The sequence below is a fragment of the Amphibalanus amphitrite genome, unplaced genomic scaffold, assembly GCF_019059575.1.
Source record: "Amphibalanus amphitrite isolate SeventyFive unplaced genomic scaffold, NRLGWU_Aamphi_draft 000507F_arrow, whole genome shotgun sequence".
In the NCBI taxonomy this organism is placed as follows: Eukaryota; Metazoa; Arthropoda; class Thecostraca; order Balanomorpha; family Balanidae; genus Amphibalanus; species Amphibalanus amphitrite.
The window spans coordinates 150,553-269,786 of NW_024882001.1; the positions used below are offsets into that span (position 1 = coordinate 150,553).

The 119,234-nt window shown below is 51.1% G+C and overlaps 3 protein-coding genes across 4 annotated transcripts; 2 read left to right on the forward strand and 1 right to left on the reverse strand.

Annotated features, from left to right (window-relative positions):
* The first annotated feature begins 3,955 nt into the window (after nt 1-3,955).
* Nucleotides 3,956-13,390, forward strand: LOC122392927 (chitin deacetylase 1-like). The gene is made up of 10 exons (XM_043388305.1): nt 3,956-4,077; nt 8,384-8,468; nt 8,937-9,058; nt 9,324-9,469; nt 9,749-9,957; nt 10,175-10,328; nt 10,573-10,711; nt 11,948-12,194; nt 12,482-12,685; nt 12,984-13,390. Exons 1-10 carry the CDS (start codon nt 4,029-4,031, stop codon nt 13,090-13,092), a joined length of 1,464 nt encoding a protein of 487 aa, XP_043244240.1. The 5' UTR covers nt 3,956-4,028; the 3' UTR covers nt 13,093-13,390.
* A 7,871-nt stretch (nt 13,391-21,261) lies between these two features.
* On the forward strand, nt 21,262-36,397 carry LOC122392921 (myosuppressin-like). Of its 2 annotated transcripts, none has more exons than XM_043388283.1 (3): nt 21,262-21,462; nt 33,481-33,686; nt 35,498-36,397. In XM_043388283.1, the coding sequence occupies exons 2-3, from the start codon at nt 33,485-33,487 to the stop codon at nt 35,584-35,586; spliced, it is 291 nt and encodes a 96-aa protein (XP_043244218.1). In that variant the 5' UTR covers nt 21,262-21,462; nt 33,481-33,484; the 3' UTR covers nt 35,587-36,397. The 2 variants fall into 2 exon arrangements, with proteins under 2 accessions (XP_043244218.1, XP_043244219.1); XM_043388284.1 differs by lacking the exon at nt 21,262-21,462 and adding an exon at nt 28,004-28,215.
* A 3,670-nt stretch (nt 36,398-40,067) lies between these two features.
* On the reverse strand, nt 40,068-112,407 carry LOC122392936 (zinc finger SWIM domain-containing protein 4-like). The gene is made up of 19 exons (XM_043388316.1): nt 112,274-112,407; nt 111,156-111,847; nt 79,940-80,048; nt 73,368-73,495; nt 67,688-67,831; nt 61,212-61,360; nt 60,380-60,530; nt 59,549-59,754; nt 58,107-58,261; nt 57,710-57,840; nt 56,669-56,778; nt 54,948-55,149; nt 54,296-54,540; nt 50,057-50,226; nt 48,925-49,070; nt 46,828-46,991; nt 45,194-45,460; nt 44,668-44,886; nt 40,068-41,906 (listed from the first exon to the last, which is right to left on the reverse strand). The coding sequence occupies exons 2-19, from the start codon at nt 111,499-111,501 to the stop codon at nt 41,448-41,450; spliced, it is 3,501 nt and encodes a 1,166-aa protein (XP_043244251.1). The 5' UTR covers nt 111,502-111,847; nt 112,274-112,407; the 3' UTR covers nt 40,068-41,447.
* Between the last annotated feature and the right edge of the window lie 6,827 nt (nt 112,408-119,234).

Here is a 119,234-nt window from a genome sequence, read left to right on the forward strand (position 1 = left end):
GCGACCGCACAGTCATGAGTGGTCGTTTGCGGGAAGGCTGCAGCGGTGGCGCAGGCTGGTCATTTTGTCCGTCGGGAATACGCAGCGAGAAGGTTCTGAGAGATACTTGGGTTTGGAGGGGTGATTGAAGGTCTTCGTCGACTCAAGTTTGTGTTCTCCGAGAAATGCCTTACGCATTTTGCAAGCATCGCCCGTTTGCAGACCATTTTCACATCAGTACCGACAATTTCACTAGGATTCTTATCCGCGACGACTGTGCGTTGACGACGTTTAACAAAGCCTTTTTGGGCAGCGAGTCGTTAGTTATGCACTTCCAAATCCTATTTGGGACCAGCTCGATGTCCCTTTCGGCGAGAGTAAAAATCTGTAGGTAAACTGTGCCGCAGTGTTTCCGTGTCGTGCGGCACAGCCTACCTTCATCAGGCATCTATCACCAGTATCGCAGTCTCCGTCATACACGAGTCGGTACGCACTACGCCTACAGTTACCTCACTCTCCTCTCATCTATAAATCAAAGACCAACTTGTTTGCTGATATATGTTTCCTCATGCCCGTAAGACATCGCGCCCATCGTCCTGGAGCTTATCGCAGAGCTTATCACAGGTGCCGAGCTGATTGATCCATCCAGTCCAATCGGCTTTGATTCAGACTCGAACCATTTTGTGTGAGCTGGCTTCCTGGATAGTATTTTATCATCTACGTTCTTAATGCGGTCAGGCCTTTAACGCAACTCGGTGCTTGTGATATTCTAAAAGCTAGTATTGCTGATAATTTGCATGCTCTTTTTTCTGCGCATTTGGTGCCCCTTAGCCTCCTTTTATCCATCACGAGGCGGAGATTGGGCGGAGACATTGGTCTGGGCAAAATGAGCGATTTATGTCCCTAATCTGAAAAGCAGCAAGAGAAACTCCCACCACCTACACATCTCTCAATTTCGTCAGTAGCTACCTATGCAGTGCTTGAGAAATGCGTAGTTTTCTGGACAGCTGGCTGCTCGCGGGGTAAGCTGGCGAGTCACGCCTACCCGACCGGATGTGTGAGCTCTGAGTTCTCTCCCCGATCGAGGCGGAACCAGACTTAAGTCAAATCTGGTCTCCTGGCGCCGACATCAAAAGGGCATCAGCTTAATGCAAATTCACCGTGAATGTGACCGTAATTAGTCCTCGAAATGAAGTAGGCACACCATCTGTTGCAATGGGTGGTCTGGATCTTACACATTTGTAGAATGTGGATATCATAGTTCCGTTTAAGGGCTGTGTTGCAGTCAATAAGCATGGATTTGATAAGCGGATTGTTTCGTGCGATATTTGAGACGATAGGTCCTCGGTCCAATTTAGGCTCATACCAAGTGACAGTCATTCCTAATAAATAGCCCCCAAGTAGGTAATTTTTTCGGGAACTTTTTGCTCTTTGCTGTTGAAGTAATAAATCGAACTACCATCTTACCAATAGCTGACAGTTTTAGAGTTGTCGAATACTTTAATAACGTTCCCAGACTTCCGCGCTCATTTTTAGAAATGTCCTCTTTGGTGTCAGCAGCACGATATTAATGATATTTTTACAATGCCTACTTCTAAGTTTAAAACGCACGACACATGATTTGCGTCATATCGACCATCAGGCTGCATTTTACGCAGGCCGCTGTCATCGGTGGACTATCGTTGGCTGTATTGTTCTACTTGCTTTCCACCTGCTTTGTTTCACCTCCATTTGCATGTGTTTACCCCAGCCATGGTCAATATATGCATTGTTAATATTGTCCTATTCTGTTGCTAAGCTATTTGTTGCAGTGTACTTAACATACTGGCAAAGAATGCATCAATCGGAATAAGTGTCACATACATAATTGTGGTAAGTAAAATTATGTCACTGTGAACACAACAAGAGGTTCTGTATGAGAGCTGCGGAGTTACGAGTATATGCTCCAGCGGCAGCTGCCTGTCAGTGGCGTCGGCTCGTGATGACCCCATTTGTGGGAGCGTGTGTTTGAGTGTGTGCTTGTGCGTGTGCCTTTACCTTTTACGTAAGTGATCATCCGATACGCTTTTTAATGTGACTCTGGACCTGGAATAGCCACACCTGTGTGGATAGGACCTTTGACGTGAAATAAATAAATAAATAAATAAATAAATAAATAAGTAAATATGATGAAGGCTAAGCAAACTATGTTTTATAAGCCAAACTATAGTTTCAAAACTCCGAGTTTGACTGAAAGAATCGCTATATCGGTAATTTAAATGAACTATGGTCCTAGAGGACATTACTGACTGCTGTTGTTCGTTTGGAAAATATTTTTATTCTGCTCATTCGTGGTATAAACAAAGGACGTGTTGTGAAGCGATATACCTATGGGCTCTGGTGTCTTTATGGGATGTAAACACGCTGTAATTGAGGAGTGCTTAGTATTCTTAGAGCGTTCTTGGTTTGTTTCAATGTTAAGGCAAACAGAAAACGTGTTGCTTTAGGGAAATATCAGTCAGCGGAACTTTCATACAGCATTGCAGAACCGACGGACAACTCTATCCAAAACGTCCAGACAAACATGACACCACTGCACCGGACAAATGGAAATTGTTCTGAAAGTGCTGTGTTAAAATAAATTTCACAAAGTTTAGAACTCGTGCCACATAAACTAGCGCCATTTAACGTACGCGGGAACTTACTTTTGCCGGAAAACAACTGTGCTGTTAATGCTGAACTGGAAGAGTCCAATGCCTATGTTCGTAATTAAGGGCATGAGGAACGTGCATCTATCTGCAATTAGTGGATAACTACTTGCACCAAATACAAGGCCGCCTCAGGTCAAACGGTAACGTTTATAAAGCTTTGGGTAAGGCTACGCTTGCACCAGCAAGAAATTGCGCTTTATAAAACTAGTAATGTAGTATGTGAAGTTATTGTGTCATGTTTATTCATCCAGGATACTGCACATTATAAAATAAGTAATAGTATGTGAAGTTATGGTGTCATTTTTATTCATCCAGAATACTGCTCAGAAGAAGTTTCGAATCCAAGTGCATATGGAGGTTACGTAATCCTACACCTGATATTTCCAGTTCAGATGTTCCATACATAACACATTGAGGTGCGCAATGTATAAGTTTCAGATACTCGAGAACTCAGTACCCTTTTAAGTTTAAAAGTTGTTTTATCTGTTTTAAAATCACAATCACCAGGCAATACGATTTGCAAAATCACGAACTTCATGAAACGTGCAGCTGTTTCCGTATGATGGTCAGCAAGCTAAGTTAACTCGACTAGTGCTAGTGAGAAACCTGACTCGAATACGGGTTAGGCGGTCTAATTGCCAACTTTATTTCTTTTTCAATATCTCGTGAATGGAGGGAATTGTATGATGCAGTGGCACCAAACATTCGCGCTCGACTGAGGAAGACTTGTGGCTGTCCGCTGGGCCAGATATAGCCACATTGTAAGTACTACATGAAATAATCGTAAAATGTAGGCATACCTAACCGACATTCCAAGGTAAGAGATCACAGTGACACTTTGTAAAACATTGGTAACGAGGATCGTGGCATCAAGCGTACCGAACTCTCAGTTGTGTATGTCCGCAGCCAGCTGCTGCACGCCGTTCTAAACGTTATGCTAAATGCTGAGGACGATGAATCGCATTCGTGTGCAGCATTGCCCCTGCGATTATTCTTTGGATCTCCTTTCCCTTTTGTTTGTCGAGAATAACTGCACCGTTTTTGCTTTCAGCGATAGCCATAACCGGTTTTCGAATTCCTCACTCGCAAATGACAGTCGAGCACAAACGCGCTGACTGCATATCAACTCACGCGTCCATCGCGGGATGCTGGGGGCATCTTCAAGCCACAGTGACTTACAGAACTAGCCGGGGACAACGACGACCACGTGACCCTCGCCAGAGACCGCCCGGTCGGGTCACGTGACCGGACGGCGACCTCGGCAGCTGGTTCTGGCCGGTCGGGAAAGTGCTGCGGCGGCGGCGGCGGCGGCGCGGACGCGGAGCGGTGTGGTCACTCCTCCTCAGCGCGGGGTCCACCATGGTGCGTGTCCACGGAGCACTGCTGGCCGCCGGCCTCCTCTGCCTCGGTGAGTAGACGATCGACGGTGTCTCTGCGTCCTCTGAGGACTGCACGTCCTCATCTGAGGACGGCGCCTCTTCCCGTGTGCACGATGCCCTTTTCTCCGAGGATGGTTCCGTTTCCCCATGAGGACGGTAACCTTCGTCCTAAAAAACGGCATCTCCTTACTTTTCTTCCTCCAAGGACGGCCTCTCCCTTCCTTCGAGGACGAGCTGACACGCCAGCCCGGAATTTGCATTCATACTGTTGGCTGTGTTTTCTTGTGTGCCATTCATCATCAGAATTCCACTGTTTTTATGTTTGATATTAAGACTTTCACAGACGGTAACGGCATCGGCGTGCAAACAGACCATGGAGCGCACTGTCTCTTGCCCAAATCAGAGTGGCCGACACAGTCAAACCAAGACATTTTTGTTCAATATACCTCCTGTCATGTAGCAAACATCACCAATACCGTCATCTCCTTCATTTTGTTTCTACAATCCTCTTCTACGTCCAGCATTACCTCCATAAGCAACAAGTACTTCCTCTTAGCACGACTCGACACGAGCCTCAATCCGCACATCTACAATCCACGGCATTTTCTCGTCTGTTCAGCTCTGCTTCGTCACCCCTGACTCCTCATTTGTCCACTGTTGTCATCCCCGTACCTTTCGCAATTCTTATCCGTGTTATGTCGAATTGTGCAGTTCCGAACAGCGATGTGTTTTTGTCATTGTCATCCTCCCTGCCTTGAGCTTTAAAAAATATTTTGCCGATAAGCATGCGATACCTGTCGTATCCGACATTTAGATCTTACGTTCCAATATATACTCTCTCGTCATGTCTTTGTCCCATCACTTATTGTCACTTGCCGTGCAGTAGATCTGGGTGGTTATAGAAAACTCCTTTCCTGTAATGTTATTGAATCGTGAATGATGACCTCACTTGCGACTATGAATCATCAAGCGTTAATAATACTAAACATGCGAAAACTTCTTTCCGATGACAAAGATAGTCCCCGAAGAGAAATTTTAAGCCATCAACCGGGATAAAAGAGCTCATTATCAATCCTATCGATGCACTCATCAGTCTGCGGTCGTCTCCGGAGCCCCTGAGCCTCCCGGTGGGGGCCAGTCGCCTCTGGTGAGGTAACCTCCGACGTCGGCGGCGGGTTTAGAAAGGCGCGCGTGCCGGCCGGCCGGCCACTGATGGAGGTCGACCGGTCACTGGTGGTGGTGGGGCAGCGGGACCGGGCCGGTCGCACGGGCACCGGTACCGATCAGCCGGCCTTGGACCGGACCAGCTGAGAGCCGCGGGGCTCAGAGATGAGGAGAGGGAAGGGAGTGGGTGGCTGTCACCGGGCGGGGTAAATACAAGAGAGGGCAGGGAAGTTTGAAGTAAGAGATGGGAAGAAGAATAATGAATGGGAGAGGAGAGAGGTGCGGCTACTGCCGGTGAAGGGGAAAGTGGGAGGAGTGACTACCAGTGATGGGACTGTGTGCTGCTGCAGGATGCATTAGGTTGTGAAACACAACAAGACGAGTGCTTTTGGCTCCACAATGTATCGTCATGTGACAGTCAGTCACCAGGACGCTGCGGTCGGACCTGTCGACTCAGAGGTGACCAGCTTAACCTTGGCGATCTCGGTACCACCCTGAGCATTTCTCCGAGATGTCGCCTGGTAAGGAAAGCCCAGTCGTTAACAATAGTCTCAGAGTGTAATCCTCAGAGCGCGCGATTCTCAGAATCGGGACGTCAGGGTGCGGCCTGGCTTCGGAACTTTTATAACGGTGCCACAGCGTTTCAAACATTAGACAAGAAAATCGCGTGATGACGGCTCGGGTTCACCACGATCAATACATTTTGTTAATTCAACCTCTAGGCGCTAAGCTCTAACTTACATTTGATCACACTTCATTGATCCCTGCTCTCCTCTCTCTCTCTCTCTCTCTCTCTCTCTCTCTCTCTCTCTCTCTCTCTCTCTCTCTCTCTCTCTCTCTCTCTCTCTCTCTCTCTCTCTCTCTCTCTCTCTCTCTCTCTCTCTCTCCAGCCATTCACCATTCTCTCACCGTCTAACAATCACGGTCCGTGTTACCATTGTTATGCACCCCCGCGAGGCACACCCATTGGCCGTCGTGTGACCATCGCACATTTGGCGGAACGAAACCCATCGACGTAAAAGCTGCTGCGACAGACATGACTGGTTCCATGCACCGGATTTAGCAATGGCACGTCAGTGTATTGCATTGCAATGGTGACAACTCGTCAAAATGTTAGGCCTAACCACGCCCAAGAGCTTTCGCCACGCAAGGTTTTGGAAAGAGTTTCTGCTCTATTCGTGCCGATATCAACTCTGTTTGGTGTCTAATACCAAAAAAGGCACATGTTCTTATTCGAGATTGGGCTGAATTTCAAATGAATTTCATTTCTTCAGGTGTAGGTATGATATAAGAATCAATTTTGTTGTTCTCGTTTTAGAACGAGCTGATTCTTTTAAGCATTTCTTCACGTTGTAACAAGTCGGCAAAATTTGCACCTCTGCATCTTTTCAAGCCGGCCAATTTTACCATCTCCGTTCTGTGAGCACCAGCCCCGGCTAGTCTGTGTCGAGCTGAGCCGGAGTTCCGGTGCCGGTCCGACGGACGGCTCAGGCCTCAGCTGAGATCAGCTCAGTAGAGGGCCAGCCTGTCTAACGGTAACCTCGGGTCCCCACCACCTTCAGAGAAAGGGAGAGGAACCGGTAGTGGAGCGCGGTGCCACGGCGGTGCCGGGGAGGAGGGAGTGCAGTCCCCGGGAGGGGAGGGAGGGGCTGGAGGGAGAGGTGTCGAACTCGGGGCTGGGATGGTGAGCACTGGATGTGAGCTGACGTCGCCCCACCTAAGGACCGGTCCTTGTAGGGGAGAGGGAGATGTCTGACGTTAACTCTCACCGACGCAGAGTGAAGGGATGAACCTAAGATAACATCGCGTGAACGTGTTTCGGTACAGTTGTACCTAAATGTACCTACAATGAGCAATTAATTGTTCAAGGCTTGTCTGCAACAGCCTGCAACAGCCCCCCCCCCTTTACATCTTCCATGTCATATTATATATCGTCGCTGTCTGTTCAACATGAAGTGTGCCACATATAGCATTCGCGACGCCCAATGAGGATCTCATTGGCCCGACTAAATCATTATTCATTTCTCTTTCCATTTTCACTTTGCGGCAAATCTTTCTGAGGCGTCTTATGTGAAAACGGCCGAAGGACAAATAAACGATGCTAGTTACATGCAAAGGTATAATGCCGCAAGTTGATTGAAATATAGATTTGAATTGGTTATGAACAATCGACTGCATAAATGCTGTATAACAAGATAATATGCATAACAGTTGCTTGTTCCCAGTTCCGGAAGCGTTTGGTTCTTGTCACCAGCCAGTCTTTTTAGTCATCTCTTAGCTGTCGGTATACAGGTACCTACCGGAGCACTCAGTATATCTGAGTTCCGACATGCCCCGATCAAGGCCGATCCCATGGTCAACCTGTTGGAAACTGACGGTTCGATGACGGCTCTTCCGTCTCCATCGTTTCCGGGCTCACACAGAGAAAATACGGGATAGGAACAGCGGTTTATTAGGCACTGGAGCATAAAAATGGAGCATGACTTTCACGTACGCCTTGAAACACGTTCGTCGAACTAATATGGAGACGGGAATAGACCGCCTATTAGGCGATAAGGAGTTATTCAGTGTTGATAGAAGACGAGCTCTTGTCATTACGCATATATTTAGAATGCGTGTAGGCCAGCTCACCTTTCTTCTGCGCATGCTTATGTAGAGAGTCGCCAGGTCCGTTAGGGTTGACCTACCTTTATTATATGAACAGGCCGGATATGGGTGACAGTCGGGCATAACGTCACAATACGCACCCACCACAACGATCGTTTGTTGTTGGTGCTCTATAATCCCGTCGTTAGGGATCCAATGGTCGGTGCAGTGCAAACCCTGCTACATTGACAAGAATGATGCATTATTTCATATTGTTTCTAACATTATAAGCCGCAAAATATCCGATTGATGGAAGGGATGAGGATGCTGGGGCTGAAGCTTAAACTATGGCAGATGTACGCAGTGTTGTGTATCAATGTTAATTGTTAATTGTCAAATGTTCAGGAACGCGGCGCACATTGCCAGTGGCGAGATCAATACGCCGCCACTGATCGATAGATATGTATGAAGCCACTGATACGTCACTCGCCATCCGGTGCACAAGCCGCCGCACCGTGATACGTCGCTCCGTGATCCACCCGTGACACCGTGACACTGACTTGACCTGTGACCTGTCTTCCACAGCCGCGGGGCAGAACCTCCCGGACAGCGGCGACTTCGAATGTCCCCAGTCAGATGGCATGTTCGCTGACCCGACCAACTGCAGAAAGTGAGTAAAGTGAGACCTCCTTGTAAATTAATGAAAATATGATCTTTAAATACATGCATGGCTTTACCTTTACAGTTTACACACAATAGGCATTTTTGCTCGGAATTGCTAGTTTCATTCCTAATTTGCTATTTTTGATCCCAGCATTTGATCCCTTACCTGAATATTTTTACGACACATAAATCAACCGGACTCTTGGCGTCAATCGCCGTCTAATCGACGAATTGTCTATGTGCATAATTTAAACTTTAACTGATTAACAATGACTAAGTACAACACATGTCGATGTGTGCATTCATATCAATCTTGAAATCGTTTGGATTTGATCCCCGATAACAAAAATGTACCATTGTCTTTTTGGTTAAATGCTGCTTTACTAGAAAGGATTGCGTGATACAACAATCTTTGTATGTTTGTTGCCGCTTGCCTCCACTGATTCCTGACACGCCGTGTCTTCTACCTCTGCAGGTTCTACTCGTGCGTCGACTCGTACCCTCACAGTTCACTCTGTCCTGCCGGCCTGCATTGGCACGCCATCGACAAACAGTGCACCTACAAAAATCTGGCCGTCTGCGGACCGCAGGAAATCGGTGAGTTCAGAGTGGACAAAATAACGGTGTACTGCTATGGAACTTTCAATAAAGTGAACGTGTTTGGCTTCCTGTGCTAAAGCGTCCAGTTTATTCAATAGCCTGTAATTTTATGCGGGCTGCGAACACGTAGACGGATAGCAAATATCACTTCGAATGTTATAGGTGCTTGATTTCACCGCTGAAAGCTTGCTTCGTGAGTTTGATATGCAACCCAACTTTTCCATTCGTGTCTGATAATTTGTCTGCCCTCTGTGTGTGCCAGAGGTGACCACCACCACGCCGGACCCGTACGCGGCCTCGGCGTGTGACCCGGCACGCTGCAGCCTGACCCCGGTCGACCCGGCCGAGCCGGGCTGCTTCTGCTCAAAGGATGGCACGCGCATCCCCGGAGACATTGACCCCAAGGAGGTGAGACACTGCTTCCCTCATCCCTCCTGTAAAAGGAAACTTAAGTATCAGTGTGCTTTCATGTTTTGGCTGTCACCTAAATGTATTAAAGCGCTCCTTATAACATTAATTATAATTTCTAGCGGTTTCGCTGTGGCCTTATCTTTTTCAATACAAGGGAAGCATGCCCGAACCATCATTCTTGATCCGTTCACATAGGCAAAAGATAGACAATGTGGCTGGTGGATCATGCCTCACTTAGCATTGCATGGCTGACCCGACCCCGTTATCGCCTTCCAGACGCCACAGATGGTCATTCTGTCCCTGGATGGAGCCGTCAACGGTCAGAACTACGAGCACTACCTGGCTCTCTTCAACGACACCGTCTACAAAAACCCCAACGAGTGTCCAATGCGCGCCACCTTCTTCGTCAGCCACGAGTACTCCAACTACCAGATGGTGCAGGATCTCTACCACAAGGGCCACGAGATTGCCGTCAACAGCATCACGTAAGGCACCGCCGGAGGGCTTTACGGGCGACGATTTATTTATAATAGGTGGAGATAACCTACAGAGACTAACGCCGAGATGAAGTTTGTGTAATCTATGGAGACTAATGTCAAAAGTAGAGATTACTGTCATGATAGAAAAAAACTTGGGATACTGATGTCATATCCTGCTCCTATATCTCGCTCGGTATTGACGCCGTTCCTCCGACCGCTACAGGTCCCGGCAGCTGCAGGGTCAGACCTACGAGGAGTGGGTGCAGGAGATGGTCGGCATGAGGTCCATGCTCGCCAAGTGGGCCAATGTGTCCGAGTTCGACATCTTCGGCATGCGCGCGCCGCGCCTGAAGCCCGGCGACAACCGACAGTTCGACGTGAGTTGGTGCTTAAGAAATGCTTAGCTTTGATAAAAACGAGAGAACAAAAACTTAAGTGTAGGTAAAACTTATATCGGTCTATTCTTATATCGATTTATTTGTCTTATTTTAAATCGATTCGTCCTAAAAAAAAAAATAACGGTGCATTGCTGAAGGTTCTCAGACCTTTACGGCAGCTTCACTGTCACTCTGATCCCATGTGTGATCGTTGTTTATGACCGTGACCTCCCGCCGCCCTCAGGTGCTGTTGGAGCACGGTTTCGCGTGGGACAGCTCCATCCCCGTGCCGCCTCTGCGGGTACCCATCTGGCCGTACACGCTCGACTACAAGATCTCGCACGAGTGTCGCTCCGGTGGCTGCCCCACCTCCCAGTACCCGGGTAGGTTGGTGCTTGTTTGACGCAGGGCTCACTGAGATCCAACTGGTGTTGGTGGGCCACTGAGGCCACGTGATGTTCGTATTCTTTTTCTTGTCATTTTTATGTCTATTTTTCAATTTTGATCGTTATGGCCGCGTTTGAATCTAATTGAGCGGGATAGTTATGCAGCATCTCTCTGATTTTATGTATTTTATGTGTGCTATTTACACTGTTGTGTCAGAAGTGGTATGATTATTGAAGTGCGTGAAATTATTCCACGCGGAAATAATTGTACGTACAAATTTGTTTGGAGAATTTTGTGGATAAAAGAGAGACTTTTGGGCGCTACTGGTGTTCGGTTGTTTAAATTCTATTACAAGCTATTTCGGCCTTATCTCGGTCTAGTATACGGTATTGTATAAATAAGGGAAAATTCGACAGGGAAGATAAAGGAAGCTAAAAATGGCGAAGAGGCGAGGCACGACAACGAACCAACGATCGATTCGATTTTGTCCAGTTTGGATACCGGTGCTGGAGTCCGGTGATGGTAACCGGCGATGGAGCCCGGTGATGGAGACCGGTGCTGGAGCACGGTGGTGGAGCCCGGTGATGGAGCCCGGTGCTGGAGACCGCGGTTATGGAGCCCGGTGATGGTGACTGGTCGTGGAGCCCGGTGATGGAGACCGGGTGGTGAGCGGCGAGTGCTCCGGTTTGGTTGGAGCCCTGGAGCCCGGTGATGGAGCCCGGTGATGGAGCCCGGTGCTGGAGACCGGTAATGAAGACCGGTGCTGGAGACCGGCGATGGTGCCCGGTGATGGTGCCCGGGAGGTGAGCGGCGAGTGCTCCGGTTTGTTGACCGATTAAGGTGCACGGTTTGGTTTTGTGACCGACGATGGTGCCTAGCTTGGCCGCGGTTTGATGACCGAAGATAAACGTTTTTGATATTTTGTTTGTGTGCGTTTTAGTGATCTTGAAGATCAGAGGGGGGTGTGTCAGAAGTGGTATGATTATTGAAGTGCGTGAAATTATTCCACGCGGAAATAATTGTACGTACAAATTTGTTTGGAGAATTTTGTGGATAAAAGAGAGACTTTTGGGCGCTACTGGTGTTCGGTTGTTTAAATTCTATTACAACTGTGCACTGTGTAAGTGCAAAAAACATGTTCCTCTTATTTGCTATATGCGCTGATGTTAGGTGTTTTTCAGTATCCATCCTTATCTACAAAGTGTGATTTAATCATCCCTCTGCTCCCCCAGGTGTGTGGGAGATCCCGCTCAACTCGCACTACGTCCAGGGCTACGACGGCGGTCACTGTCCCTACCTGGACCAGTGTGTGCTCTTCAACTACGAGCCGGCCGAAATCCTGACCTGGTTCAAGGAGGACTTCAACCGGCACTACGAGAGCAACCGGGCGCCCTACCAGCTCTCTTTCCACACCAACTGGTTTAACGAGGCCAACCTCATCGAGGGTCTCAACCTCTTCCTGCAGTGGCTCAACCAGAAGTGAGTGCCGCTCTTCGGCAGCAAAATGCAGAAATGCTGAGTTTTTCCCGTCATTAAAGAAAAAGATGGCAGATGCAATTATTTGTTGTTTATTTTGTGCAGTTCATTGCAAACTGCATTTGTAGTTCTTTGTTGGACAGAAGACACCCAGCCTAACGCTGTTCAGCTGCATAACTTGCTCTATCCCAACCCTGGAGGTTTAACTCGCTCCATGTCTTTCATCAACCTTCCCGCCAACCAGCGGCCTGTGACATGTATTGACCTCCCGCCCCCCTCGCCTTCCGCAGGGACGACGTCTGGTTCGTGACGATGACGCAGGCCCTCTACTGGATGACCGATCCGATCCCCATCAACCAGCTGGCTCAGCTCGACCAGTGGGACTGCAGGAAGCGCAAGGACATCCCGGAGCCGGCGTGCAACCTGCCCAACACCTGCCGCATCAGCTTCAAACCGCCCAAGGACGGCGACCCGGCCTGGGTGCCCGGCACCAGGTCAGTCCGCGAGCCTCTGTAGTTGCTGAATGGGGAATTGGTAGAACTAGAGACTAGGGATGGTTTTGCTAACCTCGCAATGGTTCGGCACGTAATTTACTTTCCCTGCTATGATACCAGTGGAATTGGGATAAATGTCCGAGGACGTCGCAGACTAAATGACACGATTCGGACTCGGCTCATTTTTTTCGGGCGATTCCTCTTGCTTTCATATTGCTTGTTTCATAAGCTAGTTGCCTTTATCGTCAATCTGTCTCCACAGAACGCCCGCTCACATTTCTTTTGCCCTCTTTTACAGGTACTTCACGACGTGCTTCTCGTGCCCGAAGCAGTACCCGTGGCTGTACGACAGCGACGGTGACGCCGGACAGCCCGACATTTACGAGAGCGTCCAGTTCAAGAAATAGGCGGCAACAGCGGCCGACACCACTGTGTGGTGACCATTGATGACCATTGGTGATGCTTAGGGGGCTCTGCGTGACATGTCTCCTGTTGGACTTGTGAAAGGCTCGATTTGAGGTCGTCGCGTCACGCGGGTTTGGTTGAGAAAGTGAGTGTCCCGATGTTATTCAGGAGCCCGACCAGTGACAATTTAATGCGGTTGGACAGTGTTTGTCGTTAATTGCCTGTTAGAGTTCACTCTTGTGATAATTTAGCATGACGAACGTGACGTGTTTCGAAGCTCAATAAATGAGTTTAAGATTTTGACTGCATTCTGTATGTAGATAAAAGCTTTACCACCGAAGACAAACAATATACGTAAACGTATTATATGAATATATTTTAACAAACATACCATTTGCCTTTTACAGCATAACACCTAAAAAGTGTAGCGGTTGTCACTGCAAAGTCAGTCACGCATAATTGCAGCACAGTATCCCAAGGTAATGCTTCGTTATCATGAAAGCTATCACGTTTGATATGATCATGGCCAGGGACGTATCCAAGGGGGGGGGGGACGGCCATGGCTAGGTACTTGAGGACGATTGGAATCCTCTGTTACGAACGTCAAAACTCAGAGATCGTTGATTATAAAGCCAATTTAACCCTCCCCGGCACAGGCCATTTTGCGTCCTTTGACGGCGCAAGTGTGTGTGTGTGGGGGGGGGGGGACGACCTCCCCTCTCGCGCTTGGCCCCTGATCGAGCTAGAGATTCGCGAAAAACATGAACGTGTTGCCCTGACAAAAATAAGCCGATGATACCCAATTTTAAGGTCCTAGGTCATCGGTTGACCTTCCAGGTCAGGTCAATGACCCAACCGTCGGGAAAATCGGGACCTGTTAGAACGTCGTAAAGTTTGGCTGCCATGGGGGTTCCGGGGTGCTGATCACGAACATCATGTTCGTTTTGATCACAGATGATGTCCTTATACATTTAGGCCAGGTCGGGTCAGGTCAGGTCAGGTCAACCAGTAAAGGTCCTGCCGGATAGTTGAAGTTCGTGTCAACCACCTCTGATAGCTTCGTAACATGTTACGAAGGCACCAAAACTACTTCGCAAATGTTCAGATGGTTGCTAACTTCGAAATCAGCTCCAAAAACTGGCTTAACCCTCGCCCGTAAACGGCGATCTGCCACCTTCGCCCATGCAGGGGGGGGGGGTTGGTGCGACCCCCCCCCTTGGCGTTTGAAAACGGAGCGTCGTAGAGCTTAGCGGAAAAGACCAACGGATTGCTCTCGCCGAGATCTCGCGATTGGTGGTATATTTTTTGGTCCTAGGTCAACATTTGACCTACTTTTGACCGGTCAAAGGTCAAATTTTCGGAAAAATAGACTTTTTTCAACTTTCCGCGGCGATTGCGGCAAAACGGTGGGAGATATCGACTTGAAACCTTCACTATCGTGTTCCTTGATCAATTCTCTATCGTTTGGTATGTATTTCGTTTCCCTAGCTCTAAAAATGGCGCGTTGGGAGCGCCGGAAGTCGGCAAGGTCACAGTCGGCGGCAGAAATTCGAAAAATCAAAATTTAAATTTTTGAAATCTGATTGTATTTTTGGATTTGGTAGGTCCATTTGCTCCCTATAGAAGCTAATATTGCTGCATATTCCCATTGAGGTGACAAGAATTAGCAAAATAGTGGTTCGGGCGCTTTTCAAAAATAGTACCGGACGCTGTTCCTCTTGTGACGTCATAGCTCCGTGACCTGACCTGACCCGGTCAAGTTTCTTATACCATATGATAGCCAATACTTGCCCCAACATGCATGTGAAGTTTCATCACGATCCATCAACCGATGTCCGTACCACCGGCAGGAAACCTCGGGCGTTGGCACTCAGTTTGTGAAAATCCGGCCGGAGGCTGTTCCCTTTGTGACGTCATAACTCCGTGACCTGACATGACCCGGTCAAATTTTTTTTTATCAAAAGATGCGCAAGGTTTGCCCCATCAGGTACCCAAAATTTGGCGGCGCTGCGCGCCGCCGTTTTTGCACTATTTCCGAAAAACCTCAGGGGGGGTTGCACCAACCCCCCCTACATGGGCGAGGGTTAAGTTAGAGGCATGTAAAACTCGAAAAAGTGGATCGAGGTCATCAAAGGCCAGTGACCTGACCTGGCCTTCAGATGACCTTGACATCCACCCTTATGCATAGGGGAAGCATCAACAGATGTTTGAACGCTTGAAACCACGAAAGGACTGCAAACGCGCGGCTAATGCGAACCGGCATACGCCGAACCGCGATTCCGGCCAAACTTGGTCTCGAAAAGTAGGTCACAGGTCAAAGGTCATTTGGGTCAGGGTCATGAAGTTTTCAGAATAAGTGTAAAATTGATCAGCGCGATGGTACTGAAGGTTTCGTCGCGATCGGCCGCTTCTTACGCGAGTTATTTGCGAAAAATCTTAGGGGGTTGCATCACCCTGTGTGTCGGCGAGGGTTAACCCATCCCATTAAATTTATTAGATATCTCATTAGAAATGACACAATATTGAGAAGCGTAATAATTCCTCATCTAAAACAATGGCGTTTCTAGAAGCTAATGCATGATGACGCTAAAATCCTAACCGTGCCGTAGCCCTCCAATAAACCGTGTCTTTCCAGGACAGCAAATGCTGAATGCATGCGATAAACTAATTCACAGCGAGGAAGCTCCAATGTGCATGCGGGAATACTAATTTGCTGGTCTGCACATCTGGCTAGCATTGGTCTTAGATGGATAAAGCATTCAGCACAATTTAATTTTTGAGTTTCATACCAGCAGAAGATTCCCTTATGATCTATGCACATTGCATGGGCTTCGAATGCTACTCGCTGGCCTTCTGATTTACCCATTTAACTGCACACCAGTACTTCATTCAGACCTTATTTACGTCTTCAAAGACATTTTATCACCATGAAATGGTCAAAATTTAGGCGCCGTATTTGATTATGTCTCAGTTCAGGGGCCAAGACGCCAAATGTATGATGTTTGTGGGTCTTGAAAAGAGACTGCTTAAGCAGACTTCCCCGAGTAAAGGATTCAGACCACCTGACACCGTGGTCTTTTGAAGCAGCAAAATGAATAGGTAACGCTGTCGGGTGAGACTTTTTGAGCTGGGATCGGTTGTAAAAGGCGGCCGGGCTACAGGCTGACGAAAGCAGAATAATAAGTGAGTGACCTAGTATTCCAGCGCTATATGCTTGAAGAGAGAACCAATACTCGGTGATCGATGAATATTATATGAAGGGCACGCCTATTGGTGCTCTTTACCTATTATGAACACATGTTTCGGTCAGTTTTCACAAACGACAGCGTCAGAAAAAGTGATACTGTATCAGAAACCTTCAATCATTTAACAATCCCTAATCTCCAAAACTCGGCAAGTGCTCTAAGAAATTTCCAACGACCTCTCAGCGCGCGCGACATAAAACTGCTCTTTGCAGAGCGGGTTAGTTTATGATCGGACGGCTATCCGGTAATGGTCCAGGAGGGCTCATCACCTCTAAAGCCGAGCCCAGCAATGACTTTGTTTGGGGAGTAAACAGTGAAGGAGATGTGATCGCGGCCCACCGGCTAAAGAACGTCACACTTAAGAAAGGGCAGACATGTCGGGAGCGCCGCCATAGGGGACGTTTTAAAGCGACTTGGAGGAAAGCAACGCGGCAATGGTGAGGAAAGCAGCGATCGACAAAACGTGTTAATCGAGGAAAATGAATGACGACTTCTGCACTGAAGAGATTATCTAATTTCCATTGGCAAGTAATGCATAGGGATGCAGAAATAAGCTACTTAGTATAACAAAGTCTTTGCTACGATGCAACATCATTTACCAAGTTCAGGAAAATGATGTGACATATAAGTAGAAATTAATTAGTTTCCCCTCACTAATCAGCAATTGATGCATTACATAACCTTTGCACACCTGACCTATAGCACGGCTGTAAGCTTGGAAAATATGTTGCTATTTCACTGAACATCATTCCGTAGTTCAGACATTGATCCGGAGTGGCCCAGCGTCAACATGTCCAACATATCCATCACTGAGCATTACGGACAGTATAATCCGTGCTCTAACTGCTGTATACCATGAGGCTGTGGGCTGATGACCTCGACTTGTAACGCCATATTTTTCCATGACCAATATGCGTCCACGGGAAATGAAATGCATGTCATCGTTTTATTGTCATTGGCCGGGCTGCTTTGCGGTCCCCGCTGGTGTGTTTTGAGCGATCCACTCACTATTCGTGAGGCCGCCGCCGGGCCGCGGGGCTGCGTGCTGCTGACGTGGGTCGGACGTCAGCCGAGGTTTTTATCCCGTCACCTGGCCGCCACCGTGACGGATCTGGGGGAGGGGGACGGGGGGGGGGGGTATCGCTGTGTCACCCGCCTGGTCTAGCCAGCGCTAACGAGGCAAGTTGGGCCACTCAGTAGACACAGGAGACGACTGACCTGAGACGCGCCGAGGACCGGCACAGGAGACGAACAGCTGACACCGAGATATCAGTCCCAATAAAACCAGACAGCAAATCACGTCCCACATTGTACACGCAAACATATGGAACGCGAACTATTTATTACCACGTAACGTATAAGTAACTTCAGGTACCTACCTACCCTTAGCATGTAGGTATGACACTGCTTCACACAGCTCATAGCCAATTTAATTACCTTTTCAGAAACAATAGTCATTCTAACTTAGCACTTTGGAAGTATTGGAAATTGCTAGAAACAGCAATAAGACGCAACACCTAAACCTTAAGTAAACTACCCACACTGGACACCACATATGCGTGTTTAACCGATAAGCACCTAGCCTAGCCGACTTCCATTGATTAGGACTAGGAACTTTAGCGATGCCGATTGCCAACTAAGCATACACAAAGCCTCGTCATGCGTTATAGATAATAGATCAACGATCGACCATGCATCGAATAATGAGGTTTTGAGGGGAACCCCCTTGGGATAACCCGTGCCGACCCCAGGGGCTAATGGTTCAGTGGTGGTTAATAGAACAAATATTGTTCGTTATTGACTTAAGCCAGTCCTTAGTGTTTTGCTCGAGATACACCGATAGGCAGGGGCACAATATAACCAGTTTATAAAGATGTACAGAAGCAGTTGCGTATACTTGATGCGTAGCATATAGGCCAATAAAATAATATCGTATGTCTAAACAGATCAAATAGGCTGGATAAAAAATGAAAGAACAAAGACGCAGATATTTGTATGCCAGGAGAGAAGTAATTGATTTATTTGGATTTCAAACTATGTATATCTATCAAATATAAAGTCGAGGGTGTTAACATGGAAATGTTCTGACTATGAGTTAGTCTCTACGGTGTTTTTACGGTGTTCTTATGCCACCTACCGCAGTTCTTGGGTCCCATTCTTTCACGGCAAACTGTCAAAACTGTGGCAAATGCAGAAATGGTAAACGACAGCTTTGACATTGGGTGGTTGATCAACCAAAGCACATCTGAAGTGTTTTATTGTGTGATAACTTTTAGAACAGTATACAAGAAAAAACCTTGAATTTATATGCACTTATGCCTCAACATAATACAAACTGTATGATCTATTGATTCGATTTCAGACCACTCATAGACCCTTTTAGTCGACAAGTAATGTAGGTATGTACCTAACTGAATTTTCACCCAGTACCTTTGCACAGAGCCCAAAACTCCCCAGCCACATGTAGCTGGGAAGATGCATCTCCGTAATCCTGTTCATGATTCGAACCATTGAATGCATGCCGGCTGTCATTACTCATCAGTCATTGCTGCCTAATCCCAGGGTTTATCCCAGCGACACCCCCTGGGCATCTGGTTGTCATCACCGGCGCAGTCCCCTTCAGCCGTAACCGCCGTTCGTCACGTCAGTGGACGGTTCCGCGGGGCGTTCGCAGACCTCAGGGACGGCCCGCGGCGGTCCCCCGTGACGCCACAGCTGCGTGAGGGCGCTCGTCGTCAGCTGATTGTGTCCGGCCACCTGGGGCTCTGCCGACGGGTCGCCATTTTCATCGGTGCAGGAATTAGTCACATTGTCCCACCACGAAAGAGGTAGATGATGAGTACCGCACACGAGAAGTGCGTAGGTCAGAAATTAATGACACTCAGCCAATAATCGACGGCCATTATGGATATCTTAAGTTCTGACTGCATAATTGTATGCACCTTTTTGGAATTTGCAACACAAAGATAGTAAGATGATGCATGACATCAGTATTGTTTTAATATGCAACATTAATAGTCATGCTTGAAAGTAGACTTTGCAGTCAGAGGCAGTTGTTCATAACAAAGAAACGGCAGATGCACATCTTCCTCAAAGCCTGTTTAACAGCATCTCGCCTTTAATCGATCTGTCCCTGTCCACTCTCCAGTCTCTCCACTCTCCTCTGTCTCCCCTTCTCCTTCCCTTCCCCCTCCCTCTCTCTCTCTCTCTCTCTCTCTCTCCCTCCCTCTCCCTCCCTCTCTCTCTCCCTCTCTCTCTCTCTCTCTCTCTCCCTCTCTCTCTCTCTCTCTCTCTCTGTCGATCACTGTCTTAGTTGGTCACGCTGCAATCAGCCTGCCCCGGCGATAACATCTGCGTCGGACCGAGTGTAGCGCCTCCCTCTCAGAACTTACCAGAACACAAGGACTAGCCTCACCGACAGTCTTGTGCGTGATTCTATTTATGGAGTAGTTGGGCACAAACGCAAGCCCAAAAGCTACCCGACTTCGCCACGAAATGGGTTGGAGAGACCGTGTATTAGGGTGTCAACCGTCTGCGCACTGTTTCACCAGCTGGAAGAAGGATAGTTGACGGTGACAAATATGACAATATTTCTCTTCGTAGGGTGACAGTGCTCGTATTACTTTAATAGCCAAAACACTCAATACACATATACATATATAGGTAGACGGACTATTGCGCTTTCTATCAACAGAAGGGCTTCTGCGCGATACAGGCAGGCAGTTGTGCTAAATAGGCAGGCCATTACGCATTTCTGCGTACTTTTAATCGTTATCACGTGGAACGGGCCACTCCATGTGAATAGACTCCCAATACTATGCTCAGTAATGCTAATACACGGAGGCGCACCGATTGTGAAGACACTGATAATTTACTCGCTAGATGGCAGCAGTAGTGAGCGCCTGAAGGTAGGCTGTGCCGCACTACGTCAAGCGCAGACAGCGCGCGCGCGGGCTGATGAGGGGGCGATTAAAGCGCAATGGGAAGGGAGTTGATTGGTCGAGGGAGAAAGAGAGAGGGAGAGAGAGGGGGAGAGAGAGAGAGAGAGAGAGAGAGAGAGAGAGAGAGAGAGAGAGAGAGAGAGAGAGAGAGAGAGAGAGAGAGAGAGAGAGAGAGAGAGAGAGAGAGAGAGAGAGAGAGAGAGAGAGAGAGAGAGAAACAGTAAAATTCAGCTGTCGAAAATTCAGGAGTTTAGAGATAAAGTTGCCAACAATAATCACCACCGTTGACCTGAGGTCAAATATGAAAGAATCACACAGAAAGTCCGTTAAAAGACCTATCGAATGCGCCTTTCTCCGGCACCGTAGCTCTATCCGTTCCTGAGCTATGTGCCGGTTCGTCGAAAATAGTCGAAGTTTGACCTGAAAAATGGCGAAATTTTACTTTCGATGATCTCTGATAACCTGACCTTTGACCTGACCTAAGAAGTGAAGTTTTTCATTATTTTTTACCCTCTTTCGACCACCGCCTACGGCGTGCCGCTACGTGGCCCAGGAGCTGAGTTAGAATTGGGGTACTTACCCTCCCCCCCAGCAGGGCGTGGAAATCCAGGATGCAGGACCTCCAGCGGGGTGCGGGTTAAATGATACATGTTGACATTTTAACCAGAATCCTCTGTACGCGTTGGTTTTCAGAGATGAAGAGAGGCCAGACTGTGCTCCGGCATGTCACTGTCACTCGACTAATCACTTCTAGCACATCGCTGATTTGCGTGGCGGCGGCGGAAGCTCGTGATTTCAGAGATAATCGCCCGGGATGTGACGGGCGTATGGGTACCTTTCTGAGAAGGTGTCCTGTCGGGGGTGGCTGTGTTTGGCAACGAATGTTTGTCAGACGCCTGCTATCAGCCCGCTGTGGCCGCGGTGTGTCGGTGCACCCTGAGGGCGGTGACGTCCCCGGTCGGCCGGGTGGGGGCGGCGGCTGTGCGCCGGGCGGGGGCGGCCGCTGTGCGCCGGCCGGTCGGCGCGGCCGGCGGCAAGTGACCCGGGGTCGCCGCCGGCCAGTGTAGCCAGTTCGTCCCCCGACCGGCCGCCGCTGCCACCGCCGTCCGTCCGGCCGCTGCTGCCCGTCCTCGGCGTCCTGCACCCCGCGGGCTCAGCGCTGCGTACTGCTCACACACCGTCACAGGTAACCGACCGGCCAGCCTGCTCTTCAGTTGTTACCGCCGCAGCCCAGTTGCGCCGCCGCCGACAGACAGACGGCGACTTCTCGAGGTGACCAGACAATTAACTGTTGAAAAAACTTGTCATACGAAACACTGCAATCATTGACATCCTGACATACCATCCTTCTAACATTATAAGACGCATATGACTTCGGTCATAAAAATGAAGACTGAAGACGACATATCAGCACAGACGTATGACTTCAATCATTCACTGTCATTTACTCGCCCAACCGGCTTGATCGGGTGAGTACTTAAGTTGGCATAGCCGGCAAGGTGATGGAGCCTTCTGCAAACCACTTCACCATTTTCTATTAGCTCCTGATGAACTGGTATGCGCCAGGTATGCGTGGAGTTGCGTTACAGCCCAAATGAAGTCGGTTAGTGTCACGTACCAGAGTCCGGCTATGAATATATCAATTACACTCTTGAGACTCTAACTTATGCAGTTCGCGCAACTTTTCGACAACAAGTGTACGTTACATCTTGGGTCGCAATATAGACTGCCCTTAACACCAATTCGTACCGATAAATCACTCGCCTTTGATATCAATTGTCAGGTTCAGCTTATCTTAACTGAAGCGGCAATAAGCAATTACGCGTAATTCAGCGGCAGATCAAGAATTTTGGATCAGCGCCGGTCTAAAAAAGAATCCATTATTTCGTGTATTGTCGGAATTTGATCCTTTTTCATTAACCGCGGAAGCAGGCTCCCTCTTGCGCTGCCCAATCCACTGACCGTTTGTTATTTCTGCAACGACTGGCCATAGCGAGTGAGTGAATACCTACTTCAGGGTCGCTCTCTGACGCTCATTTCCAACCTGTCACAAGTCATCATTGGCCTGACTACTAAATTCCACGACTCCCATCACCATTGACCGCTGACCGGTGGTCACAAAATTCGTCTGAACTTTCTGGTATGGTCAGTTAGCTCGTCTGTCTGTCCTGCCAACCACCCACCACCTTACCGTAGGTGTGGATCTCAACAGTCCACCCCCACGCCATTTTCAGTCTCTTCTCATCAATATGTTCAGATAGTGGGCCTCCCAGTCGTACGTTCACATTTCGGTGAAGGGCAGCGGTCGGAAACGGGGTCTTGCCCGAATACTTGCTCCTAAGTGACTGACTGAATACGAATCGGAAACGCAAAGCAGCCTTCAACAGTTGAATTAAATGTAACGGAATGACACGCATTTTGTAATGCTAATTAAAGCACATGGCCTTATTCATGAATTAGCAGTTTGCTTCTCTCCTTTTAAATGGTTTAAATGGTCAGGCTAAAACAACGTATCGAGCTAGTCTAGCCCCTTGGGACAAGATATAAGACCCGTATCAATGTCATGCCGTAGACCACAACCAGAGCTGATCACTTTGCAACAGCATTAGCAGTATAGGCATGGATGTACGAGTAATATAGGTGTAACAGTGCAACCCATTTCCCGCGCACTGTAAAGCAGAACACGTGATTAATGTAACGCGAGTTTTATTATTGAACTTTATGGTGACGATGCATGACATAAATTGCCCACATTTCATACTATATTGTCCAGCAGTATTTTCAGTTCCGTCAGATTCACATATTTGCCACATAAATCATGCAGATGACAGCATATATGAAATTTGAAGAGCAGCATAACGGTATAACCAGCGGCATTCAACAGCTCAACGTCGGAATGTCGTAAAGAACCCGCATCTGCATGCTACTAATGAAGGCATGAAGTTCACTTTTCGGCCATATCTGCTGTTACGGTTAGTTGAATACCGTCACTTACTGAGTTCCAACTTCCATGGCCATGATATCAGCGAAACTTTGGCTTAGAACGGATAAATGCGACGAGCAACAACTCACCAAGTATGTACTAAACAGACCAAAAGTGATGATACAGGGCTGTATTGACTTTGTAATGACTGAGGATACCTACACATTGAAGTATATTGAAGAAACTGTTGAGGTATTATAGAGTAGTATATTGAAGAAGAAGAAGTAGGTATATTGAAGAAACCCCACCAACTTTGGTGGTTTATAGCGTCGATAGTTTGAGCATTATTATTTATCCATGGTTTTGTTCTTTGCCTCTTGTGAAGTTTATTAAATTGTACTGCACATGTTGACAATTACAGCACCTCATTCAAATTCGGCGTGATTTGAGTTGTATATATGAATTTCCGATTCCGCCCCTGCGCAACGGCTACCTACTTTACTATTCCAATAGTCCGATACGATTCGAAGATGATATCCCCTTGCCGTCCCATATCAAACTAACTTGAACTAATGGCCATTATAAACCGTTTCCACGACGGCTATCTGGTACACATTTGGCGCACATTAGGTGCAGAGTTGGTGCAGATTTGGTCAAATTAGGTACAGGTTTGGCCAAATTAGGTTCATTGTAGCCGTGTTCACGACGGCCATCTGGTAGGTACACATTTAGTGCACATCTGGTGCAGGTTAGGTGCAGATTTGGAGTCAAATTAGGTTCAGTGTGTCTATTAGTAGCTATCAGCTAGGGCTGCACTAATTGCTTATATGCCTGCTTTGTCATATTATCAGAGACCATGATCGATCAAAACACTGAAATAAATTCATAAAATGAAGAAATTTGCTGCTAAAGAGATTAGGTGCAGACTTGGTCAAATTAGGTGCATTCGCCGGATAGCCCGTCGTGAAAACGGCTTGTGTATCTTAGAAGTTATCAGTTTGGGTTGCACACTGCATGCAGTTTCCTATATACCTACCAGATATTTCACATTATTAGACATTACCTACTTTCGATTAAAACACTGAAATAAATAAGATAATTATATGGAGATAGTTGTACAAGAGATTTGGTGCAGATTTGGTCAAGTTTGGTGCACTCGCCAGGTAATCCGTCGTGAAGACGGCTATTGTGAACGATTTCACCATTGCCCTGCATTTCTAGCTACCATAGGAGTTCACAAAGCTCCGTTACAGCTGGTCCGCATGGGAGAGGGCACAGATTCAGTGTCGAAGGGTGGCAACCATGACAAAGATAGCCGTGGTGGGAGTACGCGCAACGTCACTCTTCTGAACGCACCAGTTAACTGTGTAGGAGACCGGAGATGGATGACGTCACGCCATACCTCATACGTATTCACTCTAGGGTCAGCTCTCTTTATGCTACAGGCAGAATTATTGAACACCTGTTTAATGCATGTTTTATATTTGGCACATCTCCCGCGACATGTGGCACACAACTTCGTAAAGTAATTTCAGTGTGCGCCTGACGGGCATCTACGATCTGCCCGTTGTAACCTTCCATCCGCATGTGACCCACGTTCTTAGTCGGTACCACTCCCAGCCAAACTTGCGCTGGCTAATCATGCGAGATTCGCCGTGAAAGATTTCAGGAAATCGGCTCCTGCACCCACACTTCGTAAAATCAAAATCAACGTGAAATACGGAAGTAGACAATCGTATTATAAGTTTGAATCCGCCCGTTCTACTGAGTGCCAATATAATTTGGTTAGTTGAGTTTATGTGATGCTTTTAAACCTGGTTATAAATTGATTCTCAATTTGATACGTCTCCAATATTACTGCATGAAATGCCTAAGTTCCAAAGCAAAATTGCTTAAATTTAAGACATCTATTCTACAATCTACATAACACCTTCACCCTACCATAGTTGAAAAGGTGACGTTGCTATTATCATATATGCCTTAATAAAAAATACAAACATATTTCGGATGCTTTAGTTTCTGGTTCGTCGTTATTGATCCTAAGAGCAACAATGCATGCTTCCCAAGCATCGTTGAAATATAGCTTAAAAATAATGCAATTTTTAGTTTTCCATTTGAAAAACTCGAAAACAGTGAATGTTTGTAAATGTCATTTCAATATGTATTCTTGCTACCTCAATTACCAAAGGTAGTACGTTCATAACTTGCCAATAGCCATCATGGCCCCGCATCGAATGGATGATTCACGGCCTGATCGTATTCATCTCAAAGTCACACACCCTTCTGTTTAAGAGCATGTTCCTGGGCAATTTGGTGCTCGTGGTGGCCAAATTTGCCGCCGTCGCGCGCCCTGTTTATTCTACGGGCTGTCCATACAGGGCAACTAATCACGGGCTGACGATAGTCGCGCCGACGCCTGTCATGTGAACAATGTGAACAATGCATGTGAACAATGCCGGCAACTGAGCCACGGGACCGGGCTGGCTTCGTTTGCGCTACAGGCCAACCGACCTTCTCCCACTACATAGGATCCGGTCGAGGCGTCCGGAAAGTCGAGAATGGGGCTGTGAACGGCTACTCGGGTCACACACAATGCTGAGACTGAAAATAAATTAGAACGAATCCACGTAGGTGGGCACCTATATAGAGAATGACAGAATGGTGGAGGGAGACCCTTTAAGGCTTACACCCAGCATGATGGTAAAATATAGAAAATAGGGCTGCTTCAAAGAGTTGAGCAATGAGCATGAAGGATATTAACGGTTTAGCCAATCAATATCTTGCCTCAGTACCGTCACCAGTGACGGTTCCCACACACCAAGTTCGTGCTGCTCTTTAACTTGACACGGTCTTGTATACTTGACCTCGCCAGTAGCTTTGGTGATCCATGGCTTCGCCTATTTTCTTCTTGGTGCTGAACGACTGCCGAGCTAGATAGCATCCGTTTATCGGAACATGGACATTGGACACTTATAAATGTCGTCCTTTAAATTTCGTTTCAAGCTTATTTTTGCAATGATCAAAGCATATATAGGCATTGAGCGTAGGCCTCGGTCAAACTAAGTAAAGATCGCTCCTAAATACCATGAACTTGCATGTTTGTAATGTTTATTTATGAATAACTACCTCCGTAGTCCGTACATGCATGTTTTGCATATGGAGAACAGGACCGCGCAGAAATAGCACAATGCACATTCAAAAGGCTCTCCCGAAGGTGCTGAAGATGCTATTAAGTTTAGGTTAAAGACATCCGTTGATTTTTATCTTCGCCGCGAAATGTTGCACTATATACATAGATGATAGCTCAGAACAGAAATAATACCTCCATCCTAAAATACAAGAGCCTTGAGTAACAACAATGGGATGGGGTATAAGGTTAGCTTTGCCTGTGAATATTCCTGGGTTACCTGTAGGACTGTTTTCCGTTGTGCATATATAACAGGCTCACGGCAGGCCTCAATGCAGGCAGCAGGAGTATATTTGCGTACTGCAGTGCGCGGTGATTGTGTATATTTGTGGCCTGTCTGAGTGTAAACGCGTGTTTGTGAGGACTATTTGCCCGTTCCACCTGCAGCAATACCTGCTGTTGGAGGTGCGGTCGGCGCTGCTGGGACAAACAGTCCCATCTGCTCGCCGTGCGGTCGTCGACACAGCACAGGCACGGCACGGTAATTGGTCGGTGGACGGCAGCGTGTCCTCACTGGACAAACTGTCGCTATCAGTGCCGAACGCAGACGTCGGCATGTGTGATCGAAGGTGACCGGATTGGAGGGTCACGACCCCGAGGCCCGACAGGAACGCATGGTGTGCTCCTTAGTACTTTCCGAGCGGCAGAAGAGAGGGAACAGCAGGGGGCCATTCAATAGCAGTGTGATCCTATCAGATTGGAATGATTCACTCCGGCCCGTGGAACAGGTGGATCCGTGAGTATTATTCTAACAGCAAGGCATGCAGGTGTCAGGCTATGAGTGACAGGCTCCTCCCGGTAGAAAAAGGGGATTTTGGTACCCGAAGTGTTGTGCGCCTGCCTACGAACACTCTCCGCTCAAAGACCGGTAAAGCCGTTACACTCAAAGCGCGTTGCATCAGTGTGCGCTGTGGAGTGTGCAATGTGCAATGTGCAATGCACATGCAACGTTGTCGGTAGGGCAATGCTGGAATATTGAGGAGCCAGTGACTGGCGTGGGCGTAAGCCGAGCCATGATAGTCCATCCAATCATCAAATCCGGCCAGTCAAATCACCGATATATTCGACGTAAGTGTAATCGACTATTATTCGGTTTATATTTTCCTTGCGTTTCGTTATTTTATAAGTTTTATTTGGTCATTTTCATTATTTTTTAGCATGTTAGTTCCTCCATTATCAAAGTGGATTTCAGTTATTATTCCCATTAAATCTCTTAGATGCTCCCATTCCGTGCTCAATCATGACATACGCTGCACCATACGGAATAGTATGGAAACTGGTGGAATACTGCTACCATTACTTTATAAGCAGATCATTGGACCCACACTGTAATACATTATGCAATGATAACTGAATGCACGAAGACGGCATTGATATACATATAAGGCTGGGAGCTCGTAATGATTATGTGACGAGCGAAAATCCAGAACCGCAATAGTATGTACGCTGGCTTTTTGTGTGCAAATTAAGATGATCCAGTGAATAGAGAACCAATCACAACCTTTAGGAGCCAGTTGAATATCTCTGTAACCAATCCCTGCCCCCAGGGCAATGTCTGCAGCTCGACAACAGACTTCCGTGAATGACGATCTATTACTTTATTTTTGCTCGATATTTAAAAAGTTATCAATGATAGCTCGTGATAGCAATTTTCTGGCGTTGCCCTTCATGTCAAGTTTAGCCCGATTAGGCACATGTCATGACACATGCATTTATTGCATGAACGTAGTGGTGAAATATTTAAGTGTCCTTTTTTGAATAAACAATGCGAGTGTCCCGCCTCACTTCATCAAGAGACATCAACTAGCTCAAGCACGTCAAATAAATAGGTCAGTCCTAGCTTGTCTCACGTAACCAATGTACGATGGGACCGCGGCCGGAATTAGCGCGACATTGGTGGATTTGCCGACCTTTCCCAAATTTAGTTAAACTGTGTCATATAATTCAGAAATGTCCATGGACCACGAATCTGCAAATATTTTTTGTCCATAGTGTACAGCGTCCACGCCACATCAGCCCAAACACAAAGTTCCGTGAAAAGCATCGTAGACCCGTTTTCGTACGGAGAAAAGTAGCATCTAATGTAGGCAAGAAAAAAATATATATTAGACGGCTTTATCAATATTTTCGGGGTCTAGCCTGCTAGTTTAGACCATGGGCTTCACGATGGAAAGAAAAACTTTTAGCGGAATATATAAATACGCTTCAAATGTTAAGTTTTCTTAGATGCTTTTCAAATTGTGAGTTAATTTTGCTGTTATAAATATTCTGGAATGCCGATATAAAAAGTCCCGCTAGGTCCCGCTCTTCTTTTATCTTTATGGTGTTTACCAATCAATTGCCTTTCATAAAATGTATAGTCCAGCTGTCTCAGCTTGCCACAGCGAAAATGAGGGGCTTTTTTTACTTCAGGTCGCCGGCGCTGGCCGTGCGCGGTCACCGCGAGCCGGCCGGAAGCTGTGAGTAACAGAGCCTCAGGAGTTGTACAAGGATGCCAAGTGCCAACTATATTTAAGTTTTGTCCGGACATATCCGTACCTGCTTTGGGAGTGTCTGATACACTTTTCTGACCCGTACTTAATTTGTTATATAGTCATGTAGGCCATCAGATTCCCATTATGGTTTTGGTGGCTACATTATTTGCTTATCGGAATCTCCGGTGCCGCCATGACCTGACCTGACAGGTGTTGCCATCTTATCACGTGACCGAACCGAGTCGGGGTCGGCGCAGGTCAACTTATTAATTAACCAATTAATTAATTAATTAAATTACTAATGATTGATTATTTAAATTTATCAGAAATTGCTTAGAAAGTACAACGACTACTATTTGTATGATTCTATCGTCCCTTTCATGTGAAAGCGGGCACGAAACACGAAGAAAACCGATGTCGCGCTAATTTTCGCTCCGGTCCCATTGTGCAATGGTGTAATAACGGTGTTATCATTTTTGTTGCTGGATTACGTGAGACAATAGCGAAGTCTTTCCAGAGATAGACTGCGCCGCCATAACCTCTGCGTGGGTAGACTGCGCCGCCATACATCTCTGTGTGGGTAGACTGTGCTGAGTGTGCCGCCGTACACTTTGCGTAGGTAGACCGTACCGCAGTGTCTGAACTTGACGTAACGACGCAGTGAAAAAGGGGCCACAACGAATACCTAGCCAAGCAAAAACTAACAATTTAGAAGCACTGTATCAGCCCCCATTGAGCTAAAGCACGCGATTGGTGAAATTGATCAGACTTTGCGTCTGTGGCACATGCTTTTCCTGACGTGTCGCACGGGACCACCACCAGGCCACTGTCGCCAGACCGGCTCATATGCAACAGGCGCGTCTCTGCGACCTGCGTCGTTTCCTGTGCAGCAGGCGCGTCTCTGCGTCGTTTCTTGTGCAGCAGGTGCGTCTCTGCGCACCATTGGGCACGGATCCCCTCGGGCGGACAGTCAGCGGCGGTCGTCGTCGCCCCGCCCGAGCGTGGATCGGTCCGACCCGTTAGCTCCGACGGCAAGGCGCCACCGACGGCCCCCCGGTGAGCCGGGCCATCCGTCTTCCCCGAGCGGCGGCGGCTCAACAGAGCTGTACCTGCCGCCGGGGCGGGGGCGGTGGCGGGGGCGGGGGCGGCACCGGTGACACCTCGACGTTTACCCACGCTAATGGCTGTGCGCACCGGGCCGACGAGCCGGCGACACGACGCACCAGTCACGGCGCTTTGTGTCGGCTTTACCGGGGGCCCCGCCCGGGTCAGGTCGTCTGACAATGCCGGCCAATAGGTCGACCGAGAGCGGCAGCAGGCTCCGGACAGGCGTCCATTAGACCGGTCGGGTCGGGGCGGCACCGCCCGAGGGCATTGTGCTGCCCGGTCACCGGTCACCTGGTCATAGGTCACCGCAGGCGGCTGTCACTCTTGATTGGCAGTGGCGGTGTCATCTATCAGCGCCAATTTTTCGGGGCTTGTAGCTACCGAGCTGTTAGCTCCTGCGCTGATAATTCATCAATACAGAAAAGACGAACAAATGAACGAAGCAAATAAACGAAGAATATGCAACTTTTTAAACTAAGTGCGAGAAGTTCAGGGTTTTATGGCTACACAGTACAAAATAATGGTTAAAAAAATATCCACTTTTTTACCAGCCCGCTTGAAAAGTAAACGTTCCGTCATAACACGTGTTGTAGTTTTTTTTTTTTAATTGAAAGCAAGCTTTCGATCAGTGATGAATGGTTACTCTGGACCGAGATATGTGGCAAAGATTAATCGAATGCCTGTCACTTCCCGGAAACAGCTGAGATATTGATTCCGCCAGTATTGAAAATGGTGGACACACTTTTGTTCTTGAATTCAAACGCGTATTTAAATCATAGTTAAAAGATCTGACGGGATTAACGTATTTCTGCTACAGGGCCCAGGGGCTCAGTGTGATCTGGATTACGATAAGCTATTCTATCTGAGTCTATCCTGTTCCGAACTGAATTTATCGATAAGATATGCACCATGTCAAATGCTCGGAACATCCCAAGGGGGGACATGATCTGCGCACCTACGTAGTGCGTAGCCTATGTTCTTATCTCGGAAATCCGCCCATACCTTTGAAGAAAATATAAAAATACGGCCCTTCCTCGGGGAAGCCCGCACGACGTCGACTGTTCCATTCGACCCCATCGTGGATCACTCTGGCGAGGCAACTGACCGCACCGATACCACGAACGGAGTGATTCAGTCGTCTCAATCAGTCCCTGGCGCGTGGGCCCACCAACATCAAGGGCCGTTCTAAGAGCTCATGAATCCCTACCGGAACGGCTGAAAGCACTCTAGACAAAGTTTAGAAAGGTAGGGCGTCAGATCTGAAGTTAGCGATTTTTCAGAAATTACTATGCATATAGTATTCGGGTGTGTTACCTAATCCTTCTACCGTATGAACTTGTTAATGTTCGTTGTGGGTGTGTTAAGTAGCTTTGGGTAGGTAATTGAACATTCATTAAAATGTGCAGTGGACAGTTCAAGCATATGAAGCGCGTTAAACCATCATTACCATCTCTTTGACCAACCTATGCCTACCACGTCCATCCGCCTTTTCTGCTGGATGATTATTACGGTATAACGCTTAAAGGGACCCTCCCACCTTAACATTAGATTTGAGCTGAGATAGCCAAAATGGGGTCCCTGGCTCACAATTACTGGTTTCGGCACTCACAACATCGAGAAATGCCTTAACCCGCGCCCCACTGGGGGGGGGGGGCTATTTATAGCCCCCTCTCCCGTTTTTCTGTAATAACTTCCAAACCGCTTGACGGATCGACGCCAAACTTTCAGTACCTTCGGCTGCATCAATTTGACACCTTGTGTCAAAATTTGAACTTCGTACCTACCATAGGTCGGCCGGAAAATGACGTCAGAGTGACGTCATGTTCGTCCGATTTCGACGCAAAACATTGAACCACGGCAATCGCTCCCAAGAGCTCAGTTTTTAAGCTAGATCCAATTTCTTTGCATGAAAGAACTCAGAATTGACCGTGCTATCAAACTGCTATCTCGGATTTTCAAAATTTTGAAAATTTCGAAAATTTTATATAATAATATTCAAAATTTATATTTTTATATTTTTTTTCAAAAAGTTTTTGACTTTTCGAAAAAAAACCGGAATATATGTGACAGAACGCATGATTATGACTAAATCTAGCAAGTTTTAGCTAAATATCTTCAAAAATGGCCAAGTTATACGCATTATTGCAAAAAATTCACAATTATTAATTTTTCAAATCAATTTTTCAGTACGTATTTGGCATCGTACACCAATATAAATGGCACCATCGTGTTCCTGAGCTCAAACTGCATCCAATAGACACCTTTTTTGTTGAAAAATTTCAACTTCAAAATTTGACCTTTTTTGACCCGAAAGTGACCTGACCTAAGCTAAATTCGACTCAAAATGACCTCGAATGACATAAAAGACATCAAATTCGAAATCTATGGCCTAAATGGACCATAAAACATGTGTCACGTGACCGACGCATGATATAATATTTTCGTGACCTGTGATGACCTGACCCTGACCTGAAAATCAAAGTACAAGTTTGGTACCCGCAAGGTATCTAGAGCATCTGTTCACGAGTGTGGAAACCAAAAATGAGCCTGATCTGACTTGTAAGACGGCGGCCAGAGCCCAAAATGTGAACAAGCCAAAGTGCTAATAATTTTTACTTTGACCTGACCTGTGACGTCATCGGTGACCTCGAGGTCAATGAAATTAGGTTTCGCTCGACAGTTTTTCCGGAGCTATCAGACGCCGTTTGAATTTTGACGATCGGCCCAGTAGTTTCGGAGTTAGGAGGGGGGGCTATGAATAGCCCCCCCTCCTTACCCCAGAGGGGGGGCGGGGGGGCTTAGTAGTAGGGCGTGTTATACACAGACCCCAGTGGGGCGCGGGTTAAATCGGAAATATTGAATTTCAAAATTGCAGCATTTTGATTCAGAGGGGCTAATGCTTAGGAATACCCCTCTGAATGTGTGACGTCAGCGCAGATATCTAACGATTTTTAAATGTTTGACTAAAACGTTTTGTAGCACGCGGTGGTATATGCTGTTTGCGCGCAACATCTGCCGCAAACGCCGCACTTCTAAAATAAAGTCGCTAGAAACAGCGGAGATCCCAAAAAGTAAACAAAAGTAAAAGTCTAATATCTTGAAAACCGGTGAATATTTTTCGGTGAAATTTGGTAGATATTCGTTTTCGCTCTTTCTAAACCGAGCGACATCACTTTCATGCCAATTCATAAACTTTTTTGAAGGTGGGAGGGTCCCTTTAACCCGTGATCTGTCGGTATGCCTGACCTTTTTAACTCGACCTTTCCCGGTCTTACCAATTTATCCTTCGGGTGTTAATCTGACCTGAACTGATCTGACCTAGTATGTCCGAAACGACCCGACCTGACCCGATCAGACCTGACCTGAGCTAGTCAGACCCGACATAACCCAGCCTGACCCGACTCGAGTAAAACTGACAACTCCTGATTTTACCCTAATCTGACCTAACCTTACCTGACCTGACCTGACCTGACCTGACCTGACCTGCCCTGCCCTTCCCTCTCTCTCTCTCAGGACGATGCAGCTCCCAGCGATGGTGAGTGCGGTGGTGTGTGCCATCAGCTGCCTGCTGTTGATCTCGCCTGCCAGCACAGCGCCGGCCGACGGCTGCCGACCAGAGTTTTTCGACCAGCTGCCGCTGCGGACACAGAACATTTGCACCAAGATCCTGGCACTGCGCGAGGTTCAGCGGGCCATGGAGGACTACCTCGAGGACGAGTGTGAGTGGACGCTCGCGGCGGGCACGTGAGGCAGGGGGCACGTTAACAGAACAGAAATGGAGACAAACGAAACGGGCACCGAAACTGACACCGACACCGACACCGACACCGACATTTCACATTAGCTTTAGCACCGTCACCAAAATAGTCGTAATGAGCGTCTGGGCTAAGAACTAGCGTCGGTATGCTGACACTGATTATCGCACCCTAGAGAAGTTAGCACATCTTTTTTGAGGCGGTAGACATTAACCCTCGCATGTGTGCGGCGTTTGCCAGCTTCTAATGTGTAGGGGGGGGGTCGGTTGGACCCCCCCCCCCTTGCCGTTTGGCCCCTGATCGAGCTAGAGCTTCGCGGAAAAAACGAGCGTGTTGCCCGTGACGAGAGGAAGCCGATGATATCCAATTTTAAGGTCCTAGGTCATTGGTTGACCTTCCAGGTCAGGTCAATGACCCAAAGTCGGGAAAATCGGGACCTGTTAGAAAGTCGTAAAGTGTGGCTGCTAAGGGGTTTTTCGGGGTGCTGATTACGAATATCGTGTTAGTTTTGATCACAGATGATGTCTTGAAGCATTTAGACCAGGTCGGGTCAGGTCAGGTCAGGTCAACCAGTAGGCGTCGTGACGGGTATTCGTAGTACGGGTCAACCGCCTCTGACAGCTTCGTAACATGTTACGAAGTCACCAAAACTACTTCGTAAATGTTCAAATGGTTGCTAAATTCGAATTCAGCTCCAAAAACTAGCCTAGAAACATGTAAAACTCGAAAAAGTGACCCGAGGTCACCCGAGGTCACCAAAGGTCAATGACCTGACCTGACCTTCAGGTGACCTTGACACACACGGGAGTAACATCAAATCACATGTTTGAACGTTTGAAACCACGAAAAGCTTGCAAACACGCGGCTAGTGCGAGCCGACATACGCGAAATCGCGATTCCGGCCAAACATGGTCTCGGAAAAGAGGTCACAGGTCAAAGGTCATTTGGGTCAGGGTCATGAAATTTTCAGGGTAGGTGTAAAATTGATCAATGCGAGGGTACTGAAAGTTTCGTCGCGATCAGCCGCTTTTTACGCGAGTTATTCGCGAAAAACCATGGGGGGGGGTCCATCCGACCCCCCCCTACACATGCGAGGGTTAAGACTACATAAACATAGGGCGATAGCATTCAGCTTCTTCTAGCAAGCTTAAGAACCAAGCAATTACCAAATAATGTGATCTCATATTTCTCTTCGTTGCTAGATATAAGTGTTTGGATCGGAATTAACCGACATACTAATTTCGTTTTGCTTCGATCTGACTCGGAATAAAGATAACTTAAGAACTGAAGGCGTGGTGAAAGCTTTCTAAAGTGAGATAAGCTGATTTTCACAGTAGTCCTTGAGTTAGCTTGGGATTAAGTGGCATCTAAATGCCGTGTGAAGACAGACACTTCAGTAAATCGCCGTGAGAAAAGAACGGAAGTTTTTCCTACCATAAGTCTTAGAGGGCGTCTGTTGGAAGGAAACTTTCTCTAACGCACCAGTTCTACTACAGTTCATTAATGTGACGAAATCACGAATTGCATAGCTAGTTTGATCAGTTCAGCCCAACAAAGCATATCTATAACATTCCATATTCTATTCTGAAAATACAATGTATGTAACGTCTTTAAATTTTAGACCGTATTTCGTTTGCGAGCGTATCGTGTTATCTCGTTTATCTCGTTTATCAGGCACTCAGCCCCACAATCCACATCCCTCCCAATAAGTCCTCCACATTTCCACATCTCCTCCACACCCACTCTGACATGAGTCCCGTCTGTTTTGATTTCAGTGCAGGGACAGATCGGCTTCAGTGACAACGGCGCTAAGCGACAGGACATGGACCACGTATTCCTGCGGTTCGGCCGATCTGGCGTGTAACAACCCCACCCCCGTCGATTCGCGCCACCCGCCGCCGACGCGCCACCATCGAACGCGACGCGGCGGCGCGGCGCTCCGACGCAGCGCGGCTATCCCGGTGACTTGTGCGGCAATCGGTGGCGCACGGCAAACAACACAGTTGCAGCGGGCCGGGCGCAGCGGCTGGCGGAACGGGTCACACGATGGCGGCACCACCTGACTGACGGCCAACGGCCTCCGGGGACGCGCACAGAGAGTGCTACACAGCCACCTCTGCACCCGCCAGACACGCTGCCGCGCTCGGCCGAGAGAGCAGTGCGGGGACGTTATCAAATTACTGCAGGAAACGCCAGCAGGCCACAGTCGAGGTGGCTAGCCAGATTTCCATCTATCGGAGACTTTTGCAGCCGAATTTGTCAATAATGCCGTTTAAGAAATGCTGCTGAAATGAAGATTTTATCAAAGGTTCAGCGTTCTATTTCCATTTAAATGAATACATAAACAAATTATATATAAGTGAGTGTGATCGTACCACGATTTAGACTACAATGTCTCTGTAACTGCGGAACTGCAATTTCATAAGGGCATCTTTAAGTCTGGCATATGGTCCTAAAACGCTCACGAATGATTACCGAATATCCGTCTACGCATAAATGTCTCCGTACAAATATGATTGTTGCTTCTCACTTCAACAGTGCAATATTATCCAAAATGTTCCACTGTTGAGTACGAGAATGTCAGTGAATATTTATTTTACTTAAATATATTGTTTGGTTATAGGGTATTGTAGCAAGCTGGTCGTAGATGAATACATAAATACATGTATTGAACCCAATGCAGCTTTATCTTGCGCACAAAAACAGATATCAGCAGAACACGCTGAAAAACAAAAGAAGATATATATATATATATATATATATATATATATATATATATATATATATATATATATATATATATATATATATATATATATATATAATATATATAAATGAGCAAAACAGAGTTGAGGTAAAAGTTGGACTAGTACACGGTAAAAGATGAACAACGCTGGATACGTTCAAATTTACAAGCATTATGTATTAGGCAGGGCAAATAATAAATTTAGCAATCAGGTACTGACGAAGTGTCATTTCTTAATCTTCCTCTGATAGATAATTGTAATTCGCATTAGTTCCATGCTATACTGAGGTACAAAACTGTTTAAGTTGTTTGGTTTTTAACAATTTTTACCTCAGTGTAGCCCGAAACAACAACGCATTATAATAAATTGAGCAATTATGTAACTATCTACGCATGATCGCAATGCGCAATAGCTTGATATATTTTTGGACTCTCGTTCGCCATAATTTCCCAGCAAATTACAGGCAATCTTCACAGAACAATGACGACAACGGTATTCATAAGGAAGGACTTCGGGGAACTTGGCCACGGCGAGTGAGGGCGTTCGTTTCCACCAGGGAGCTTTTGAGCCACGAATACATCCGCTACGTCGATCGTCAGATTCGCTGAAGGCTATATTGATAGTTTGTAGAAGCTGACCGGAAGGAACATGTGGTCCTTATCTGTGTGTGTCTCTCAGAAGAAGTCCACAAGTGGGTTTTCCCTCACCAGTGATCACTTGAAGCGCGTTTGGTCGAGTGAAGACGCTATCATGCGTCTTGGGGCTAAAGGGGTGATGCAGACAGCGGATATGTGATGTGGCCAGGGTATTAGAAATCAGCGCAGCATATGCCTTAGACGCCAGCCCTATTCATAACCCTCGCATGTGTGCGGCGTTTGTCACCTTCTTACGTGTAGGGATGGGGGGGGGGGGTCGGTTGGACCCCCCTTGCCGTTTGGCCCCTGATCGAGCTAGAGCTTCTCGGAGAGAAAAAAAACAAGCGTGTTGCCCGTCACGAGACGAAGCCGATGATACCCAATTTTAAGGTCCTAGGTCATTGGTTGATCTTGCAGGTCAGGTCAATGACCAAAAAGTCGGGAAAATCTGGACTTGTTAGAAAGTCGTAAAGTGTGGCTGCTATGGGGTTTTCGGGGTGTTAATCGCGAATATCGTGTTAGTTTTGATCACAGATGATGTCTTTAGGCATTTAGACCAGGTCGGGTCAGGTCAGGTCAGGTCAACCAGTAGGGGTCGTGACGGGTATTCGTAGTAGGTGTCAACCGCCTCTGACAGCTTTGTAACATGCTACGAAGGCACCAAAACTACTTCGTAAATGTTCAAATGGTATCTTAATTCGAATTAATCTAGAAAAACTAGCCCAGAAACATGTAAACTCGAAAAAGTGAACCGAGGTCACCAAAGGTCAATGACCTGACCTGACCTTTAGGTGACCTTGACATTCACCCTAATGCATGGGAGCAACATCGAATCACATGTTTGAACGTTTGAAACCACGAAAAGCTTGCAAACGCGCGGCTAATGCGAGCCGACATACGCCGAATCGCGCTTCCGGCCAAACATGGCCTCGAGAAATAGGTCACAGGTCAAAGGTCACTAGGGTCAGGGCCATGAAATTTTCAGAGTCGGTGAAAATTGATCAACTCGAGGGTACTGAAAGTTTCGTCGCGATCGGCCGCTTTTTGCGCTAGTTATTCGCGAAAAACCATGGGGGAGGGGGTCCATCCGACCCTCCCCCCCTACACATGCGAGGGATAATTTAGTTGCTCATGTTCACTTTCCCATGCCTCGCAAAGCAAGGGATACATCATACAGGTATTCAATGACCCGGAATAAAGATATATCACAATTACTCAAATTCAGTATGGCAGTGAACGGAATAAATCAAAATAGACGAGCAAATGCCTTTTTTCGTATAGCTAATGGATTTGGAGCTCTGTAAGGAAATCACTCCCCATTTATGATGCTGAAAGGTGTCATTTATCATCTCGAGGCGGACTGGAATAAGAGCAGATGGATCCCCATCCGCGGCCCCGCTATCCCGTGCGATCATCTTTCACCCTTCGACACTGCTGCCGTCTCTTTCGACTCGTCTGGGCTGTGTAAAAAGAAGGTATTCTCGGTAAGAAGTGGGTGGGTGACGGTAGAGTGTTTTGAACAAACAGGGTCGTGGTGAGACCACATGAATATTATACAATTGACAATGCACATCCATGCAAAAGTACTTGATGGCGGGAATACGAGTATCAACTATCACATGCAGGAGTATCTCGTCTCTCATCACATACACTACCGAATACCTACCTACCAACCATTCAACACCGGTCAGTTTTACAAGGATATTACGTCATATCCTGCCGCAATTATGTGACAAAACGGAACAGAAATATACAGATATTATAGAGCTATGTCAGACCGCTACGGCTGTGACAAAATATTAAACAGCTGTGACAAACCATTACAGAGCTGTGACAGACCGTTTCAGAGTCGTTACAGACATTTACAAAGCTATGAGAGACAGTTACAAAGCTGTGGCAGACCGTTACAAAGCGACAGACCGTAACAGGGCTGTGACAAAACGTTACAGAGCTGCTACAGACTGTTTGTTACAAAGCTGTTATAAACTATTACAAAGCTGTGCCAGAACAGACCAGCATGTGCGAGAGACGAGCGACCACAACGCGTACGTTAATTCTAACCGAGTATCCATCACCTACTCCACTCTTAACTGGATACCCGTAACGGTAACACGTTCACAACCATGATGAAAACGCGCCTCATTCTTATCTAATCGACTCCACGTGCGAAAATATGAGTTTCCACCAAGGTTTCCACTTATTAGTCACATGGAAAAGAAAACAAATTTGACATAACCAGGGACAGGCCAAGAGCAATTACGAGGAAAAAAGCGCGACGCTCGCTACTTTGTCATTAAACGGTGAAGGCGCCTGTCGAGTGTCGTTAAAAATAAGAAAAAAAAAACGATGCAAGAGAAACAAGGCCCTGAAACTACAACAGAAGCAAAGAAAACAGAACTTATTGCATCTCGTGAGTGATAGTCTTTTTTGAAAGTAGAAATTATCATAGAACTCGGCACGACGGCAACAGTATTTGTATTGCATGGCTCGTATATAAACTGGGCGTGTGATAAAATTGACTGATGACGGCAATGTCCGCCTTTTACTTCCTTCACAGGGATTATATGTTACCGCTAATGACGTCAAGACAACGGGCGATAGTAGGTACCTAATCCGCTCGTTTTAATCCTTTTCAATTTCTTCTGAGCGGAGGCTTATTTAGCGACATTTGTGCGGAGTCGGAGTTGGAGCCGGTTTGGTTCGGAAGTTCTGCCCGGATTTAGAGTCGGAAATGGTTTTGGAAGCCGGAGTCGGAGTCGGAGACACCGAAAATCAATCGACTCCGCAGTCCTGGTTAAGTACATACAGTTTTAAACGGAAAGTCTGGTACTGCTATTGCCCGACTATTCGTTGAAATCAGAAGCACTTGAAAAATATCAACTTTTTAGCTTTTTAATCTGCTAATCTTTTCACTTCTAGCACATTCGTCAGATTTTGTACATGTAACACCAGACACGCCATTATTTCAGCAATCAATAACATGTATTTCATTGTGGCAATGAGATCATACAAAAATATGCTACAAACACTACACAACGTAAATTACGCAGACAGTTTCAGGCTTAACGACAGACAAATAATGTACCCACTCACGGAAAATAATTCGCCGGGCGTGGCGCCAGAGGCAAAGAAATGGAAGAGCTCAGATTGATGGGAACACAAGCAGTTGCAGCTCCGTCTGTCTTCATGCAAATATTCACGGCTTTGCTGAGCCGCAGCAATGTTCAACAGAAATTTGACACAGGTCTTTACACCTTTCAGTCGATACCACCCTATTGATTTACATGGCCTTGCGTTGGTTGAAATTACTCCACAATTTTTTATTACTCTGAGACTGTGGCATGCCTTTGACAGACACGTGAATCGCAAATCAACAAAATATTCACAAATTATGACGAGTTCAATATCAATTCATCCTGCTCGTGGATTGGACCTCCTTGAATCAGCCTTGTCATGAGGAATATAACGCTCGCCTGGACCGGCCTGGGCACTGGGCAGTGCCCCTCCGCCTGGATGACGACACCGTCAAATTACCACACTACAGCGCCAGCCAATCAACGAAACAGGCCACCGACCCGACCATTGGATCCGGCCGCCGCCGCTTGCATAGAGTCTGCACAGAAGACTGCCACTAAACGCGACACCAACCGGCATAGATAGAAGGCGCTGCCTCAATACAACTGGCGAGATCCGCATCACACATCCCTGTCAGGGCGAGGCCGCGGGGCAAGCCGCCCAACGGGCAGATATGTAACATAAATGTCGCGCCTGGCGCCTGCCGGTGGGCGGCGCTAGGCCTGCCGACTCGGTCAGAACAAAATGAGGTATAAACACACCAATGCCCTACGTTTCCCAACAGCTTTGACACATATACATCCAAGGCGGACGCTCGCAGTGACACACGCACTACCATGCGCTCACGGGCTTTGGGCGGGCCCGGGCGGGGCGGTGGCCGTCCTGTCGCGCAGGGAGGGGCCACACGCGGCCCCCCGCGCCGCGTCTCACTCGATGGGTCACTGGACACCGGCCAGCCGCCGCCAGCCGCTCATCCAAAGCCGACGTAGAAAACTAGGAACGCGCGCCGTCCTCCGCAGTATTGCTGTAGGCCGCCGGCGGCGGCGACACCCCGATCAGCGGGGCCGCGCGGCCCGGTGGAAGAGCTTGCGGCTGTCCGCGCCCTGCGCCCAGCCACCGCCGCCAAGGCACCACGTCACCGGACCGTAATGACGTCACCGGACCGCCGTGACGTCACCGCACCGCCGCGCGATCGGCCGGCCGGTCGTCGCGTCTCTCTGAGATCGTTGACTATATCACTGGCGCCAGCTGTTGGGCGCGCGCCGCCGTTATCCAAACCTCTCCCGCACGAGACACATGAGTTTCTTCTTTCCCTTATAGGCGGTGCGCATGTTCTCTAGCAGCGCTGCGAACTGAGCGCGGCCGTCCGGCGCTAGCAGGAATGTATCACGCGCCTTGCTCAGGAACTCGATAAAGTCTCCATAGTGTCTCGGACTGATGTGTGTCAGCCGCGAGTGGGTCGTGTTGGCGTACGCCGCCACCGCCGCCTCCAGGAGCGCCTTGAGCGGCGGCCGCTCGTACCCCAGGGGTTTGGCCGGTCGCCGCTTTGCGTCCGGTGACGACAATCCCGGCGCGGTCATGGAGCAGCGGCGCAGCACGTCCGAGAGCACCGTGGCGCACTGGACGTTCTTCACCAGCAGCGGCACCATGTTGGCCAGCTCCGACTTGCCCAGCGAGTGGCTCAGCGCGCACGCCCAGTGGATGTCGTTGATGGCTGGGTGGGTGTCCTGTGAACGGGAGAGAAGACACGTCTGCAGTCAACACATAGGAAGGGCATTGGCTACCGGTCACAGATCAAGGCCATATGCCTACAGGAGCCCACAGGAATCCACAGGAATGTGGATTCCTGTGGGATTCCTGTGAATTCCCACAAGCCCACAGGAATCGCCGGACGCAGGCGTTTTGAGCTCATGACACCAGCAGCGAGAGGCACGTTGAATAAATGAGCGCTGTTGGGTACGGCCATTCAGTTTTCGGTTAATAATTTTGCGTGTATAATAATGTCTCGTTAAAAGAGCTCAATCGCAGGAAATGACGGTACTTACGCACCCATCTTGCCATCTTGAACACATTTACTGAAAGCATAACCATAAAATGGCCCTGCCGTCTTAAGACTCTTAGCTGGCCAGCATAATTAGCCTCGACTGTATACTGATAAATGTGGCTAAATTACCTCGGCCGATCTGATGTAGGCCGACGGCTGAGGGTGGACTACTTGGGTGACCAGTTCTCGTCAATGAAATGCCGAATATTCTTCCTCAAGAATGATGCATTCCAATTGCCAGTTAAGTCAAACCTCCTCCTGGAAAACGAATGTCTCTCCTATGCATCCCAATTCCCAACCCTTTACAATGAAGCAGCGCTGGGAACCAGCGGCGTATCGCAGGCGCCTGCCTTTCCCGCGGTCGGCGCGGTGCTCTGAGAATAGCCCCCGTCTCGGTCACCCACAGTCACCGGGGATCGCCAGTGGGCGCTGATGAGCCGGTCCGCGGCTCCGTTCTGACCGCAAAGCCGACAGGTTGGTCGACACGGTGATCCGCCCGGCCGCGGGGTGGCATTACAGGACTAATATACCGGGGAGGATGGGGCGGCAAAACCATCAGCAGTGGTAACACTAAGCGTATACAGAGCAGCAGACATGGGTTAGTCAGCAGGACTGACTTAAACGGGAAGCAGAGAAACCCTCCTAAAGAGACGGAGAGCGGTAAACACCTGAGGGTCGAGGGATGCGTGCCATGTCACCCTTAGGACATAGCGTTTTTAGCCGTTGATCTATATCTGAAGTTTTTTTTTAAGTCCTATCAGGCTCATTTTTATCTGAATGTGACAGCTACGCATTCGTGTTTGCTTTGAGAAAGGTCAATCATTGCATTGTCCTCTTGCAGGCATACCTATTGTTTAGCTTCTCTATTACATTTTTGAAATAGAAAGAACCTTGTAATAAATACGCTTTTGTGGTAGATAAAGCGGCGATAATGCACGTCAGGGAGAGTTTACCATCAGTGGCGGATCCAGGGGGGGGGGGGCAAAATGGGCATTTGCCCCCCCCCCAACAGCATAATTTTAACATTACGCCTATGGACGAGGCATGGAAAGAATCGATAAATTGTTATGGTTTGGCCCCCCTCCCCCCAAAAAAAAACTCTGAGCTGGATCCGCCTCTGTTTACCATTAAATAAATACATATAAAATACAACCTCATGTTTATTTAGATTTGTGCTGAGGTGTTAGACAACATTTTCTACCGACTTCGAAATAAGTGTGACATGCACATAAAGCTGGTGCCCACGAAAATATATTTAACAATAAAACGACCACAGTTCGCCAAAGCTCTAATGACAGACCACCCCGAGACGATGAGATGACTGTCAATGAGGAAAGACCTGCGTCCGGTCAACTCAAATTATTTACACAGACACAACATCAAGCCATTTTATCGTATTCAAAAAATCACGTCTGTTGTCGAAAAGGCGAGTCTCGATCGATAGAAATGTGTTTTAAAATGTTGCCGAAACGTGCCTATCTACTTCAATAAATTCTCGCCATTGTGCATGGCATTTTCCAACTAAAAGCACTGCATAAAAAGATAAGCAAGTAATAGCCTTTGGCTCATTGTATAATTGACAAAAGAAATGGAAAAGAATATATGTGCTCTAATGCTCTTGTGCATTAGATGCTCTAATGCTCTAATGCTGACAGTGGATATGAGCAGAGTTTAAGCGATTGATGACATGATTTTGAAGCATTCATTCCTCTTATTCAACATATAAAGTGGGATCAATCCCACAGTGACAGTAACCAATAAATAATTTACCAAACGTTACAGAATATCCTCCCAAGTATCTGTATCTAAGGGAGCGGGACTTATCGACCGGGATTAACTATCTCTACCTCTAGTCTTCTGATTCCCTGCGCCGCCTCTGACAGGCCATGGAGAAAACACCGGATGAGACTCCGCACACGGCTATGATATGACATTAACCCCAGACCGATGTACAGATACAGCCTAGTCACAGCTAGATACCGGTCAGAAACAAAGGAAATGCGCATTACAAAGAAGGCTTCACGATAGATGCTCTTTACCGCGACCGTTTTAATTGCACATATATTTGCTCATGCATCTAAGGTAATTGATAGGAGCTCAGCTAACTTACATAAAACATAACTTGGACTTAATTCTGCTGCCATGTTTCATAACTATCAACAGTTAATCTCTAGAACTGTAAGTTTTAGCAATAATCGTGAATTATACGGTACAGCTCTTACAGATCTGAGTTAATGAGGACTTGCTGTCGACTCCAGCATCTTTTTAGCACATGTATAGCACACGTATCAGACTCGCACGAAAAAGCTGGGATGATAATGGGATAGACTCTAAAAACTGGCAAGGCCTTCCTTGGCATCCGACACCAATCAATAACTATATCCTTCCACCCCATTTTGACACCCTTCCAACCCACTGCCATCACCCTTCCATCTCATACTAACGTGGTTATAGACGAGGTAGATGCTGTTCATGGCCAGCATGGCCAGCTTGTAGGCCCGCATCGGGTAGCCGCGGTGCTCCATGTAGCGGGCGATAGTGAACAGCTGGGACGAGGTCATAATGTGAGAGGCCGCGTCGATCACGATCTGGTAGGCCGTCTCGAAGGCGATTGGTTCCGACTCACACAGCGTCAGGGCGTGTAGCGCGCAGTTGGGCGGGTCCTGTGGTGTACAGAGGGGGCAGCGTGAGACGTATGTCGGAGGCTGAGTCGGACCATCCTCTCGTTATCCCTACTAAAAAAGTTAGCAAGACATGCCACACGTAAGGCTTTGGCACACTATTGCCACAACGCATTGGGGGAAAAATGAACTGTAAAACGGGCATTTCTGACTTTTACAATGTTTTTCTTTTACAATGCATCATGTTTCTTTTATGAGATGCTAAGAGACCGAAGCTCGAAAACAATGTTTCAAATTAACTTCACTTCACAAAAAATAGACTAGAAAACATCCATTCACACCTCCTTACCTTAGTGGCACACTGCAACGCCAGCTGTCGCGCCGCGTTGCTCAGATCCTCCTGAGCCTTGAAGTCGAGGTTCAACCGCAGCATGGTCGTGTGGGACATGACTGTGGTCGCCACCGGGCCTGTAGCCTCGGTCGGAGTGAAGAGCGTGTACCAGTTGTGCATGATGGTGATGAGGGCGTCGACACCGACCTCGGTGGCACACGTCACCAGCCAGCGGACCATGTCCCGGCGCCGCCAGTTCATTGACGTCAGCGTCACCCGCATCACCTGATGGCCAGGACGTCAGTTGGCGTCAGACGTTTGAATTGCCGTCAGCTCTAAAATGATTCCAAAACGGAACCAGACATGATGTCTGTGGCTCACACACACATAAGGCGACGTTAGATACACACAAGAAGGTATTACACACCCTACCCAAGACATCGTTCTGAATCAGTCATAAATGTTCCGCGAAGTTTCGCTAAAAATCACGTGGCACCAGTGGCACGTGTCAGAACGCTTTTAAAACATCGCAAACGGCGGCAGGCACGGTTAATAGCAGTCACATAGACATTAGCTGTATTCGTGATCGGACGTCTCGGATTCTAAGACAGGATAAGGACACAGATCTGGGAATCATGAACGCAAACTAAGGAGAACCGAGCATAACGCATAACACAGCATCCCTAGCCTCAACGGCGGTCTGCCAGGCCCATCTTGGCTTGGTAAGCCAACCGGCACATCAAGCCACCAGCGTCTCGCGGAGCGGCCGAGGCGGCGGCGCCCACGCCGACACATCAGCGGAGCGCGGACGTGCGGATCAGTCTGTCAGAGGGGCTCAGTGTCGAACGGTGCCGGCGTCCGGCGCTCGACCCGCGCAGCTCAGAGTCAGACCGTAATGCAATGTCGGCAGCAAGCCGGTGCTGCTGTCAATCAGCGGCGCTGGCAGAGTCGCAGCGACGCAGAGACAGACACACGGACCGGCCGAACACACAGATACACGGAACGGGCTGGAAACTCATACAGACCCGAGTAGCCAGGGCAGGGTGAAGAGACAGGATGTCTGATGGATGGGTGGTAGTTGTTGGATCGCTGTACTGTCATCTGATCAGCAAGTCGGCGAATGTTTTCATTTTATTAATTTTGCTAAGGAAGTTGCAACTTACATTCCCGACGAAAAAGAAAGACATTTTGCCAGAATGCATCCGGGTACGCTGGCGCGTTTCTAAGAAATGATTTAACGTGTGTCTTATTCGGCCACCCTTCGCAGTAAATTCAGAAATAGTCATTAATCTGATAATTGACCGAAGGGTGAATAAAAACGTTTATTTTTACTTAATCTCGCATTGCCAACGCTTCTTTCGCACAGCCTCCGCAAAAATTCCGAAAGGTGAAAAAGCCCGAGTGAAGTAGGTCTTGGACCGTTAACGTATCAGTGACTGGGCGCCACAGCCGGCTAGGTAACTCATCTACTTCTGTAACTGATACACGACTCACTACAACCACAAGGCACGCGGTATAATTTGTGAGGTAATTAAAAGGCAAGCAAAAACAACTCCTAGTCCAGACGACCACTAGACACTCCCACATAGAGCCACAACAATTACGAGGATCCTGTATGTTCTGTCCGTCTCACACGTCACGGAGAGCCTCACCTGAAGTCCCAGCTCGAAGGCGGCGGACAGTAGCATCGCCGGCCGTGGGCCCTCGGCTGAGGTGGCGAACCGGAACGCGTCCTGCGCCAACTTGAACAGGTGCGTCGAGCCGTGTATGTTGAGCTGTGCAGCCTCGAGCACGAGTCGGAGCCGGTACATGTCGTCTGTCGGGGAGGGATGAACGGTGTCACGAGGCAGTAGAGGGATACATTACAAAACAAAAACGCACGAATCAGTCAGGGGACAATATGACTCCCCGACAAAGACCCAATGCTTCCCTCAAACTCCTTTTTTTAGTCATACAGCAGCCCACTGTAGTTTCATGTCACAACTCAGCCTCGTAGTGACGCCAAAGAGACGGCAAACAGCGAGGGTCAGAAAAGGAGAACACGATTTGCGTGGAGAGGTACCATGAAGCGAGGTCGACTTGAAACCGGTGCAAGTTCATTTCGATGCAGATAGAACGCTGGGTTGTTGGGAATGTTCATGTCAGCTGCAGCCAATACTATATGTGCCAAGAAAACAACTGAAGCACTGTAACGAACTTGTGCACGACAACTTAGTTCATGACCTTCCGCGTGACCCCGTCATGCTGTCGTCGCTAGGGGTGTTCATAGTCATAGCTTGAAATGAAACGGTACAAAATAATGTTATTAAGCTATTTGATTTTCTGGATAATAAAGGAAACAAAATAATGGGGCAAATGCTTTATCCCTGCAATGTCCCATTTAAACTAGAAACAATTCAATGTACGCACAGTCAACGGATTAGGGCAAGGCTAACCCACACAACTTAATACTCATAGTTGACGAGAATATCACCTAAATGTCAGGAGTTTGCCGAACAAGGATCATTCTGGGCCTAGTAACCTTGCTCGGGGAACAAAAAGAAAAACGCTCTGAAGTCACATGACGACAACCTGTCCGTGATTAGGCACTGGACTCGTGTTAAGGCACCGGACTTGTGATAAGGCACCAGTGCCTTATCACAAGTCTGGACCAGTGACCTGTGACTGGTCCTCTGTGACTGGTGGTAAGTCTGACCAGTGACCACACCGAGCTGGACCAGTGACCAGTTGGTCACTGGTCCAGCTCGGTCAATGGGCCCACAAACCCACCAGTGATGAAACGGTGTGGTACCGATGCTGTTCTCTCCTCTAAATCAACTACGCTGAATAAACATGAGTTTCTGAGAATATTTTGCTCACAAAGTTAATAATAGGAGAAGCCAATAAAATAAATAGTAAGCGATGTTATGCGCCGTAAAACATTCTCAATGCTTCAGTGCTTCAAATGCGAAAAAAAACATAAAAACAAAAAAGATACCATTACCGCACATCTAAAAACCCGATTTGACCCCATGCCGATATGACGCAATGCTCCAACATCGGAGTTCTGCGGTTCAGTAGTTGCCACTATTCAGCAACAACGCGTTGGTCTGCTGACCAAATGACACATGTTCAGACAGCGGACTCAGACCTCCTCGTTTTCGTTTCTGGGTTTTCAAAGCACCTCTCGCTCCGATGGCCAATGTGAAAGAGCCCGTCTCCGGCTGGCCGACCGTGACTGTCCGCGACTGAACAGCGGTCTTCACCAGTCCCAATCGGCCCAGTCTGCCCGGCCATGGGGTCAGCAGCAGCCCTTCCTGTTCGGCCATTACCGTAATTGGCGCCCGCCCTCTCACTCGATTGAACTCTTTGAATGTGGTAAAATAGATCAGACTCCCAGTACTTTGCGGATCGACGCCCTCCGTCAGACAGAAGCGATTGATTTTTGGTCATAAGCCGAACGACAAAATAGTCTGGCGAAAAGCGATACATATATGAGCAAAGACGATTATCATTTCTGTGCGCTGCCGAACACGTATAATGTATACTGCATAATCCAAGTAAAAAGAAAAACGTTTTCCGGCAGCCAGATTTTAGCCGCCCGAGCCTCAGCTGCCCACTCATGCTCTAGTACAGCACACGGCGCTTATTTTTGTCCGTGTCCTGTCGGCTTCTCTAAGCCGTCACTGCCCACCCACACGACAACATCGACGAAATCATCGTCGCCGACAGCGTCGAGACAAACGCTGCACTTGACGACGGTAGCTCACCTTTGACGGCGGCGAGCATGGTTGAGGCTAGGGCGCACTGCTGGCTCTCGATGTTGCCCAGTGTGAACCAGCGCGGGTAGCGTCGTAGCACCATGTTGGAGACCGTGGTGTCATCAGGGTCATCCAGCTCTTCCAGAATTGGCAGCCTGCGGCGCACAGGGAGAGGGTAGGTGAGCTTCGGGGGTAGATGGAATCGTTACCGCAGCGAGTCCCAAAGCGTTGTCATTTCAGCCCCATCAGCATTGGCTATAAGATAGTTGCTAACTTTGAGGCTAACTGTTTAAGCATCAGTATCCTATGTTACAGTGGTTTTCAGCCAACGCTTAAATTACATGCATCAGTGTGTCTGTTCTAGAAACAGAATTTCATCGAAAACCACTCATAACTCCTCGAACTGAATGCATAGGCCAATTGCTTCAAGCAATATCTCTTTCCACCTACCCAACCGCCTGTCATTACCTTCTTTCATATAGGCGATCCAGTAATGGTTTCCAAAGAAAACTGGGCAAGCTGAATGGGCAAAGCCGAGGCAAGACGATGCGCCATAAGGCAGGGCTGGCATGTGCGCCTTCCCATTCAAAAATAGATTCGCAAGCCCACGCGTTGACCAGTCAGAGCTCATTGCGGGCAATTATATGACGATAACGCTAGATTAAATACTTGCATAAGACAGCGTTGCATTGGTAATGACTAGTGCTACTCTGACCTATTGATTACATAACATAGAAAGTTAGGTAATATCGAGTTTCTACGATGTATGAGCGTAAGAGCCCCCGGGTTCACCATTAGCGAGTAAATAGAGTAACAACTTAGAATTCTACAGGTACAGTAACTACTGTAAGCACAGGAATACATGACGCGTTTCAGTCTCGTGACCGGTCGCCGGCTCAGAACATTTCATCCCCTGACAGCGTCACTGAGCCCAGCGTGCGTCAGCAAATGTCTGCCAGAATCCATGGAACTCAGCTCGGATGCCTCAATATCCGTCAGTGAACGGGTCCGGTTGTCTTAGACGTCGACACCAGTCAACCTGTCATCTGAGGATCCGTCCACGTCACGTGTTCCCCAGCCTCAGAATCTGTCAGCTCTACCTCACTGCCGGAACTATCCCGCACGACGGGGCGGCACTGACCTCATCGCTCGCAGTCCCACGCGCTGCGCCAGATCCGCGTCATGCCTCAGCAGAGTAGTGAACAGGTACTTGGCGAAGGTGTGCAGGGGGACGGACTCAGCGTGGATGGCCTGTCCGAGTCCCGAGGTGGGGCCGCCCTCCAGGAGAAGCATTGTCTGCCGACGTAACACCTGAGGGGGAGGGAGTGTCACAAGAGGGTCAAAGGGGGCGGTTTAAGAGATGGGCGGACCACGGGACGGGAGAGGGTCAGAACACCGGACCACAGGGTCGAAATAATCACATCGGGCTATACCCCATCACAGAGAAACAGGAGAGTAACACTATTCAAAGCGAGTTAGAGCAACGAGTGAGATGCGTAACACTAAGTGTCAAACGAGCCACAGTTGTCAAACGAGCTCATTATCAATTATTGGTCACAGTTGAAAGCACACTACACAGGGCGCCACCAGCACAGCTATGGCAAGAAACTTGGGGATTAGAGCAGATCCGTCTCCAAGTTATTTTTGCGACTGTTGTATAACCAGAGTAGTCACTGACATGTCCCGATGTAAGAAATAAAATAAAATAAGCAGAGCACCTGCTAGCCAACTTGCTTTTGCTCAACAGCATAACACAGCAAACAAAACAACTCAGACCACAAACAAGTCTGTTAAAGCGGCGCAGGTATGCAATTTTACGCCCCCGCTAAGCATGAAGCTTAGAGAGCTCTGGTAATGACAAGACCTGCCGTCCGTCCATAGTCCATAGAACAACGACTGGGGAACATCAGATACAGACCATAGAGCCATCTAGAGCTACGATAAAGGACTCAGCGCCATCTGGAGGCTTGACACGCCCCAGCGCCGGGTACCACAGCATTGATTTTAGGACTAAAGTACGTATCGCTAAAGTACGTAGGACAAAAGTACGTATGCAAATGTTCGTACGCAAATATACGTAGGCGATAAAGTTCGTATGCCAAAAGTACGTACGCAAATGTTCGTACGCAAAAGTACGTATGCAAAAGTACGTAGTGTATAAAGTACGTATGTCAAAAGTACGTACGCAAATGTTCGTACGCAAAAGTATGTATGAAAAAGTACGTAGTGCATAAAGTACGTATGCCAAAAGTACGTACGCAAATGTTCGTACGCAAAAGTACGTATGCAAAAGTACGTAGTGTAAAATGTACGTATGCCAAAAGTACGTACGCAAATGTTCGTACGCAAAAGTTCGTATGCAAAAGTACGTAGTGTATAAAGTACCTATGCCAAAAGTACGTACGCAAGTGTTCGTACGCAAAAGTACGTATGCAAAAGTACGTAGTGTATAAAGTACGTATGCCAAAAGTACGTACGCAAATGTTCGTACGCAAAAGTTCGTATGCAAAAGTACGTAGTGTAAAAAGTACGTATGCCAAAAGTACGTACGGTTCGTATGCCAAAGTACGTAGTGTATAAAGTACGTATGTTAGAAGTAGGGTATAGTCGTGTAAGTTGGTCCACTTTTTCTTTATTGCTGCTCTGTTGCCATACTGCAGGGAACTCATGCTAAATTCATATACCAAATAATATAGCTTTGTCCATTTCGCCCATTTACTCATCAATAAATTTTGCTATGCCTTGTAACAAATGCTCATTAAATAAAGAATCAGAAAGGTATTACACATTGATCAACTTAACCCAAGGGTGGGGTACGTACTTAATACCCTACGTACATTTGCTATACGTACTTTTGTCCGTGACGTACTTTTGTCCACACGTAGGGTAGACCGGGGCAAGTCGCCCCGCCGAGGTAAAACGCCTCACCGATGTTTCTCGGAACTGGCAGGGTTCTGGGGAAAGATCCTCTCTTCTGTTAATCTAGTGCAGGGGTCGGCAAATGGTGGGGCATGCCCCCTTTGGCGTTAATGGAGCCCTTTCGGTGGGGGTAATGAGGGATTCTGAGAAAGCCTATCTTTTTAGAGTTTGTAGCTCCAGTGATGGAGCCATCGTGACTGTTGCATCCCAGGGTTCAAAGATTAGCCCAGGCCAAAGGCACAGCACACTATTGATTAGATACCAACTTTCACGTATGTACCTGCTCGCCTCACCATCTCACCCCTCCGTACAGTCGTTCAAAAGCAGCTGCAACTTTTAACCGTCGCCCGTCTGTTGGCGTTTCAACAGCCGCTAACGTAAGGGGGAGGAGTCGATCGGACCCCCGCGGCCTCTCGGACTCTGATATGGAGCTGTGCATAAAAAAAAGAGGAGCGTGCTACCCGTGACCATAGGAAGCCGCTGCTGCCCATTTTTAAGGTCCTTGGTCATTCCGTCTCATTCAAGAGGGCAATGATAAGTGTCGAGAAAATCGGGACCCGCTATAACTTCTTGAAGTGAGATTTTATGGCTCAAGATGATCTCCATAAAAAGCTCATAAGCCAACGGTCATTATGGGTCCAGAGGCCAGTTTTACCAACAGAAAAATAGCCGCCTGCCGGAATTTTTGCCTAAAGATCGTTTCACATATGGAGCGTAAACGGTAAAGCCCTATCCGCTTACGAGCCCATCGCGTTTACGCTCCGTATATGAAGCGGTCTTGAGGCAAAAATTCCGGCAGGCGGTTATTTTTCTGTTGGTAAAACTGGTCTCAGGTCATGATATTTTCCGGGCTGGTGAAAAAAAAAATGATGGGCTCGAGGGTGCAATTTGGTCGTGATCCAATGCCTTTTACGTGAGCTTTTAACGAAAAACCACCCGCCGCCCCTATACGTACAAGGGTTAAATGGGATATAGCATAGGCGGCGGAACGGGGAGGGCACCGGGGCACCGTGCACCCTTTGATTTTGGTATTTTAACATTAGCCCTATGGGCGTTGCATGGAAAGAATGGGACCAAAAGTCGGCAGTGCTCCCCCTTCCCCCTTAATTGAAGGTGTTCCGCCGCTACTGGGATATAGGCATTAAATGTTTTGTGGAGGAAGTGTCATGTTTTAAATTTGATGCATTGGAAATGCACAAATACCCAAAGAGTTCCAGGACGGTATGGAATTTCAGTAAACATAGTTGTGTCAGCAATGGGGTCTGGTAGGTTGGGGCAATGGCCCTGCCTGGCGCCCAAAAAGGGGGCACGACCCCGAATGACCTGCCGACCACTGATCTAGTGTATGGGGCTTCTTGCCTCAGGCCGTGGGGTGTTTTGCCCTGGGGTTGGGGAAAATGCCCCATTTGCAGTTGCTTCACAAAGCACTTCCTAGCTGGGAGTCCGATCATAAGTGAATGAATTTGAGGGGTGGAATTTAAAGTAAAATGTCCAAAGAACACATTGAGCACAAATTTGGCCTTCCAGGTGATGTGAGACAAAAGTAGGTACCTATTTAGCAAAATAAATTATCTGTGGCGTCTTGCCCAAGGCTACCCTACTTTATACCCTACGTACATTTGCTATGCGTAGGCTTTTGTACGTGACGTACTTTTGTCCATACGTACTTTATACCCTACGTACTTCTGCGATACGTACTTTTGTCCGTGACGTACTTTTGTCCATACGTACTTTTTACCCTACGTACATTAGCTATACGTACTTTTGTCCGTGACGTACTTTTGTCCATACGTACTTTATACCCTACGTACTTTTGCGATACGTACTTTTGTCCCTGACGTACTTTTGTCCATACGTACTTTATACCCTACGTACTTTTGCGATACGTACTTTTGTCCCTGACGTACTTTTGTCCATACGTACTTTATACTGTACGTACTTCTGCGATACGTACTTTTGTCCTTGACGTACTTTTGTCCATACGTACTTTATATTGTACGTATTTCTGCGATACGTACTTTTGTCCCTGACGTACTTTTGTCCATACGTACTTTATACTGTACGTACTTTTGCGATACGTACTTTAATCCTACGTACTTTTGCTTACGTACTTTTGTCCTACGTACTTTAGCGATACGTACTTTTGTCCGTAACCCCACAGCATTCTAGTCAGTAATTCCTTTCCGCGCTTCAAAAACGCCATCTTTTTAGTCTCATGGGCACCCCTAATCCAGTCCTTATCCCTCCCCAGAACCACCCTTAAGCCCCTCTTAAAAACACATTCAGGTACTTACCAAAAAAAAAAAAGAACAGGCAAGCCTTTTCTCTCGCGTGTCATGCTTCCGGCCTCCACAAACCCAGTATAAATTCAAATACGCTTCACACACCTCTTCCACACACCCACTTCTGCAACTTGAACAGCTTCCACCTCCCCTCCCTCCTCCAATCTCACGTCACTCACCGCCACGAGCAGTCCATCGGCCTCGATCTCGGACAGTTTGGCGATCAGTCGCTCCTCCTGTTTGCACGCCTTCTCCTGAGCGTAGAGCCCCACAGGCATGATCCGCTGCTGTCCCAGACCGAGCAGCGCCGCTTCTACCGCCAGTGTGAGGAACGTCTCGGCCCGGTCCCGCGAGCCGGGCACGGGGACGTGTCGGTACCGCGGAGGGGTGACGTTGGAACCGTCCTCACTGGAGCCGGCCGGCTCTGCGAGAAGGGGGGGGGGGTTAGAGGGTTAGATGGGTACAGAGATGAACATGAATCGGGTGATCGTGGACTGATGAACTTAGTCCGATTCATCAACGCTACGATGAACTGACTGATTGAATATTGTTTCCGTGTATGTCGTTAAAAAACAAACTGACTTACTCATATACAATTTTTTGTTAACTAAGCCTTGATTCCTCATATTAGGCACCTACACACCAACAAAAACCCTAACATCATCTTATTCCGTCACAGGCCCTCACATAGGCGTTGTATCATGGTATAAACAGAGCTGAGTGTAGCAGGGCAGAACAGGCGGAGGGAGAGGATGTTTTAATATATGTACTGCGCTCAATGCCATTCACCGTCTTTCCCAGCACCATCGACCGTCATCCTTCACAACTCACCAGGAAAGTAGGTACACTTTCCGAGCGCGTCCGGCAGCACGGAGGCCTCTGCCAGTGTGTCAAACAGCGCTCCAACAGGGTCGAGCGGGTGTCCCACCCATCCCTCCTGGCAGGCGTGAGTGGGACTCTGCGCCACTCCGGAGAAACTGCAGCGCGGTAGGACGTGTGCCTTCTCCTCCTCCCAGCGGTGTTGAGCCTGGAGCTGGGGGTAGAGTAAGGGGTAGTTGGAGAGAGGGACAACGAAATGTGAAGAGGGGTGAGCACTGAGCACTCGACGAGGCTAGGAGGTGAGGACTGAGGGGTGAGAGTAGAATACAGGTAGAGGGACAATTCACAATAACACTCAGATGTGCACTACAATCTTCAATACATAAACAATTCATAAGCTTATGCGATTTAGGCTTTTTTGCCAGCAAGAATGGTAGCGAAATCGGTACGCTCCATCCAGGCTAGAAGCAAAGTGGACCCTGCCCCGCGACTGAGCAGTCAGAGGCTCCAAAGCGCCACCACTACACTAGCACGACTACAGTGAGGGCGCCACTGTCTGCACGAACACCAATATGAAGCCCACCAGGATCCCAAACCGGCCCAACCCACCCCAGGGATAAGGTACATCAACGCCCGGGCTGCGAGTGAAAAACAGTCAGGCACGTGAGGTCAGCGGGTCAATTAGCATAAATACCGGCCGAACGGGGCTTCACGTCAGACCGGCTGAATATGTACCGGCTGGGTGCGAGGATCAACGGCCGGCCGGACGCCGGCTTTGTACTGGAGGGGCGGGAAGCGGACGAACAGACGGACGAGGGGATAGATAGACGGACGAATGGACGGAAGGATAGACGGACGAGCGGATAGACGAATGGATAGATGGACGAATGGACGGATAGGCGAATAGAAATGCGAATGGACAGACAGACGGATGATTAGATAGACAGATAAACGGACGGACGTACGGACCAGCAGACGGATGGATGTAGGGGCAGACAGACAGACAGACGGTCCGGCCGGAGGGATGGCGGAAGCGGTAGATTAATTGCACTGTCGGAGGATTACGGGACCGGACGTTGCTCGGATTACTACAACAGCCCCCGTTCATAATTAACCAACCCGTGACGGTTCCGCTGGAGATTTTGGACGGTGTCTAGGGCCCATTGCAACACGTACAACTTGTTTGTTGACGTCCAAAGCGTAGGCGAAGGGGATGCAATGACCGCGTGGTAGAGGAAAGGCTAGGGACGAGCAGGGAAGTAAGTGTATCGTTATTGCTGATGTCTAAAGTAAGTTCGACTCTGACGTTGGTGGACGCAGTCCATGCCCAACGACTCGCCATGCACCCTACGCGGATGGAAGATACTACGCCCCAGGCAGCAAACTCACGACACAACTTTGAAGGATAACAGCTTTGCTACGCACTTTTGCTTTTCTTCGATGTACTTTAACGTGTCGTATTAGAGAAAGTAATGATAATTCGATGCTAACAAGTTTGATGCCTAAGGCATGTGATCTTTATTATTCTTGCACCAACTTTACTCCACATATGAATATCCCACACCCGAACCTACGCTAAGTCGTCAAAGCAAACCTCTGTTCCCACAAGCGCAGCCACAAGCGCAAACACACGGGAGTAGTCTCAGTAGCGTGAGAGCGTTCACCTCACGTGCGTCTGACAGCCAGAAGCGCACGGATCACGTCCGATCGGCCCCCACATCCGTGACGCTCACCTGGGAGAGTTTCAGGGTGCGCACGATAGATGTCGCCAGGCGAAGCGCCTCGCGGGTGTAGCCGTGCGACCGGAGCGCGTTCACTCGCGCGCAGGCCGTCGGAAGGTGTTCTGGAATGGACGAAACGCATGGTCACACTCGGGTCAACGATAATCTTGTTAGAGCTAAGATGGTCCACTAGGGTCACATGGGTAGGACGGGTTGGGCCAGGTCAATGGTCAGATCTAACCAAAGCGAGGCGAGTCGTACCAGGGAAGGTTTCGGGGCTCATCCCTGCAGTCTGTTGCTTTACCCCCGTCACAGACAGCATCCCAGACCGATCCGGGGCTCCGTAACGACCCAACTCGCCCGGGTCACGACACTCAGTCCCGTGGGTCGGCCGGATCGGTCGTTTGGAGGGCCAAACAGCCCCCAGGGCAGGCCGTTCGAGCAGGCAACTCCGCACCACGCAGCGACCAAAGAACCCGGAGCTCAGCATTTCGGAGAGGACGGGTACACAAAAGCCCTGTTCGGTGCCCACATGGTCCCCATAACTGCGGCCCTTCCGAGCTACATCCGCCTTCAAATGCGACCCTTTCCCCGAACCGGTCGAACTTTCACAGTAGTTGGCCGTTCAGGGGAGCGCGGGGGAGCTACAAAATATCGGCAAGTGACCCTTCAGTGCTCGCTCCAACGCAGTATGTCTGTTGAAGTTAGTTAAACCGTTTCTTTGAGAAACTTTCGGCGGGTTGGGGACTGCGTCATGCACCTCCAGAAAAAGGTCACGTGGAAGACGACAAGCGTGCACCACATTAGTTATTTCGCAGCCTTACGTTACATGATGCATGATCAAACCCTGTCATTTCGCATTAGCCGCAAGATCATACACGGCGAGATCACATATATTCCACGGCGGCACAAAATCACCTCAAAGATCACGAGTATCGCCACACAGGGTCACATCACAGGTCACGATACAAAGTCACACCAAGGCGTCACATCACATCGTCTAAGGTCACGTCACAGCGTCACATTAAATAACACTCTAAACGTCTTACGCACCTCGCCAGAGCGGCTGTCCCTGTATGTCGTAACTGGCCGAGTGTCCCTGAAGAGGCGGAGGCGGCTGGTCGTGCGCCATTATCTGCCGTAGCTGGTCGTTCTCCCAGCTCAGGTAGGTGCCGTCAATGGCCCTGATGGGTAAATAAATGCGGTCAGCAGAAAGGTACGGGTGAAAGCGAGCAAAGGTGCTTAGAGTAGGCTGTTAGTTGAGATGAAGCCAAGACGTAACGATGTGTTTAGATAACGGAAGATCGTGTCACAAAACATGTACCAGAAGAAAACCACACAAGCAGCGACACACTAAACATGACACCATACACGAGTCTCAATCCCCATCAGTAACAAATCTCATCAATCTCACCACAAACAGATTTGACAGGCTGTGTGTTGTACTCACCTATGGAACACCGTTCGCGGTGTCTGCGGACAGGTCTGGGCCGACACCTGGAAGGTGGCAGCCGGCGGCGGCGGCGGTCCTTCCGACATGGCCACGTCTTCGTCTGAGCTGTCGTCACTAGAGCTGGTCCGGTCTCCGCGAGAGCCCGGCTGCCACTGGAGGAGTGGAGGAGAGGGTCAGCGGGGCAATATTGACACTGGGGAGACGGAAGGAAGGGGGAGTGAGCAGCGGCTAAGGTGAAGTTATTATTTCATTACTCTCAGCTCAGTTGTCGCCGAAGCCAACCACATCCTAATGCAAGTTGGTTTCTCCTCAACTCGAGGTTTTATTTCTAAATTATTTCTTTTATTTTAAAATAAAATGAAATAAAATCGATTATTAACTGGTCGAGGCTAATGTACATTGCACGCATTGTCTGGAGTATGAGCCATCCACACGACCAGGTAATTCTCAACTGTGGGATAACTATGAGTGAAACATTGACGCGATTTTCAATAGCCCACATCAGATGTTGCACGGACAACGAACATGGCTGGAAAGCAAATCATCCCCTGCAGTTGCCAAGCAAATAATCGCCCACAGCATCCGTACAAAACTACAAACACCTGTTTGTTCCATTGCAACATTGCCCGCCCCACCCCGTATCAGCAGCAAACCACATCGACACGGTAAGACCTGCGGCGGGCCAGGCGCCAGCCGCCGGTCGGGGGCCCGTAGCAACAGCCTAACTGGGGAGGAAAGGAACGATAAGACGACCGCGCGGCGGCCGCCGGCTTAGGCAGCGGACAGGGCGCCTGGCCACCAGCGAGTCCGCCCGGCCTGCAAGCGGCTTAAACCGTGCCGAAAGCAGACCAAACGAGCAGGGCGGGCTTAGACGGCACGAGTCTTAGTACGGAACGCAGTTCGGCGGGTTGGGAATGGGATGGAGCAACCATCCAGAGGATGCGAAAGAAACTTGGTCAACTGAGGGACAGAGCGGACACTTTACATTTATAAAAATAATGCTCTTGCTAACCCAGCCAGGGTTCATTGGCACAGGTTCAGAGACGAGCACAGCGACCCAACTGAGCTCCGTCGGACTCTAGTTCGGATTGTGCAGAGGAGCGGGGTTGATCGGCTGCGGTTAGGAGTTCCCGGGGACCAGCTGGCATTAGTCGCCCAGTTATGGAGAGTCTCAACCCACATGTATGCATTTAGCCCAGGAATATGACAACCGCAGGGTGCTCAGGTTTATTTAAAGATGCGCTAGCCTGCACGCACGTTTTTAGTCCTTAAGATTTAATAAGGTTATAGAACGCTAATATGGAGCGATTATCAAAAGAAAAAAAATCTAAGCCCGACCCACATTCCAGCTACTAAAAGATCAGTCCGTGTCAGGACAGGCTCTCGTCGCAGCATGCCCAGTGCCCACGTTGATATAAGTCACAATCCCGCAGACTCACCCGCACGGCATCAGCCGAGGACGCGGAGCCGGCCCCGTGGGCTGAGCGGTCGGCGGCAGGAGCTGCCGACCGCTGCGGCGCCCTGAAGTCGGGGTCCTCCAGCGGACAGAACTCCACCTGAGCCCACCGACTGAGGAGTTCCCGCCACCGAGCCTTCTCCGTCTTGGAACTGGTTGGACTGAGGGTGACACATACCCAGAGTGCTCCTGTGGGTAGCGGAGGGGCACATGTCAGAGGCAGCGCTACCGACAGCGGGAAGTATGCACAGCAGGAGCGGAATCCGACAGTAATAGAGGTATGCTCGTAGCTGACAGACTGAACACTAAAGTTCTATCCGAATCCTAGCTGTCAATCTCACTGATCCCTCAGCCACATACCCACATCGCCCGAGACAGCGGCCGAAACAATAGCCGTCCGTCGCTAAGTCCAGTTTTACGCCGGCGACCGCTGTCAGACAACCATGTACGTCGACGGCGGATTGGACGTTATCATACCGAAGGTAAAATGCGCGCACACGCAACCGCCGACGGGTTGGCGGCGAGGTAAACCACTTTGCAGCCCAGTCGTGGGAGCGGCGCGCGGCGGCGGGGCCAGAGGGTGCCTGCGACCGTGCACCGGCCGACACTGGAACGCGCACAAAACAGAAAACATTGCACGCCACGTAAGGCATTCCGACAAAACAGCCAAACACGTGGGAGAAAAACAGCAAAACGAGAAATCTCTGCAGCGCTACAGCACAAAGCCCACCGCACATATCCTTTAAAAGGACGGATCCGCAAACAAGTGAACTTTGGCGGCGATCCGGGGGTTATTGATCGGGCTCGTACGTACCAAGCTGATCCCAGAGTTGTCGACAGCGGTCCTGCATCGGGTTGCCCTGCGACTTCCACAGGATCAGGTGCGGGTCGGCGAGGAACTGTTCGGTGATCAGCATCAGCATTCGGGAGCCGTTCGAGTCGCGCGCCCGCAGCATCTCCCGCACCTGACGGAGAGGGCGGCACACGTCAGCAGCACGTCAGAAGAACGTCATCACACGTCATCATACGTCATCGGACCGTCATCGGACCGTCAGGATAACGCCGTCTGATCACACATCATTCCAACGTCATCAGACCGTCATCACACATCATCCCACGTCAATATCAAAAGACCGTCATAACAAGTCATCAAGCCGTCATCAAACACGTCACCTGACCGACATCGAGTCGTCGTCACACATCAGTGAACGTCACCACACGTCAGCAAACCTTCACCAAGCATTCACCAAACCATCATCACAGACAGCCAACGTCACCGGCATACCCCGATCAAGGCCCTAAAAACAGCCCCGACAATCTCCGTTCGCCACCGCCGCTGACCACGTGAGGAAAACTGTCATGACAACAGAGCACAGCGGGAGAAAGAAAGACCGAACCAGCAGCTAAGACATGATCCGTTCAACCCTGTTACACTGAACGGAACTCGTGTACAAAGGGAACCGCTAGTCTAAACGCAGAAAAATGTCACCCAATACACGACTCCCATACGCTGAATGGAGTTCAGTGAGAATTTGTCTTTTCCCATACTTGTAAATGAATCACTGAACGGAGCATGTTCCGTAGACGGGAGAAACAGCGGGTCAGAGCGTGTGGGAAATATGCGAGAGGGAGAAAATGCGACTTACCTTCGCGAACATGGAGTTGAGCTGCTTGTTGGAGCTGCAGTAGCCTCCCTGGGAGAGATAGGATTTGACCTGTTCGCGGACTTGGTCCTCGTCCAGATGCCAGCTGTTCTCGGCGTCAGCACTGGCGCCGGCCGTCGGGTCGGGCGCGCCTGTAACAAGGGCCAGGTCAGGTCAGGTCAGGTCAGGTCAGGTCAGGTCAGGTCAGGTCAGGTCAGGTCAGGTCAGGTCAGGTCAGGTCGAGGCCAGAGAAACGCTGAGGTTCACTGGCGGGCCATCCCGTTACGTCAGGCCTCGTCTTCATGTTTGTAAATAGTGACATTTCCGTCTGCTACGTACAAAATAAATATACCCTGCATAATGCATGGGCGCTATATGCTTGTCATTTCAATTTCCATGCGGCACACACGACCGCATAGTCATTCGCCTAGTTGCAGTCATGCGCCACGAGTCTGCATAAACCACCGCGCCTCAACCTTCCCCGGTTCTCTCGGCACTAAATGACGTCATCCCAGACGGCGGGACCGGTCGATAAGTGACGTCACTCGGTCCATGACGTCACCGGCCATCCCGACAGTTCCGGGCGCGGCTGAGGCAGCTCTCACTATCAGCTCTTCAAACAGCCGCTCCTTGGAGAGATCAACAGCCACTGCAGTGCGTGCAACCGCTCAGAAATACCGCTCGGTGAGCCGCAAGCCGCTTACGGCGTTATTGCGCTGAGAAGCACCGAGCGAAACGAAATAGGACGAGGGAAGAGAGCGGTTGGATGAGGTGGATGAAACAGCAAGAGCTCGGCAGTTGCCGCAACACCTAGTTCGGACCAAGTCCACTGCACAAAACAGCGTCCGACTGACATACACTGTCCGCCAAGAACAACGCTATAGGGTAGAGGGGGCGGCAAAGTAACGCATATGTCAGTGTAAGGAGCAGCACCGAAGGAGCAAAAACTGGCAAAAACGCTTGTGCTGTGTCATCTTTTTATGAGCAAGGCCTACGGGTGACAGACTTAGAACACAAGAATGCAGACTATCACTGTTCCCTGAAGCTCCTGATATAAATAATCTTCCAGCAAGTTTGTCCCGCAAACTATCATGACCTCATCTAATCGTTAACTGCTCGGCGGGCCCTCGGGTGTGTCTCCCAGACCCGATCGGGCCTGGAATCTCTGGCAGCATCGCAATGCAGCCCGGCGGCAGGAGCCGTGTACCAAACCGCCCGCAGCGCCGCAGGACGTGCCGTACCAACCAGTGTCGGCTGCGGGCAGGGCCGGCGGCCGCTGCATTCCTCCACCACGGCCGCCGTCCCTCGTCCGGCCTGCCGCCGTCCCTCGTCCGGCCTGCTGCCGCACCTCGCCAGCCCGCAAACAGCTGGCACCCTTTCAAGACGGCCCAGCTGCCTGCCTTCAGCGCGCGCCGCGCTAATCCCAGGGGTAGGTACCCTCCAGCGCGCGCCGCCCGCCGCTGCCACCGCCGCCCGACCGCCGCTGTCTGGCTGCCTTTCTGCCGTCGATCTGACTCAAATCGGCCGGCCGGACAGGGTCGGTAGGGTGACAATAGATCGACACCGGAGGCTCTGAGAACGCTGAAAGAGTCCGGCGGAGTCTGAACAAACTCCGTTCAGGGCCGAGCGGACGGCAGGCGTCGCCCGACCTCGGCATAGAGGGGACAGCCTGCGGTCGAACGTGCCCCGTTCACAGTGAAGGGGATTAGGGCCGGCGCAGAAATCACCTGCCCCCGAGCGGCGCACACATCCACTGCGCTGTGGTATGTCGGGTGGGACCGTCACCCTTTCTCTACCCCAGCCCTCCACACCCAGCAAACAGCGCAAATCGCTCGGCTGATGCGACTTTCAGCTCCACAATGCATGGGAAATATCTAGCCATCTCTGCCACTGATGAAAAAACGCTGTCTCGGCACGGCATATCTCTCTGACAGTGGGCGACCACAGGTGTCCTCGGCTGCGTGCCCTGCCGTCCGCGGTCGCTCTGAGACCGGTGGTTGATGAGTGTCTGCATGGGCGGCGCCACCGGGGGGGACGGGGGGGACAGGTCCCCCGCTATCGAAAGTTAGGGGGGTACAGTACCCCCCTATCGGCGAGGCCCGTTCAGTAGTTGATAATAATGCATTATAGAGCTATCCGTCGCATTTAATGCATCGTTGGTTAATCAAGGCAGGTTCTGAATAAAGATTGCTGTTGGGATGCATCGCAGGGGGTCCTGGCCATCTGCAAAAGGTGTGGAGCTGTGATGCCTGTAGTTATAAGGTGATCGGCAGGGCCTCGGGGATCGTGCACCCTTTTTGGGGCGCCAGGCAGGGTTATTACTTATTACCTCCCCACCCCACTGCCAGACCCCATTGCCGATAAACCCAAGTTCACTGAAATTCCATAGATTTCCGTTACTATATGAAAATTTTCCATTACTAATTAGTCAAATTCAAGCATGGCAGTTCTACCACAGGAACCATTCGAAATCTATGCCATTTAACCCCAGCACTTGTGGGGAGAAGTGTTCGGATAGATCACAGGCAGGACCCAAAAAAGCACGCAGTAGCCCAAGACCTTATAATTGGATATAGCATCGGCTCCCTCTCGTCAAGGGGTTCGATAGCACTCGTTTTTTTCTGCAAAACTAAGTTCGGTCGGCGGCCGAACGGCTGGGGGTCTAATCGAGCCCCCCATCCCTCCCCTTCTTACGTCAGCGGCTGTGAAAATGCCATTACCAGCTGTTGAAACATGGCAGTTGCTTTTGCATGAGTGCACGAAAGGGTTTTAGGTCCGTGATACGTGAAAGGTTCTACATGAAAATTGAGATACACCAGCTTATCAAATTGTGCTCACTGTGGTGCGCTCGGTTTTACCTCGACTAGTCTTTGAATTCTGGGGTGAAACAGACCAGTCAAGAAACCTGTTCCATAAAGAGAGCCACTAATGCTAAAGAGATGTGGGATCAGGTTTCCAGAGACCTTCATTACCTCCCAAAGGGGGTGCCCCGCCATTTGCCAATCCCTGCTGTAGTTGTTACGATTGGAGGGTGAATATGAGAACGATGCAGGTCGTGCCAGCTCGATCATGACGAACACAATGGTGCCGACATCACAGCTCTACTGCCATTTTTGACGAAGCTAATCAACAGGGACCGGAATCCTACCCTGGGGCATTTCACCTGCAGAGGTCGCCGGACCTGAGACCCTTTCACTCAATTTTTTCAACGGTGCATGCGCTCGTTTTTCCCGCGAAGCTCTTGGCAAGTAAAATCCATCAGAAAGTGTGACCAAATAACGGCTGGTGACCTTCCATGACCTAGCATGGCCTTTTGAGTGACCACCGATGACATGACCACTGACGGCTAGCCATTAGCTGCACCCTGCCCGTTGCATATGGATCAGGTGGTGATGTCATGATTCTGAAATTATATTGCAGTTTTGACGCACTAGTCAGAGCAGAAAACATTCCCACTTTTCCTCCATGAATATGTGTATGATGGTGAAGCCCTGAAGCTGACCAGACGTAAGATCGAAAATTTGAAAGTGCGAAACGTAAGAATAGCTGGCACTGCTACTCATACCTAAGCAATTCGCAGCTTGTAGGAAACCAGCTTTGAGTTGGCAAGACTGCAAATTTTGATTTAGAGGCAAGGATGCTTGAAAAGGTGATCGATCTTAGGTGTCCTAGGATAAGTTTGGAAACGGGATGCACCATTCGATGTGTTTTGGGCCTTGCCAAGTTTCGCGGCGTTACGTGCCTCGTTTTTTTTTTTGGCATACACGATCAGTATCTACTTTTGGGATTTTCGATTTTCGGTCCCCGTCCCCCCCTATCGAAAACCCGTGGCGCCGCCCCTGAGTGTCTGGGCCCAAACAAGACAGCCGGAATGTCGCCCGTACAGCACGCGGCGGGCCGGCACGGTAGCATGGCGGTGAGTTAGAGACAGTGATACAGGGCGGGATATGGAATGGCGCTGCAGTGTGCGGGGTTCCCAAACAGCTCGCGGTTGATACAGAGTGGTTGGTGGAATGGGAGTGATGGCTGTCTGTTGGTCAGCCCAGCGGCATAGCTGCAGGCAGTGTGCGTCATGAAACAGGGCGTTTGTCGGGGAGGCAGCACCACTTTTACGACCCAGGAATCCCCACCTATATTACACATCCGCAGTGCAGTAATGCTGGGTGAGTAACGCACATAGATACCGCCCCGAGGCGGCCTGGTGCGGCGGTCAGGGATGTGACTCAACACAAGCCCAGGCGCCGACGGTTGTGCGTGTCACAGAGCAATAATAACGGTCTCTGAGCACGTCGGATCCGGCAACCGCAGTAGTATAGGTCGGGTCAGGCCGGGCCGGGCTGGGGCGAGCCGAACTGAGCTCACCTCGGCCCGTGACAGAATTGTGACGGCCTCGCGAGGGGGCGTCACGTCACCGCGGCCGGCACGGCGTGACGTGACGTGAGAAACCGTGAGTGACACGTCGTGACGCAACGCCGTGAGTGGCGTGACCCGGCGTCACGGCAGCGCTCGGCCCCGATCCGGCCGCCGCCCGGGCCGTGTGGGTAGAATGTCATACTCTCCCATTTGCCCAGCAAGGCACACGTGCGGATGAATAAGTGCACTTGGGACAAGAGCAAAATGGACAGGGAGAAGTAGAAGGTCGTGGAAAGGTTAGTGGACGTAAAATAGTAGCCCGCAGTCGCACATAGGTGTGTGAACAAGAGTCAATTTTACAAACCAGCGGTATGTGTGACAGGGATTTAATCCAAGCTAATGAGTCATAAGATATCGTACTTTGATGGACCATTACTATATAAACAAACAATAAGCGAAACGCGACATTGAACATCTAACCTTGATATTTAATTGTGTAGCGGTCGTAAAACGAATACCTACAACATAATGGAGAAATATCCAAACGGTAAACGTAATTGTAGAGCAATTCTGTGCAAAAACCGACAAAATACGATGACGGATGATACAAGACAAGCTACCAACATAAAAAATGCTATAACGGCAGTGCAATATTTACCAAACTAACAAGGCGCGAGACACTCCGTTTATGGCGTAGCGGACTACGTGAAATTAAAATATCACTGTATATGACAGGGATGGCCCCGCACATAACAATCAATCTACCTATCGCACCTCTTCGTAAAACCTTGCGGCAGGTATCTCCGGGAAACCCGAGCCTAATGATACCACATCAGTGAAAATAACGATTAAAAACACATGTTGGATTAGATCATCACATTCTAGACACATCATGGAATGCCTGTTAGGCAACCAGTATAACGCCTTATGGGGCGACTAACGGAGCGAGCGAGAGGGTGGGCCTTGCACGTGCGAAATTTCGAGGGGGTACCTCCAACTGACTTGTGCACGGCACCCTACTAACCGGTCTCTAGCGATGTGCCAAATTTGAGCACAATCGGCCCAGCCGTTCTCGAGATCTGGAAGCGGCACCCTGCACGTGCGCACGTGCAAAATGGGTCCCAACTGACTTGTGCACGGCACCCTACTAACTGGTCCCTAACCGTGTACCAAATTTGAGCGCCATCGGTCCAGCCGTTCTCGAGATCTGGAAACGACCCCTGCACGTGCGCACGTGCAGCAGCACCCCAACCTTAACACATGCAGATGAATTATCTGATGGAGACCTAACTGTGTACCGAGTTTCAATTCAATCGGCCCAACCGTTGTGCCGTTATTGAGGTTGCAATTTTGGGGGTTCTTAAAAAATGTCCAACTTTACCACGCGCCACGTGCGGTGGTTGGCAAGAACGCATGGTGGCCATCACACCACAGAACTTTTACGTCCAAGTGACATTCAGTAAAGAAGACCGCTTGTCAATCGGATGTCCCGTTCCTAAGATATTAGCTTTTGAAGAGCGTCCCCACGGCCGGCCGGCCGGCCGCTCATACTCAGAAATTTCCGTTAATCTAAGGAAAGACTCCGCTCGCTTCGCTCGCTCCGTAATAACTGCGTCAACGTACGAGTTGGCATGCTCTAATGAAGACAGCGAATTGGTAGATGCACCGTGTAGGATTCCTTTTTCACTAACTCCTCAAACACCGGATGAAAAAGTGGAGAAGTTTGACCGAAACTCTTGAGGTTACAGTTCGTAAATTGCAGTTCCAAACGTCCTACTCAATCACCATTTTCTCAGCATCAGCAACCAAGACGTTCGGATGCTGAAGGCACTAGCATTTTACGCAAGCAAAAGACTTCTGAAGTTCGTCCTCCGCGCTTTTCATGGATCTCATGGTCGGACCTAAGCGCTCTCATAGCGTCCAAAGGTAACTTGGGAACGAACAATTTCGCGAATTTAATCATCCCAAAGCCTGATACAAGACGCACCCAAAGCACATCATGCGCTCGCGACCCATTGACTAGTGACCCCAACTGCCCATGACTGACCCTGTATATCCGGATCGATGATCCTGTATTCATTTAACCCCAACACTGACCCTGTACCCAGCTGACCTCGTCCACTGACCTTGTATCCGGTTGATTTCGGAGCGCTGTCGCAGAATCTCATCTGCCAGCCGCTGCGCGGTGGGTAGCACCTCGGTATGGTGTTCGGCAATCAGGTACTGCGCGAACTTCTGTAGCTGCTGTCGGTCCATCTGCAGCAGTGTCTCTGTGGGAACAGACAAGGTCAGGTCAGGTCAGGCCATGTTAAATATACAGGGCTAGGCCTAGGTCATACGACTGCTAAGAAATGGGCAGTAGGGGTACCCATTTTTGGGTCAATTTTCCAAATTTTAGGTGGGGGTGGATTTTCTCATTATATGGTCTATTCTGATTCCATCTGTGCCAAAAATAGCGAAATCAAACGATTTCTAGGGGTCGCGAATTCAAAATGAAAATGCCAATTTTAGCGAAAAATTGACCAAAATAATGTCATTTTATTTTGAAGCAAGGTAGCCATGCGAACAGGTTGGGGTCAATTTTCCCATTATTTGGTCTATTCTGATTCCATCTGTGCCAAAAATAACGAAACCAAACGATTTCTAGGGGTCACGAATTCAAAATGAAAATGTCAATTTTAGCGGAATATCGACCAAATTAGCATTATTTTATGTTGGAACAAGGTTACCATGTCAACAGTTTGGGGTCGATGTTATCATTTTTTGCTCCGTTCTGGATCTAGCAGTGACAGAATTAACGATATCAGACTACTTTTAGGGGTCGCGAGCTTGCATTGGAAGTTTTAATTTTACTTGGAAAAATGACTTCATTTTAACGACTATAAATATGCAAAGCCAATGTATTGCAGTGGTATTGATGACTGTTGGACACCGTGCAACACTACCTCAGTTGTATATTTGACGTGCAGCGGTAAAAGAGAGCACCAAATATATCATTCTGGTCAATGAACAGCATATGCTCATTGCTCATTTACACTCACTGTGGCTTAGACCGTCATTAGTACCTACCGACACAAGACCCGAGACCGTAACTCTTAGAAAGACTGGCTATGTAGTTAGAGGGCTAAAATTGCAGTGATCGAAGCTTTCTCATTAGGGCCATTTAGTTTTCAATGAGTCGTCTTATTCAGCAAAAGAAATGACTGATCCCCAGGACATGGACAATGAACACTGACCTATCGATACAATCTGAGTGGGAGGGGCAATAAAAGCCGTTACGGATGTAACGATATAACTCGCATGCCGTATTTTAACGGAAATATGGCATGAAGTAGATAAGGGAGTTGCTAATGGCCTATTTATATCTACAAAGACATAAAACAGCACTAAGCTATGCCGGTATGCAATATGCATGACCTTTGCCAATTCGCTAGCCGACCTCCCCGAGTCCCGGAGTTGCAGAGACGGCAGAGGGAGGGGCGCAAGCTTTACACCACCGCGCCGTTGGGTGACCGCTGTGCTTGAGTGAAGCCTTGCCCCTCCCCCACAAACACCCACAACCACACACAGAATGCGACTGTGCATATGGAAAGACAGCTGGCGGAGAACATCACAGGAGGAGAGGAACAACGAACTTCATCCTCACCCCATTATGAAAGCAATAGGTATGTTTGCAATCTTGCTGATGACGGACAGCATTGGCCTGGCCGAACGCATGCACGACTGCTCGTGGCTCCAGTTCTGGGCATGTGCCACTACAAGCAGCTGTTAACATGAGACGGGTGCAGATATCATGCCATGGAACTAGTGCCTGGTGATGGCCGCTGCCAGAAGTATCCTTGCAAGATAAAGTAACGGATCTTACGCTGCACTCTACAGGCCCAGTCCAAACCCTCAGATGGTTCTGAACTGAAGTCGAATGGCATTGCCTAAAGCTGAGAATTAGGAAGGTGCCAAGTCTAAACGACTCAGCCAACTCCGAGGCAGAACCGTTTACTGACTCTTGGCATTGCCTGGGGGCCGACACAGTGGGTGGGCCACGAACCTTATGGTGGCGGACCTGATTCTCCTCCTCTTCAGCCTTTGCACGCACACTCCTTTATATGATGCGTCCTGGTGCCACCATACGGCCCATGCAGGATGAAAATCTTCTGCTACATTAGGTTCTTCAGATTCAGACGCCAATTACCTGAGATCACAAGTGATCTGTGCCAGAAGCTATGAAAGTTCTTCGTCACATACCTATCAACCGTGCACGTATCAGCGCATGGCTTAGTCCCCCCGTGTCCAATAATTAATATGAACTCGTAAATGGTCGGATTGTATCGGAAACTCTTACATGAACGCCAGAAATAAAATGGTACATGATTGGTGGGCATGGAAAGAATCGACTCTTTGGGATCAGAAGTTGATTTTTTTTTTTTTGTAGAACACCCAATTTTATCCTACCCTGCCTACAGCTATATTACATCGTAGCCGTGAGCGAACAGGACGGCGTTTCTTGTGGAAGTATAAGGTCGAAATGGTTTGATCGTTTTTGCATTACATGGTTTGAAATACATTCGGAGCCATGATCCGTCAGATGTATCCTGAGCTAATTTGCACAAACTTTAATTGTATGGACACAAAGAGCCTGTCGTGAACTGAGATATGGCAACTGAAACTTCACATTTTAGTGTGACCTCAAAGGTCATCAAAGGTCACTAATGCAACACAAAAAGAAAATATCAAAAATGATTGCACGCTGACCAGAATGACACCAGCAACAGGAGCAAAACATCCCGGCGCTTTTCACCAAATGTTCAATATCGACATTGTAATGATCGCTAGTAAAGCATTGACCGTAACCACGTGATGGAGCACATCGATCTGGATGAAAAAGGAGCGTTCAATGACCCCTCTACCCGACTCTCGAAACAAAAAGTTTGCCTTCGTTGCGATTTACTATCAGCGTAAAATAAGCATATTTCTAGGTAAATACGCAAATTTCAATCTCAATTCGCGACCCCTAAACCACCTTTGATTTCAATATTTTTGGCACCATTGGAATCAGGAGCCGCGAAATAATGGGAAAAACCACCCCCACCCACAAATTTCCAAAATCGGGAAAAATGGGTACCCCTAATGGGCAGTTAGGTAGGCCAAGTCAGGCCACGTTGAACTTACAGAACTACTGCTACGAAACGGATGGTTAGATACGGCGACATGGGGTAAGGATACGCATATGGATATGAAATACGGATAAGGTCTTGTGAAACCGCAAGAGCCTGGCCCTACAAAAAAAAACCACACACACAACAACAACAAAATACGGATACGGATGCAGATAGATACGCATTGATACAGTTAGAAGATACCCACAACGCGTCCGTTTCAAAGCAGTTTCATGACCGTTAACCGCCACCTCAACGAAGGCCGTAACCAAAGAAATCAACAGGTATCCGCTAAAGCACCACCTCGAAACTACCTACCATCAAAGGTTTTCCCTAGTCGGTGGCAGCAATAAGGGCAAGCAATAATGTCGTAATGCAAGGAAAACAAGTTACGAGCGGAGCGGCAATCTGGGTGCAGCAGACAGTGCAAACACCGGTACACGGCAAATATCCGGGCGTCGGCACCGTAATGTATGCTCTGTGCTCCAAACATGTTGACCGATGTCCATACGACAGGCGGGCTATGTGTTCTCAATGTGTTTGAGATCGGTCTGAACCGCGCTTAGGAATGCGATCGGCACGCCACACAGCGAGATAGGTCGCAGGAATGACGTCCGCAGAGGAGAGCGGTTGCCAAGGCCCTGAGAGGAAGCTCATACGCTAAGGAAGAGGATGGTCGCAAAACACGGATTAAATAAGAAAAGATAAAACGCGAGAAAATAAAAGAATATAGGACAAGGGAAAATAATTTAAGATAACAATAAAAGGTAATTAAATAAAAGCAATAAATTAGATCAATCAAGGGGATAAAATCAAGAGGCATTTGCTAAAACAGGGGACCTCCCGCTCAACGCCGCCCTCCTCAAACCTCCAACTGCAGCGCAGGCCACCGCCTTATGCAAGTGACTCACCGAAACACAAACCTCAGCTCGCCCCTCCCTGCCGCTATCGACCGGCGGCAGGCCAGACCGGCAGGCAGCGCAGATAAACTAATAAAGCCGATCGGGGTTCGGTGACGGTCTGCGCCGCCCGACTGGCCGTGATCACATTTTCCGGCCCACAGAGGACAGAGGACGACGGCGAAAGGCAGAGAGCGCCGGGCGGCACGGCGGCGGCGCGGATCCATTCGGCGCCGTGCCGTGGGGAGTACGACGGCCGTGCCGTGGGGAGCACGCCGACCGTGCCGCTGACGGTGTCGGTGCAGGATCGATCCCAGACTCGGGCGGGGAGTAAAGCCGCCGGGACGTCGGGATGGGAAGGGAGAGGAATAGGATGGGAGGGATGGTGGGAATGGGACGATAAGAAAGGAAACTGGTTGGAATATAATACCAAAGTCTCAACTCGCTCACGTAACAAACGGTGAAATCAGCAATCGTATAGAGTATAGACCGATACCACGAATAGGCTCAGACGATTGGGTCCCCTTTTATCTAATACAGAACCCGCACATGTTTCAACCTATGACGCACGCCGACAGATAGTGAATGTTCTACCAATGACGCCCTCAGAGTCAGCACCAGTCTCAGCAGGTCAGGGTGATTGGGTCGGCTGCCGGCATTCACCAACAACCAAACTATGTGGGCCGTGCGACATGGCCCAGGGTGTGAATGGTACGAATGATTCACAGCTCACGTACGACGTGAATGCATGTATCAATGCGCGACGGTGTCATGCTGACCTCCAACAAGTACAAAAACATTGAACTTCGCGTTCCTTTGACGGACGACCAAAGCGCTACAGACACAGCTGGCTTGTTTCCGACAAAATACGGCGATTAAGCCCCACCTACGGCGCCGAATATTCAGTCTCGCGGAAACAACAGCGGCCGTCTGAGCGGCGGGCCCTTTCTGTTCTCAGCAGTACGTGCACACACTGATGTGAAAGTGGGCTCCGGTCGGTAAACAGGCGGTACAATGGCTCTGTTATGGACCGGAGCCGGCCGTGGGAGGGACGGTGGGCTCCACTGGCTGTGTGGAGGGTTCGAGGACCCAAAACACCGACCTAACGCACGTGAGGCCAGTCTACGCTAACGAAGCGACATCCGGTGAGGTAACGCGATATCGGCCAGATTGAGCTGACCTAGCAACCTTCATCTTTCAGGTGTGACAAAAAAGGTAAAGCGAAAACAGCCGTATGCGCCAACTGGCGTATTGGCAAGCTCTGGGACTGAAACACTTCTTGCCTTTAACAACGACAGCAAACGGTACAAGCCATGACCAATGGCACTCATACTGGCCAAGACATCAATTCAACTGATCAATTATATCAATCAAGACAAGACATCAAGACAACTGATCAATTATATCTCGCGAGTCGCGACAATCACTTCTGTCAAGATCGAACAGCAGCGACTGAGTGCCGTGACCCATACGAAACCCTATATCGGGATGCGTCATCACTGACCTGGATGAGGTGATAAACAGACAACGCAGCAGAATGTCGCCACGTTGCATCATCTTCTATCTCATGAACAACAACAGTAGGTGCGTCACGTTGGGTCAGAGCAGGACAGGAGAGCACTGGTCAAGGTAATTAATAGCTTAACTATATTTGCTTACATCATAGTTAAGTATCACCCTACGACTTCATGAGCGAGAAGTGTTTTTCTGTTGGATCAAAAATATAAAACAAATGTGAGGAACATCGCTCTTACCTGATATGGGCACGCGCAGTTTGACAGTCTCGGCGTTTCTGATCCGGTACAGGGACAGTGCTACCACATGTTTGCACCAGAAGATGTCCCGGGTCTCACAGGTGCACGTGACCGAGGTGATCTTACACCTGTGGGTGACAGGGGGGGGGGGGGTCAACCAGGGGTCAGGGTGGAGGTCAGGGGCTCAACCGCAAGTCAGGATGGGGAAACCGGGTCATTTACGGTTGAACTGGAGGCAGGGGTCAATCGAGGGTCGGGAGAGGTCGGGGAAATCACGGGTCAAGGTGGATGTAGGGGTCAGTCATCAAGGGTGGCAGTGATGAGCTTCTCCCACATCTGCCCCTGGCGACCAACCACCGTACATTCATGAACTCACAAACACAGCATATGAGAGCGTATAGTCACTGTAGGTAGTCTGAATCAGCTCGGGGTGTCGCAAGTGCATCTCGGTGCCGGGAAGCCCATCAGCACAGTGCGTGGTGTACCAAAAGCCCAGTTGAACACCCACTTTGGGCAGATAAATTGGGCAGGGTTGGGCAGATAAATTGGGACAAAATACATATTTGCATTTAGAACGCCGTAGCTTAGAAATTTGTAAACATAGGCATTTCACATTTGGATCACATATTGTCACACCAATTTTACACATTTTCACCAAATATGGTCACCGTGGTCCACCTGCATCAGTCCTTATCGGTGCCTGGAATGGCCGCACGCGCGGCGAGATCTCCCGTCTGAAATGGCTCGTAATTGTAGCCAACTGGCACTGCTGAGGCTCACCACAGTCATATGGGGACGTTCGTTAGGCTCACCCGCAAAAACGCCCCAGCAACCAGAACTTGTGTGGGCTGAGGTTTAATGAGGAAGGGGGCATTTTCCCTTGGGTACAGTTTGCGGGATACTCCGTTTCAGGAGATTTTGTATTTAATTTACTGTATGCCGGGGAGCTGACTCCTCGAAGAGCATCACTCCATGCAGGATGTTGCCTTCTTTCATCTTGTTGATTCGAACTGCCGGAATAATGGTTAGGTACCCTGTAATGGCGAACCCCCTCCCGGTTCCGTAAAATAAGGGGGCCCCACGTGACCGTCATGGAAGTCACCGAGTGGAATACCATCACCGATGTCTGCTGCATTCTTTTTGGAACTAAGATCACGTCTTCTGGGCTGGTTGCGATGTTACATGGTGTTTGCGGTTGTTCATATGTTCGGTTATGGGGATACCGCCGTCGAAAAAGACCTGCACGTGCTTGCTCGCTTCTCCAAGCCCTTCAAGAGGAAACAATTTTTTTTAACGTCACAGCTGCTTCAACATCTATGTTGACAGGTTGATATGCATCAATGCATAAGAGTACATGTTTGAGGTGCTGGTATATCGCCTTCTCATGGCGCGGCTACCTTCGTTGTAAGCTCGCGCCACTGTTTTCGCCAGGATCCTCTGATTTAACTGAATTTTGCCTTTTAGCCCCCCTGGAGAACCGGGGGAGCGGCCGGTGTCAATGCAATTGGTATGTAAGGATGAGTCAATATTATCTCTTCCTCCAACGTTTACGTCTGTTCGATACACACTACTTTCAGCCATTTGATGGAGCATAGTTAGAGTATTGGCACGCATGTGCGCACGGACTAAGTTGATAGTGGCTTGCTTAAGCCCACGTTCTGTGACCAGCCGACTCAAAATTGCAACGCAACCTGCATAACATGGAAACGTATTCATTAGCCTATATTTATGTTCAAAAATTATCTTTATCACTCAAAAAATAGTCGTTTTAGAGGAAGTTAAAATTTGTCCCAATTTATCTGCCCAACCCTGTACTCCTCCAGTTAGTGCATTCGACTGAAAGAGTTGGCAGCGACCGCCCCGTCGTGTACAGCGGCTTCCGCTTCAGGCAAGTCCCGAAACGAGTGTCAGTGGGGGTCACACCCAACTACCGAACCAACTGGACAACTCGGCACACTCGACCGCCATGAGTTGTGCTAACTTTGACACACGAGTTCGAAACGGCCGCCTTTCATTTTACACGAGGGCAGCGGGACCGGTCGGTGAGGAGCACGTTTGCGAAACGATCGCTAAGTTCAACATGAGAAACTTTGGAAGGAGACTAGAATAATACGAATGTAAGTAGGTATAATATTATTTAGTGGCCGAGAGCCGTGAAGGATGCACGGCTAAATCGTGTTCCCGGCTGTGGCGGGAAGCGGTCGCGCGTCGGCGCGCGAGCAGAGCAGAGCAGAGCGCTGGGCAGAGGGTGTGTGTGTGGAGCGCGGCCGGAGGCGCGGCTGGTTGTGTGTTGTGTGTTCGGTCAAGCTGAGAACACAGGAATACAGAGACATGCAGTAAGACCGGAGGCTGTATCTGAAGACTGAGGTGTCTTACATTGGTGACAGCGGTGGGATGGACAGGGTACGGGCAGTGGCATTTGACAGTAAAAGCCTGTCTAAATCCCAGCGGCAATATTCAGTGACTAAAAAGGAGCTACTCGCAGCTGTGACGTTTGTGCAGCAGTTCCGACATTACCTTTTGGGTCGTAAGTTCACGCTCCGCACAGACCATGCCGCTCTGCAGTGGCTTGTGAATTTCAGAAACCCTGACGGGCTTCTGGCGCGGTGGCTGGAGATTTTGGGCGAGTTTCAGTTTGAGATTGTTCATCGGCCAGGTAGGCTACATGAGGCTCCGGATGCGCTCAGTCGGAGGCCGGACCCCACGCAGGAGGTGTCTACACAGACAGACACAATGGATTTTCAGTCGCCTCCCGTCGCAGCTCGCCACGTTCAGTCCATGTGGCCTTCTGATTTCATGTGTTCGGCGCAGAACTCAGACCCCGCCATGGCGGAGGTGAAGAGGCAGCTTGCTGGGAGCACACAGCGGCCCTCCCAGTCCTCCGTGTCAAAGGGCGCTCTGCCGTACTGGAGGCAGTGGTCACGTCTGCGTTTGATTGATAATGTTCTGTACAGAGTGTTCCGGGCTGGGCCGAGGGGGCACGACCAGCTGCAGCTGGTAGTCCCACCCCAGCTCGTGCCTGTGGTGCTGGGGTCGCTTCATGATGGTCCGTCGGGTGGGCACTTCAACGCTTCAAAGCTGGCGAAAGTCGCGCGACTCAGGTTTTGGTGGCCGCTCCTGGAGCGTACGGTGACTGAGTTTTGCGAACAGTGCCGCCGCTGTGCCTCGCGAAACTCTCCGACTCCCCGCCCATGTGCGAGTATGGGGCAGTTGTCTGCGTCCGAGCCGATGGAGCTGGTGTCCATGGACCTTGTGACCAACCTGCCGGAAACCGCTCGAGGCTACAAACACCTGCTAGTGATCACTGATCACTTCACACGCTGGGTTGAAGCGTATCCCCTCGCGGATGAAAAGGCTACTACGATTGCGAATGTTCTTGTAAATGAGTTTATTTCTCGTTTTGGCGTCATGAAACGTGTGCACTCGGACCAAGGTCGGAACTTTGTCGGTGCGGTGATGAAAGCTGTGAGCGAACTGCTCGGCATTCAGCAGTCTCAGACATCCAGTTATCACCCTATGGGCAACGGGATGACTGAGCGAGCCAATCGCACCATTTTGAACATGCTGGCTAAGTTTGTTGAGCAGCACACGGAGTGGGATAAGCATCTTCCGATGCTCATGCTCGCCTACCGGAGTCAGGTGCACGACAGCACGGGATACTCTCCGTTCGCCTTGATGTTTGGGCGAGAGCCTCGCCTGCCGGCGGAAGCCTCGCTGGGTGATCGGCCGGTTGTGGATCGGGCCCCAACCTTCCCCCAGTACATAGACGATTTGAGAGAGACACTCCGACTTACTTTTAAGGATGTGGTTAAGCGCGATCAGCTGTCCCATGACCGCAACAAAGCTTTGTATGAGCGCAGAATGAACGAGTGGTCGTATCGCCCGGGTGACAAAGTGTTCTTGTTTCGCAATGTACCGAAGCGCGGTGAATATCATAAGTTTGTGAGGCCTTGGCGTGCGGCTGAGATCATAGAACAATGTGGACCAGTGAACTATCGAGTGCGCGAGGAGGGAAAGCGGCGCAGTCTGGTGGTGCACCACAACCGCTTGAAGCCGGACAACACAGTGGAGCGCCCGCCGGCTGTGAGTGAGGGGCACAGGACCGCGACAAGAGCGCATGGGTTGTCTCTCTGGCGAGATGTGCCGGGAACGCCCATTGCCCGGCCCCATAGTGTGCCTGGTATGGGTGGGGCGCCAATTGTATTTCCGCCCCAAGGTGTCACAGCTGGCCGCTATGTACCGCAACCTGTTGTTTTGCCGCACGTGCCGATGCCGCGTCTGCCCGAGATGCGACCTGACTGTGTGCCGCCACCTGACCCTGTACCGCTCCATGACGCTGTGCCGCACCGGCCGGAGGTACCACATGTTCCGCCGCCGTCCCCGCCGCCGCCGTTCGATGCCGAGCCGCCGCGGGATGTGGATCAGCGGCCGCGAACTGTCACCCGTTTCGGGCGTGAGGTACGCCCCCCGAAACGGTTCGACCCTGCTCACTGGTCTTTTGATTAAGCGTTTGTTGTGACTGTCGTTGGCATATTGTTCAATAGGAGGGGAGGAGTGTAAGTAGGTATAATACCAGTAAAACGCCTTTTGGGCGAAGGACGAGCGAGCGAGAGAGTGAGCCCTGCACGTGCAGAAGGGCGAGAGGGTACTTCCAACGGGCTTGTGCAAAGCACCCTTCTAACCGGTCGCTAGCGGTGTACCAAATTTGAACGCAATCGGCCCAGCCGTTCCTGAGATTTGGAAGCGGCATTCTGCACGTGCGCACGTGCAAACGGGGTCCAAAATGACTTTTGCACGGCACCCTACTAACCGGTCCCCAACCGTGTACCAAATTTGAGCGCAATCGGCCCAGCCGTTCTCGAGATCTGGAAACGCCCCCTGCACGTGCGCACGTGCAGTAGCACCCTAACCGCAACACATGGGAATGCATTGCCTGGTGGTTGCCTACCTGTATGCCAAGTTTCAGTGAAATCGCCCCAGTAATTACCGAGTTACTGAAATGGGAACAAATTTGGCACCTCTTATTGTTGTATTTTGCACGTGCAGTGGGGGTCACTCACATAGATGAAGAGCATCCGACCTTTGGTAGAAGGGATGCAGCTACCCTACAAAAATTACCGCAAGTCAATCGCCCAAGCGGCTGCTGATATATGAGCCTCTCAAAATCACTACTTTTGCAAAACAGCTTGAACACCCTTGACTTTTCACGTGGCACGTGCCACGACGGTCACTGAGATGTATCAAAAGTAGTCAATTACGGGGTAGAAGGGATGGGGCTACCCAACAAAAAAGACCGCAGGCCAATCGGTCCAGCGGTTGCTGAGATATAAGCCTCTCAAAAGCGTTACAGGCCGGGCCGGGCCGGGCCGGGCCGCTCATACTGAGATTTTTCCGTTATATTGAAAAGACTCACTTCGCTCGCTGCGCTCGCTCGCTCGTAATTATTTAGTGGCCGAGAGCCGTGAAGGATGCACGGCTAAATCGTGTTCCCGGCTGTGGCGGGAAGCGGTCGCGCGTCGGCGCGCGAGCAGAGCAGAGCAGAGCGCTGGGCAGAGGGTGTGTGTGTGGGGCGCGGCCGGAGGCGCGGCTGGTTGTGTGTTGTGTGTTCGGTCAAGCTGAGAACACAGGAATACAGAGACATGCAGTAAGACCGGAGGCTGTATCTGAAGACTGAGGTGTCTTACACGAACATAAGGACGTAATATAAGGAGACTGGCAAATGTATGATCGACCTGATACTCCCACGTCATTGCAAATCTATTCAGTCTGAGCCGAAGGTACCGCAAAGTATCGTTTCGTTCGCGTACGACAGTGCAGTACCGACGATGGAATGTCTTTAATAACAATCCTTAATTTCAATTCTCACGCGAGTGAGCATTGATTCAATTCAACGACAAATATTCAAATAGCAATTTTACGACTAGCAATCGATCCAGCAAGTGCCCAAAGGGATCAGCTATCACGTTTTAACAAGTACCTTATACCGACGACAGCCTGCGAGAGATGGGGGTCAGGGGTGTCGGGTGTCTTTCCCCATTCCCACTCCCACATTCCACCACCCGCGGGTGTAAACGGACAGGGGACACGGCACGCTGTTCGCACAGGGACTGCCTGTTCTGAGCCGCATACCACTTCCACACCATCCAGCCATGGAGGAAAGACGCATTGCTAGAAATTCCTATCTATGGTCCAGGGGACACGCCGCACGGACATCAATAGTGGTTGTGGAGGTGCCAATGGCTTTGCTATACCTCTGTGTACCAACGCCTGTGGAATTTCCGAGTCATCGCCGTCATGGCACATGACATCCACATGTATAAACATACGGCAGAGGCCAGAGACTATATAAACATTCAGAAGCCACCAGGGTAACAGGAATTCCGGTACCATTGACGAGTGAAGCTTCTCACAGCATTCCGCTATTTACCATTGAGATTTGAGGAGCCGTCTGTTCACCCGCTAGCAGTAAAAAAGTAGGTAATGGACACCGGACACAAGACAAAAGAAAACATCAGCTCAAGATGCTATGAGGTTAAAAACAGAAAGAGAGAACAGCTATTGAGTCGGCTGACCTGTCGAAGCTGACGGAGACCCTGTATTTCTTCTCGGGCTCTATACTGTAGCCGGGAGGCAGTGGCATGCTGGGCTTGGACGAGTGCACCAGACCGCTGAGGTGAAAACCTGCAACAGAGAACGAATTAAAGGTCAGAAAGAGCGGTGCAGGGGTGGCGGGGACGACGCAGAGGAGGGTCCATCGTGGGTCCCATCCTCTTCCTCACCTTCGTCAACGACCTAACCTGTTTCCTCCCCCATGGCCGCCTCATATCCTACGCGGACGACACCCAAATCCTGGACTCAGCACCCTCCAATCCCACTGACATCCAAGTGCTGAAGTCCCGGGCCGAGGAGAACATCCAGCACCTCCAGCACTGGTTCAGCTTGAATAGTTTGAAAATGAATGGGGAGAAGACCTGTTTCACCCTTTTCGGCACGCAAAATTCAGTTGATAGAGTTGAAGACTTCGCCATTAACGTAAATGATGTAACTATACGGCCAACAAAACATATCAAAGTGCTGGGCGTTCTCCTCGACCAAACCCAGAGCTGGGAGCCACACATATCCTCCATCATCCGCCGGTGCAACGCAATCCTCATATCATTATTCAAAATTCGTCATCACCTCTCCCCAGACATCCTTAAAATCCTTGTCCAAACCCATGTCTTCCCCCACCTCCAGTACTGCTCGTCAGTCTGGGGTGGTGCCTCCAAATCCCGCCTGGACCGACTGCAGAAGGTCATACATTTTGCCGCACGACTGGTCTCTGGTCTCCGTAAATTTGACCGCATCACCCCCGCTCTCGGCGCGCTCGGCTGGCCCAACATTGGGGAAGTGATCGCGCGCAGGGACGCAGTGAATGTGCATCGCGCCCTGTATGCCGCTGGTGCCCCTGACTCGCTACGGGCAATGTTTCGCCCACGAGCCGTCGTCTCAGAGAGGGCCACGCGTGCCACCGCTGCGGGCTCGGCGGTGATCGACTTGCCCCGAGTCCGCCTGGCGGTGGCTCGGCGGCAGTTCCCGTACAGAGCCGCGGCGGCTTGGAACGGGCTGCCGCGAGAGGTGACAGGGACCGCCTCCAGGGCACAGCTGATGCGGTTCTTCCGATAGAGATATGTCGCCACCTGAGTGTTTTTTTTTTTAGTACTATTGTACATTTTGTGTGTCTTTTACTATGATGATTTTTGTGACTTAGGTACTCTCATATTGCTTGTATTGACTGGGCCGTAATAGCCACCTGTGGATCAGCCCTAATAAACGAATTACGAATTACGAATTACGACGCAGGGTCACATCACACGGTTAGACGTGCTTGCTTCAGTAGTTCAGTTAGTTGCATAAAACGCATAATGGTATATAACGTATAATGACATTACCTAGACATGGTCCATGTGAGGTAATGTCTCCTGAAGGCAGTCGGTCAAAGATAGGAATTGTTAGTCAGACATCGTCTAGGAATTATTAGACGAGCCATTGTATCGTCTGGGAATTTTTTAGACGAGACATTGTCTACATTACTGATGCAGCCCTTGCGGCACTTCAATCCACCTGTATTCACCCATCTTTTTTTTTTCTAAGATAGTCCGTTACCCATGATCAGGTAACCAGGAGTTCTACAATTGTAATTTGTAACTACAGAAAAAAACCTGAACACCCGTAAGGTTTCCCAGCATGTCTGCTCGGTTAGTAACGATGCCGTTGAACCAACCCAAGGCCGTCGGGCGGTCGCTCGGCCCCGAACCTTGGATGCTCCCTTCTAATTTAGGCAAAAAGCCGGCCCAAATGACTTTACCACCCCTCCATTTGGCTGGGAGATCTGCAGACCGCTGCAGTGTTTGTCTACATCGTCCTGTTTTAAAAGGGTGTAAATTTTCGAGACCCGGGTGGGGCGGGCCGTAACACGGGGTCGTGACTGTAGCTCATCCACCAACGACTCGGCTGTCGACGGGCAACAAGAAAGCCCACACATTATTCAGCTGCGGGTCCATGGGGTCGCACGTTTCAGAGGTGCTGGAGGAAGATGAAAGACGAGCGTCAGCAGGGGAGAATATTCCTTCGATCTCCCGTCCTACTTGGACCCCAGTGTAAACATGCCGGCGGAAGCGAACCCCCGGATGCCAGCCCCGACTCGGCGGCCGTCTGCGCCCGACTCAATATAGTACGTCTCGGCGGCCGTAAGGCCGTTATTCGCCCGCAAGCCGGCGGCGAATCGCCTCTAAGCGCACCGGCCAGTTGTACGAGACGGCAGTGAGAGTGGGGGTTTGTTTTGATTGACCAGGTTGTGCGGGGAGGGGAGGGGCGGAACACAGCTGACGGCGTCGGGAACGGCCGCGGTCAAGGTCGTCCGTGTAATGACACGTGCTCGCGGAGCCCCGCCCCCGGCAACAGAGCCCACCTGGGCTGCCGGCTGCCGCGGAGGGTCGGCTTCGGCAGGGAACGTCCCTGGGGACTTCTGTGCTCGCTTCGACCTGCGTTTGACCCCGGATGGTAACGCGGGGACGAATATTTAAAGTAAGGTGTATCAAACTTCCAGAATATGAGCGTAGTAGCAAATCTGACCGCTCCCAACCAGCATTGAATAGGCCCACGCCAAACCCAGCGCCTGGAACTCAATGAACGACACAAAATCACGTCACCCCCACCGGCCATCGGCATGCGTCGATTACAATCTCCTTCAAGCCACCGACATGAGCGCACGTCTAATCACAAAACAGTGAAAATACCACGACCGGTCTGCTCTAAGCGGAGTGCCCGACTCCAAATCAGCTCTCACAAAGCCCAGGGGCCAATGGCCGCGCTGTCGAGGCGCCGGCCGGGAGATCACGGCGTTTTTGTGCGGTCAAAGGCCACGGCGATCGGTCGTGTCCGCTGCACGGCCGGCCCGGCACGGCGGCAGTACGGCATCAGATAGGCGGCGGCCCGCTGGGTTGTAATCCGCCGTCGCAATCAGACATCGCCCGGGCCTCGCTCCGGCGGCCACTGGACGCTGGCGACGGTCGGTGGGTCTGTCCACTGGGCCCCTGCGGTGGGATCGAGCCCACGTCCGAACTGGTATGCCGGGGCCCCTTACGGTCCCTGCCTTGTGGGCTAAGCGACCCGGAGGCGTCCCCAGGAAACCCAGAGAAAATATCCCAAAAATCCAGAATGCAGGCTTATCGAAAATCGCAAGCACCAAATTGAGCTGCAGTCATTTTAGACCCAATGAACTCCAGCAACAAAACAGGAGCGCTAAGTCAGAGCAGAGTCGGGCATGGACTGACGTGCAATGTGCATCTCGAGAAGTACGAAATATAGGCAGTATTTGCCTAGCGTCGGCCGTCCCCAATACCCCTATCCGTGAGCACAGAGCATCCCACATTCCCACCGCCCTGTGGTGGGTGGATGACCTTCCCGTGGCGACCGGTCTGGCGGCAGCAGCACTAGAGACCCGCTGCACCACCGACACCACAACGCCGCCCTTCAGCCGGCACCACGAGCTAGGGAGCAACGACTGGCGAGGCCGCTTTTTACAACGAGCGGCGGCCACAGCTCCTCAGCTGGGGAGCTGCGCCTCACCAGCGCCAGCGGCTGGGGGAGAGAGGGAGGGAGGGAGGGGAGTGGGGCGGCGGGGCGGCAATTGGACGGAGGGTGCAACTTGAGACTTGACTGGAACGAGCCCCTTAAGACAGGCTGCTTGAATGATCGCTCGGAATGGGAATATGCAGGCACTTTTGTTCCAATTTGCTCAGCAGTCTATTTTTAACCATACTTCAAAGATAACATGGCAGAAAAATTGGTAAGGTATGACGACATATCGGAGTTTCGCAGTGAACCCTGATCGAGTTACCCAACAGCGGAACAAATGCTCGATTGTGTCCACTATCATACTCGTGACGCACTTGTGTACTCCACACATGGCTTACCGGTCGACAATCAAACCAAACAGATCGGTAAGCGGGGCCAGACTTCACGTCATATGTGGGTGGGGTCAGGGGGCCTGAGTGGGCGGGGTGGGGGAGACGGGTTGACGCCACGGTTCGGCACTGAAGTGACCAGATAGGCATCTCTGACTCAGCCCGTCCTGAAAGAGCGTAACGTCGGTATCTGCCGCGGGCCGGGGCATCCCGGTGTGTTGGGACGACCGCGTTTTCTCACTCATCAGTTGACTCACCTGAGTCAAACCATACCTGCAGCGGTCCAAAGGTAGATTGACTCTTGGATTGACTCACTACCAAGACTCAAATACGCAATGAGGGACACTGAGGGAAGACCCAGCAGTACGACTGAGTCACAGCTCTGTCATGGCCTAGCGGCAAAAATAATAGCTGGCGCCGAGGAGTGAAAACTGCTACGCTACTCGGTACTGAAGCCACGTGCTGTTGAATACCAACTACCACAACCACGGGCGAAAAATCGACTGAGGTACCCGGAGATTGATTCCGACTGCGGAGAAATTCACTGAGTCAGTGAGTAAAGGTGGGGTTATTCTGAGTCACGCGGAAGTCGCCGTACGGTGATGACTCCCGATCCCACGAAAGAGTTGTAGTTTCCCGAATAAGGCGGAAGATACGGCAAAATGATACGGTGAATACGGCACATCACTTTTGACCGGATGCACCGTTACTACGAGCCCGGCCTGGCCTTGTGCATCCAACAAGTAACCTCACGCACTCGACCATCCACTGTTCGACACAGTTTAGCCTAGACCACAGTCGCCGCTGCGTTCTGTAAGCGCGGTCAGGACCGTGCCGCCGGTCATGTATATTCCACTGCGTGCTCGGCGCCGCCGTGGGGAGCCGGACGGCGGCCGATGGATCGTCCAGATTCCGCCGGATGCCGGCCTCATCCGCCGGCGGGCCGGCCGCTGACTGGCGGCCGGCGGCGCCTCGCTTCCATTACGGCGAACAAAAACAGGCAGAGTAATGAGCGATGGTAATTGTGGGGGTGGCCGCGGGTCAGAGGCGGGCCGCTCACCCGGCCGACCCGGGGCAGGTCGGCGGGGCGGCGGCGCAGCGTCCCAGCTGGCCGGCGCGGCCCAGTCACCGGCCGGCAACCTGTCCCAGCCGGCGCCCCTCCCCTCCCGTCCTCTCCCCCTCCCCGCCGCCGGCTGGCGACGCGCGGCCGCCGCCGGCCCGCGCCGGCCGGCTCTGGCTTTGGGTGAGGCCAAAGCCGCGCCGGTCGGCCGGCCCGCGAATCCCACCGGCCGGCTGTCAGCTGTTCATGAGAATTTTAGCCGCCTCGTGGGAATTTAATGCAGGGCGTGGGAAATACGGACGGCGCGGACATGGAGCACGATTGCTGGGGGCGCTGCCGGCCGCGGTGGCTGCCGCGCCGGCCGCCGGCCGCTCCCACGCGACTACAAAGCCCAGAATGCCACCTCGCATGCCGAATATCGCCGGCGAATGCAGTCGCTCGGCTTCTGAAGCGAGAACAGCCGGGGCGGCACGGCTGCTGTATAGAGAGCGACCCCAGCTGTTGGGAGGGACATAGCTGATTTCAAACGCAACGGCTCGAATCCATGACCTTCGGTTCGATTGTCCGACTCCCAGGTCCACGCTGGCGATTTCACGAGAATGCAGCCAAACTTTATGAAATTGAGAGCACACCTGCTCGGAAGATATATCGTCACTAATTTGTACATTCCATTCAGACCCTGCTTCTAATGATTAATTAAAAGATACATAAAGCCTTCACGGTAAAACCATCGCTGGACGCGGGTCTAAAGCCCAGATTTGCCCAGCTATCCCATTTCTTCATTCCCTCTCACTTCTCTCTTATATCTGCGCCCGTGGAATGTGTCCGTTAAAATACCTCGGATGCCGGACCGTTTACCGGTTCCAGGTGTCGGCCCTGACGGTTGCCGGGCCGCCACTGCTCGCACCACGAGCGTGCCTCCGCCGAACCGCGGCCACCCCAATAAATGCCACGGCGCGGGCCGCTCCTCGGCCGGGCCGACGATACGGTCAGCGCTGAGCTCCCTAATCCGGAGATCGCCAACCGACACTCCTAGAATCACCGGCCACGTCAGACAGGCTTCCGCGAGCGGCGAGACTTTTCGCCAGTAAAACAGGCTAATGTTCCAATAGCATTAATGAAAATAAGAAAATAAATAAATAAGCCGCGAGCGCAACATTCTGTTGCGCCGAGACTGGGGACAAGACAAGTCACAGCACAAGTCGACGGCAAATATTTTTGTGATGCGTTCATGATTCACAGCAGCCTAAGAATCCGCGAGCATTGCAGTCCCAAAGCCGGCGCTTTTTATCAGTTTCCAGCCAATAAATATAGTAATTGTAATAACATTCCATTTCCAAGCTAAGTAATGCACTCAGACAAGCCGTAAATAGTAGCAGTTCGCATTCACAAAGGCGTCTCCAATAATGTGAAGGAAACACCAAGAGGAAAGCCAGCCCTTGTGGCTTAAAATAGAGGAGCAGGAACAGATCAAAGCTGCATCAGCAAAATCATGCAATCACCAGCCACTGAATCACTAGCGTTATCATACCTACTTTACTTATACGTAAATGCAACACGAATGAAAAATAAGCATATTTTTAGGTATATTGTAAGTGATACACCGCCTACAAAGGCTGGCCCGGATGCTTCAAATCATCTACGTTATCATAGCTGTATGACGTGCGCCGTGCGAGTCACGTTTCGCATAGCACGGAATGCATAATGGATGTTCATTGTTCATGTAGCGTCCATTCCTCAGGCACAGTTTCATCCAATATAAAAATAAAAACATACCTATTACCACCAACAAATTATCTTGAAAAAGAACAGCGAGCGCCACACCATTTTACTTCGCGCTTATTCACAGCTCCTAGTAGCTGGCTCCAAGTCCCGTCTAAATCTGACACCATTTACACCCAAACCCCATCAGCCATGACCCCAGGTGACCCATCACCGATACCTGCGTGACCGGCACCCCACCCGATCACACACCGCCCAGCTCCGGTTCCCGTTTGGACACCGTCGTGATTCCACGTCCAATTCCAGGCCGGGTCCCGGCGCGGGCCGGCCGTTCGGACTCGATCAATAGCGGGCCGTGCGTGGTGCCAGCTCACCACGAGACGCGCTGTGCGTGCCAGCCGCCCTCCGCCGGCGCCGGCATGAGCCAGCACTGGTGACCGCACAAAGGCGGCGCTGAGTTATGACGGCTGGGTCACTTCACACTGGGAGCTACTGAGCTCGCCCCTTCCGTTCCCCGCATTGTGGGAGACGCTTGAGCGGTCGTCTTGCTCGTGATGCATGGCCAACACGGAAGTTTCAACCGATTTAAATGGAGCATGCGCCCTAAATCTGGATCTTTCTTTCTCGCATGCAGCAGCATTTATGGGAAGAGGCAAGTTTATAAGCAGAGAGCTTTGCTTGGTGTAATTCAGTCCGCTGCTAAACGTCCAACCAGAGGAGGTCCCTGGACCAGCATTACCAAAACTTTCACCAAATCCTCTCTGCTTTCATGGACACTCCGCTTCCCAGAGCTCTCTGCATACATTGGCCTCTGTAGCCCGCCATTCCGGCGGGCCCTGCGACCTGCGGTGGCCGCCATCTCAACCCGCCGACCCCTCATCTCCTGTTCTGAGCGCCAGTCTCCGGCCAGACCCTTGTGACCTCCGGTCAGACCCCGTGACCTCCGGCCAAATCCCCGTGACCTCCCTGCTGGTCTGTGACCTCTGGGCAGGTCCTCGTGACCTCTGGCCTGAACAGATCCCAGCGAGTTTCAGCGCCTATCCCGTGACTCCACATGCAAGGGTCTGCAGCTGCAGACCCAATTTGACTGTTACCAACAGGCTGTTAGTGTTTACGCTGCTCGGGTTCAAGGCCTCATATTGGTGCCGGCGGTCTCAGAGCACCTAGGGTCAACTGTCGGGGTCGTGGCCTGCGAGGAATACTGACACGAGGTGCAGCAGCCCTCGCGCTGGGACGTCCGGTGACATCGTACAGCTTCCACCATGTGTGGCGTTTCGGGCATGCGTCAGGCGTCTAGCAAAACCAGATTCTCGACCAATACCGAGTCCACATCAGCATCCGCCCGGCCTATCCCTGTGGGCCGCGTCCCCACAGGCTTACAATTTACCCGGTAAGTCCGAGCGGCCCTCACTTCTGAGGTCATTCTCAGCTGCGCCACGACTGCTTGTGCTGTCTAAGCCGCGCCCCCTCGTCCCCTCCATCCACTGTGCAGTGAGCCGCCCCCTTGGCCCCTCCATCCACTGTGCAGTGAACCGCGCCCCCTCGGGCCCCTCCCCGTCCGTGCAGTGAGCTGCCCCCCTCGCGTCCCTCCTTCCTTCCTTCCGTGCCCAAAGTTCCCTCCTGCACCGTCGGCAGCGGCGGTTCGGCCCGGCGCCGCTCCTCCCGGGACAGACGGGCATCGATTCCGACGGCGCCGCGTGCAGGCAGCGCTCTCCCTCGCTCGCCGGCGTCGATGGTGATGACATCACCGTCCATCGATTCGACGCAGGCGGGTCAGCCGGCCGGCCGACATCACGTGACCGGCCAGCTGACACCGCAGAGGGGGACGAAGGGGTGGGATGGGGGGGGGGGGAGAGCTGTAGCAGCTCCATCCGTCCGAGCTCTCCGTCTGACTGTAAGCTTGGGGCCGGCTGAGCTCTGAGCCCGCTTTGATCAGACGCTGTCTCCCCCTCCCCCCCGCAGGCGACCAGCCGTGCCTGATAAAGCGGAGGGGAGAAGGGGGAGGGGGCAGTGCAATGACCCCGCCACTGCAGTGGTATCGCTGCAGCCGGTGTCCCCTACCCAGAGGGGGATTATGGCACATCAGTGTGCCAAATGCGCTATGGGAACGGCGAGCAAGTGTTGGATATGAGTATCGCCCAACGGGAAGGGAGCAGATGAGATTGAAATATGGGAGCCAGCAGCTGAGGGAATAAATATATCGCATATACGACGGCGGAGTCAATATCCCGATCGACGCTACCATGTCGGTAATGGAAGAGTGTGAAGCTGTGTGCTTTCACAGCTAACTGGGTGCACGCTACACTGACTACACTACACATGTAGCTTAACAAACAGGGTTGAACATCATGCCTACGTTCACCCCTTATCTGTTCGCATCAGCCCGGTGTCACCGGCTGACCTTCAATAGAACTCTGAGTGACCCGCGGAAGGCTGACATTTGGCCAGGGGAGTCCCCTCGTAGGGTGAGTGACCGGCGGGTCACACGGGCACGCCTCCCCTCTCATCCTCCTCCAAAGGTCACAGATGAGTGACGCCATCCTGTTGTTGCACTCTCTCCTCTCTTGACGGCCTATACAACAACTCAAAACATACGGGATACTGTTGTGTTTGAAACGATTTCTTATATCTCTTCCCTGAATCATTTGATGCTCAGTTCCCAGTCCCCAGTGCCCAAAACTAACAGGCCTGGGCGAAAACAAATAATGATTTATTTCAACTGAGTTGATCCCAGGTGACGTCTATTTCCAGACACCTTAGCTCGGGAACGAAACTGGAATGGGCTTGAATTGATTTATGTGTTTAATTATGTCGACAGTGATCAAGAACACGCTGTGCAGATAGATTTAGGACAGATTGTCGAATGGTATAATTTTTACTCCCATGCATTCAGAAGTCGCAGAGCACAGCTGCTAAATGGGGTTGTTCGTTTCCAATGAACCTCCTGCCTTGTATTTATAGCTCTAGCTGTGAAGTGATTGGCTTGCTATTGAAAGCTCAAAAGTCAAACTCTTACCAAATTTGGTAAATCGGTGAAATGCTATTAATTCACATCAGTGCCAGCCTAGGTGGGTACCATGACCATACAAATCTAATAATGTGCGCAGATTCCGAATGAATAGCAAATGTAGGTGGACTTTCTTCATTCTTAAGTCATAGCCTGACATATGGCCATCGTCACAACAGGCAGCATGTTCGACGCGCTGAGACCGCCCCTGTCATCGCCGTCCGAACCTGACCCCGCTTCGAATCCAACCTGCCGCCACCGCGACTAAAATTGAGGACCACCAGAGCAGGGCATACCCGGGGGACCGACAAACCGAGCCGACCTCTGACCCGGGTTCACGCAGAACCCCACCAGCTCCACAGCGTAACAGCACACCGACCCGCACCCGCAGACCCGCGAGGTGGCCCAGTATCACCTTCCTACACATCAGGGTCCGCTCTGAAATACCTCACCCGACCGTCGACCGCCGTTTGACCTCTGGCTGGTCCCCATCTGCGAGCCATCACGACCCGCAGCCCGGCGTCGGACGCCCTCGCCCGCCCCCAGTGCCGCCGACATGCCGCTGCATTCATATCGAGCTCACATAATCGAACCCGCAGGGAGTGCCGCCTCTGCTCGACAGGCCGGCTAGTGGCGGACGGCAGGTTCTCGAATTATCGATGACCGTTATAGCACGGGTAAACGGCAGGCAACGGCAAACAAGATCACTGGCCACTTGACCATAGGCAGACGAGACAGACGGCCAGGCATTAGGCAGCGTCCGCCCAATACAGCAAAAATGAACGGTAAGCAGACCGGATAGATAGCCGTCAGGCATTAGGCACCCCACCGCCGACCAATACCTTCAGGGCGGCCGGCCGAGCCACCGGTACCGGGCGTCGAGCACCGTACGATACCGCGCCGTACCGACCGATCGTTATTCCAGATTTTATCACGGCGCGCCGCAGGTAATTAGAGGCGGCCTCCCGACCCACGCTTTGTTTCCCGGCTGGCCCCGGTTCGGGCGGTCGGTGCGGTATGCATACGCGGGTACGGTTTGAGTAGAAGGGGAGGAGGAGGACAATCAGTTTCCCCAACGCCACCATGCTATAGACAATCAAGGGTATAGTCTCTCTTGAAAGTATCGCGTCATGGGCTGCGGCAGCTCGGCGAACTATTCCATTCAGTTTGAGGACCCCAGCAGTGAGGTCATGGCCTGTATCATAAAAAGTACGCTGTTACACGATTCTACGCCAGCGGTAGGAGGAAAATTGCTATATGACGCAGGCACCAGCGGATGACAACTGGGTTAAAACAGGCGGAGGCCGGCCAAAGGTCATACTCGTATCGCTCTTCTTTGACCCCGTCCACCGCCCCAGGCGGATACCAGCTCCGCCCGGGCTCACCAGCCGGGCGTTCGTTGGTCTGCCTTAGTGGGCGCCAATCACTCAGTGAGCGAGACGCGTAAAATCACAACGAAGCAAAGTTCCGCCATAACCCCACTGTGAAGAGGCCTTCTGAACGACGTAAACAGGTCATGGGAGGGGGAGGGGCAACCTGGCATCAAATAGGGCTTTAAAAAGAAGACGGCTGAACGGTAAATATTCTTCCTTTTGCGCCGTTCAGTAAGCGGCTCATTAAAAAGCGAGAACTTCAAATATATGACCAATTGGCTAGAGAACGAATTGACAATTGGCTAGAGAGATAATTTTTGTGATTTGAATCCACTCGCGGATGCATCTGCAGCCACAGATGCATACTATTAGCGGGTGCAACTGATGATTTTTCTTTGTATTCGGGCACGGATTTCCGGATTTTACCAAAAACCTGTGACAGTCGTGCCGATGACGGGTCAGATTGTTAACTTTGCAATGAAACAAATCTCACAAATCCTATGCGAGTAGGGTGGCTTCCGTTGACCACAAGCTTACTGAAATCACAAGTTACCGGACGGCGACTGCCACCCCCCCCCCCCCATCCCTCCGCAGTCCGCAACCACTCCCCTCGCCCCGCCGCGCTGGCTGCCTCCGCGTGTCAGGCTTCGGTCAGTGCTACCAGCGGCTCTCAAACTTTTCCGCTCGACTGCGGCTGGGACAGGTGGCGCCTTCGCTCAGAGTCGCGATACTTTCAAGAGAGACTATACACAGACAAGAAAGAGGGACTGATAGGACCCTGAAGTCAGTGGCGTTGATGGTATTGAATGGTCTAACAATAAATGGCAAAAACGAACGAGCCGTGATGATATATGTGAGGAAGTAAAAAGTAGTGAGAAATATTGCATGTTTTGCCATGAAGAGCCGGTTCGCGTTTCGAACAGGGCCACTAGCAGCACCGGTTGCACCAACAGATAGCGGTCAAATGCCCATGGACAATGATCGCACCGGACAGTAATCCACGGAGCGGGTAGGCAGGCTCGTGGCGGCCGCGGGGTAACGGACCTGGCGACCGCCGCATGCGACCCACGCGGCGCCGAGCTGCGGTAGGAATGTCCAGCTTACGGCGCCGACTATACGCCGGCTCCAAACACAGCCGACCCCGGGCCATGGACAGATACGGAAACCAGCCGCATGGCAACGCAAATCGAGGAGATTGAACGACGGGAAAATTGCTCAGCTAGTCATGTGATGGATTAGTGGGCGATGGGAGTCAGGTATAAATGCTTAGACAGACGTTTCTGCGAGACCATAAAAGTAGAATTTGAAGGCTTTGGTTTGCTGTTGACGATGTGAATCAAAGCTCACAGCATTCACATCAAGTTACCTGAGAGCTTTTAATTTTAACCTCATGCGAATGTTACACCCAGGGCCGTAAAGATCTTTACCTTCGTTGTCATAAGCTGGCTCTTTGCATGTTGACTGTTTAGAGGTTGAACTATGCAGTGGAGGCCCGTAGGCTGTTCCTTCGCAGCGATTCCACTGCAGTTGCCGGTGTGGGTTCTCCCCATGCAGTAGGTATACGGCGCAGCACTGGGAAGAACCGTCACTCTGCAGCCGCAAATGGAGTTCATGAGATAATGAGGCCGGGTGAAAGAGATTCATCAAAATAGATTCGTTTTCATTGCCACGTCCATGGCCGCCGCTGGTCCGTTGTTAAAGACAGGATGGGGTTATCGGAAGTCGTAATAAACGGCTGCAAATTACCAGTGACATGAATGGTTCCAGCGAACCGCACGCCGGCCCGCAGTGCGAGGAAATCGTATCACTAATGGGGCCGGTTCCGAGACGGCGCATGAATGAGCGATCCACTCGGAAGCCGTTACATACGAACGTGTGTGTATCGTCACAGTTTATAGGCGTTTATATACAGTTGAACGGGAGGGAAGTCACCCATAAGCGGGCCGCGTTTGGTTACTTTATGCAGAGTGTACAGAAATGGTCTCATGCAACATCGATGTGATTGCTTGCCGACATGATACGGCCATGATGTGTTACAGCATCGGAAACAAGTGCTAAAACACGAGGATAATCAGTAAGGTGACTGACAGGCAGGTCATGCCTATCTGTCCACGTCAGGTTGATAGGTGCAATGTAAGCCCTACCAGTTATCGCCTAACATTGCCAGTGTATTAACCAACGAACTTTAATCAATATCTCACCTTAATCATGTAAGGGTCCGGGGTCCCTACAAAAAAAGGACAATAGAGGCTTTGAAATTAAGCTAGCACATGACCTGTCTGAACGAGTAAAATAGTATATAATTGGCTGAATAGTTATTGAAAGATCTTACAGGAAGAAATGTTTATGATTCCAGTGCTTTTCTTGCAGTGTCGATCAATACTCAGATAGTTTAAAAGATACTCCCGCAGCGCACTGGTTCCAGCGTCGCAGCAGCAGTCGCGACAAAGACTCCGGCTGCGCTCACGAGATAGCTACAACAAACAGTAGTTTGTCATGGCGACAATTCAGACAAACAAAACTGTCATGGCGACTGTCACGACAAATGCGTGCCTTCAGCGAATACGATTCCTTGTCTTAGCGACAGCTTCAACAAACGGGACACCGCCTTGGCGGCAGTTGGGACAAATGTGACCCTACGAAAAATAGGCATGAATTTGTTCTCGCGACAATTGCAACTGGGTTTTCTTGGCAGCAGTTGAGACGAACATGACTCAGTTTCCACGCGCATTTAGGAAAAACAGGACTCAGCTTCCACGCAGTTGAGTCAAACAGGTCTCAACTTCCACGCAGTTGTGACAAACAGGACTAGGCTGCCACCCGGTAAAAACCTCGGCCACCGATCTCCTGATCAGTCCGTCGCACGCTGCGCGCTGGGGCCGCGGCACAGGCGTCCTGCAGCGGCACGCCGAGACGATTTTTGCCGTACGGCTGCAGCGAGCACGCCGCACCGCCCCCGCTGCGGTCGTCAGGACCGGCCCCGGTACGTCCGTCTGGTGTCTGCGGCTAGCCGAGGTCTGGAGGCTCAACGGCCGGCCCCGCGCGGTGGAGACGCATTCCTGCGAGTGTTGAGCGGCGGCCGGGCGGCGGGGAGGACCCTCACGGTTCGTCACTGCCCACATCACACACACCGGCCGTGACCCGCGAACAAAGCCTCCATCCAGCTCGGGCGACCTTGACCGTCTCCCCCTTGGATCCACCGACTCACCCTAGACAGGTCTTATTTACGACCACCGGCAAAATGTAAAGTACACCCATGGCATTGACGACTACAATTACCTTGTGATAAATTCCGCGGCGCACCAGCCTCGTGCCGCGGCAAAAACGGCGCGTGACCGGCGGCAGCGGCGGCGTTGGTGGCGCACCCTCGGCTGAGCAGCGTGCCTCCGCCACCTCAGACGGCCGGTATCTGGACTCTGACAAACAGCGGCTATAACAAAACGCCTGGCCGCCGGCCGGAGCCGTTCGCCGCGCGGCTTTGTCCCGGCGGCTGACAAATGTTTTGAACAAAAGAGGTCTTAGCATAACAAAGCATGGGCGGCGCGCCGCAGGTGACTGGAGGAGAGTTGAGAGGAGCCGCAAGCGCAGACGCCGGGCGCCTGAGGGGTGATGGAGACTGGAGGGGCAAGGTCTGATGGCGGGAGGAGAAAGGGCTGCGCGGGGGAGCCGGGGTGAGGGAATGTGGGTGCTGCGCGGGTCGGGGCGGGGAAAAGATGAAGGCTACGCGAGGCAGCCAGGGAGAGGGGAGGCGAGGGCTGCACTAGCAACTCAAAGGCGAGCTTCATCGTGCAACGAAGTGGTCGCTAAAAAGACTCCAAAATGACTGCACGTGTTGCCTTACTTAGGCGTCAATGGGGAAAAAGAAAGGGCCCGCTCGTGTGAGTCGCATGTAGAGAAACTTGTCCCAAATGTCAGGGAGAAATAGCGCAGCGCTTTTCCTCTAGCCGAACTAAAGTGAACACTGAACTCTACTACTTCGCCATACAGCAGGACTTGCCATTCCTTATCCTAAAATGGAAGTGCCATAACCCAGCCACATCTAGCCCCAGTGGGAGTCGACAGTGACTGGGCGAGCGGCAGTTCCAGCCCAGCGGGCGGGTCGGCACACGGCACGCTCGTTCGTGGGTCGTGGCCGCGCCGGTCGTGCGCGGCGTTGCCCGATCGTGAAGCACGCCGCCACGGTCGTGGCCACGCGCGACGGCACGGCCGACCGACCGGCGCGCGACCGTGCCGGTCCCAGCGGTCGGCCGAGTAATGGACTCGGCGCCACACGGCAGGCTCAGCGGCTCAGCGGCTCGGCGGCTCAGTTCTAGCATAGCTCCCCTCCAGTCTCATTAGACGTAAGAATGTGCCCCGACCAGTCCCAAGTCCTCGCGGTCCCGCTCCCGGCTACTGCCCTATCTTGGGCAGCTTATTCGGGGTATCAGTACCGCAGATCCATACTGCACGGGACAGACCGGCTTGAAACCTGAAGGAGGATCTAGGATCTATGGGCTGCCTAACTACACCGGCTGATCGCCGCCGACGATCAGCCGGTGCTGATATTACGGACATGCTTACATGGATCCAGCCGCAGGTCATATCATTACAGCATCATAATACGGCATCAATATCGGCCTGGAGGCGGAACACCAGTCATTTTCAGGGTTCAGCAGCGACCGAGGAAACTGACTGACGAGACCCCGGTCTGACCGAACGGCGAACACCCATGTCGTGAGGTGATGGTAGATAAAGAAACCACCGCACCAGCAAGGAGCCTGCTAAGGTGGTGGGATAACGCTACCGCAGGTTAAAAGTCAGCCAACCCTCGAAGGTCCGAAACAAAGAGTATTTTTCATGGTCGGCGCAAACTGAGGAAAGCCCGGCTGTCGGACAGTCACCCGACTGAGACCTCGGGCTGCCGGAGGTTCTGTGAAACGAGCGGTGAGTGCAGCACATTTAGTGCGTATCCTGTCCTCGGGACACACCGCCGTCGAGAGAGCGGCCCCGTTCCCAGCTGCGTCCCACTCGCTGTCCAACCACGCACACCGCGTGGGCAGTTCTGGGAGAGCGCGCAGGCCGCGCACTCACTGCAGCCGGCACGGCCGCCCCCGGTACGCTCTCAGGCAGCGCTCCGCCGCTGTCGCCGCTGCACTGTGCGTTATCCGGTCCGAGCTGGGCAATCCCGGCGGAGCGGTCTCCACACGAGCATGACCCGGGCCGGAGACAGTCTGACAGTCGGGCGGTCTGACGGCTGACGACACGAGCGTCGCGGCGCCGCCGTTCCGCCGTCTACGGCATACCCGCTGTCGCCAGCGGCCGGTCGTGCAGTGGGCGGCGGCGGCGGCGGCTGCAGGGCGGGCGGTGCGGCGCGGCCGCTCAGAGATGGCCCAGACGGCGGCGGCCCAGCCCCCGGAGCCGCGCCGGCCGGCCGTATACAATGACGCGCGGCATTCCAGTGGCGGCGTGGCCGGCCGTGCTGGCGGCTGGGAGGTGGCGCAGCTGGCCCGGCGTGACAGGCAGGGGCGCCGACCGCCCGCTATCGCTGCGGCACCACGGCGCCCCGCCGCGGGGCTGCCCCGGGGCACGGGTACCGCCGCGGGCCCCGCAGAGCCCGGGGCGCCGGGCGGCGGCCGGCCCGCTGCGGCGCGGCGCTGACCTTTTTGCCAGCGCCGTCAGTGCTGCCAGCTTGGGTCGGGTAAACACCGCCTTCCTGGCCGGAAAAACTGGCCAGTACCGGCCGTGTCGGCCCGGCGCGGTGCGTCCGCGCGAGCCGTTTGTCGCCGATTCCCACGCCGAGGAGATAGGGCCGAGGGCGCTCGCCGCCAGCGCTGCTTTTTGCCTCCTGGCGACATCCAATCTTAATCATTTATTTATGGTCCGGGCGGTCTTTCTTTGGTGTCAGAGGCACCTGGGTGCGGGCCATCTGGCACCGAGAGGCAGCTGCTGCTCGGACGGTCGCTGGCTGCGACAGCGACCCACCAAAGATGCGACAGACTTTGACAAAAACTTGATCCGCAACACTGCGAATCTGTGATAATGGAAAATGCATGTGGAAATTCGGTGTCGAGTTCTCACGGTTTATTCAAGCCTTCCACGGATAATGCGATAGCTTGAGCTCGGCCATACTTAGAGTGCGCGACAAAAACTTGCCGAAATTCGAATTTCAAATATTCATCCGCGAACTTCGGAAAATTGATTCCCAATGGGAACAGGGAGGCACATTTTCTAGAAAAGGCCCAGACAATCGCTTTTACTGCCGCTGCATTTGATCAACGTTGCCAGTGGCCGTTGTCTGCTGATGACGGGGGAGCGGAGTACGAAGCAATGAAGCGGGTAGAGGCGATGTTGGAAGACCAGTCATCAGCAGGGAAACTGCTGATTTCCGACTCAATAAGCAGGGAACTGCTCAGGCTCAGGACAGCTTCGGCCACACGAGAAAAGACGAGAAGGGGGCCTTTCTCTGTGGGGGAAGGGGTGCTAGGGGCCAGTCGCCTGCTGCAGACAGCAGAGTTGAGCGGTCTGTTGACTTGGGAATGAGGATAAGACAGATTGCCGCAGTGCCTGATATGAAAGCCACGCCACTCGACCCTCAGATTATGCGTGCCACCCGGCCCTTACAGGCAGATGCACGAAATGTTTTCCATACATAAATTGGAATTGCACATCTGCTTTGGTGCGGTAGTTGGAACCGGGGACACTCATGAAACAAAGGTAGTTGGAACCGGGGAAACTCATGAAACATAGGGAAGTTAAGGAAGTTGGGCTCTGCGCACCGCAGCCGTCCGGCGCAGCCCCAGCTCCTCCGCCAGTTGGCTGAATGGGCCGTTCCGTGGACTTTGGAGACGTTTTACAAGGCTCGTCTGCTGACCACTATCATAGACATCCGCTGTTGTCTGCAATGTAACTTCTCGGTGCAGCCTCTGCCGAACAAAATACAACCTACTGAACCTTATGTAACACACTCAAACTCGCCTTTTACAGCCCCTCCCCCCAAAAAAGCGTTCCCCCGCGCCAGCCGCCGTCAGCATCGCTGCCCCTCCCCGTTTCGTGCCTCGCTCGCTGCCGCCTGCGCCTCCCCACCCTCGCCACGTCCGTCGGTGTAATGGTGTGTGTGTGCGCGCCGTGCGTCAGCCGCCGGCGGCGCTCCCTGCAGCCCCGCCCGGGGCAGTCCGGTCCTACCGCCGGGACCCGAGACAATACCCGGCACGGACGGCGCCGACCGCCGCGCCGCGGGTCCAATCGGCGCGCACACACACATACAGGCGCGGCGCTGCCTAACGAGCCCAAGTAATTCGTTAAATCAATACCGGTCCATCCGGAGGGAGCAGCCGGCGGCGGCGGCCAGACGCCCCGACCAGATGGGTCGGACTGCCGGCGGCGGCTGGGCAGAGCCAGGCGGCGGCCCCAGCCAGGGACTGGCGGTAGCTGAGAGCCTAGCCAGGCGGGCTGAGAGGCCAGCCAGGCCGTAGCTGCGCCGTGCCAGGCGGAGCCGAGCCAAGCAGTAACATGGCTATCAGCTATAGGACAGGCGGCTGCTGAGAGTCGAGCCCGAGAGTCGAGCAATGTCCTGGCTGAGCAGTGTCAGAGACTGGCTGGGCTGAGCCAGGCCAAGCCAATCAGCGGCTGGGCTGGCCAGTGGCCAAGGCAGGCTGCTGCTGAGCTGCCAGTATGGGCCATGGCTGGTTGAACCAGCCATGACCTGGCTGGTTGAACCAGCCATGACCTGGCTGTTGAACCAGCCATATGCGTATGGAGCTGAGGATGGCGTCATGCAGGATGGGGATACCGGCTGAATCTTGATGCTCGGCATACCACAGAGCTCTGGGGACGGAAGCTGAATAAGAAAGGGAGCTTATTGGCTTCGACAGAGAAGAAAGGCGATGAAGCACGGCTAATCCAAGAATGGCCAAGATTTCGTAATGTTTTCTTTCTTTACACAACTAAATGTTTGCCTTTCTAAGGGAAGATAAAACAAAAAGGTAATCGCCGCATTAGCCAGCTTTCAGCGAAATGCACAAGCGTCATTCCAAAGCTACAAAATAAACGAAACTTATTCCAGCATATAAGCGTCTAAAGCTCTGTAAACGCGGCCTGATTGCACAGACCGACAGATGGCTGAATATCGAGCCGGTCGGGGCACACGGCACACGGCATACGGCCGGCTCAGCGTCACCCATGCGTGTTATACAAACTTGGCCCCAGGGGGGTCGGGTTCGTTGACCGATCGACAGCCTGATACTCCTGATTCAGTAGTCGTGCGCGCCCGGCAAAAATAATAAATCGCCCGATACAAATTGTCACATGACGGCTCAATGGTTCCACATCACGTCGCTAAAAGGCTAATTCAGATAATATTTGAACAGAACACAAACAGCAAGTAGGTGTACGGAAAAATATGTATCTTCACTGCGAGTAACAAGACTTTTCCTTATATTCAAGTTCAACCATCTTCACAAAGGTCACGCGAATAACAAAAGTCCTGTCCCGCATGCACTCCCTAGACAAGGCCTGTGAAAAATGCCATCCAATTTCGCAAGTGGGCTCTGACCCATGGCTAACGGCCATGTCCACCACGTCAGGAATATCATAAAATCGCGGGCGGCGGGCGCCCTGCTGCAGGATTCACGCCGGGCACGTGTTCGGGGTCCCGAGCGTCCAGCGCCGCCGCCGCCGCCGGCGCCACAAGCTGCCGGTCATGGCGACCATTGTGGCCGCCGCTCGGATTTGCATGGGGATTTGCCGGTCGACAGACTGTCCAGCGCGCCGGCCGGGCGGCGGACGAAGGCTACTCACTCGCCGCCGCCGCCGCCGCCGCCGCCGCCGCCGCCGCCGCCGCCGCGCGCAACCCGCGGCGGCGGCGGCGGCGGCGGCGGAGCGTGCCCGCCGGATGTGCGAGGCCTCGGGCGGCGGCGGCGGCGGGTAGGTGGCGGAGGGCAGGTGGCGGCGTCTCGGCGGCCCTCAGCGCCGCCAGCCGTCACGAACAGTGTCGCTCGCCGCGCCCGGGGCGGCCGGGCAGACGACCCCCCCCCCCCCGCCCCCGCCCCGCCACCGCCGCGCGGCCTCTACGGAGGACACCAGTGTTCGCCACGGGCCGGGCCAGCCCAACGGGCCACGGGCCGGGCTGGGCTACGGGCTGGGCCGGGCCCCCAAATATCATTAGTTAACGGGCTATGGACGGGCCGGGCCAAGAGCTTTGTGCACTATGGGTTTTGCGACTAATGTCAATTTAAGAAAATTTGGAAACTGATGCAAACAAAACCCACTGGGAAAATACAAAAACTAAACCAAATTTAAGCAATGTGAAAGAAAACCTACTTGATATTGAATTTTGGGAATCTTGAGAATTATCCAATATCACATCATGTCACACATAGGAGGGTTTTCATAAAAATTCCGCAACCAAAAAGATCAGAGAATCTCTAGCATCATTAGTTTGTTAATAAAAGTTAAAATGTAGTCATCAGAATAACTTACTTAGCACTACAACTCCAAAAACTAAGAAGCCACTCAACAATGATGGGCTACAGGGCTACATTAAGTTAACACTTATATATGGCGATAGTGAGACAATTCCAACACAGTCTTTTTTCCTTCACCGACGGCTTTTTAACGAACAGAACCTTAAAAGGATACTCACAAAACACACTGTAAGTAACGAGGAACTCTACAGAGTATTTCGCGATGAAAGCTTCTTTAAATGTCCATAAATTTGTCAAAATAAATCACAACAAACCAGCCCCTTCTCAACAAAATGTGCAATCATGGCGGCGGCGCTATGTTTATGTGGCGGCATCTAGGTAGTATACACAACAGTATACCAAATAAATACGTTTTGTAAGTGACTATCAAGGTGAAAACAAAATTAAAAAATAAAAAATAAAACCAAAATCACGAAGTCTGAAAACTCGAACGAAAAACAAAACAAAAACTTGATCATATATGTTTTATTATACAATTCGTCAGAATCGCTACCTGCCGCAGCTGCGACAATCAAGAAGTGTTCGCTCATTTTCGATTGATGATGATGATGCGTACAAGTCGCAAAAGTACCCAATGACATTTCAAGCTTACCATGTTTTCTGCTTACGCTGCTAGCGATATCCATATCTTGAAAAGAGCCTAACATAAAATAGCAAGGAAAGTAGCAGATAGTTGTCCACAGAGATTCGGTTGACACGTGGGCATGAATTGAAAATAGATTAAATCAGTTTTGCTGATAAATGGATGGATTTTCTCTTTTTTTGGAAGACAGTGCTAAAGTTAGTGTCACCTATTTTGTATGCTTTCTCAGGCTTTTGATATTGCAGCATCTATGGAGTGAATTTAACAGCAAGGTCAATCCCAGACAGATTCATCAATTCCCATAAGTCAAGCTTTTTTTTCTGCTGGTAAGTGCTGTGAAGTATAGAGTATGTTGCAAATACTTCCTTCAAGTATGCATTAGAGTCACCAATTATTAATGATAATGTTCACACACATCAGCTTGCAAGATAACTTTACTCATAGAATGTAGTTAATATAATCATGTAAACTTTTTATAGGTGTGTAATCATGACCTAATTGACTGAGGTGCTTGCTGTTACTGTTAAAATTTGTGCCATAGGTGCTTGAAATGATTATATTCATTGAAAAGAAGGGAGTCATGATTGCCATGTTAATATTCATGCAATTTGAATTGTTCTCAAAATAGTGTAATCAATCATGCTTATTATAGCAATAGACTAAGACAATAACTAGATTGCTATTTTTGACGGGCCGGGCCGGGCTGGGCTTGGAATATTTGCCAAGAGCGGGCTATGGCTGGGCCGGGCTCTGAACCCATGGGCCCGGGCCGGGCTGGGCTGGGGATTTTGGGGCCCGTGGCGAACACTGGAGGACACACACCGCTGCCAGCGCTCGGACCGTCACCGGCGGCTACCGAGAGACGCTATCTAGCGCCAGGGACACGGCGGCCGTGCGCCGCCGCCGCCGCCGCCGCTCTCTGGGGCGGCGGAAACGGCCGTGGAATGTCGCTCATGGGCCGGCGGACGGCTCAGATAACAGGGCGACCAGCCAGCGCCGCCCGTTCGCAGCTGAAAACGAGAGGGGAGGTGTGCGAACTGGAGACGGCAACGAGAGCTCGCAGTGGGGCACATGAGACGTGCAGACAGGCCCGGGAGACGGGCGGCAGACGGATGGACAGACGGTGTGAAGGGAGATATACCAACGCCAGGAGAGAGACTGAAGGACGGTGCCCAGCACCGGAGCATAGGGGAGCAGCGGAACACGAGAGCACCGGAACAGGAGAGCACCGGAGCACGCCACGGTCGGTGACCGGCCGGCCGGTGACGCCGGGAAGCCGGACAGGCGCAGCGCCGCCGGCGATGTCGCCCAGGCCTAGTTCCGGCGCCGATCTCCTGTTCCGGCGCGACCAGTCGGGCGTGCCCCGTGCGCGCAGTGGTCCGTCTCTCGGCAGCTGCGCGCCGTTCACACGGGAGCGCTCTCCCTCAGCCCAGACGCAGCCCTTCAGAGCAGCCATTCAGCCGGCGGGCGGCAGGTGGGGGCCGATCCGGCGGCCCCGCCCCGCACACACCGGCCGGGATCGGTTTCGCACCGCGCCGGCCAAACAATGGGCGCATACAGGTTCTGCGCGGCGGCAGGTGAGTCGTCGTCGATCGCCGCCACGGCCAGCAGCCGGTGCACCGCATTCCTGGACGATAAAGGGCTCCGAAAACCACCACCGCCGCCGCCACCGCGGCTACCAAAGGCGGGTCGGGTCGGCCAGCGGACTAGATTACCGGCGATAGAGGGACCGCCCGCGGCCGGAGAGGGGACCACTCGGCGAGGTAGAGCGGCGCCCCCGTCCTGGTCGGGCGGGGCGCCGCAGTGGAGCAGGTATGTCGTCAGCGTCGCCCCAGTACCCCGCTGAGGGTCACCGCGCGCCCCCAGCTGGGTCCGCTCTCCCCCAATCCACCCCAGTCCTTCGGCAAGTCCAGCCCAAGGTATATTAGTCCAGCCGTCCGCGGCCTGTTTACAGGGGAAGGGTGGGAGCCGGCGGGCTTATCGGTCCATCTCCGCCGGCCGGCCGGCTCTCTGTTTATCAGTTCGAGGCTATTTCTGCGGCGGACGCACCTCCCGTGAGGCCGGGGAGACAGGGACTGTGGACGGTTCGAGACACACCTGGCCACCCGGGGCGGTGGGGGTGATGCGAGAAAGGGGCGGACCGCTTTGAGTTGGGGAAAGAGCGCGATGGCGCAGGGAACGAACGAGCCTCTGTGAGGCAGGGCACGGGCGAACGTCTGACGCAAAGCGCCGGTGGGTTAGTATGAAAGACAAGGGACTTTGTGGCAGAGCACGAGCGAACATTTGAAGCAAAGCGCGAGTGGACATTTGAGGCAGAGCACGACCTCTTTGAAGCGGGGCACGGAACTTCGTGTGCCTTAGATCACCGGCGAATCTCTTTGAAAAACAGGCGACACAGCAAGGTAGGTAGGGGCGAGTGATAAATGAACGATACGAAAAGGGCTTCTTTAGCGCCGGTATATATCATCCCAGTACAGCATCGGCGACGTGGTCAACCGCTAAAGTATACTTTAATTATCCATCCATGGTCGTATAACTGTCAGCAAAGACCAAGGGCTATATACTTAAGTCAATGCCATAACGCTAAGAAAATATAACCTTGTCAGGAAAATGAGTAATCACGCAAAACCAGCCGGCATTTAATCAAACAAATGCAATTTACGGGGAAATGGTGCAATGCATCACTGGCAGACACGCCAAATCCCCCGTGGCTCCTTCAACACGAGCGCGGCCCAAGTTTAGCAGTTGGTGTATCGACCTGGACAGGGCACTGCAAATGACACGCGCATTTCTGCGCCGGTGTCGGTCCGCTCTATCGGCCGCCCGTATCGTGCCGCTATGTAGGTGTTCATGATAGCGTGCAATGGAGAGCCGAGAACGGGCCATTGAATATCGAGCCGCCATCACCGAGCGGTGTTAGCGGAACGCTAACTGCTCAGTCAATATCAAAATGGGATTGCCAGAAACCTCGGCGCGGACATTCCACTTCAGTTCCGGCGCTGGGCGGCGCGCGGCCGGTCATCGCTGCCAAACACTGCGCTGTCAGTTCCGCGGAGTGGGCCTTAGGGCGATCAGAGGCCCCGCTCAGTGTTGACATACATGACACAGGCCACGGCCGACATTCATGGGAATCGTTGACCTATGCCAGAGGGCATAGGCGGCGGAACGGGGAGGGCACCGGGGCACCGTGCCCCCTTTGATTTTGGCATTTTAACATTAGCCCTATGGGCGTTGCATGGAAAGAATGGGACCAAAAGTCGTCAGTGCCCCCCCCCCTTAATTGAAGGTGTTTCGCCGCTACTGCCCGAGGGGTCATCAACCGGTGACTTCTGCCCGGGCCTCGGGGGTCAGCAATCGGTGACCTGTGCCCGGGGGGCCAGCAATCTGTGACCTCCGCCCCGGGGGTCGACGAGCTATGAGGTGTGACATCCACCCGGGAGGGGGGGGGGAGGGCGCCAGTGCACCGCCACCGGCTCCAGGTCGAACCCCCGCCGGCGGCTAGCGGAAGGCGCTGGGCGGCTGGCGGCGGACGGCGGACGGTGCTCGGCGCCCGGCGTTCGGCGGATGGCGAGGGCGGCGGACGTGCGCTGCAGAGCAGAGCTCGGTACAGACAGGAGACAGACCAGACGGTGCCGCCGTCGGGCGCCCGGGTTCCGCCGGGAGAAGCGACGGCGGGTCCGGACAGTACCGGACGTACCGCAGGTACCCGTGTGCGCGGTACCGGTACCGGCGCGGAGGCAGGCGCGCGGGGAGCGCTGATTCCGCCCGCCTATCGACCGCAGCCCGGCCTGGCCGCCCGCCCGCCGCCGCCGCCGGCCAGCCGAATCAATGCCACAAAACGACAGCCCCGCAGCCACCGCCGCCAGCCGCCGGCGCCGCAGAAAAACGGCCTCTGGCGCGGCCCCCTCCCCTCTCCAGCGCTCACGGCCCCCGTGAAGCCACACAGGTGGTGTGACGGCTGGCAGGCTGGCTGGGAGAGTTCAGCTGCAGGTCGGTCAGAGGGCACAGGCTGCAGACGGAGAGTACCGAACGCTGCCCTGGAGGCAGCAACACGGCTCTATCCATTTAGAACAGAGGTAAAAGATTGATGAGTAACAAGCAACACAGTGAAAAATACAAAAAAAAAAGAAACACATCGGCTGAATTTCACTCTAGATGCAAATAATTAGCTGACACAAGGCCTAGAAATAATGCGTTGAGCCAATTAACAGGACCATTAACAATTGACAATGCGCTCAAGCTAATTTCATTTATTCTTTTAAAACAGGCAGCAAAGCTAGTATTATACTCGTAGGTTTACTCGTAGACAGAAAATTGACTTGCAGTAGAAAATTGGCTTGCACCACAACGGCGCTGAGGTGAAGTGCACAAAACAATAACCACTGTGCAGGGAAAGTAGTTAAAACCTCGTCAGTCACAGCGTTTTGAAAAGGCAGCGAAAGAATAGATTGCGCCGCTATTATGGAACAAAACGGGAGCATGGCCTCCACGAATACTAATTATTAGGGGTGGCAAACAGGGCCGTGGCGCTATCTGTGTCCCAGATCAGCACCAAGCTGCCAATAACGAGCCAGCTGAGGCCGCCTGTGGCCCCGCCGCCCGCAGCGGTGGCGAGCGAGCACATCGGGGCAAGGGCAGGGCGCAACACCAGAGGTTTTGGGACGGGGCAATTGGCAGCAACACCAACAACAGAAGGGCCGGTACCAGCTTCAGAGGTACCGAAACCAGCATCACAGGGGCGAGCACCAATGGCAACTTTAGAGATCATCACAGGGACCAGCCTACTAACATCCGAAAGATAAGCACCATCTGTGGATGGACCGGCAAAAGTTTTAAGATGGCATTGGGTATTGGGTAATAGCTTCAGATCCTGAGAGAAAGAAGCCCGTACCGGCACCAGCCGGCGCACTGACAGCAGCTGATGCCGGACCGCCCGCTCCGCCCGGTGACGTGGTAAGACCCGCTGAGTCGTCCCCCACACTGCTGAGTGGCTGCTCTGTGCCGAGCCAGCACACCCTCAGCACGGGCAGCATGACGTGCGCCTGCTGAATCGGCCTCCCGAGCCGACCCGCCGCGCCGGCACAGCAGGACCAGCTGCGCCGGAGGTCGCCCGAGAGCTCAGGTGGCGTCACCACACGCAGACGGGGCTTGTCGTGACGGCATAGAATAAAAGCCAGGCAGGAAACAGCAGGAGTATAGCCGATGTGTTGTCGACAGGGCAGGTGTGCGAATACAGCGTCCGTATCGCACAGGACGCGACAGATCCCCGACCGGCCGGCGTGCCTGACAGATCAGCCTCGATCGCCATCAAGATCAAACAGCCTAAAAAGTCTAAGGATCTTCAGGAGGAAGTTCGAACAATGCAGCGGCTCGCTGCCTTTGTTCGACCGGCAGGGAGCGGCGCACGGCCGACACGGGCCCCCCGAGATGCCCGCGGCCCTCGACGGTCAATCACTGCGCCGCCGGGACCCGGTCGGCTGTGGCCGTGATCGATGGTCAGGCCATGACGCCGGTCGGGGACGGGACGCCGCGGGGGTCGCGGGGGCTGACAGACGCCGCCTCACGCCCCGGCATGGTCACGGAATGTGACCTCGGCGGCTCACGGGGCGCTGACAGCACGGGGCGGCCGCTGTATGTCGGTAGGGGGCGGGGACCGCATCATACGGCCTTGGTATCTGGTGTCTTTGGACGTCAGGCGAGAACTCCAATACCCTTCGTCCGCTGGTCTTTCCTCAGACTCACTCTACATCTTTGCCGGTCCCGTAGCTCAGTTGGTAGAGCGTTGGACTCCGCGTGGTGAGAGCACGCGTTCCCGGTTATGACAGTCCGGGTTCGAAGCGCGACGGGCGCTCGACATTTATGAGCCTCCTGACAGGTATGGTTGCGGTTGGTGGCAGGCCGTAGCCAGGCGAAGTCAGTGAGGGGACCGGCCGTGCGCGGCTATGTGCGCACGTTAAACTTTGGACTCTAAATTCTGCCATAGAACCGGAATTGCGCGATCGGAGGGTAGAGGGCAGGGTCACCGCAACAAGCTTCGCTTAGCTGTGGCTCTGTCCTTGTGAATCCTTCCTATCAAAAGGTTCGGACTAAATTTATAAAAAAAAAAAAATCTAGACGAGTGACGAGGAACCAGCGCCCCTGGTCAACTGAGAAGGCCCGCCCGCCAGCCCCGCCCCAGCTGCGGTCACTCTGTGCGCACCGCACGAATCTGCGAGTAGCATCGCAGCCTCCGGCTCCGAATTATGCCATGTCAGACCTCTGGACCGCATATGTACGAGCCTAGGGCGCTGCGAGCGGCGGCCGCCCGCTGCGAACAGAGGCCGCGGTCGTGGACAAGGAGAGGCATTTCCGGTGGTCGTGGAAGTTCCGTCGCTCCGCCGCCGACCTGTGCCCCGTCTGTCCCGCCTCCCACTCCGGGCAATGGTTAGTGGTCAGCGCGACCGTGATCTAGTAGTCAGTTCTGTTCATTGGTCGGTGCTTAGTTCAGCTCCGGCTCCGGAATCATCCGGGGAAGAGAGCAAGCGCGGAGCCCGCGGGCGCACACATTCTCCCTAGAACCAGTCGAAACAACCCCTGCGCGCCGCCGCCGCCGCCGCCGCCACAGATAGACCATCGAGACGCCGCAAATTCATAAAACGTGACAGCACTGCGGGCGGTGACTGTCTCTCCTTGTTCATGGGGGAGTTTTGCAGTCCCGTCGTGAGTAAGTAGACAGGCGGCACTGCGTCAGACGTCTGCTCAGAGCTCAGAAGTACCGCCGGCCGCCCGAGGTCCGTCCCGTCCGCGGTGAGATGGGTGTGATCACTACCGTGGGGCGCGGTTTTTTGTCGTCCACCTATCGGCCGGTAAGTGCTAACCGGCGCGGCCGTCCGGGTGGTAAGTGGCGGTCGTGTGACCGGTACAGGCCGGTCGGTAACAAACGGCCGCTGCCGGCCGACCGGAGGGCCGGCGGATTACAGAGCACCGCCCCGCCCGGCCGAGCGCCGGAGGTCAGTGGTGCCGGTCCGGCCCCGCCACCAGCGAGGACTGGCGGTGGTCGGAAATAGAGGGCAGGCCAAATGAGGGCTACAAGGCGTATTGTATGCTGACCGTACTCATAGATTCGGCATACTTGATCTGTGCTCCTTTGCTTCATAGGTATCACCTTCTACCTGATGCAATACGATGCGATACAAAAATCATCATCATCTTTATCTTTGACCACTTACGATCTGAGAGCCCATGCCATCCCCACGTGACCGTCGGTGACCGGTCACTATCGACCAGAGTCGGTCCGTGGGGGGCCGCCGGACACCATTAGCGCCTTGATGGCGGATGTGGGCACTGCGGGCGGCTGGGACTGCCGCCGGGACCGCCGCTGGGACGTCCGGCCGCCGCCGTCAGACCATCGTTTTGTGCCGCCGCCGCCGCCGGGGCCGCCGCCGCAGCAGGCTGGAGGCGTCTCAGACAGTCCTTGACGACCGCACGGCCGCCCGCCCCCAGCTGAACAGCAGGCGGTGACGGCGGCGGTCGCACGGCACGAGACGGTGGCAGAGGCAAGGCTGGGGGTGCAGCGGTGACAGTGGGAAGGCTGGGGGCGCAGCTTCGCGGTGGTGGCAAGACCAGGGGCTCGGCGGTGGGGGCGGGAAGGCCGGAGACTGCGGTGGCTGCGGCTGGGCTGATGATTCAGCGTTAGCAAGGACGATGATGGAGCTGGGCAAGTTACAGATTTTATAAGGTTGTCGCTTGCTCCTTCATCAGAGCCAAGCAAAGCGCAAGATGCAGCCCAGTCACTAAGCAGTAGGCACGCCACATCCAAGTTCCAACCAGTCCACTTTTCAGTTCGAACATAGCCGTCTAGGAGAATGGGTCCCTAGGCAACGCGACATGGAGACTTCTGCCGCACCCTGGCCGCCCGACGCAGTGGGCTGGCGTCTTCTCGCTTGTCGGCTCGAGGATTCTCTCAGAAATCGTTACTCGGTCCGCAGCTTCTGTCAGAATCTGCTGTTGGGATCAAGGTTTCTGTCAGAATTGCCCGATCGGCTCGTGGTTTCTGTCAGAACTCGCCGTTGGGCGGATGGAGTTTGTCAGAATTTCGCGGCCGGTGGCACGATGCGTGTGGTCCTGGTGGCATGACCGTCGCCCGGCGCGTCAGACGGCGCCAGGGGCCGTAAATCCACCAACTGACGTCACAGACATCACACAGACGTCACCGCCGGTTCGCGGAGCCCCAATTGGCGACGCGTGACACGGGTCGCACGCTGCGAGAGCGGCATATCGTAGAAAGAGCCGGCAGAGTTTCATACCCCCGAGTTCTCTAGACCAGGTCAGTGACCTCTTGTTGAGAAATGAGTGACTAACTTTATATCATTTCACTTCAAAGTCGGACGATGTCGTTTTCATGAGTTGCGTTGGCGCACGCACTGACGGTTTCACAGCTCGTGAAAATTCAGCTGCTGACACATCAGCCCGCAGAGCGACGTGGGAGCACCGTGCCGCAGTCCAGCAGGCCAAGTTAAAACAATCACGTGAGTTAGAGCCCGTTTACAGTTCTATATACATATATATCCACGGTAAAGTATGCAGAAGGGCGAACGACTGACGACGCAGTCAGAAATACCAAACTAAAATCGCGATGCTTACCAATGCCTAAAACCTTTCACAGTTAGGCACACGTACAGCCCACCGCTAAAGTAATGTAGGGTTTTACCAATCTCAACGATTGGCTTTGACTGGCGATTGTTTAATGCGGAGTGATCGAAAAGAAGATGTCAATAGCTAAAATTGCAGCTGCAAGGGTGACGATACATATAAGCTACATTCAAAGTTTCATTGTAGTTTGGCTAATCGTTCCTAAGCATCAGAAGCAGAACATACCCATGACTGAAACCGCACATTACTTCTGCTGTGGACTGTACTTCTCAATCGTTTACTTATCGGTGACTTCTTTATCGGTGAGGCACAGCACGACGACGCAGCTCCAACAATGAATATCACTTTCCTCGACGCTAAAGATAAATGTTTACGGTGCAACCACCACGTAGGGAAGTCTGCGGAGGTGAATGGTTCAGTTCCCCTAAATATCATATTTGACGCCATCTTTCAGCACATATCGTCGCACTATCTCTCATTGTGTTTGACTTAATTTGCGAGGGCTGTCTTATTCCAACAATGAGCAATTTACCGCCATCATGGATAAAAGAGGGTTTCTTTTATCCATGCCGCCATTTCGGTGCCAAGACACTTGGACCCGGAGATTTGGGTCACATTTGGCACGGTGACTGAAATTTGAAAAGAATACTCAACACCCAGAAGACCCGGCTTTATGTTGCAATTTTTACCATTGAACGCCACCTACAAGCTCCACTGTCGCTCCACTTTCATATCATTCCTCTAAGACGTTATAATGACGTTGCCAACCGTACGTATTCAGATGTTTAAAATATCTGACCGTTATGATTGTCGGCTAGTTTTCCTGTGACACCAGGTCCACAAAAATAGACACTGAGCGCCCTAAGGTGAACATCATACGGAAACGACCTCGTGTTCCTAATCGGCTAACGGATACGAAACAATGCCACCAGGAACATTTAGTGTACCTTGGGACTTGGGTGCAAGGATGCCCCGCGATTGTACATAGATTCCCATCCGGCGTCGGATTTTTGTACTCAAGTACGGGTGTGTCACATCCGGGTCACTAGTGCAAATGAAGATAGCTCTGGCAATTTGAACGTTTGGCCAAGGCTTCGATAAGTTCAAATGGCAGATATCTTGGCGTAATGCATCATTAAGTGCTGCGTACAATTCTGACGCAAGAACACTCAATTTCAAGTTGCTGAATGAGATGAAGCAAGTGACAGTGTAAAGTTCACGAAGAAGATAAATGAAAATGCATCTTTTACTGTACCTACAGTAACACGACCGTTAGTTCAATCTTCGCCATATCAAACCTTTATCTATCCTCCTTTGCCTTCGTGACCGCCTGAAGGACGTTTTACAGCCCACTCCTCGTCCACGGATTTACCTCCGAGGCACGTCCCTGGCCCACGGCCGTTCGTCACGGCCCAGCGGGAGTGCGACGCCCGCACCCTCTCCCCAGGTCACCGGACGGGTCACGGCCTCTCTCCCGACCCCCGCCGAGAGCTCGGCACTCACCGACTTGCAGGACGCTCTCCACACAGCCCGTCTCCAGCAGGCGCACACCCTTGTGGAACGGCAGGCTCTGGTAGTCCCCGTTGCTGCTGCTGCTGCTGCCAGACGAGGCCGCCTTGCTGAGCGACGAGTACATGAAGATGTCATGCTCGTTGCGCGGAAAAGACCAGAAAATGATGCGCCGCTGCACGGGCTCCGGAATGCGCGCGTAGCGCTCCTCAATCCGCTGGAAGGGCACCGTCTCGGCCACGGCGCGCGCACAGATGTCCAGTAGAGGGTCGGGCGAGCGGCGTGCCGCTGCCGCCGCCGGCCGCACTAGTCTCAAGGGCGCCTCCTGCACGGCAGCCATCTCGGCGCACCATAGACCCGGCTCGGTCCGCCGCCGTGAGCCGTCTGGCCGCGCCGCGCGCACCGCCACTCCCCGCGCCGGCCGCTCACATCCCAATGCTAATCAGCCCGCTCCCGGGCCTTTAACGGCGCAGTGCGCATGCGCGAGGGCCGGCGCCCAGCTGATTGGTGCGGCGGCCGGGCCGTTCGGTAAATTGGACCGGCAAGATAAAGTGGCCGCGCCTCTGCAGCCGCGAGGGGAGAGGGGCGGCGCCAGGCGACCCGCCGCCGAATCCGAACCACGGCTCCAGGCTGAGGCGGACTTCAGTCCACAGGATGCAGTATTGCCTTCAATCATCGGGTTAGGTCTGTGAAACATAAACACAGGTAAAGTTGGGATATAGCCACACCATCCTGGAGAGTCAGCGGTGTTTTATACGATAGGTACTTTACTTATAACTAAGTCCTGCTTATCACAGACAATGTAAGCTGGGTTTCTGTGCAAAGCATTTCAAAAGAAGGTAAAAAAGACAAAAAAAAGGAAATACCTGCGGATGTAATAATAATAAAAAAAATGAAATGCAAAGCTATGCGGGAAATCGTAACACGAACAAGCTAACAGCGGATACAAACGCAAATTAAAATGCATCCCGCACATGTTTGAAGCACTGTTATTTCAAAAAAGGTGAAAACAAAATACATTCATCGCAAAGTTAATCCAATCATTCTTGGGAGTATGATCGGATGACATTCCGTGACATCATTTCAACTGCATGGTGCATGGTCTCAACTACCTCTAAATTGCAGAAGGCAAGCCACAGGACGGTCGTCCATGTTATCGTACGGAAGTCGAGAGGTCCGGAGGTTGATGTCGGCGCTAGTTGGAGACATCGGACTAGGTAGGTATTCGACGTGGAATCTAATCCATGCGCCCTGGAAAACGAGGAGACAATGAAACAGGAGGCATTCTGACAAACTCTGGATGTAGTGAGCGAGGGACTTGATGACCATGCCACCGAAGGTACGGCCCAGATAATGTGTTACGAGAAAATTCGTTGAGCAACGAGCGAGTCACCCAAAACTAATGTCTTTCTTCGCTGTCTTCTCTTGGTCTAGTTTGGGTCTAGTATTCACCGGCGGATAAATAGGTCTGCGTAGAATCTAAAAGATCCTCGAGTAAGACAATTAACGATGAATGAACGGATGATGCTGATCACGACTAATAAGTGGTGAAATAACAACCGTCTCGCGGTATAAGGACCATTTCATCGGGTAATATCAATATCGCGAAGGTGGCTCCAAGTATTAAGAATTACAGTAAAGTGCAAACCATTATCTGACATCTGGATCTGAGCCACTAAGGCCCCTACGCCAGCAGTCAGCACTCCATGGTTAGGCCTCAAAGTCAACTTGACATTCGTCAATTTAAAGATTGACGAGATCATTGACATGTATCATCAGTCATTGAATATATGTCCTGAAAAATATATCTCAGGTTTGCTTGCAGCTTGAAAGGGATAAATTACATACGTAGGTACTTTCATTTCATTTCACCGATATTGGAGGGGGGGGGGCTCTTGGATGAAACCGATGTCTTTTAGCGCTCGGAGTCCGGAAAACAGAAAGGCGTGCACTCTTTCGAGTCTGAGGACAACAAGGGGCCCCGAAGTCAAGAGGCCGACATGGGGTCTTCCGAAAACAGAGGCCGGCATGGGGCCCTCAGTACCAGGCATGGGGGCCTCAGAGGCCGGTGTGGGGGCCTCAGAGGCCGGTGTGGGGGCCTCAGAGGCCGGCATGGCCATGGGGACCCAAGATAGGCAGCGGCATGGAGTCCCCGGCGGTCGGCTGCCGCGCGGTGGCTGACATCAGGCATGTGGAGCTTAGAGGTCGGCGTGAACCAATCAAACTTCAGAGGCCAGCGTGGGGCCCACGCAGGGTTCATGGAGACCCTCAACTCTCAAGCAAGGCTGGTGTGGTCAGGGTGTGGTGCCCGACGCCGGACGCGGGCCATTTCCTTCCGGGCCATGGGTCCCGGGTGGGTCCCGGTCGGAAGCCCAGTCACCAGTTTCATTTTCTTGTAACCTGTAGCATCATCCACCCACACGTGAGTGGCGTTTCTGTAGCAGACGTAAGTAACTATCTCAATCTCCTTATTGACATTTGTATCTTCGTGTCGGACCTCTCAATAGTCGATACGATACCAATGCTTCGCCTTCCTGCACTGAATTCATTCATTCAGTAGTGTTTTCAGTGCGTGATATAGATCATCGCTCCGCTAGATATTAATTATTATTGTTTATTGTCTATACTAACATGCAATAAAATCATTTAAAAAAATGCAAACTCCCATCCGCAGCCAACGTCGTTGTTGTTGTTGTTTCCGCAGCAAACACGATTACTCAGCGCGCCAAAATTGAACTTTCTGCGCCATTGCAAATGCAGCGCCAACGCGCCAATAATTACTTGTACCTTTTTTGTCTGTCAATGTAAAATGACGTAATCAGTACTTACAACATTTCAGACGAAACGCCCTTCTATAGAACCTTTGCTCTGTTTTTTGTCAAAAATATTCCTTATCTAGCTTTTTTCATTCGTTTCTCATCAAAATATCGATTTTATTACCAGAAAACATGGAATCAGGAGTCCGGCTATTATTTGCCTGGCTACGCATTTGTTCATTTTGATGACGTAAGAGATCCTTGTAATCAGCTATCCTTGACCTTATATGCGTGAAAAATCCTTGCAAAATTTATTGCTGCCATGTCAGTCCCACGCACAAGGGGGAAAAGCTCAAAAAATTGAGCGCTCAAAAAATTGAGCGGGCCCCATTATGAAGGAATAGGCGAAACGAGGGTATTTTACAATGCCTCTAGCGTCACACTACGGCAAATATCGTATCCAAATAAGGTATCAATGGCAAGAGAGAGCAACAAGGTTTCTTCTCGAACACTCGCCGTGATAATTAATATCGGTGTTTTTGGAAAGAAAATGCCCTAAAGACGCTCAACTTTTTGAGCGCCACTTGTCGTTCGGGACCGCGATACTCAATAAATTGAGCGCCACGACAGACGACAGTCAGCTGGCGCTCAAAAAATTGAGTGCCGGCCAGCATCTACACTCAATTTATTGAGCCTTCTCCGTGACAGGTGAAGCCGGTACTGGCTGCCATTTTTTATGTTATGTTCGTTGAAATACGTTAAACTGAGTTGAAACAGAAATGCAGGAAGTTGAATGCTACGTGGTACCTAAACTTTTCACAAACCCATGGCATCATGTCACATTTTCCGCTAGTAGTTTTATCGGTCGCCTTTCGGATTCGGCACACCTCAAATAATTATACAGGGCTTGCATAATCCGTATGAATACTGTATTGATATTTTCTGACTGTACTGGGAGAAGGGAATACGTGATTACAGAAAGATATCCACCCACGCTTGAATATTGGAGAATTATACAGGAAAAACTGTATTGCCACGGTTACAACTTACAAGGCCATCGCCGCAAACAAACAAAAATACTATACAATGTGGGTTAGATTCACAAACATCATCAAGTGTGGAACACAGAGACGAGCAAAACAACATCACATTATCGCATGCCAGCCCAACCACATTGGAACCGGGTGACCTGAGACCGGAACCTGCGTCTTGCCAGCATACATCACAAAAGCAGGAGGCAGTGTCGTACTGCTTTGATCCAAAATATGCCATATAACAAATGATATAAACGACCTAAGCTCGGACTAAGCTTATCATTATCAAATCCTTAACATGTAAAAGACGAATGGAAACATCGAGTCTCAGACCAGCAGTAGCAACCATCACAGTAGCAACATCACAAAAAACACGCGGCATTATCAGACAGCCGTTTTGTTATCGGGCTACAGGCGGCGACGGCGTGGTTGCAGACCAGCTGCGAGGTAGCGGCGTGCGGGCAAAAGGCGCGGGCACACCTCCATGTGGCCGTGCGGACAGTGCGCGGTCGGCGTCGCATAGTGGGCGGCATCGGGCTGTCCCGGGGCCGTCGAAGCCGCACAGGTTGTCGGCGCATGTGGGCGCGCGCGGTCACCACGGCCAGCTGCTCACCACCAGCACAGACTGCGCAGCGTCGCCGCTCCGCCGGCCAGAACACGCAGACAACCCTTCTTGCAGTTGCACAACACATCGCCAGACTCATTCACCTGCTCCACCATGTTGTTGATGTCACCGAGTCGTTCAAGTTGTGGCTCGTGCCGTCGAGCATGACCTGCCCGATCGGACACGGGTCAGCGGCTTCTGCTCCAGCGAAGTCTTCATCTTGGTGACGTCTTGCTGATCTCCACAAAGGCTGAGCAGATGACCTTACCCACAGGGACGGCCGACGTCCTCGCCAGCGAACGCTTGGTTGTGCAGACCTGCCAGAAAAAGAAAAGCTGTTTGGTGATCTCAAACGATTTTTTTTTTCTTTATGCAGTGGAACAAAATGGAAAATATGTCATACAACAGGAACTAAAAAAAGATGCAGCCTAGGTCGTCTAAGAAATGGGTGCAACATTGATAAAATTCTTCCTTGAATGAATTCTACAAATGCTTTTGATAAAATGTGTGGTGATTATAAGGAGACCACTTTACTATAAAATTGCTCAGGATTCCCTATCTGGACCTGTCAAAAAATCCTGACTGCACACCAACAATGAGCAATAAATCCGAAACCTCTACCAGGTACCTAGGGATAATTAAATTCTGATTCAGGAAAATATTTCACATCATACAAGTAAAAACCTTTACTATATTGAAACTGAAAATGTGATGCCGATCCAGTGACCTAAGGGTCTCAAAGTATAATAATGAATTAATCTATTATAAATTTGGTGGTGACTGCCAACTGGCGTCTGGCAGCCTAGACCTTGAGGCTTGAAAGTGGCCTTCCTTTTCCGTTGACTCCGATCCTCCAGATGGAAATGATATAAAGGATCATTTTTATCTTATTTCAAATGAGCCAGTCAGCAAAGTGGCTATCCTGTTTCAGCATTCACACACACAATAGTTGACTGTCAGTCTGTCATGCTGTCAGTGTTGTGAAGTAACGAAGGAGTTGAGTTTTGTTGATTATAAATTGTGATGTTATGTAAAGGACTGGAAAATGAATGTGAAAACAATGGAAACATATTGGCAGAGTATTGTCACTTACTATCAGGACATATGAATAGAGAATACATTCAAATTAATAAGAAATGCCAAATATCAAGGTACTCAATCACTGATAGCAGTGGACTATCATATGTTTTAATGTCAATTATATGAAAGTTAAGACTGAAACTACCTTTTACTTCATCATACCTAATGAAAAATTGTGTGAAGAAAACATTCACAGCCTCTTTGAAGCACTTAGACCACTAAAAACAAAAAAATTCACGTAAATATGTTGTGTCTCTTTCCCTCAAAACATCATATCGGATGGCGCCACTTTCGTCGACAGTTACTTATCTGCACGCAAATCGAGGAAAACGTGAATTGATTGACCTTTACGTGTTTCCAAATTTAAAATCACAGCATATTCAAACTTTTCAGTGTACCTTTTAACATCTAAGTATAACTAAAACGTTAAAAACTTACCTTCAGCACAAGGACGACGACAACCACGCGACCGAAGACGTCGCGACGAAATAAACAAACGGCGCCGCCAAATGAAAAATATTCTCCGATATGGGTGATGTGAAATTGAGTCGCAATCATTTTGGGTAGTATGAAAATTGCTCTTTCCAACAGAACCCTAGTAAAAAAGGTGAATGGACGAAAAATAACTTTTATTTCGACATAAATATTGGCCTGTTTTTAAGGCATCCTGGTATGCCGTAAGATTTCGACCTAGAAATTGGTGTTCCCCCAATCATTGAAGCTTGAGCAGTGAAAAATATGAAAGCCTAATCTGTTTTGCATCATTAGTGATTCTCCTAGGGTGTTGCCATTTCTCCCTAGGTGTTGCGAGTTGCTTTTGCAAAACGTGTTCCTGAAACGGCTCAATTTTTTGAGCCCTCAGCATTACGCCTATGGGAGCCTCTGACGTCACACGCTCAATATTTTGAGCGCTCAATAATTTGAGCTTTTCCCCCTTGTGCGTGGGACTGATGTCAGTCCCACGCACAAGGGGGAAAAGCTCAAAAAATTGAGCGCTCAAAAAATTGAGCGGGCCCCATTATGAAGGAATAGGCGAAACGATGGTATTTTAAAATGCATTTAGCGTCACACTACGGCAAATATCGCATCCAAATAAGGTATCAATGGCAAGAGAGAGCAACAAGGTTTCTTCTCGAACACTCGCCGTGATAATTTATATCGGTGTTTTTGGAAAGAAAATGCCCTAAAGACGCTCAACTTTTTGAGCGCCACTTGTCGTTCGGGACCGCGATACTCAATAAATTGAGCGCCACGACAGACGACAGTCAGCTGGCGCTCAAAAAATTGAGTGCCGGCCAGCATCTACACTCAATTTTTTGAGCGTTCTCCGTGACAGGTGAAGCCGGTACTGGCTGCCATTTTTGATGTTATGTTCGTTGAAATACGTTAAACTGAGTTGAAACAGAAATGCAGGAAGTTGAATGCTACGTGGTACCTAAACTTTTCACAAACCCATGGCATCATGTCACATTTTCCGCTAGTAGTTTTATCGGTCGCCTTTCGGATTCGGCACACCTCAAATAATTATACAGGGCTTGAATAATCCGTATGAATACTGTATTGATATTCTCTGACTGTACTGGGAGAAGGGAATACGTGAATACAGAAAGATATCCACCCACGCTTGAATATTGGAGAATTATAGCAGGAAAAACTGTATTGCCACGGTTACAACTTACAAGGCCATCGGCCGCAAACAAACAAAAATACTATAAAATGTGGGTTAGATTCACAAACATCATCAAGTGTGGAACACAGAGACGAGCAAAACAACATCACATTATCGCATGCCAGCCCGACCACATTGGAACCGGGTGACCAGCGACCGGAACCTGCGTCTTGCCAGCATACATCACAAAAGCAGGAGACAGTGTCGTACTGCTTTGATCCAAAATATGCCATATAACAAATGATATAAACGACCTAAGCTCGGACTAAGCTAATCATTATCAAATCCTTAACATGTAAGGGACGAATGGAAACATCGAGTCTCAGACCAGCAGTAGCAACCATCACAGTAGCAACATCACAAAGAACACGCGGCATTATCAGACAGCCGTTTTGCTATCGGGCTACAGGCGGCGACGGCGTGGTTGCAGACCAGCTGCGAGGTAGCGGCGTGCGGGCAAAAGGCGCGGGCACACCTCCATGTGGCCGTGCGGACAGTGCGCGGTCGGCGTCGCATAGTGGGCGGCATCGGGCTGTCCCGGGGCCGTCGAAGCCGCACAGGTTGTCGGCGCATGTGGGCGCGCGCGGTCACCACGGCCAGCTGCTCACCGCCAGCACAGACTGCGCAGCGTCGCCGCTCCGCCGGCCAGAACACGCAGACAACCCTTCTTGCAGTCGCACAACACGTCGCCAAACTCATTCACCTGCTCCACCATGTTGTTGATGTCACCGAGTCGTTCAAGTTGTGGCTCGTGCCGTCGAGCATGACCTGCCCGATCGGACACGGGTCAGCGGCTTCTGCTCCAGCGAAGTCTTCATCTTGGTGACGTCTTGCTGATCTCCACAAAGGCTGAGCAGATGACCTTACCCACAGGGACGGCCGACGTCCTCGCCAGCGACCGCTTGGTTGTGCAGACCTGCCAGAAAAAGA

Bases quoted from the DNA above. Each gene is read 5' to 3' on its own strand.
- LOC122392927 (XM_043388305.1), top strand. From the start codon at position 4,029: ATGGTGCGTGTCCACGGAGCACTGCTGGCCGCCGGCCTCCTCTGCCTC. The intron at 8,469-8,936 runs GTGAGTAAAGTG...CTACCTCTGCAG, and splicing joins GACCCGACCAACTGCAGAAA to GTTCTACTCGTGCGTCGACT. The intron at 12,195-12,481 runs GTGAGTGCCGCT...CGCCTTCCGCAG, and splicing joins CTGCAGTGGCTCAACCAGAA to GGACGACGTCTGGTTCGTGA.
- LOC122392936 (XM_043388316.1), bottom strand. From the start codon at position 111,501: ATGGCTGCCGTGCAGGAGGCGCCCTTGAGACTAGTGCGGCCGGCGGCG. The intron at 58,262-59,548 runs GTGAGTCTGCGG...CCACTCCTCCAG, and splicing joins CCTCGGCTGATGCCGTGCGG to TGGCAGCCGGGCTCTCGCGG. The intron at 46,992-48,924 runs GTGAGCTACCGT...CCTCCCCGACAG, and splicing joins CATGCTCGCCGCCGTCAAAG to ACGACATGTACCGGCTCCGA.
- LOC122392921 (XM_043388283.1), top strand. From the start codon at position 33,485: ATGCAGCTCCCAGCGATGGTGAGTGCGGTGGTGTGTGCCATCAGCTGC. The intron at 33,687-35,497 runs GTGAGTGGACGC...TTTTGATTTCAG, and splicing joins GGACTACCTCGAGGACGAGT to TGCAGGGACAGATCGGCTTC.